This window comes from Aythya fuligula, chromosome 17 (genome assembly GCF_009819795.1).
Source record: "Aythya fuligula isolate bAytFul2 chromosome 17, bAytFul2.pri, whole genome shotgun sequence".
Lineage (NCBI taxonomy): Eukaryota > Metazoa > Chordata > Aves > Anseriformes > Anatidae > Aythya > Aythya fuligula.
The window spans coordinates 1,174,983-1,316,155 of NC_045575.1; the positions used below are offsets into that span (position 1 = coordinate 1,174,983).

A 141,173-nucleotide genomic window follows, 5' to 3' on the forward strand; every position below is an offset into this window, starting at 1 on the left:
GGACTGCCACCCTGAGAGCCTGACTCCAGAGCGCGGGGCAGGAGCAGCGCCGCTAAATCCTCACCGCTGTTATAATCCCCTGATACATTTTAATCCCATTATGTCTCCATGTGGCTGTTTCCAATTCTGGCCTTTGAAGAAGTGATGTTTCTTAATTAGCATTTCAGCTGGACGGGACTTTTATTTGCTGGAGGAAGCCTAGGAAGCTGTAAAGCTTTCATTTCTCCCTTTTATCTCCCTCTTTGCTCTAACGCTAGGAATAAAGAGGAGCAGAACACAAGCAAATGAGCGCCCAGGGCTCTGCGCGAGAGCGCTGACCGGCTCCGGCACTGGGGGCACCAGGGGCTGGCCGGGGCATGTGTGCTGGCTGGCTGCGGGCAGGGCAAGCAGCTGCCACTTGGCCCCGGGCATTTCCCTCTCCAGAGCATGGGAAGAACCCAGGGGACCACCAGCCCCTGGCCCCGCTGTGCGCCCACGTCCCCAGGAGGGCAGTGGGAGCCGGCGTCACCTCCATGCGCACGGAGCCTCACCAGCAGGGAGGGAGGCTGGAGGAAAAACTGCAGGTGGTTTCCTTCTTGCACCAGCCGGGGCAGGGGCAGCACCTTCTTATCCCACATGCTGAAGCTAAGTACTGAAAAATCACTAATCTGCCCTGAAAACCACAACATTTCAATAATGCATGCTGGGTTCCTTCGTATTTTTCCTTTCTTCCTTCAGCCTTTGTTATTTGTGGCTGGGGTTTGTGTGCGTGCACGCAAACATGAGGCTAGAGGCTCAATGTAATTTAAAGGGGAAAAAAAATCAAAGCTAAGATCTCATGTAATCATGTGGTTCCAGAAGCTGGAGAATTAAACAAAATAGTCATTAGAATTTTAAAAGGACAAAAATCTGTGAAACCCGCAGTACACCCCTAGAAGTTGGCAAGGCGCGCCGAATGCCCAAAGCATCCAGGCTGCAGACAAGATAAAATTCACCCCGCTATGATGGAGAACAAACATTTCATATTTCCGAGACTCTTGGTTCGTAGCCAATTATTTCCCTGCCCTTGGCACGTCTCCCAGCGCCTCAGCACAATGGGCACGGGGGGAGCCGCGCGCAGCCGCCGCCGAAGACAATGGGAAGGCAAACGAAAGGCAGTGCCGGCATGCTGGCGGTTCCACATCGCTCCTCGTTGCACTTGCCTCCTCACCGACAGGCAGCCCATCCTGCCTCGGATGAGATCCCACATGAATGCACATCTCAGGGACAGACAATGGCTGATCTCGGGTGGAAAAGGAAAAGAAAACAGGGAACAAGTGAGGGGACGGTGCCCCCTGTGAGGGCGCAGTCGCTTTGGTGCACCAGGCTCTGCCCTGTCTTTGTGGGGTTTGGGGTGGTGGGGCCACTGCCTCCCCACGGCACCGCTGCAGAGAGCTCCCCAAAACACCAAATGTACCTCAGCAACCACAGGAACCGGAGGAAATGTCCGTCTGATGGAGAGGGAGCCAGCTCCCGGGGGTGGCAGTGGGTTTGCAGTCCCCCCTGCTATTCGCCTGGTGGAGAAAAAAGAAAAGAAAAAAAAAAAAAAAATTAGTTTGACAGCCTGGAGAACAGCTTTAGCTCCAGTCTATTGGCATGGCAGCAAAACCACCCACTAGCAGGGAGAGCCGTGGGACCGCTGAAATATCACCAGCCAGCGCCGCTGACAAGCGCCTGTTGTTCTCCGGCGGCCGCCGCGCGGGTGGGCAGCGGGCGGGGAGCGGGCGCAGGGGACAGGGGACAGCGCCTGCGGGAGGGGACGGAGGCACCCCCTCACCAGGATGGGATGGGGGTGATCTCATAAAAGGGGTCTTTTTGATAAAGTTCAGTTAAAATAAAAGAAAGCTGCGGTGCCGCAGTCCTGCCCGGCGCACCCAGCGCTGGCAGCGGCACGGGGAGGGCAGCGCCTGCCATCCGCACACCCCAGGCCCTATTTCCCTCGTGGTGCCTCGTGCTGCTCTGGAGCAGATGTTTCGGAGAGATGCTCAGCTCAGCAGCGGGGGTTCCCATGGTGGCAAGCCCACCAGAAGCCGAGGGAGCCTGCTGCAAAGACAAATTGCCCTCAGCCTTCAAAGGCAGCACACGCTCCCCACCTCAGCCGGGCTCCAAGTGGCAGCTCCTGCGCCTTGGTCTCCTGCCGAACCACGCAGCCTCCAGCCGCAGCTCTGCTCCCCCCGGGCCTGGCATTTCTACGGTTACACCAGCAGGAACAGAGGAAGGAGCAGGGGGAGGAAGCATCCCGGGGGAAGATGGGACCGGACAGCACAGCCCACACGGCCTCCTCCCACCCCGTGTTCCGCGCTCTGGATCCAAATTTCTGGGAAAGCTGCAAGCAGCTGAAAAGCAAGCCTCGGGTGAGGAGGACCTGCGACCTGCCACAGTGCCTGGCCCCGTGAAACTGCCCGGCTGCTGGCCCCACAGGGAGCAGGGGATGGGGCACTCTGCTCCCTGCACGGCCCCTCTCCCACCAGGCCAGGACGCGGTGGGATGCGACGTTTTTTTAGCAAACACAGGTGATGGGGCCGGGGTTACCGACAAGCAACAGTGAGTCAGAACAGGAGCAACTGCAAAATAACAGAACCACTTGCTCAGCGCGTTGCACTCAGCCAGGAAAACACATCTCCTCCTACGTGAGCCCCCGCGGGAACCGCCAGCTCCGATGCGCTGCTGCAGCTCTGCAGCAAGCGGGGTGCAGCCCACCCCGAAGGAGCAGAGCACCCGGCTGGGGGGCTGGTCCTGCTTGCACCCTGGCTGCTCCATGTCCTCCCACCTCTGGCTCAGGCCACAAAACCTTGGGGCCAGTCACCAGAGGGGACAAGTCCAGCACAAGTCCCTGTGCCATTGGCACCTGGGGCAGCCTGGTGGCTCCGGACGCCCCGGGGTGCTCGGACCCATCTCCTCACCCAGCTGGGCTAGGGGAGGGCAATGCTCACCACAAGCAGTGGTCCAGGGTGCAGCCTGGGGTGGGCTGTGTGAAGCTGCTGTTTCTGCCATGGGGGGTGTGAGAGCGGGGGCCAGTGGAAAACCTGACCTCAGCGGAGCCAAATTGTGTCTGAGTCACCCCAGGGCGCCCACCTGAGCGCAGCCGGCTGCTGGCGAGGGAAATTCCCTTGACAAGTCAAGGGTGAACCTCCTCTGAGCTCATTCACTTTTTCCCCTTCTGCTTTTGTCGCTTCTCCCCCAAGACCCCCTGCCCCTCCTCGTGCCCGTCTCAAGGCCCCAGCCACGTGGCTGCTGTGAACCCGGGGACAACAACCGCGGGTCCCCGCGCGCCCCCCGCCTCGCGCGGTGCCACTTCCCCCCCCAGGAGCTGCGGTTTGCCACTGACAGCTCAAACCCAAATGCCAAGGCGAGGCAGCCTTCCCTCAGCAGCAGCAGACAGGCGGGTGTCACTACTCTCATTAAAACCCCATTTTTTCACAGCTTTTCTCGGGCAGAAACGTTCAGGTCTGGGACCGTTTGGGATTTTTCCCTCCGAGGAAGAGGCACAGATTTTCACAGGAAGCCGGCTCCATTGAGCCGATGCGGCGAAGCGCTGCCAAGGCACGACTCGCAGAAGGGCTGACATTTCGGAGCAGCATTTGGCGAATGATTAATTCAGAATATCGCCCCGCTGCGCTGGGCTTTGCCAAAACCGGGGATTGATGCGGGGCACAGTCACTCGGAGCGAGAGGCTCTGCAACACGGAGGATTCGCGGGGCTAAAATCCACCCGTGGGGGCCCTCGTGCGTGGGAGCTGAGGGGGGGGTACGGACGGTGGGAACATGTATCCAGATCTCCACACAGGTCCTGATTTGGTTGGCATCTGTGCCAACAAGCCCAGCACCTCTCTGCTCTCCAGGTGCGTGGCAAAGGGGTGCAGCAGGAGCTGGGGTCAGGGCAACCAGGGTGCCCCCATCCCACCACCAAACCCCAGCAGTGCCCACCGTTGGGTGCCAGCCCTGCATGGGCACAAAACACAGCACTGCCCCACACGGCTGCCCTGACCCACAGCGGCTGCCACCAGCCGCATCCTGCAGGGAGGGAGCGGGGTGGCAGCAGCTCAGCACCAGCCCCACAAAACCCCCCGGAGCCGTGCTGCAGCCCCCAGACCCTCACACGGCTCAGCCAGGAGCAGAACCTTCCCCTGCTGGAGCCGCCACTTGACAGCTTCATTTGCTCAACGTAGAGTGCAAATAATTAAAGCATTATTTAGCATTATTAATGCTAAATTAGAGCATTGTTGCTGGTTGGAGCAGTTATTAAGCAATGCTGTCGAGCACTGACAGTGCTTAATAATTGCTTTATTAAGCTCTAAGGTGTCTGCCCCGACACCAGGCCCTCTGGGGACACCTTTGCTGCGCACCCCCCCAGCTGTGCCCCCCGCGGGGGCAGTGTCCAGAGCCCTGGTGCCCAGGCTCTCCATCCCTGCTGCCCAAACCCACTGCACACCTCCCTCGCAGTGCAGCAGTTTTGGGATTTATCAGTGCTGGCTGCGAGCACCACGATGCCGCTGGTGAGGGGCACTTGGGTGCGGGACGGCGATGCCCACCCCCTCCCCGATGGGTGCTGGAGGTCGGGGTGGGCTGAGCCCCGCCGGGAAGGAAGGGGCCAGACCGGGGACTTTGAAACTCCAAGCTTTATTCGGTTGCGTTGGCGGCGGCGTGGCTCACACGGAGGGAGGAGGGAGGCGAGGCCGTGGGGGCAGCGGCGGGCGAGGGGAGCCTGCTGGGCTCCCTGCTCCCGGGGGGGCCGGGGGCTCTAGTTGGAGGGGTGGTAGGCGCCGCGCTGGTGCCACTGCATGTCCCGGATGCGCCTGACCGACTGGATCTGGGGGTGCTGGGCGCCGAACTCTGAGCTGTCTTTGTAGTCCCCCTTCTCAAACAGGTACTGGTAGCCCCTGTAGCCGGGGTACTGGTAGCCCACCCACCTGCAAGGCAAGCACGGGGGGGGGGGGGGGGGGTCACGGCTGTGCAGGGGGCGAGGTGGGCTCAGCGCCCCCTCCCACGGCCCCGTACTCACGTGCCGCTCTGCACCCGCACGGACGAGACCTTCTCCTGGTAGCCGTGCGCGTGGAAGCTGGGCACGTCGTCGTCGATGATTTCGATCTTCTTGCCGGTGAAGCTGGGGTTCTCGTACAGCACGATCTTGTGCTCCTGGCTGTCCTGCAGCGGGGCAGGCAGAGGCCTGGGGTCAGCGCCCGCTGTTCCTGGGGCTGGCCGAGGGGCAAAGCCCCCCGGGGGCTGCGGGGAAACCGAGGCAAGGGAGCAGCACCACGCGCCGGGCCTCCCCCTGATGTGTCCTCCCGCTCTGTGTCCCCCCAGCTCAGAGACCCGGCACCCCCCAAGGGCACTCCTGGACTTACCAGCAGACGTCCTGAGCTCCTGGGCCACCGCTCCCCATCCCCGTGCTCCCACCGACCCCCCCCCCGGGGGCTCCCCTGGGTCCCCATGGAGCTGGGGCAGGGTGCACGGGAGGGGTCCTCCTCCGCCCGCGGGGCTGGGGGCCCGGGGGAAGGCGGGGGAAGAGTTGTGGCTGCAGACCTTGGTCTGGCGGGTGGGTAGTGGCTGTCTGGGTGCTCTCACCACTTTGATGGGTCTCAGGGAGGTGATGCTGTCGCTTCTCCGGCTGTTGGTCCAGGAGTCCCAGCGGGGGTACTCCCCCTTCTCAAACACAAACTGCTCCCCCTTGCAGCTGGCCTGCTCGTAGCCCACCCAGCTGCGAGAGAGCAGAGGACGAGCTTCAGGCGGGGCAGCCCCCCCCTTCCCACAGCAGGGGTGCCCCCGACGCGGTGGCCGCCCGACCCCTCTCCGAGAGCACACTTTGGGGAAAAAGGCAGCACCGAGCAACGGGCACCATCCCTGCCTGGCCCTGCTCAGGAGAGGAAGGCAGCCAAAGGGTGGGCGATGCCATGATCAGTGTCCAAGCCCCCCCCCAGCTCCCCTCCCAGCGAGCAGGGGCTGGCAGCAGCTCAGGATTCACCCCAGGGACAGAGATCCTGGAGGCCGCTCGCTGCCCTCCCCAGCACTGCGATACAGCCCTGGGTGAGCCGGGCTGGCTGCTGGGGCTCAGCACCGCGGGGACCCCAAAACCTCGTGCCCTGACCCCTCAACACCAGCCGTGGGGAACCCAGGGGGTGCCAGCAGTTGGGGGGGCTCCCCAGGACCCTCTCCCCGCCGAGACGTACGGTCCGGAGTGCACGAGGATGGAGCCCACTTTGTCCACGCCGGCATCCTTCAGGTTGGGGCAGGCGCCGTTGAGCTCATGGCAGCGGCCCTGGAAGTTCTCCTGCTCGAAGATGGCAATCTGCAGGAGAGCGGGGCCGTGAGCAGGGCACAGCAACACCCTGAACCGCATCCCAAAACTTCCAAAACATCCCAAAACAGCCCGCGAGCACCACCCCAGCATCTCCCACTCCCAAGGGCTGCGAGTCCCTGCCGGTGCCTGTCACAGAGGGATGCCTGCACTGACACCGCGCTGAGCAGCCCTGGCTCTCACCTGGGCATCATGGCACAGCTGGGACACAGATCCCACAGACCCCACAGACCCCACAGCACAAATGGGGCCAAGCCATGGTGGGTGCATCCGTGCAGCCCCATGAGCCAAGCGCTGCCAGCTCAGCGCGGATTTCACGGCTCAGTGGGGCGGAGGGAGGGAAACGTGTTGTGTCTGCACCAAGGCTGGGCTGGGAGCTGATCCCTTCCAGACAGGCCCCCGGGTGGCTGCAGCAGCAGAGGGGGCTCAGGGGGCACAGCCAGGGGGTGATTTGGGTGCTCGGTGAGGCTGAGGCGGCCCCGGCCCCGCTGCGCACTGACCTTGGAGCTGGCTGGCTGCTGCTTGGAGGCTGGCATCTGGTGTTCGGAAGCCATCCTCAGCCTGGCCGTCTGCTTCTGTGGGAGGAGAGCTCAGGAATTAAAACTGCCACCGAGGATACTCCTGGCACTGAGCCCATGGCCCTAGGTCTGTGCCCCACGCCCGCACCCTGTACCCACTGCTGCTGAACCGCACCAGGGGGCACGCCAAATGGAGCAGCGCGGCCCCAGGCTCCCGCACATCTCCCCAGGTTCTGCAGCAGCCCCAAGCCCCAGCCTGGCTTTGCATGGCCAAGGTCCCTGCTCCAAGCTGTTCACGGGACAGAGCCCCCCGTGCCCCACGGAGGGGTCCCGGTGACAGTCCCAGCACAGAGCCACCTGCGGTGGAGCTGCAGAGGGGCTCAGCCCGGAGCGAGGGCACGAGTGAGCTTGGGGTGGTCCCGGGATGCTCTCAGAGCATCCCAACTGCTGCTTGTGAGGTTTTTCCCTCAGTTCCTACTCAGTGAGCTACAGCCGAGGCATCCCAGCTCCGAGCTGCGTGCAGGTGGGAGCAGCGCTGCTGCAGGCCGGGGTGGAAACAAAAACAAAAAGGCGAGGACAAAAAGAGAGAGCTCTTACCAGTTGTACCAGTACCCGCTTGAGCCAGTGAAGGGCTGGGACCGAGAGGGGCAATTTATACTGCGCTGCAGGAGAGCAGTGCCCGAGCTATTTACAGCACGATTCAAAGCGGGAATGCAGGATTAAACCCAATGAAAACCGGGGTCAGCTGACGCGCCGCGGCCATTGTCTCCCCAAAACCCCAAGTCGCGGAGTTATTTCATTAGCTTTCACATTCGAGTCGCCCGCTTTGTTGGGTTTGTTGGCAAGGAGATTTGGAGTTTGCCTGCATCAGCCGAATGCATGCCAAGACCCAGCCCGGCCCTTGCAAACAAAGCCCCCGCCAGCCCCGCTTCAGGAGTTTTGGAGCCAGGGACTTGATCCCTCCAACCAGCCGGTGCTGCCCCAGCGCTGGAAGCACCAAAATCTGCTGAGGTCGGCTCTTTCCTTGCGCAATAAAACTGCCCGGAGCTCTCAAACAGCCCCAAAACACCTGACTCTGCCCGGCTGCGCCTCCCCAGCCAGGGAGAGCCCCCAGCACAGCGCTGGGGTCCTGCGGGGTCCCTGGGTCTGGGGGCACAACGGGAGGGAACAGGGGAGCAGGGCAGCACCAGGACCCTGGAGGCACAGCACCAGTGCCAGGTATCGGGGGCCCCTTCCATTAGTCCCCTGCCCTTTCTGGGGCCCCCGTGCAGTGCCTACAGCCACCCCCAAGGAGGGGACCTTCCCTTGTCACCCCAGCAGGTGTCACACAGCATTAGAGGGGCCCAGCCCCACTCCCTTCCGCACACAGCATGTCCTGGGGGGCCAGCCCCAGCCAAGTGCCGCAGCCCCCAGCGGTATCTCCAGCCTCTCCTCCTGCCCCAGGATCCCGGGGTGACCGCGGGGCTCCTCCACCAGGTGATTCCCATCACAGCCTGCCCCGATGCACGCCCAGCCCGAGGGCAGCATCACACAGGGGTCGGTCCCCACAGTCTGCAGCTGCTGTGGGTGCCCAGGGAGCCCCAGCCACACGCAGCAGGGCCACACCGAGCTGCAGATGCTGCAGGTGACCATGCAGCTCTGCAAGAAATTGCTTCACACCACAGCCTGGTTTTGGCAGGTCTGCTTTGTGACCGAGTGCCCACCACATTTGCCAGCCCTGCTGCAGGACCCTGCTCCATCCCTGGGGCCCGGGGGCTGCGCAGCCTCACGTCCACCACCACCCCCAGCTCTGTGGCTGGTTCATGGGCCCAGCACAGGGCACTCACAGCCCCACGGCTGCCCCTGTGCCCCTCGAGGCCATCTCCTGTCCCTGCCAACAGCCCCAGACGGTGCCCGTCCCCCAGCCCCATCCAGGGGGGATCACAGACCCAGGGACAAAGCTCAGGCTGCAGCTCCCATCCCGTTCCCAAATGCCAGGGCTCGTGGCAGGGACTGCCCCAAGGCTCTGCCCCGCTGCCTGGCCCAGCCCATGGCAGCCCCATCCCAGCCAACTGGGACCAGTACGGGGGGAAGCTGGGGGTGCCCCAGTAGAGCCCCAACTGTTCCTGGCTGGCCCCAGGGCCACGTGTGCCCCCACAGCCGAGGCTGCTCAAGGCTGTGCCATGCCCGGCTCCCTGCTGGCACCCCGGGGGCTGCACTGGGGCCACGTGTGAAAAGCTGCAAGTTGTGGGTGCGAGGTGCTGGGGCAGCCCCAGGCTGGGTTAGGGACAGTGCAGGGTGCGGGGCTCAGCCCTGCCTGCAGGACAAGCCACCCTCGGGGGTGTGTGGGGGCCTGGCACCATCCAGGGATGGGCGATCCCATCCCTGGTGCGCCCCAGGACCCCCAGACCCCGCTGTGCCTCTCATTTGGAGGCGAGCCTGCAGCCAGAGGCAGCAGGGAAGGAGCCTTCACCCCATGCCCAACGCACACGAGCAGCAGTCCCACGGCCCAGGCAGATGTTTGGAGAAGGGGAGAAAAAAAAAATCCCAGCAGTAGCCCTTGGCAAGCCCCAGAGGACGGGCTCGGGGCACTGCAGCTGCCCCTGGCGCGGGGCCGGCTCTGCGCTGCCCTGCACACCCCGCACCCCGAGCCACGGCACCAGGGGCTGTTGGTTTTGGAAGGCAGCAGCCTTTACGCAACGCCGAGCGCTCGCACTTTGCACACTCCTGCTTTGTGCACAGAGGCTGGGCACTGCCCCGGCCCCCTCCTCGCCCCGCTGGAGCAGAGGGCTCAAAACACTGCACACACACACCCCCAGCCCGCATCCAGCCCCCACCAGGCAGGCTCCCAGCAGCCTCCAGCTCAGAGCTTTATTGAGGTTTTTGCACAAAATAAACACCAAGGTCACGGCGCCGGCTGCAGCACACGTCAGCCTGCCCCCGGCGTGCCGGGCGGTGCTGGGGGCGCGGGGCCGGGGGGGGGCCCCTCAGCTGTTCTCGAAGCAGCCCCGCTGGTGCCACTGCTGGTCCCGCACGCGGCGCACGGATTGGATCAGGGGCTGGTTGGCGTCCCACTCGTTCCAGTGCCGGTACTCGCCCTTCTCGAAGACGTGCTGGCGGCCCCGGTACCCCGGGTACTCGTAGCCCACCCACCTGCAGGACACGGGGCAGCGCTCAGTGGCACCGTGGGGTGGGGAAGGGTCCCCCATGCCCTGGCTCTGCTGCTCCTGCAGAGTCCCAGACCAGGAGCCAGGAGCCTTCATTCAGCCCCAGGGACGCTGCCCCAGTCCCCAGACCAGGGGACGATGGCAGGGTGGAGGGGGCTGCCCCCATCCTGCTGCAGCACCTGCACCGAGCACCCCCACAGCCGCCCATGGACCCCCCGGTGCCGTGGTCCTTACGTTCCGTTCAGGGCCCTGACGCTGGCCACGCGGTCCTGGAAGCCGTGGGCCCAGAGGCTGGGGACGTCGTCGTCCACGATCTCCATCTTCCGCCCGGTGTAGCCCACGTTCTCAAAGAGGTGGATCTTGTGGTCGGGGCTGTCCTGGGGGACACGCTGTGAGGGGCGGCCCTGGGACTCCCGCCCCCCTCCCCAAGCCCCGCAGACCCCATCGCCGCCCCTGCTCACAATCTGGAGGCGGCGGATGGACATCAGGCTGTCACTGCTGTGGCTGTTGGACCAGGAGTCCCAGCGCGGGTAGTCCCCCTTCTCCAGCACAAACTGCTCCCCGGCGAAGGCTTGGCGCTCGAAGCCCAGCCACCTGCGGGACGAGGGGGTCACGGCCACCCCTGTACGGGGACTGCACCCCAACACGAGGTGGGGACCCCCAACCCTGGGGCTGCTCTGGCCTCCGCCTCCCCGACTTACGGGCCGGACTCCACCTGGATGGAGCCAACCTTCTCCAGCTCCTTCTCAGCCACGTTGGGGAGCTCGTCCGTCAGCTCGCACCTCCTGCCCTGGAAGTTCTCCAGCTCGTAGATGGTGACCTGGGAGGGGGCAGAGATGGCAGCAAGCAGGGAAGGACACATCCTGCAATGCTGCAGGACCGCACACCCATGGCAAATGCGTGCACGGCAAAGCCAGGCTCTCAGCGGGCCTCGCACCAAGGTGCTGGGGGTCTCAGCACCACGTCCCCTTGCTGGGGACTCGGTGCAGGGACATTGCTCCTCTCGTGCTCGTGGGCGATGCTTGGCAGCCAGGCCCCAGCTGAGGGTGCTTGCTGTGTTTCAGCCGTGCCAGGCTGGAGCCCAGCTCCCCGGCAGCCCCGCAGGCACCGAGGGTTTGTGCCCTCAGGGCTCCGGGGCCGCTCGGCTGCGGTTTCCTGCCCTGGGGCCGGGTTCACAGCACGTCGCTTCCTCCTCAGGCTCTCACCGATCCTATCGCCTCCTGTGGCCTGCTCCGGCCCTGGGAACCAGCTCATTTTTTGGTATTTTCATCTCAAGCCCCAATGGGGCCATGGCTGGAAACCCCTGAGCCTAGGATGGGCGTTGTGGGGATGGTAGAGGATGGAGATGACGCCCGTGGTCCTCGGGAACTTCTTCCAGCCCAAACCAGGAGGCAGCACAAGCTCCTGGTACCTCTCTGCCCTCTGGCAGCCGAGAGCCCCATGTGCAGGATCCACTCCCCTCCCAGCTACCACAGCCAGGAGTGGCTGTGCCCTCGTCCCCTGCTGGGGAAGGGCTGCAGCCCCTGCAGAGCTCCCGACTCGTTTACCTCTTTCCCAAGCACCCAGCATTAGTCCTGCTGGCTGTCACACCTCTGCCCGTACAGAGGAGCAGACGACAGCTTCCCCAGTGGTTTCTCAGGCCGCCCTTCGAGCTACGGGGCTCGGCGGCACAGCCCGGCCCTGCCAACCTGCGGCACGGCAGCGGTGCAGATGCTGGACCACAGCTTCTCACAGACCCAGCCCAGCCTTCCGCGAACCCATGGGCGTGAGAATTGCAACCAGAAAAAAACACACAGGGAAGGACGCTGCTGCTCGCGCCGCCAGCCGTGACAGTGCTCCATCTCCTGGAGCGCAGCGCTGTGCAGAGTCGCTGGGAAGCCACAAACGCACGAGGAGGCATCTCCTCCTGCAGGCAGCCGTAAGGCAGCGGGGCAGAGCTGCCGGCAGCATGGACACGCTTGTCCCAGCAGTGGCATCGCCACCCTGCTGCGTTAGGAGGCCACTTGCTTCGCCAGCCCGCAGCGCAGCTTTGCCACGGGTGAGACTTCGGCTCCCGCGGTGCTGCAGGGTGAGCGGCAGCACCGAGCGGAGCCAGCCCACGCTCGGTCGCCACCCCGTACCTTGTAGGTGCCACCGTACTCGCCAGCGCCCTCCCCAGTCGCCATCTGCTCTGGGGAACTTTGCTGCTCGGTCATCGTGCCTGGAAAACCGAATGGTAGGAGGTCAACGCGGCACCGGCTTTATGCGAGGCGTGAGTCGTTAAACCAGACAGTGCTTAGTAAAGAGGCTGAAGAACAGGTAGCAGAAAATAATGCAGCCTGTGCTGAGCAGGGCAGCTGCAGGCTCCGGCACTTCACGGGGATGCCCAGGGCAGAAGCACTCATGCATTTGCCATCCTCTCCCCCCTGCACCCAGTGCTGCTGCGCGGGGCCAGAGCAGCCTGGGCTGGCCCCAGCCACACTCCAGGTGAGCAGGGATCCTGCTCCCACCCCGGGAAGCCACCCCAAGTGCTCATGGAGCTCATGTCTAAAAGCCTGGCCTGTTTCCAGCAGGGATTTGGCTGCTCTCAGCTCCCAGCGGCCGACAGCCTCCCCCGACCCCATCAGGCTGAGCAGCCCCTGGGGCAGGAGATGCCCCCAGCCCACGTGGGGCTGCGCCAGGCGGTGGGACAACAGCAGGACCCCCTCTGAGCTCTGCCAGCAGCACCCGGGTCCTGCCTGAATGGAAACCCCAACCGAGCCCTCCTCCTGCTGCCACGCTAACGCAAGGGGTTCTGGAGATGTTAACAGGAGTAAAAGGCGCAGAGCTCAACAAGTGCCCTTGTTATCGGCACCCCTGCAGCATCACGTCTTGCCCAGTGCTAGCGCACTCGCCACCGCACACTGGAGGCACCAGTGCCCCCCTAAAACCCCGTCCGGTCCCACGAGCAGGTCGCTACCTCTCCCGGCGAGCTCCTGCACTGGTGGCAGTGCAGCAGCCGTGCTATTTATGCGCTGCGGCTTAACAGGGCAGCACTTTGCCCGGACGCTGATGCAGCAGCCGCGTCCACCCGATTGCGTCCGTGGGATTTCATCTCAATAGCGTGGGCTCGCGGCACACCATGGAAGCGTTGTTCAGATTTCTCCCGGCTGTCCCTTAAAAATGCGCCACCCAATCTGCAGCAGATTAACGTGGAAACTCGCATCAGCAAGTTCACGCTGCTTCTTGCCAGGTTCTCTGGAAAACTCTCCCATCAGCAGTAAAGGGGAGGGTTTAGCCTAGAAACAGGCGCAGCGCAAAGCAAAAAAAAAAAAAAAAGCAAAACATTTGCAGCTTGTTTGGGCTGGAGCACAACAGGGCTGTGCCGGTGCCCAGTGCAAGCCCTGACCCAGCAGCAGCATCGCCACCGCATCCCCTCTCCCTCGCTGTGCCCTTCTGAGCCTCCTGCCCCTGAGCTCGAGGAGGTGAACGGGGCTCTGGGGCCTCATACGTGGATGGATTCATCTGCACAGGCAAAGCACGATCAGAGACGGGAAAAATGGGCAGCTGCTCTGCACAATGCCAAGCTGAGGAGCCTGTGCTGGGAGAAGCAGGCCCGATGCCCCGCACTCCAGGCTTTGTTCCACCTCCAGCAGTGCTGAAAAACTGGAGACCACTGACCCGGTGGCTGCGGGGTGCCCTGCCCCAGGGCTCACCCAGATCCAGGTGGAATCCCGGTGTTGGGGTTATCATCGTCTGACCTGCTTTTAGTGGGCCTTTTGAAATGAAGAGCTGGACCCGAAGCATTTAATGAAATTGCCAAAAAGCTACAGCCCTGCTTGGCCAGATCGGCCAGCCTGGAGTCTGTCCCGCTGCCCCAGGGCTGGATGCCTGCCCCTCTGCAGCCTTGCCCAGGGGGGCCCGCCCCAAGACAGGCACTCTGCTGCAATTCCTGCATCGCGCCCACACATTTGAGACATTTCTGGACCCCCCTTGTGCCCACGGACAGCAGTTGAATGCAGTTTGGGTTTATCATTTTTTTTTCCCATTTTTGTCTTTGAACACAAAACCTCTTGGCTGTGAAAAATAAACCGATTTCTATACAGAAGGAGGACTCAAAGGAGGGAGTGGAAGGTGTCGATTTGTCTCTTTCACCAAACAGAACTGTTTCAGCAGCTGACAAACACGCAGCTCTCCTCACCAGTGTCCCCCTGCACACTGGGCTCTGCAGTGCCCACAACTCTCCCTTACCCAGACACCCAGAGCTTGCACAGGGGTGAGGCAGTTGCAAAAGGGACAGAAGGGACACGGGATCTCATTGATTTTCCTTCCTAACAGACCTGTTTCCTTTTGCTGTCAGTCTTTTAAGTCCCTTTGAGAAATCCTTACAGTGCATTGTTAGAAAATACTAATTGTACCATGCAATATACAACAGACAGAATAACTTTTATTACTTAGGAAATTATGTTGTACAAAATATTTTTTATAGCGCAATATATTTACTGTGTGACCCTTATTTACATATTCTATAAGGCTACGTGGGACATAGAAAAAAATTATCTGTACAATAGCTCCTTTAAAAACAGGCTCAATACTGTCTTCACGTTTAATATGGAAAAAGAAAATCCATAAACCATTAGACCTCACCTCTCCTCCTCTTCCAAATCCCACCAGTCAAGTCAGCAGTTATTGCAGGTGGTATTTTTGAGAAAACGTGGAGCTGAGAGGTTGCCTGCCGGGTAGGGAGAGGTGCTGACCCCCAGGAGCCATCTCCAGCCTCCCCCACAGGGACACCCACCACGCACGGCCCCGCTCGCACCAGCACAAGGCAGACCCAGGCTGGACCAGAGGCTCCCGGACTTGGTGGCCCCAGGGAAGGAGCCTCCGAGCACCAGGTCCCCAAATCCATGCTAAAGCTCCGTGGAGCCTTGTTTCTGCCACAAAAGCCCCGTCCTCCCTAAAATGCCACCCCCCCTCTTTTCCCATCACCCACGTGAGGGGTCACATTCGCTTTTCCTTCCCAGCACGTACTCGAGCAGACGCAGGGCGCAGAGCAGGACGTCGGTGTGGACGCGTCTCACACACCCCATCCTCCAGCGAAACGAGCTGCCCCCAAGAAAGGGGCATTGTACTGTCTGAATTTGATATCTGCAGTAAATCATCAAACTCTTCACCCCCCCACATGCATGGAGCACACTTGCTTTCTACAAGCAGTAGAAAGGGCAACAATACCGTAGGAGCAGCCACAGATACTTTCCAGGGTAAGGAATAGAGAGGTAAGTTCCTTTTATTGGGGCACAGATTTTAAAAGCATTGTGTTTGTAACTATTTGCCTTAGAACAGCCCTGATCCCACTAAGGTATTTTGGTGTATCAGGTCTCCATGTAACGCCTTGACATCAAGCCATGGCCTCAGTTAACACCTAAGGCAGGAGGCATTATTTCAGGATTTTTTCACAAATACTTAAGGTTATAAATGGCTGCTGCTGCTCCAGATGAAATGGCTGATCAGCTGTTTGCACATCCAGACTTTACACGTAGCCCATTTAACAGTTTGTCAGTGATAGCTACAAGTAACGGAGTAAAGCAAACTTCTGTGCAAGCAACCAGATGGGAGCCTTAATTCTGACAGAGCCACATTACAGAAAGGTTTCAGACTTCAAAGGCTGAAGAGCTGAGAGATTGCACCTTTCTCTGCAGGAAGTAAAACCAAAGCAGCAAAACTTTGAACAGTACTCAAAGCTATGTTGACTTTTAAAATGTGACTTTTCAAACAGAAAAGTGGAAAAAAGTCCACAACAGGGGTTCCAGTAAAAAGGAACAGAAAGGCTGTGAAAATCCCAAAGCGATGACTAAAACGGAGGAAGGGTTTCTGTTACTAGTAAGAAGAAACTGCAATCAGAAAAAGTATTTCTGAATTCCACAAACCACGTGCTTTCATCTTTTAAAGTGATGCATACGCTACTGATGCAGCTCTTTAAGGAAGCAGAAAAAAGCCTACCAGCTGCAAAGGAAGGGACGAGGGCACTGCCTTCCACTGGGAGTGCTGGGCTCTTGTGTTTATTGGTACTCGGACACTCAGGACAAGAGCTGACACCTGCTCCAAGGCAGGTTCCTCTAATTAAAAAAAGCATACCTGAACAACGTGCTGCAGCTGAGGGCTCGTCCCACTTCATATGATCAGCAAACAGTACGTGGCAGGAAGTACAAGTGCAAGAAATTCAACAAGCATTACTTAGAATTAAAATAAGGTGTATGACGTGTATTACAGTATGTTCTATCATTTATGGAGTAGTAACATGTTCATAAATCTTTTATTACACAGTGAGAACCCGAAAAGAATAAAGTAGATATTTGATTTTTATACAACATAAAGAAACAATAAAGCAGAAAAAACACTTTCCCATTCAACATTCTAAAGTTGCTTTTTAATTAGACATTTAAGCATTAAACATTTCTCAGTAGTAGGTTAAACTACTAAATACAGTAAGTTTCAGTGCATTGTCCAAGCAGATGTGGAAATGCATACACATTCAAAGGGCTTTGTGGACACCTAGCATTAATCCCCTCAGTTTCCTCATACACAGAGCAAATACTGCAGTTCAAGAATTCCTGGCCTTCATTTATCAGACCAAGAAACAGGAAATCCTCCAACTACTGGTAATGCAACACTGCCAGCTTGCTGAATTCTACACTTAAGCCTGTGTAAATATTCTTGTAAGCAGGGGAAATTTACCTGATTTCTAGATACTTTTTAAAGTAAGCCCCACTTCATCTGCATAACAAGAGGAAAGCATAGTTCTTCTCTTCTCTCACACACCAGAGGCTGCTGCTCAGAGCTGTGATGTGCCTGCGTCACACAGGATAGACCTGGTGGTACGCCTTGAATGCTGCCTTAAAAAATCCCAAAAGACATGTGTGCAAAGTTCAACTTAAAGATTTGCCTTTTCAGGGAAGGCAAGAAAATACGTGCAACTTTTAAAAATTTAGCTATGAGAAGCTCTTTTGCAGTCTGGTTGACTGCACTCAAAGGGAAGTCCATCTCCCATGGTCCAGGGCTAAAGCCACATGGAATGAAACACTGGGCAGAAATCTTGGGGGGTAATTTCTTAGTTGGTAGCAGAAGAGGATGTAAAATTGCAATGGTGGCAACAGCTCTGATATGAAATAGGGCAAAGCAGCAAGTAATTTATTTTTTTTTTTACATAAGAGAATCATCCTTATTTCATCTCCATGAAGTACAGGGAGCTGCGACTGAAACCGAATCTGGGAGAGAGATGTGCATATGGGACTCGCCTCTTGACACACTGCTGTTATTTCCTGTGAGCAGACTGGGACTAAAAATCACCTCATCTGCGTCTCCTCCGCGAGAATTGGCACATGGTTTTGGCAGCGACAGGCTCGATAGACAGCAGACCAGGCATGCCACTCTGGCTAGCAGATGCACCGTTGTGGCAACCCCACACGAATCCAGCTTTCTGAAAAGCTGATCATAAGAAAAAGGACAAAGAGTTCAAGTGCTGGTGCTTTATCTGTAGTCGTTAGAGGACCCGCCAGCAGGGCTGAGGAAGCAGGGAGCGGCTGCAGGAGGGCCCGGAGGGGAGCGCAGAGGAGCGGAGCGGAGCAGAGCTCATTTCTTAGCTCACCATTCCCTGCTGCGTCGTGAGAACACTGACACGAGAGAATAACCTCCCGTCCGGGGCTACATTTTTACAGGTTTACTGAAAAGAGCACTTATTTGGGGAAAGAATAAAGTGTGTCTTAAATGGAAATCTCAGTTGATATTCCAGAATCTGTATTCAAAGATGTTAACGTATTTGAGATATTAGTGATACTCATAACACTCGTGTTATGCATGAGACTACCTATACAGCTATTGGGACATCGGTCTTATCAAAAGAAGAAAAGTAAATCTGAGAAACTGAAGATCACATTTAGGTTATCCCACAAAATCAGCATAAAAATAAAAACTTAAAACTGGTATTTACAGGTTAACGAATAAAAATATGAAGTGGGACTATCCAAACTGCTATTAAAGTGACATTCAACAATTAACTGGAACCCTGATATGAGTAGAACATCCTCCCTCTTCCCTTCCTTTTTGTTATAAAAAACAGTATTTACATTTTTTATATATATATATATATATATATATGTATTTTTTTTAAAGAGAACTGGTTGACATTATTGCTTGATCCTTTTAGGAAAGACATTCCAATGAAGCAATTATTCCACATGCTGACAAAACACAGAATATACCACTTCAAGAGTGACAAAAATTAACAATTTGTTCATCTAAAAATTATATCGATCTGCTAGATCAGCAGATCACATGTAAATATAAGCCAATCAAAAATACATTTTACAAAAAATAATCAAGTCTCCTTTTTCAGTATGGCAGTAAACATAATTTGTTCTTTCACTCTCACCTTCCACAAATTTCATTCTAAATAGGAGCTTACTATATTTTCACAAAAAAGATAAATCTGATTAAAATTGTTATTTTCATAAACAAACACAAAGCCCAGCCTTACACCTAACACATCTACCAAAAGTCATACTTTTGAGTTGCTGAACGTATAGGTAGAAATGGAGTCTCTGTTCAACAATGAGGGGGACTTCTCCAGTGCACAGCACTCCTAGATCAAATATTACAATCTTCCAAGACTTTCTGAAGTGCTAACTATGAACCACAGGTTCTTCTTCCAGGTAGGTCTAAAGTGACTATCCTTCCATACCTGAAAAGATACAGCTTTGTATTTGACTATGAATATTAAGCAGCTTTCTCCACAAAACAGGAAGGCACCATGCACATAGCAGTTGAGGCAGGAAGCAAACAGCAGCAACATGACGTGAATTTTAAGTTCAGATGAGTTAAGGCTTCTGTTAAACTTCTTTATCTTCTTCTAGTTAGAATCACTATCTGCAAAGAAAGAAAGACACAAACTACTGAAGTAACTGTATGAGATGGTCAAGAAAGCAGTCAGACACTTCTCAGTATCTGCAACAGGAAAGCCCCAACAAATGTGTATTGCAACTTGGTTTTTTCCCATCTGACACACTAGATGTCCAAAAACTGTCTAGAATGCTGCTGAAACAGCATACTCCAAAGATTTCAAAATGTGTACAGGCCTCACTTATTCCGTGACAGGCTCATTCTTGTTTGATGGAAGCACTATGAAATGGCAGCACAAACGGACTGAGGGTTGTTAAAATAAAATTGCCTGCAGAGAATCAGTGAAAATGAAATCACCTGTGCATTTACCTTGTAGGAACACTGCTCTGCCTCAGCACAGATTTGCTTTACATTCCTGGATGCACATTTCATAGTAAGAGTCTGCTTTAATATTTATGCTTACAGAGTTGTCACAGCAACACATTAAGGAAACATTTTCTACTTTTCTTTTAATCATTACATGCTTTCATTCAGCAAAGCCCCTCTTTCTGTGTCAGAAGGTACCTTTTTCAAACCTGATTCTCATAATGGCTCTGTCTCTTCTTTGATTTCAGCTCCTTCAGCCACTGAGGAGATTTTTCTTCTGACCTAAAATATACAAAAACACTCTCCTTACTCTCTCATTATGAAAACTCATCACAGAAACAAACAACAAAAAAAGAGAAATACACGATTTTCTCTAAGGCCTCAGGAAGCCTGCTTGCATTATTTCTCTTCCACCAAAGCATTAGCATCTTTCTGGCTCATGGAAGTCTCTCACCTGTCCTCCTTCTCTACACTGGAGGGCAGTATTCTGCTACCAGGAGTTCCAAGCTGTGATTTAGGGGATTTGAACGGCTGAGCAGAACCTGTTTCACCAGGACTCTCTGACTCGTGTCTTTTTCGCAGTTGGGCCTGAAAAATAAGAAGAATAAGGGTCCTTTTTATTTAAGGCAGCATTCAGACTTTCTTCGCAATGCAAAACAAATCACTCAGCTTTATAAGAACAAAAAAATCCATGCCTGAAAGCGGTGAAGGGATTCCCTATAAATCTATGCAGTTTTGAATTCACATTTACTATTGCAAAGCTGTTTATTTTTCCAAATCACTTAAAATTTCTATCCAACAGTTAAAGAGCAAGGAAGTACAAAAGTGAGAAAGATACCACACACACACACACCAAGCTGCACGGTCATCTTCAGCAGCATTCCTACTGCTATTCTTAGAGAGCATCTGCAGCTACTGAAACAGTAAGCCTGATCTGACGCATTCTGCCTTTGCTCACCTTGAGAACAGAATGGTCCATTCCCGGAAATATGGGAAGTCTCTGAGAGGGTACAGAAGACAATCTCCCAGTACGCTGTGTCTTTTCTTCCTCATCAGAATCTTCCTGTTGCATAGTTTTCTTCTCTTCTAATCAATTGTTAAAAAAAAAATCAGAGGGAAAAAATTAGTCAGCAAGCTTTTCAACTCTATCTTGCTCTAGACCTCTGCCTCTATTCAAAAACTTATTAAGAGTAATATCAGTACACCACAGAAATGGGTTCAACACTCTGATCGAGATCAGTGCAACAAACACACTAAATACTCAGCAATAGAAAGGTTTCTTGCTGGCAGACAGGAGGGAGCAGAAGAAGGTACTCCTGAGCTAACAATTGTTGCTGCTTCTGAACATCTCAGTTGATCACAGAATGTGAGATCAACTTAGACTGGAAGAGACAGCTGAAAGTTATCCGTCCTACCCCCTGCCCAAAGCAGGGCTTTGGGCTGAGCTCAGTCTGCATGCAGCAGACATGCAGTGGTACGGTTGCCTTTACACGGTTGCCTTTACATGTACCAGGCCCTTTAGTTGATAATTATATTCCAACTTCCTGTGCAGCATATATCAAGGTTACGTCTTCAGAATATTTCAGGTCTGTTAGATCTGCACCAAAGCAACTTGCACATGCCTAACAGCATTTCCACTGATTAGGAGGCTACAGGAGAGATTGGTTTGACCACACGTTCTTCCATATATTCATAGGCTTTAAGGGAAAGCAGAAGTGGCAGGTCACAAAACTGACTTTTTTTAATAGGACCCCACAGTTACAAAAACATCTCCAGCCTCTCAAAAGAACATGCTACAAGACACTAAATATTTCTTTGGTCAGGGAAATATCAAAGAATATCTGCAGCGTGTATCACCGTAGCACCAAAGTGCTACAGGTATGAAGTCATGGATCTGAGTGCGTGCACTGAACCTTTCAATCACTTCCATAAGCAAGGATTTTCAATGCCTGATGCATTTCTTCATTGCATCCTAAATAATAGGACAGGCCATGAGGGAGGCGCTTTTAATAGAATGGATTCACAGGAGGTGATTTTTCCTCAGCTAGGCTTCTTTAGTCCTGTAGTACTTAAAGATGCCAGAAAGAAAGAACATTTCTGAGATATCCATAGAACATGACAAATTACAATTGCTCTTATCAAAACCATGCAGGTTTAGATGTAAAGAACAGGTCAGAGAATGCATCCAACCATAACAGTTTCTAAACTCCAAATTTTCTCCATGAACAAACTTATATCAGCTGCAAGAAGCTAAAGATTACATCCTGGTCTTTTGTAGCTCTGGCTAGCAGGGCTTCCTTCAGTCTGCAGACCCCAAGGCTTGATTCGGAGGATGACCCAGAGGTGGGAAGCAGCAGCTGTTGTTAGACCTTGATGCAACTTCAGGTATGTTACATCATTCAAAAAAATCCCGCCCTTACAGCCAAGCCAATTACAAACAATTATTTCAGATAGTTGAGCCATACCTGTAGAATCTTTAAACATCCAGCTATTATCTGATTCTTCTGTCAAAGAAAATCTGTTTTCAAACTCCAGCCCTCTGCTTCTTCTAAGAGAGTGGGAAATAGGAGCCCGATGGCGCCTCTTCTTGCTGAGCTGCACACGAGTTTTCAGAGCACTGGAGTCCAGAATAGTGGTTTGCTATAAAAAGAAACAAAACCCCTTATTTTCAACCAGACTGGAAATAAAAGTCACCTCCCTCCATAATGACTTCCTTCCCTACTTTAAAGCATTAAACCATTCAGTTTAATATATATATATATATATATATATGTATAATTGTTTGATTACTATTATTGTAGTTACTTAAAACTATATTAAAGAGAATTTATGATGAGGATATGCTACATTGTGGCTAACTGGGTGCAATGCTGGTTCTTTGATCTCTCTTTACTGGATGTCTAATCCGCATGAATTAGTTTCACTGAATGAATTCATAAAACAGTAAGTGCAATAAATAGGATTTGGGTTCCTAAAGTGTTTTATGAATGCAGGCCTTGCTAGCTACCAGCAGCTGAAGGCCCATCAGAAGACTGGCATCGAAAGAGAGCAACTGTACTAAATTCTGCTGCAGTCGAGGGCTATGATTTAATTGTTCGAGCGGGTTGCCAGCCACAGAAATTTCAAGCCAGCTCACCAGGAGCAGGCAGACCACAAGGCAGTGTCACAGCATTCAGAAAATGTTTGTGATCAGTCATTTCAAAAAGCTCTGTGCACAACAGAAATGCAATTACATTTACAAAGCAAAAGGAGGAGCTGTATTTTTCAGTTTCTTAAAGGCAAGTTGTTAGAGACGTGCCTGCATTCAGCAAACATCACTCAGCCTCCTTCTCTTCAGAAGGTATGTTCTGTTTGTTTTTAAGAGATTTCAGGCCAGGAATAAGCTACGCACTAAAACAGGACATTGCCATCCATACATTAAGCTGTTAATGTTTTTAACAAGACACCTTACGCTGCCCAGATTACTGCACGACATAGGGCCACCTCTACTACCTGCAGAAGCACTGACGGTCAGACAAAACGCCAGCCATTCGCGCTGCTACGCTTCCTTTCCAGAGCAGGGGGCCCTCAGGGTCTCCTGCCCAAGGGTTACTGACACCAAGGCCGAGGCGTTTGCAGTGAGGGAGCTCACAGCAGGGGGCTACCAAACGCAGCCTGCTCCTGAGCCTGGCTCCGTTTCACAGCCCAAGTGGGCTGGAAGATGAGAGCAGCACCTGCTTTGGCAGAACACGGGCTGCTGCAGGTCCCCACGGATGGCACACCAGAGGAGAAGGGAGCTGGCTGGAGGCGCTTTCTGACAGCCCACGCAGGAAGCAGCTGTGATTTTAACAGCCAGTTCTGCTGCACCAGACCAAACTGCCTCCAGCACAAGCCTGCTTGCATCCCTCAAACGTTTTGCAGAGCAGTCTACTCATCAATTCAGAAGGCGTTGTGACGCTTCAACAGGCATGGCAGTGTTTCTGAGACCTTCCTAGCACCCGCATGATCCATTTAAGCTGTGAGCCTTGCCCTTACCAATGTATCTGTCATCAGACATTATATAATAAAAAACAAGTGCACAAACTCTTATTTGAGAAAAAACATAACTTCCTAGATGCTATACTGAATCTGAGAAATTAACAGTTGCATTAGTGAGCACATCAGAGAACACTAAACTTCATCTAACTGCATTGCAGAAACTGCTGTTTCTATACTAGCTGCAAGATTCTTAATTATGAAAATTCTTAATTATGAAAAAGCCTTTAAAAATGCAATTCTAAGCTTCTACAGAAACAGCCCAATTGTAAATAAGAAAAATATTCATAAACATCTTTATAGCCTTAAGTCTGCATGTCCCACAGCACAGCAATCACTAGCTATCTGGGTTATTTAATTACGCTTCTGGTGTTCATGGAGCCATTTAACTCTTCTGTTACAGCTCACTGAGGAGCAGACAGAGAAGCAGCAACGTTATTAAGCCATGGGCAGACATTACCAAGGCCAATAACTCACTGGAATCTCTCAAAACCTAAACCTTAGAGAAACTCAAAGTACTCCGCAGCTTCACTCAAACTTTTCAAGCGGGAAGTCAGCTGAGAAAATTCGATGTGATAAAGAAAAGGCAGAGGAAGACTGAGTGCACTTTGTGGAAAATATTTTGCAATGGCTAGTGCCAGAAACAGCCCGGTTAACAGAAGGAGAATGTCTCCTTTCCCATTCCGGTGACTCACATCAATGAAGGAGAAGTCAGTGGTCTTCTCGTCAGGGTAGGTGTCTCCTGGAGGAGGTAAATCAGTCCCATCAGTAGAGTCCATGTCAGTGCTTGAGCGGTCCAAACTTGTGCTCCTTTGGTCTTTTGAGAAGTCATGGTGATCAACCAGGGAGGCAGGTTCTGTTTGGGAGGACAGTGACGATGGCTGGCTATTTGGTGGTTGCTTTCTTGTTGAAATGACATCGTTTTCTGATGACGGCGATTCAGGCACAAAGCTGCAAATTAAGAAAACAAAACCCATGAGACTTCAGGGTGAATAAATACAAGCAAGGCTATTTTGGATCACGTGTCAACAATCACAAGGGAACCCAACACGCTGAAGCATTTATGAACTGCTCCAAAATAGGGTCAGATCACGCAGGGTCAGACATGCAGCAATCAGAGGGGCAGGCCCCACACCACACTGAAGGCAGATGCCCTTCCCTCTGGCTACAGAAGGACCAGGCGCTCAGCCACCCTGTGCCCCTGGTGTGGTGCTCAGTGCTGGGGAAGGGCAGGTGACAAAGCCACTGTCACATCCTTGCCATCTCCCCACTCCAGGCGGTCACAGAGCAGCAAACCCAGCATGGTTTCTGCAAAGGGTCCACAGCAATGGATTTGTTCAGGACACAAAGATGGCAGCGATGATGAACAAAGGCCAGAACTGGACCTATCGCTGCCAGTAGCAAAGCCATCTCTGGAGGTATCAGTGGCAAGGCTGCGAATCCTTTTCATCATCACAACTTTTTCACCCACGTGGATTTACAACGTCGTAGATAACACATGTATGCAGATAAACTGCAATAATTCAACCACAGTGCATTTTTATTGCTTGGGGGTTCTTTTCCCCAGCACGAAGGCCCTTTCAAACACACACACAGACAAGACCAGCGAAATGGCAAGCTGCTGAAGAGCCCCCAGCAATTTGCCTGTGATGTACAGCAGCTGCAGACCGTCCACTTCGGCGCTGTGCACGTCTGAGAGCATCCTGAAGAATAACATCCTGTCTGCAGGCCTCAGGCAGAGTGAAGCTGCTAAAAGATTCTTCTCCTTGCTCTTCCAAGCCCATCTGAATGTTTATCAACACACACTTTATCTCACACAATCACCACTGGATCACGCAGCAGCGTTAGGGGCTCGTCCATGTGCTCTGCTGGGGATGCTCGCCCTGTTCTGTCCCCGTGCCAGACTGGGTGGTTTTTTAGCAGGGCTGCTAAAGGAGACTCCAGTTTAAAACCAAAATCTAAAGCGTTTAGGGAGTTCAGCTTTTTTCTCTGCTCAGTAAGAGTCTTTTGTTGCTGAGCACCTTTTCTCGAGGCAAGTATTTAGGAAAACTGTTCTAAAAACACAACATCTGAATGCACCCGTATGAATAGATGCCCGTTTTAAAGAACAGACCTTGGTGCTTGATACAGCCCGCAGCGATGCCAGTCCTGGGAGGAGGAAAGCACTCGGGAGTCTTTGCTGAATAACAGCTCTCTACCGAGCAGCAGGACATGATATAATTTCCAGCCTGGCACAGAGGATACCGCACAGAGGGTTCCAGTACATGAGTTGGGCAAATGCCTCTTCCCTCCTCCAGCAGTGGGCCCCAAGATAATTAAGAAATGGTACTAATGAGCTCCAGGGGAAGTTTTTGTCTCGCGTTCTTTACCTCGAATGATATTTGGTTTCTGCAGCATTAGGCTCTAGATCCTCTGAAATATGGGAGAATGTAGAGAGAGGAAAAAAGTGGCAATCTGGAGATTTAGCACCTTTAGGGGAAATTAAAATGTATGATGGTGATGTTACAGGATCTGCTCGGATTTGTGCATCTCCAGAAAGCCCCTTCTGCAGCCTGGGACTTAGCTAGTACAACTCAGTGCAGTTTTTCAAAAACTGAAAATATTTGGGAGAAAAAAATTTCTCACTGAACTTACTCTGTCTGGTGGTTTCTAATTCACAAATCTAATGGCTTCTCCTTCAGAGCTCCTGCACAGTCACAGCAGCGCCGCATGCTAACCACCGTGGCACAGCTAATCACCACACATGGCAAGGATAACTCGAGCACAAACAATCTGCTATGCACAGTGGATTCTCCCATCTGAATAGCAAATTAGGGGGAAAAATCCTTTCAGAATACCAGTCAAATATAGACATTTAAAACATGCTTTCAGCTCTCATTGCTGAGATGCATTATCCATCTTCTCTCTATTGCTTAAGGCTTCTGATTTTATGAGTATGCCTTTCTATATTGTACCTATTAAGCTACCAACACTGCTCAACAGGTTTCACTTACAGGTACTTGCACTCTGAAAAATTATCTTTCACGTAGTTCACAGAGATATCAGCAGAATGGTTATGACACACATGCAATGGGTTGAGATCAATCTTCACTTTCGATTGCAATTGAATTTGATTAGTTCTAGCAGGAGAGTGCTGAGACCACAGAGAACGCGTTGCTCCATCGTGCGAACTAAGAACCAAGAAGCAAAGGAATGCTACTTTGCACAAGAAATTGGAAGTGCCACCAAAGCAGGGGGCTGGTGACACTGTTGTGACCCTCCTGTCCCCAGAGCAGCTCGAGGGCAGCACTGCTGCAGCACTGCTCTCACAGCTGCCAGCCTAACGTGGGGCTAAAGCAGAGCAAGGGCATGGCAAAGTGCTGGGGCATCACTGCAGGCATCAATATGCTATAAAACAGTTGGAAACTAAACATTTACTACCAAGGAAACAAAATTCTAGGCCATGGTGATTAAGAGTTCGATGCTTTAATAACACTGATTTTTTATGTGGTGTTTTTCTTAACAGGAAAAGTCTCCCGGGTTTGAAATAGCTGTCTGCTTTGGAGCTGAGACAAGCACCTTGGTGAGGAAACTGATGTCAGAAAATGTCCATAAATTACTAAAATCACAGTTAATTTTACAGAAGAGTTAGATGTTGGCATGTCACTGTCAGCTTGCTGAACTTCGAGCTGAAAGCTACCCTGCCTTCACATGCAATAAAATATTTATAACCCACAGCTCTCAAGTGTAAAACACACCAAGCATAACTGACATTAATATCTGCTATAAGATTTCAACAAGTATAGCGTTAAGGAGAGCAAGGAAAATGCTATTTTCAAACTACATTGAGCAGATAAGATATTGGCTCAAGCAGGGCAGATCAAGCAGAATACACAACAGCTGAAGGAGAAGAAAAGAAAAAAAATCACATGAGTGCTCTAGGTTGATTCCATTGAGTGGTTTTAACACCAGAAAAGCATCACTGATGCAACCTCTCATTCAGCTGGTACCCCATTTCAGCCTTCACTTCACACCAACACGCTTCCAAGCAGCTGGGATGTGGGCATCGCATCCTAATGCTTAGCAGGGGGACTGCAGGTGCACCGTGATGCCACCCTGGGGCCTGACCCCGTGCCCGGCATTTGGGGCACCAGTTTCAAACTGGTTCTGGCCCTCAGCCTGCCAGTAGCACAGGTTTTAAGGCAATGCTAACTGGTATGGGAGAGATCAAATTTATAATAGTAAAAACCAATAAAACAACTCCCCCAGCTGTTAGGGCACCCTGCCTGACCACAATCAGACCACTTCCTTACCTACCTGAGAGGGAAAAGTCAGACAACTTTAGCAAAACCTTTGCACAACCCTGGTTCTACCTGTGTAGACTCACCTATCACACAAGCAGGTAACTACTTTCTAGATGTGAAAACATACATTTTAAGTTATAGTTACTAAAACAAACACAAATACAAAGCATACAGAAGTTACACTACCTATGTTAATTTAGTCAAAGCCATTTCATGTATTTAAACTCAAGAAAATTTATTTTTCTCCATATATTCTACCATTTTAGCACTAAAAAATAACATTTAGCTGGTGTTTCACACACCAGCAGACTTGTTAAATCTATTCCAGTCCAAGCTTTTTTCAGCATTGCCTACAATTTGGTGATACTGCATTCTCCCTGGGGGATGGAGTTTAAATTTCCAACCTCATTGCTGTTTGCAGGTAGTAAAGAAAATTTTCTTCACCTACAGACTAAAGAAACTTTACAGTTTTGTGCTCCTGTTTCAGTGACTGCAAAAATCCATACATGCATGTAGGCACACTGGAGTGTTTTGTGTGAAAACCAGAAGAACAATTTCTTCTCATTAACCAGCTAAGGAAAAATTTGTGTGTATGACGAAGGGACCTTGCTTCTTACCTGTCCCCGCTGTGCCGCTGCTCGTTCCAGGTACCATACTGGCTGTCGGGCTCCTGCACAAGCGTGTCTGTGTCCTTCGCTTCAGGGGGCTGTCTGGAGAAGCACTGCTTCAGCTGATCCTGCAACAAATCAATGGAAACAATTCCTCATTCCTTTATCCCTTGGCTAACTTGACTTACTGACTTTAATTAAAATGCCACTTTTGAATCTAGCAGTTAAAACTTGGACAAGAGAAAAGTGAACGAATTTAAACATGGAAAATAACTGTGAACCCAGAACAATGACTGTATATACAGTGAGCAGTTTTCCTGGGCAAACCACCAGGCAGGAACCAACTAGCTAGTTTTAAAATTCCACATTGCTTTAAGATTGTTCTTATCTTGGGTTGCACAAAGGCTTTAGAAGCACCTATACAAACAGAGAATTCTGCTGGGACTACACGTAATCTCCCTCAAACATATAGGTGAAGCGTCAACTCGCTTCCTGGGTTTAATGAAAGTCTTTCTTTTTTTTTTTAAGCTCTTTCTTTGGAAGACCTTCAAAATAAAAATCATAAATAAATAAATAAGCATAAGGCCAGCTCCTAGAAAGCCTTTGACAAATTGAAGTGTGTTAATGTAAAGTTTAAATACAACACACAAAGTAGGACAGACTGCAGTGCTTTTTTTCCTTGTGTTCTACTCTGACCTTTCATGTCTCAAGTAATTATTTTATGAAGGCAGCAGATCTATGAAATAAAAAGGGAATCAGTGCATCTAAGGGCCCTTCCCTTCCAGGGGAGAGAAATGGGTCGGCTGCTGCTGGCACCCTAGATTTGCAGCAGACCAATGTTCATTTGCTCCAGAATGTAACACAGCTGTACTTTTTTCTTGCAGTTGTGTTAAGCACCAAAGTTAGATTGTTACTGAAATAATACGTTGTGTGGATAATTAAACACGTTGGATCCTTTTGCATCCCTGAACACAGGCACAGCTTTTAATGACATATCAACTGCTGTCAGATGAGGTCTTTGTAAGCAAAGATGACATTGTTTTCTACCTGTACCAGGCCTTTTCTCCCTTTAGAGGACAAAACAAACAAAAAAAACCAAACACCCAGCAGAACGTGCTGTGGAAGCTACCAACACAACGGCTTCAGCTGATGGCAGCCACGTCTGCTTCTCTGAACAAGAGCAGTGCGGCCATTCAAAACGAAGAGTGGCAGCACCTCTTAGCACATCAGGAACATTTCTGCAGCACTGTGGGTTATCGCTTCTCCTACAGGTGCCGAGTCTAAAGCTCAGTAATTCCCTTTGCTCTCTCTTACAATCCAGCCATGCTATTTCTAGGCGTCGTGCGCATTTATGTCGAGCAGACTGGCAGAGCTCGGTGCCTTTATATTTGGAGCCTCGATCATCATCAGGCTCGTCACAGACACTGCAGAAGGGGCGGCACAGGCTCTGAAGGGAGGCCCCCCTCAGCAGCACTGCGCCCACGCCGGGGCTGACGCAGGCGCCGGGCACGGAGCCAGCACCGGGCACTGCGCGAGCACCTCCAGGCCCCGAGCTGCCGTGTGCCCTGCTGTCAGCACATCGTGCTGAGCTCACCCACCAGCATGCTCTGACCAGAGGGTGCTGAGCACTGTTACCTGTCCACGAATATGTACCTGCCCACGAATTGGTGGCCTGATGCTAGAAAAGGGCACCGAGAGGAAGGCTCTCGCCGCACACAGCCAGCCGGCACTGAGAAAGAAAGCCTCAGGCAACACACGTGAAGCGATGAGAGATGAGAGCACTCGAGGAAGGAGGATTCCTTAATGCTAAAAGGTTCTGGGAAAGAGACTGCCTCTTTTCTTGTGTCTTTAGTTTTGTTAACCTGAAGAACGCCACTTTAACATTATAAAATACTGATGACTCAGGGTAACTACCCACACCCATGCTGGCTACTCAAATTCTAACAAACTGATTACTTCCCCAGCCCTACCATCAGCAGTTGCCATTTCCTAGTTGTATCATACCCTTTGCTATTGACAAAGCTGTCTATTTTAATGCCAAGTGAAATAAAACAATAAAAGGCTCTACTATTTATTCCAATGCGCTGTTACTACACAAAGTCAAACGTTCAGTTTGTAAGACTCGAGTAAACGCTCATTTTGTGAGTTACACGGAATGGATTTCCTGCTTTTTGCCTTCCAGATGTTCCCACAGCCTCATAACTCCCTGGAAGCAATCATTACCCTTCACGTGTACAAGGAATCACAGAACATCCTCAGTTGGAAGGGACCCCCAAGGTTCATCGAGTCCAGTGGCTCCATATACACACATGCCCAGCTGTAAGCTGAGTTGTGAGATTTTTCAGTCCATTTTGGGTACAAGCCCTCAATGCTGAGCAAGGCGGCTGCTTCCCCTAGCAGCCAGCTCAGGGGGCTGGGAAATGGCCCTGTGCTTCTTGGAAGCCGCGGGCATTTGCTCGTACTTGGCTGGGGCACGTGTTTGGGTTCCCACACGTCCCCTGTAGCTTCACACTTTACTCCAGGGGCTCCACCAACACTCCTGGGCTCAGCTTTCTTTTTTGAATTTGGCAAATTCAGTCTTAGGGAAGGCTCTAGCGAGTGCCAATTGTTATTCTCTGTCCTTCCTGCTTCCATGCTAGCTCGGCTTTTTTCAATTGGGTACTTGTTATGAAATCTTTTTAATCCTAATTTCGCGTTACGTGATACCTGATTCTTGTAATTAATGCGTGCAGACAATTGATCAGTTTCTGCCCCTTTCTGCACAGCAGCTGCGTCTATAGCAAGAGCTGTGCCTGCAGCATGGGACAGCCTCAGTGGCAGCACAAACAACTGCACAGGGCCCTGCCTGATACCCCCAGCTCTTACGGCCACAAACTGCAGACGAGCCAACAGATGCAAGCACATTAGCCTTTTGGACAGGGAGAGAGTATTTCCCCCATGCCACAGCTAAAGTGCATTATCTCTATGCACAACATCCACTGTATTGCTGGCAATTCCTCACATTGTTCCCAACTAAAAACATCATCTAAAAAGCTCAAAAACAGGAATGGGAGCAGCAGAAAAAGAGCTACATGTACTGTACTTGGGGCACATTGTTTATGAAAGTGTAGTGTTATCAAGAGAATGATGGTTGTAAGGAGAAAATATGCACGACCCAGATAATAATACCATTCCAGCTGCAACAGGAACTAAATGCAGACAAATGTATCGCTCATCTGAAGTTTCAATAATTCTTATTAAATTTTACACTGCAAACAAACCTGGCACATATTCTTCAGTTTGTGGTAGCGTTTTACCTGCCATTATACAGATTTGAACTTTTGGATGTTTTGGATGTGGTCTCATAACCAAAATGACAGCTAACTCTCAGACAGCAATTCTCCATGCTATAACGAAAAGGAGTCTGAAATAATTTTACTTCTTCTGTAGAATTGTGAGTTTGAATTTGATAAAACAAACTGAGAAATGCAAACGTAAGGTGTTAGATACTCCAACTTCTAGGAAGTTGTGACTAGACGTAACAAAACATCACCACACGTGGCTCCTGGAGGAAGGCGCCTCTTTCAGAACAGGGTCGGACATCCCTCCCCGCGGCCCCATTCCAGGGCAGGGGTTAAAACACGATTGAATGGTTTACGATGCTCTTTTATGACTCATTGTCCCACGCAGCCCCTGATGATGTCTGGAAGCATCACTGCCTGACACAATACCCACCTTAGCAAGCAGTGATTCCAAGAAGCTGATTTCCTTCCAGTAAAAGCATCGTTACAGGGTTTGGGGAGCTAACTTTCTGTCAGGCCAAACAAGTAACTAGAAAAAATAAGTATTCCAGCAAGTCTACAGATCCCTCCTCAGGCCTCAGCTCAGTAACTACAAGTTTACTTTTAATAAAAACAGTAGAGTTTTTTTGTTGGTGGTTGTTTGTTGTTTGTTTTTTTTTTAAAGGCTGATTTTCACTACTTCTATCCTATTTCAGCATCCATCCTCTCTGCATACTTAATAGCTGCTATCTTTTTTTTAATGCCAGTCAAAATTGCACACATTCTCTGAGAACTGTACATAAGCACTGTATTGTTTTGTAGCTGAAATGCTTTTAGACACAAGCAACTCAAAATTAGATTATACAGATACATTTGCTGGCATTAACATTTTGGTTGGAACAGCTTGGTGTTGCTGACAAAGAGCATGAGTGAAGAACAAACTGCAATTACAAATTGAAGGCCTTAAAACATGACAGTCTAGGGAAAATAATGCAACTTGCTGAATGCACTGGTGACGTTTTCCAGGTCTGCCACGAGGCCGCTCCACCCCACGCCATGGTATTGTAGGCGGTCTCGTGCCCTAAGGCTGGCTCTGCCCCAAGTACAGGGGAAGAAAAGGAGGAAATACTTCCAGTATGTCCTGCTCCTAAACACGGGCAATTTCTGCTTCATTCTTTGCTCTGTAGCCTAAATCTTGATTTTAAAGATCATGTCTTCAGACAGATGAAAATCTGTTTTGTTTAACCCATAAGCTCCACAGAAACAGAGATCCTGCGAGATGGAGAACTGACACGTTTGGCTTTGCCTTCTGTTGCCCTTCACAGATCTGCTCTGAGCATGGATTTTATCTTATCTTTTTTCTGTAAGAGAGAATTACCCATTATTAACTCAAACTTCTGTAAATATCTGGGCCCCATTCTGTTTCCTCATCTATCCCTTGGAAGAAGAGACCAAGTCTGAAAGACAAGGTGTCCGACACGTGGAGCTAGGCCAGATGCAGCCATTTCCCTGATGAACAGAATGTGTCTGAAACAGGAAAAACAGACATTTCAGAAGGAAAAGACATTTCAAAATTAAAAAATGGGGCCTGCTCTCTTCTTGGCACACAAGATAAACCCAAATTAAGAACCATCTTATTTATAGTCACAGAAGGCATACAAGAAAATGCGTCCCCAGTCAAATAAATACTACTCCCCATCCAGTAATGCAGTAATTCTCCAAGATTTGATCTTTAACTTCATAATTCTTACAATAGCAGCCAGGATAAAATCAACTTAATTTTCACACGAAATAAAACAGCAGAGCAGTGCAACCAATTCACATCGAGCTCTGCTGCTTCTAAAACGAGACATGATGGTTATGGCTCTTTCAGCACTTACTCCCTTGGAATTAAGCTGCTTTGGGCAATAGTCCAGGATTGATTATTCCTGTAACTTCCCATTCCTGACAATGATGCACACACAATATTGCTCCTGCCAGTGCAAAAATTATCCGTAACTAAGAATGAAAGCATATATTTATGTGAAACACTCTTTTCACACCGATGTGAAATAAAGACCTGGCACATGAGGAATGCCAGTTGAAAGAGATCTCACGAGTCAGAATCTGCACAGACAGTTTCAAATATAATCTTTGTTTGCAAAACAGACTGAGATATCAGACAGCCAAAATGACACCCCACAGCTTGAAGTGCAAAAATGAGAAGTTAAAATCTACTGGCGCAGAAGGAATATGAATAGGTAATTGCACAAAGGGATGAAGTTCTGACCATCTGCCTCATTAACACTAAATTCAAAGAGATTTTTTTTGCCTTTTTAAAAAAAGCTAATATATATATAATATAGAGATGTATATATAATTATACATGGGTTTTTTTAATTGTAGTAAAAGGAGTCAGAAGTTTGGTCAAGTTGCCCATATTCAGAACACCCCCACCCTCTAGGTGTGTCACTGCACTCAAGGATAGTTTACAAGTCCCAACAAATCCAGGAAACTACCCCAATTGTTCCCCAGCAACATGCAAGGAAGGTGCCGATTATACCTTATTCTATAAAGATTTTAATCTATTATTTCACAGTTGACCCTGCTTTGAACAGGATGGTGGGCTAGATGACCTCCAGAGGTCCTTTCCAACCTGTATTGTTATACAACTATTTTAATGATTCTAAGGCTTATCACTAGAAGGTAAACCATATATTTTGGATTGCTAATGAAATTAACAGAAACATCAAGAATATACCACCATATATTTAAAGAAAAAAGCACCAGGTGGGCCTTAGGAAGTACACAATATATTTGCAATGTGTGTTTTTTCTTTCTAAGCATCTAAACACCGACAGAGGAGTAGTAAAGCCAGCCTCAGTGGAATCAGCACCCCGTCGTTTCCATGGGTACTTACTATCCGGCGAATGAGTGCTGCCCACAAGGAGTAAGTCATGGCTCGAGACCAGCGCTCCAGTGCTTCCTGGCAATCAGGCAGAGGATTTACCAGCTCGGGCTGAAATAGCTTCTGAAGGGAGCAGCTGCTGCAGGGCAGCACCCAGCACGCTGCTGCCTCCCACCCCACCCCACCCCGCGTCCTGCGGCCACAGATAGCGGTTCCAGGAATCGTGCGCTTTCCTTCTGACCTCACCGAGGAGGGAGGTTAAAGGACCTCCAGCGCAGGCTCCACCCAGGCGAGGACAGCCTCCCCAGCACCATCAGCACCCTACAGATACCCTCAAAGTGAGGGAGACCTGGAGAGCAGGGCTAGGAGCAGTCCCAGATGTAATGGTATGAGTCAATATCATAACCTTGAGGTCTTTACATTACTGCACCAGGCACGTCCTCTGCCTCCAGGCAGGGAGACCACCACGGGCAGCCTCACCATTGCCCCTGTCCCTTCCCAGGTGGAAAGGCTGGCCAGGACACATGGGTGCTGCATGGCCCCTGCTGCTGCTGCTGCTCCTGCCCCAGCCTCCAAGGCACCCAACAGACTCACACACTGCTGACAGATTCAGGACTTGAAAGGCAGCGGTACCAAGGAGACCCAAACTCAACTCAGAGTTGACTCCAGCCACAAGAGAGAAGGTGGCCAAATGCACCCAGCTGCTGTTAGTTCTGCTAGGAGCCTGGGTACCTTCATGCAATGCAATCTCTCGTAGTGACTCCCACTTAAGCCAACCTGCTCGCTCCATTGAGGATTTCAAAGTCCTCTCAGAGCCTGTCATGTTTTCAAGAGGCTGGGACTTGCTGCGAACACTCACCACGCGCCCATCGTGTGGTTTCAGCGCGAGGCTGAAGATAGAGCAGAGGTTGACTTTATGTGCAAGAAGCAGACAAGAACCAAACTCTAAATATATACCTTGCTAGGGGTACGTGAACCATTGCAGTACTTCCTCTGAGAGGAGAAAAGAAAAAAAAAAAAAAAAACAAACTAGTTGGGAACACCTTTGAAATCCTTCACATGTTACCATATTAAGTTTTCCTCACAGCCTCACGCAGAAACCAAACCCAGCAGGATCAGAGCCACGGGCACCCCAGCCTGAGCAGAGCAGTGCTGCACTGTTCAGGGATGCAGGAACTTCCTCACGCCCAGAGGCCATCTGCAACTCTCATCAGATTAATAAAAGCTGGCAGTGAGAGCTGAATAGGCTCCCTCGTCTTCAGCGCTGCAAGAGACACAAGCCAGAACAAGACAATTTTATACTGGTATGGTAGGAAGTGAATATATTTGCTTTTTTTGAAAAGCTGCATGCTTGAAATCAACACCTCCTACTTGAAATATTTTATTTCACAGCTCTTCTGCACAGATAACATTTTTCCACGCAAGACACAGGTTAAACCTCAAACAAACATTCCTGGGAAAAAGGGCTCTTTAGTTTAAAGTCTGGATTCTAAGATGCACAGAAAGCGATAGGATTTCTTGACACCTAATGAATACCAAACGAGCAGACTCTGGAAATTGCGCCTTGCTTGTTTAAATGACAATTCCAAACAACTTCAGAGATGTTTTGGAAGGGTGCAGTCAAAATACACATGCACACATACACACACCCCTGGTCCCTGAAACAAATACAAATATTTCATGAAATTAGAGCAAAGTTACAAAATTTCAATAAAAACACATTGGCAGAGTTGAGAGCTGCATTCAGTGATGCTTTTGTTGAGGAATTTATTTCCCTCTGAAAACTGCCTCTCACTTACAGCTTTAAAAAATGAAAAAAACGAGGTCAATGCGCAAAAAATGACCAGTTCCAAACTTGTTTGTCTTTTCTACTCTCAGAGCATTGTAAAAATCAACTCCTTGCAGCAAGCCTAAGGAAATTCATAGTGCAAAGCCACTGAAGTGATTATTCCTGACAAAATAACTAGGGAACAAAGGGAGTCTACTAAACCCCCATCACCGTGGCTTTATGGCCCAGATTTGCACTGCCAGCTCTGCTCATGGCCTGTTGAACCAAAGCGAAGTTATTAAAATGAAGCAGCACGAACTGTTTCAGCACTGGCCCTCGTACCTTCATTAATTAAACCAAACAGCTCACTCCTCCCCCCACCCCAGACAAGACAAACAGCTCGTTTTTAAAAGCGTTCTTTCTACAAACCCACTTCTCGCTGCCCTAACAGCTCTCTGGGCACGTAGAGATAAATTGACAATGCATGAGGTATTCTGGGGAGCAATTCCTCGTGCTCCCAGTGAATATTAGTGCACATCAGTTCGGCAGCTATTTGCCATAGGGTCTGTAGCAAGCCAGCCAAGCTAGAACAAAACATCAACATGCATTCATGAAGGACGTTCCCCATAAGGGATATGCATTTCCAGACAGACCCTGGTAAAATCCAGTGGCTAACACAGACGAAGGCTCCTCCACAAGCCAAGCCAGAGCCAAGGTGAGGTGCAGGTGAGCAGATGCCCGATGCTCAGCCTGACCCCGGCAGCACAGGGCTCCTGGTCCCACCAGCAGGGATCTACCTGAATGAGGGTGTGGTGCTCCACCAGCATCCCAAGAAACAAGCTGATGGCACACGCTTGCGTTGGCCAAACCAGCCTAGAAAAAAAAACATCTGGGAAGACTTAAAAACTGAGATGGGAGCTCCAGCCTTTGGAATTGTGGATGGATGCTCCTGGAGGGGCTGCGGGATGCGACATGAAATCTCTGAAGGACTGGGGGCAGTCCCAGCACACGGGATGTGCAGGCAAACAGCGCACAACTTCCATCTATTGTGGAACTGCAGTGAAACTGAAACCAAACAAAGTCACTGGGATGCTGCCTGATCCAGCCTGAATGAAAAGACCTGGTTTTATCAACCCACCAGGCCGGCAGAAAGCAAAGAGCAGCCCCACGCACCCGGCTGCTATTTTAGCACACCCCAGAGCGCCTCCGGTATCAGACACACGCCTCCAACACAGCGAGTGCTCGCAGCCCAAGCAACCACAGAATTAACTTTCTGTTCTGGCTCTAAATCTTCTCCCAGAGAATCTCAAACACATCTGAGAATGTGAAACACCCCGGAGCTTTTTTTTTCTTGTGAGCCATCTGAGTAGTTCAGTATCTTACCAAGAAACAAATTGCCATCATTCTTCTGTAACAGCAACAGGGATGGGTGAGGAACCAGGCTTTTTGTACAAGACAGATACAGGATGGCAACATTTGTATAATGCCACCAAAGTTAGAGATCTAGAACTAATGGTGCTGGATGTGAAACAAGGTGTCAGACCTAAGCTGGGAATGTGACTGTTGTTACCATGATTAAAACTAAATTAAAGCACTGTTCAACAGCAGCATCCCTCCTCCTGTTACAGCGAAGGCACAGCTGGTGACAAAAAAAAAAAAAAAAAAAAAAAAAAAAAAGCCTCAATAAAAGCACCTAGGAGAAAAATCAAGTTTAAAAGGTTTCACTGTAGGGTGGTAAGTTCTGCAGCTGAGGTGCAGCCCCCAGAAGGGATGTTAGCACACCAGAATAACGCTGCACCCTGAACCAGCCCCGTGGCATTACGTGAGCATGGCACGCAGCGGCAGCGCCCAGCCCATCTTGGATGCAGCAGCCAAGGAGCTTCTTCAGGCAGTGGTGACACCTTTTTTCCTCAAATTAAACATGAGGACACCATATAACAGCTATTTAAAGGAAATGATCTAAGCCCAATTTTGTTTCAGTGCAAACAAAACCAACAGATGACTGGCTGTGAAGATAAGGCCACACGAACAGACTACCCCAAGGCCAAAGGGAAGGAAAAGCCTGCTGGGAAGCAGGCATTGATGAGAGGGAGGGAAAAAAAAGTGTGTTCAGGGGTTTCTGCTATGAATGAAACCAGGACAAGCAGAATATTCAGTTTCAGTGAACAAATTGATAGGAGTACTACAGCGAAAATAATTTTAAAATCTTTTCCCGAACAGTCTGCCATTGAGTACACCAAGGAAGCTATTTAAAATAAAAATTATCCCTGCACTTCTGCTTGTGGTTAATAGATTTGTGTACATTACACTGTGACTGCTCAGCTGTTGGTTTGAGAACCACAAGATAAATTGGTTTAATAGCTCTCAGGCTCCATCCTTTGACTGTCCCAGCTTTTACACAGTTCCTAAAAGCCTGGCTGCGCTTTCTCTACGTTCAAAAATGGATGGCAGTGTTAGACATTTATTTACCTAGGTGTAATTCAAGGCAGATGGATTCAAATTTACAAAAGCTCTTCTAATCCCCACCACCACCTTTTTTTTAAGGCACACACTACACTTCTGATGTCCTGTGTACAAGGTCTGGTTCTCACCCAAAAGCTAGAGGACTACGCTGTACGTAACGCTTATCCGCCCGCCCAGCCTTCCTTCCTGAGGACTCTGCTGCAGAACCTCCTCTGTGCCGAGCTGCAGAGAAGCACTGAGCATCGCCAGACATCCAGTAGGAAAATGTGACAAGGTATGAGCAGAATAACAACGTGAGTACGTAATCCTTGGGCTGCTGAAACAAAGTGTTGGAGAATAAAATTATTTCCTCTCTCTTGCAGCCTGATTTTCACTTTTATGACCTCCAGCAAGGAAATAACTAATTACATCAAATCCCTTCCACTCCAATCCTGAAACTTCCCTGTAGTGCATAAAAACCTCTCGTATAGCCCAGAAACGTTGCAGTGATTTATCCATGAGCCCTTTCCCAGCTTCCCAGCTTGCAGGAGCTACCAGTTAAGGTATGTTATACCCGTAACAAGGCACCAACCTGCCTGTTCCCCTACGTTTAGGGAAATTAGGGCACCCACACCTCCTTTCCCAGCACAGGCTCCAGCAGCCAGCACACACAGCACCAGCCCCTCGCCAGCAGAGCTGCTGCCAAGGCAGGATGGCAGCCCGAGCGTGGAACGGCGCCCAAGACAAGGTGGTTTTGAGCCTAAGCATTTAAGTTACAGACACCCAAACAAATGGATGACTGCTTTAAGGCACACAGTTCGTCCAGAACATATCTGGAGCAGCGACAGGAGGGCCTCACACAAACTGCCATCTATTATTTCCATAGGTGCTTCATCTGGAAGTCTACCAGCGCTGTAAGAAAGAAGGACAAACAGACAGCTAAGTTTACACAGACAAATGCACCCTCACACCTCCTCTACCTCCAAACTCCACAGGAAGGTGCTTGCAGCTATGAGTAAGTCGTGCCTTTTGACCTGGGTGCAGTGACTGCAGCAGTTCAGCATTCGGCCCATGGGCAGTAACCCCACAGCGCTGTGCCTAAAAATCTCACCGCCAGAGCATCAGCACCACACAACTGCCGTGCAGTGCTGCCTTAAAGCCAATAAACAAGCCCCCATACGGTGAAGTGTATACTAATCCCAATGTTGGTGGGTTTTTGTAGAAAATGTCAGGCGTTCCCAGGCCTAAGCACAACCAGGACCCTGTTCCAGCCAGACAGAAAAAGAACAGTTCAAGGTCTGTGTTCACAAGTTGTCCTGTGCAAGATGGCAATGGCACGAGCTATGCACTTGCACAAGAGCTGAGTAACCTTAAACTTGAGCACAGGAGCTCAGCACAAGTCAAACTAAGTTCATGCACAAAGCTAAGCCCGTGCAAAATTACTGCTGAAACAGGAATGGCAGCTCCACTGCTGTCACCAGTGAATTAGCCGAAAAGGTCACCCTCCGTCTCGAGATTTTCTGCTCTGTAAGCAGTACAAAGTGCAGAGAAAGTAGTACAGATGCCCTCTGCAGCTTCCAATTTCCATTTTTTTTTAGTTCCATTAATTTCACTTTTTTAAACATCTTTTAATTCAGATGATTCTAATAAATCTAAAGAATCGACTTCAAAAAAAATCACCATGCTAACAGCGTAACAATGGTTACCAAATATTTTCCTCCTCATTCTTTTGTGCTCGCTTAACTACATTTTCTTTTCCAGTACAGCCAAAGAGGAGATTAACAGAAAGCTAGGCCAAAAATGCTGTAGACCATAGCTGATAAAAATAATACTGGAAAGAGCCCGTACACAAACGCCACACCTGCCCAAGGAATGCAGCCTTGTTCAGTACATGACTCAAGGCGAGCCTCCATGAGCTCACACCAGAACTTCCCGTGTATGTATGCCCTATAGATTTATATAATATATATATATATATATCCCTCATTCACACGGGTCTTGTAACTTCTGCTTCAGAACACAATAGCAAAAAAGCCTCTTTTTCAATAGAAAATGAAAATAACCGTCAATTACTGCTGACTGCAGAGTGACAGAGCTCAACTCTCTACAAATACAACTTGAGGCATTTTCTGCAGAGGAATTACAAATACTGAGGTACACTCAAAGTCACGCTGACCCGTAGCGTTTTGAAATGACTGACACGAGTGCACTTTCAGATGAACGTTCTCATTTTAGACAAATATGTGTCCTACCTTCCTGCGTTGCTTGAAAAAAAAAAAAAAATCAACAACATGTTTCCCCATTCCCAAACCTTGGCTAGGTGTGTTCCCCGACAAGGGAGATTTCCGTTTGTGCTAGAAGAAGAAAGCAGCTGGGAGCAGACAGACATTGCTACCTGGAAGTGTTTGGGGAAATATTTCTAGAGGAAAAGCAGATGAGATAGGGGTTTTGGCACTAGACACAATGCTGCCACGAAGCCAAGGCTTTGGCATCACGTTATCTACCTCCAGAGGCTCAAGAAGGTGCATAGCTTACAAGGTCAGGCGGCTCTGAACTCGTCTGCCTCTTCCTCAGAGAGGAAAACCTCTGCTGGCTCCGCACGGAAAACCTCCGGAAGGACTCTCTGCTGCGGGACGCAAAGTGCCTGAAGGAGGAGGTTCGCTTGAAGGGAGTCCTGCTGCCACCTTCCCCGCTAGTCCGCTCATGAGCGACCGCAGTAGTGACTAAATTTAGTGCTTCCTGTAAAGATCTCCGCACTGTACCCATCCACTGGGTCATGTGAGTTTGTGCCACTGACAGTTTGTCTCCAAGGTAATCCATTTTTTCCAGCAGCAATGAGGAATCGATAGTCAGTAGCAGTTACTGTAAAATACGTTCTCCTTAACGACCCTGATTTTATTTTGCAAAAGAGATTCCACTCAAAATATTTCCAGCTAATGCAAATCGCACTACACTACCAGCACATTTCTATATTTAAGGTATGTGAAGCCGCAGATCGGGTTTTGTCAAGTAGGAAAAAAAAACACTTCTCCTACTTAAAATCAGATTTCCAGAGTTCTATCAAAATATCTTTAATTCAGCCATGTTAAAGAGAAATCAAGGTTTAAATCCTAGCAGTCACTTGAAATCCGTCCATTTACAAGCACAGAATTAGTCTCTTACTTTCTCATTTCAGAGCCGGAAAAGCAAACTCCCTTTTCAAGCCAAGTTTGTGATTTTCTGTAAATATCAGCAGGATAAAAAGAATCCTATTCTTCTGGCTCGGCAGCTTTGCAGGTAGCAGTCCATCGCACAAAGTTCTGCCGCGTCTACACAATCCATCGGGCAGCAGAAGGGGCGGCTCTCCTCAGCGACACATCCAAGTTATTTTCCCCGAAAGGCTCCGGGGAAGGCATCAGCAGCGGCCGGCTCACGGAGCCACCTCACCCGGCTCTCCCTGGCGGTGCAGCCCAGGGTTTGGGGACGCAGCCCACGTCCAGCCCTGACCCGTGGGCTGCCGAAATCCCTTCAGGAGGACAGCGGCTCTGCTGGCGGGGCTCCGTGGCGTGGCGATGCTCGCCGAGCGGCCGGCACGGTGGCTTTCTCCACGCCGATGGAAGCTGTGCCACGCGATGGGGAGACGCCGCTGAGGCGATGCTGGATGCCAGGGCTGCCGGCCCGGCCTCACCGAGCACCCGCTGGGCGAGGGGTGCTGCGGGCGGCCTCCACGCTCGGCTCCCTCCTCGCCTCCGCTCCGTGGAGGGAACAATGAGCGAGGTGACACAGGCGCAGCGCCGGAGGAAGGATCTGGGCTGGGCTCTACCCTAGCGCAGGCAGCGTTGCCATGGCGACCGAGGGACCAGCATCTGCCCGCTGCCACACGGGCAGGAGCTGCCCAGATCCCCGGGATCCATCCCCAGGGTGTTGGGGCCTCGCGGGAGGCCGGGCCCGATCCTCACCTGCGGCTCGGCGGAGCGGGTGGTGTCCGGGTGGCGGCCGCAGGGAGCGGCCACGTACAGCCTCCCGCTGACGCAAACTGGAGCCAGGCGCTGAAGTTAGCGAGCGAGAGCGGCGCAAGTCAATGATTACCCCGGGGGCGGCGAGCTCCAAGCCCCATACGCTCCCACGCCAGCTGCAGTGGGGGGCCCCTGCCCCGTTCCCTGTGCCCCCCGAGCACCCCACACCTTAGGGGCACGGGCAGGTGGCACCAGACCCCGCAGCTCCCCAGCCACAGATTTCTGGGAGCAGCCCAGTTGGAGGAAAGCAGAAATAAAAACCTGAGGCTTAAAGCAAGAAGCACTGCTGTCCGGTGCAAAAGGGGGGAGACAGAAATAGGTGTTGGGGTGCGAAAGGCATGTAGAGAGCTGCCTGCTTTCCTGTGCATTCAGGGCTTTTCTTTGTTGCTTAACTTGCAATCCTAAATCACTGGGCATTGCATCATTCTCCTCCCACCCCCTCTGAGATTTTCAGGAAGAGATTTAATGGAATGAAGAGTTTCTAGACAATACTTCATGAAATGGTGCTCGTGTAAGGTTTCGCTTTATCTGAGGTGCTATCTGCAAACATGCACAGAAGCACACGGGAGTTTCTTCTAAGTTTTTTTTTTTTTTTCCTTCAAGTTCAACTCGATCAACCCAGAACCTATCCCCAAGGAAAACTTCAGTGACAACACATAGCATTCCATACCCTGTTCTTCATTTCTGAACACATTTGTTTTGAACATTCTCAAATTAGCAGTCTAATAAAAACCCTCAGTGGTGAAAGGGAATCCAACCAATAGAGAAAAACCTGTTTTTCCTTACAGAGCTCTTCCTTTTAAAGAGCTACTGAGCTGTTTTATGGAAAGAGGTATCTTTGATCAGATATCCCAAGAACAGGGCTTTCCTTATTTATTTTTTTAAAGTAACAAACATGTAAAAAAATATATTCTGACTCAGTTAAGAGTAATGCTTCACCAATGATGGAGAACCTGCATCATGGATACCCTGCATCCAAGGTTGAAATTTAACACTTACTACCCATTTTTATGCTGTTTAATCTAAGCTTTATATTTCAAACATCCATGCATGTGCAAGCACAGCTCTGAGCGTGCTGCAGTGCAGGGATTCTTCACGAGGCAGCTTGCTATTTCAGGGGGCGATGGAATCGGAGCCTGAAACCATCTAAAATAGCTATGGGAGAGCTGGAAGTAGCTGCTGCACAAGTTGGTCAGCAGCCCCTTCACCCCAAGAGGAGGCACAGGGTTTAAGCAGTCCCCTGGCACAGCACCATCCCCAGCTGCAGAGATGCACGGTCAGGTTCAGCCCAACATCCACAGGCGGCTTTCTTACAGCCTGCTGCAAGAACACCCTGCATGGGTATGCGACTTGAAGAATCTGAATATCTTGCTAGAGAATATATTTCACTTTTGTTTTTTGGACCTCCCTTGAAGAGGTGTTATGTCCGCTTCACCATTTACATCCTTAGAAGATTCAAATCAGCAGTTTTGCAGGCTATGTACAACACTAAATTTAATATCTTCTGGCTACCACATGAACATATTGCCAGATATCCAAGTATACTCAGCAGCTACGTTATTGCTTAGCTTTACATTTCGATTACCATCTTGGCAAAGAGCTTCAGGAGATAGCAAGATGTGCTTTCACCATCGGATTCCAATGGTTCCAAATTTCCCCACCCTCCGGCTGAACTGCAGTAACTGACGGCGCAGTCTCCTGCTGAGCCCTGCACCAAAGCCAGCCGAGGTCAGAAGCTGCGGGGAGGCTGACTGGCAAAGTCAAACTTGGTTTCCTTAGACAACCCATCTAAAAATAAGTGAGGTATGAAAAGATGGACTGTCACGTGCAAGCTCTTTGGGGTTTGTTTCAGGAATGTTACTTTACTAAAATGCATCTACATAGCCATTGCATAGAAGAAACACATCCTGAAAAATACCTCTCAACTGGAAAGATTGTCTCACAAAATAACCCACCAAAACCTCAGAGGACTCCATCACATCACCCTCCCAAAACTAAAGAGCACTTGAGAAGCCTGAAGGATGGAGTTTTCAAAAGCTATAGGAAACTGAGCAGCAAATCACATCCAGGGGCTTTCCTAATTGAAGTGAGATTTCAACTGTGTGAGATGTACATGCTACTACTAAAAAATAATTTTAAGATATAGATCTGTTTCATGGTAGATTAACGACTATTACCATAGAACAGCGCAGATGTCCGTGAGCAGGCTGACACGAAGACCTCCTGCACACAGGTGCTCACACAACAGACCAAGCAAGCCCACCTGCCCAGGGCATGCTAATTTGTTCTCTTTTCTTCTCCCAGGCTCCCCAGAATACGATGCTCTGCAGCACTCCTCACCAACTTCCCAGCTGGCAAAAGCTCGCGAGTAGACTTTAATTAAATAACAGCATGTGGGTTACACACAGGCTCTATTTACTTCTTCTCTGGCGAATCCACACATCTCCCTATAAACATCAGCCTACAGAACATCGCTCAGAGCCACACAGATGTTCCCTAACTGTCGCCCAGCCGCTTCAGGCCAGCAGCAATGCTTCTGGCTGTGTAAGGTTTGTAAGGTTTGTTCTGCAGCGAGCACGGCAGCAGCAGATCTCCTCCCAACGCCACCCGCTGCCTCGCACTGCAGCCGCCCCGGGTCTGCCACGGGCCTGCAGCTCCAGGAGCAGGCCTCATGCACGCCCGCACTGCCTGACTAATTACCGCAGTAGTGAACGGGACCTCGTTACTCAAACATTGCTGGATGCTTTCATTATTAACATCTATTCCACCTACAACTCAAAAATACATTCCTGCACAAAGACATAACAACCCCTGCTTTTCCCCTCGTTCAGCAGAAAACAAAATTCTACCGCTAAATTATATTTTCCACAAGCTTCCTTCAGCTCTGCTGGAGCTTTACTTGTTCTCACACACATACAATTATGCTAGCGACTCTACGGGACTGGAAGGACAAGTTAAAAGCAGGCCCACACACAGCACACCGTGTGAGGCCATGGCAGCGTGGCCCCGCCATGTGCCGCCCACCACCACCCTCCTGTCAGCAGCAGCCTGCACGGGGTGGGGAGCCCACCCGACCCAAGGCCTGACCCCCCCAAAGGGGCTGACCCTGACTGGGGAAGTCTCCACTTTCCTCTCGTGGGACCCTAAATCAGGAAGCTGTTCTCCTGATGCTCACCTCCCTCACAACCCGTCAGAACACTTGGCAGCAGTTACTGATCATTTGTACTGTTTTCAAGTATTTTACATTAACAAATATCGTGATCAAGTACTTGCAGAGGAAAGGACAGCTCCAGCTCCACCCGGGGTCTGTCTGGCTGTCCATCTCTGTTAAGGTTACTCTTCAGAAACCACCTAGGAGCAATGCCTGTGCTGGTACGGCTGTTCTGGCCTTGCACTGCACACTGACTCATTTGGTTTCATTAGTGAGAGAACTTAATTTCACCTGTTGTGTTTTACATTACAGGCTAGATAAGGACACAGCACTGCGCTGAACCTAGCTGCGTGGCTCCAGGCTCAATTACTCCTTGGGTTCCTCAGGCACTACAAAACAACTTTTTCTGATATGCTCCTTATTCTTGCCTCAGTACCCTCTGTTTTGCCAATGAACTGTTATGCTCAAAGAAGGATATGCCACGATAACAACAAGTCTCTGGTCAAGTACCAAAAAATGAAATGTTGAATGAAGCCTATGTTTTAGCACAAGGACTTTGTACAGGGTCTACAAACAGTGAAATCTCTTGCGTAAGCTGAAACATCAGGTATTTCATTAATATTTACCCTAATATTTGTTTTCTACTCTAGCTTTCATTTCCTTCTGAAACTGAGCAATTTAAGTTTACATGTACAGTGTTAATTAATGCTTATTCAGGATTTAAGACAGCTTGCATTAGAATTTGACATTAAAGCCATCCCCTCATATACATAGACAACAAAAAGAGACAGAAAATCCATTTCCAGCCCATTCTTTCTTACATTTGTTACATTAGCTGAGGAGCCCACAGAGGCCCTACAAACTGGGGGACGGGGGAGACAGCAGCAGCACCAGGTTCTGGGTCGATGTTTGGAAAGCTTACACAAGCACCCATTAATACAAGAGACTTTTAAAGAAAGGTGCTGAAGTACTTCATAAAACATCTCATCAATGCAGTCCATGGGTATTTTCGTGATCTTTATTTTAAACAGAGGCAATAATAACCTCAGAGCAGCACTAATTTCTCAAAGTAATGCATTTCAGCTGTGGGTAAACAACCACAATTTGGAATTCAGTGCTGGTAGTTTTACAGAGAAATACGTCAATATTTGTCCAGACCGAAGGGAAAAAATGAAATTTCTTGATACTAATGAATCACAACTAAAAAGAGGCCGGTGTAACAGAACACCAGCTTTGCAACTGGCCTCAGAAATGTGAGTCTCGTCTGATCTGTTATAAGGCAGCAGGCCTCTGTAGTCATCACTCAGCCAAATTAGCTCCTTAGCAAAGTTTGTCCTGAAGCTAATTTGTGTTCTGCCGAAGACATCACATTCCTTAGTACAGGTGCCCACACAGAATACGCCACTTGAGGACAAATACTGGCCATGATCTCACCTGCTGCCCCACAGCAGAACGGCACGGTGGCAGTGCATGGTGACATACCCACACTGCACACCTTTCTGCCACAGGTACCTGTGCTGGAAGCTCACCCAATTTATATCATTTGTATTGACTGAGGGCATTTTAGCCTCCTCTCTCTGCCCATGGTCATCACAGGTAAGGATGATTTGGAGTTTGCAGCATGAAAAGAAGCAGAAAAATTTCTGATGCTCCAGAAGCAGAGGCTGAAACAGCCAACTCCAAAGAGAACTAAAATGAGAGGATTCAGAAGTACGAGGGCAGTCCTTGACAGTCTACAACCCCAACCAGACAGCAACAATACTAGAAGGGTAAGCATCTCATACCTCCCTAGCAATAATTTCTTAAAGCTAAAGGTAACGCCTGAACTTGTATTCCCATCTCACCCATGTGTTCTGAAAAACAAAATATTCTGTGCAGCATAGTTGAGAATTGTCGCACAGCATGAAACAACAACAAAAAGCTGAAGTGATATACATGATTAAACTTCAGTATGCTATGATTTGAACCTTTTTTTAAAAAATATGTATATAAAAATCTACTACTTCTAATATCTTCAATTCTTTAATCTTTTAAAAATAGAATGATTCAATCTGATCAATGAATTTGGAACACAGATTAGACAACCACACTCTTCCAAAAAGACAAAGATTAGAAATGTTGGTAAAACATCTTTGTCCTCTCATGCAAAAAGCATGTTAGTGCATATGAAATGAAGCTTTATACCACTGGGGAACGTTTTGCAATGTTTGCTAAAGAAGGCCAGATACTGGATACATTTAATCTGCCTGGAAGTCTGCCCCATAGGAACACGCGGTCCTGAGCTGTCAGCACGCGCTGCCTGCCTTTGTAAGCTCTCGTCCACGTTCCCCTCTCTGCGACCACCGCCCTTCCTACTGCATTTCATGATCCCATGCGGCTTCAATCCATTGTTTCAATTACAAGTTGATGAGGGAAGGTTCATTTTACTGTTTCTGTAAAGCACATGCAACACTTGTGAACATCAGAACAACAAAATCAGAGCACTATCAGCTCAGTAAGATAAACTCTGTACCTTACGTTCTCATTTAAGAGGAGTCACATTTAAAGTACGATACTTACACTTCTTAAGAACTCCAATACAAAAATGATAACAGAAGGGGAGAGAACAGGGGAAGGCAAAGGTACAAAGTAAATCTTACTAGGTTCCAACTGCATTTGAAAGCTGCACTTTCCTCCAACTTAATCAGTATTAGAAAATCCAGATAAGAAAAAAATTAAATTTGCATTTGTTATTTTCCTTACAGAACTACTCTTGTGATAGAAGGAAAACATTAGTAACATTAATAATTTTCATGACAATACAAACACTTGTTTTTACCTCACAAAATAATGTACAAGATTATTGCTGTAAAGTGCATTTATTCCTGTATGTTTTGCATTCATTTAACAAAGGTGTGAACTTATTAATCTATTCTCTCTCTCAAAAACACTACGTCTATAATAAATTGCAGTTAGATGAAATAAAAGAGGAACAGCAGCATTAGGCTAAAAACAACATGCTTAATACACCTTATCTCTATCCATGCTAAGTTTAGATTCCAACAGGATGTTTAATCACTCTGAAAAGGCAGTCTTGCTACCATGGTCATCTTTGATGGGATAAGGGAAAAACTGCAGGTTCACATTTTATTTATAATCAAAGCAGAAAGTCGGGAACTCATTTCTCTTTAAAAATAATTCTGTGCATTTTGATCAATAGTACATAATTATTCCAATTATTAAAAATATGTAAACAAGTTAATTGTGAGAATAACTTTTAATGTATGCTTTTAAGCAATTTAAGTTTAAAATGCAACAATAAGAATGCTAAAACAGTTCTTCTGAAAATGTTAATTCTTTTTGTCCCCCAAGCTTTGTTTCTCTTGAACTTAAGAAAGGCCCAGCTAAACATCCTGAACACACACAGCTTTTGTACCTTGAATTGTTTCAGTGTAAAACAAAGATATCAATGTTAAAGCTTAGGGAATGAGCTAAAAATACACTATGATGTTTGAAAGCTCATGTACATAATCATTCAGCACTTCCCTTCTATCTCAGCTGAGGAGGAAAATCTGAAAAAACAAAGGAGAAACAGGAAACTCCTACAGCACAACTATTCTGGAAAGTACTTAAAACATTTTCTTTACATTTACTTACGTCAAAAGGAACAAGTCAAGCAAAAGAGGGATAAATAGGATTTTTTTACCCATTTTCACCAATAGAAAAAAAAAATCTACTATTAAGAAAAAAAAAATGTTGATAAGTATCAGCATACAAATAATAGACTTTTCATCCAACGTGGGCTGAAAATTACAAATTAGCTAGACACTTAGCAATTAGCTAAGCATTAGCTTTTGTATCACCTAAGAAAGATGCTAAGGAAAACCAGGAAAGCTGTCTCATAGGGCACAAAAGGTAAACGATGATGAGGAAAAAAAAAAAAACAAAAAAACAAAAAAAAACAAGAGTATGGTCAGGTTGTCCACCTCCTTCTGATTTTGCCTGCAGGAGCAGCTCTTCCCTTGTGCACAGCTGAGCTTTTGGGGGAGCAGGGTTTGTCCCTGTTGCAGTTATGAAGCAGACTGAGCACTTGGAAGACATCTCAAACCTACCAGGACATTCTAGTGCTCCTTGGCAATGCCACACCTGAAGGTTTGCTTCAGGGGGGTCAGGAAGCACAGGCAAGGCAAAACACAAGGGCCTATTTCAGGAAGACAGACCACACACTAAAAGAGAACAGTATGTTCTCGGAAAAGTTAGATGTGTCTCAGAGCATACTGCTCTTTAAAGGCAGTTAATGCCAGGGTTATCATTTCTTAAGTGATGCATTTCCATCACCCTTTCAGAAAGGATAAAATACGGAACTTTTTATTACTTCCTGGCTAGAGAGATTTGGTATTATTTTCTCCCTTACAGAATGTGCTCAGGTAATCTCCAGCTATTGAAGGTATAAATGTGACTTTGTGCATTCAGAACACACTCTAAGGGAAAAACACTCTTCCGTGCAAGGCGTTACCTTCGTCAAAGAGCAGAAACAAGAAGCTGGAAAGTAAAACTGCATCTGAAATCACTGCAGCTGTTCTCGGCATAATCCCACGCCTGCCTAACAAGTGCCTGAGCCACCTTCCCTCCGCACAGCTGGAAGCGCCGCACACCTCGCTGCTCTTGCTGCTTTCGCCCTGCAAAACCCGACTCCACGCATCTCTCATTTACATCACCCACTTCTAGATCACAGCGAGTAGAACAAACATTACGAATAAGTTTGTACAATATGTCCTTCATCCATTTTACCTTGCAGCGTGCCATTTTTAATGAAAAAAGCAATAGCATTTACAAGCCACTGCTGTGTAACAAGCACCCTGGGCGCGCACACTTTCATTATTTCCTGCTCCACGCTCTCCCTGCCTCCTCTTCCCCATGGCCCAACCGTGCTCAGCGCCACCTCCATGTCCCCAGGACGTGGCTAGGGCAGGACCTACTGCTTCCCCCAGTCATCACCCCAGTGCTGGACGGGCATTAAAATGCCTCCCGGCTGCAAAAGGCTGCATCAAACTGCTCATCAGTCCATTGCTACAGGCAGGGCCTTCACATTTTTTAGACGAAGGGCATTGTCCTCACTAGGCCTGGGGCTCCGTGGAGTTTAAGTGGCTGATTTGCTGCAATCTCTCCTGCGTTTGCAACCAGATCTGCCGCATTTCCTGCCCTGACCTGCAGAGTGCCATAGAATTGTGAAACAAATCCAGAATTAGATCCAGCCTCATCTGACATCTGCAATCTCCAACTCCAGCAATCAAAACTTGCCAAATATGTGGATAGCAAATAACCTATACTGCCTCCATAACACTGCATGTATTTACCAGCCCCAGCCATGAATCACTAAACCAAATACTACATTTTTCCAAGCTTTATTCATGTTTAAGATTTACCTTAAGTTAATTTTTAAGAGAAGCCTTGCACTACAGTACAAAGTCCCCTCATATCTGGAGGAAAGCCTGCTACAAAGAACTACTTTCTCTGTGCTCAAGCTGCTCTCTGAAATGCCGTTTCCTTTCAGTACAGTAAACACGCACTGGCTGTATTAACAAGTCCCAACTGCTGAAAGAACAGAAACAATAGTGGGAACTTGGCTGTCGCCCAGCGGTAATGGCACGGACAACAGCATGGGAAAGCAGGAACTGAGTCAAAACAACTTTATATCAAAATATTAGTAGAGAGGCAGCGAGGTTACCTCTGGTCTGTGTGTGTTGATGCTATTTAACAGCCTCCCTCAGCCCTGCATAAGAAGGGCACTCTACTTTGGGTGCCCAGAGCCTGACACGCTGATGGTGCAGGCAGGTCCCCAGCCTCGGCTGCTCTGAGCCCACAGGAGCAGGGTCCTTTCCAAAAAATCACCAGGTCTACAAGTGGCTGCATCTTTGAGCACAATCCTTACTGCGCCACGTTAACCTAGAACGCATTATTTCATAAAAGCATTTCATGGTAAATTAAACTTAATCCCATTCCTAATTGCAACAGGCTGCCGGGGATGCTGTGCGTGCAGCGGCGTGCACAACAGCTCTCCCTCGCGTTCCTGGGGGGAACGGGCTGCCCCGGCCAGCTCTGCTTGCTCACAGCAGTGACTCAGAAGCCAGGATTCCTCTCCTACGACAACATTCAGGAATTAGGAGAATGGCTATCTAAACAGGTTTTCCCCTGTAGCAGAGCTTCGCTCACTCTTAGATGCCCAATTTGCTGCCGGCATCAGCACAGCAGGCACACCTCGGCCACCACCCGGCTGGGAGGGGTTTGTACCCAAAAGGCATACCCAAAATGCAACCACCCAGTCACCAGAATTAAAAGCAGTGAGCTTCATCCCTAGGAAACCCCAAGGCAGAAGCCACCAAGGGCAGGCTGGGGCAGCCAGCACATGGAGCTCGGACCTGTGCTCGCAGGCTCCTGCCATCGCCACGCCGCTGCAGTGACACGCAGTGGCAGCACGCTGAGCAACGACCCTCCGCCTCCTTTGCAATCAGCTGATGAAGAGGTATCAAAACAGTTTTAAAAGGCAGCAACTGATACCTTGTCAAAACAAACTCGAAATCTGGTTCCTTCCTGCAATAACCTCATCTTCTTTCAATTTTATAATTACTGTTTAATGGCTGGCAATAATGAATGAGGTCTTTTTCAACCATCACAGTGCTGCAGCATAATGTTTTATTTAAAACATGCCATTTTCCTTTGAATGCTTTTGGGATGTGTTCACCACTCAGACAGGTGCCAGACTGAGAAGCAAACTCCTCAAGAAGAGCACGAGCACATCCCGTAACCTCACTCTCACCAGACATACCGAAAGGCCCAACCTCGGCCACCTCCACTTCAGCAGCACACATGTGGCAGAGCAACGCGATTTAGCAGAGGTCTCTGGTGCCAACAGGATTTCATCTCAGTGATCTGAGCTAAAAAATTGCTCTGGGTTAGACACATGGAATCAGAAGACATTGAGCAGAAGGAAACCCAGCACCCTTCTAACCCACATTTTGACCATGTGGCTAGGATATTTTTTAAAGTTTAACTGGGAAAGTTAAATCAAACACCACTTAACTAACTGAAAAGAACAGTGGGTAAATGTACTTATTGGAGATAGCCCTATCCCACTCCACAAAAAAAAGTGGAAGAACGAACACTGGACTCCCTGCAGGCTTTTGGGAACAACAGCAAACTTCATTTTGTTAAAAGTGAAGCCCAGGGCACACTTACACCATACCTATTGTCTTTTCTTGTTCTCAGCATCTTCAGCCACTCGCCTGCCCTACGTGATTTTCCTGTCACCCTCAGCAGATGCTAATGAAGTACCCGTTTTAGGAGATAACCATCTCCTATGTGGGCCGGGGGCATCCAGAAGAGGCAACATCCAGCTCTTCCAAGGGACCACAGTGCTCCCTCTGGTAGCTGCTTGTATCTTGCTGACGTTACCAGTCTCTTCTGGCTCCAACAGCACCCATGTGGCTTGATTTGGGTTTCCGATCACCTCAGGCACCGTGGCCATGCAGCTGCAGGCCCAGGAGCCCTCTGAAGGGCCCAGCGAGGCCCCTTAGCGACCGTCCGACCGGCCAGGATGTTCTGTGGGTGGCTCAGCAGAAGCAGACAAGGTCACAGCTGGCTCCTGCCCAGGGCACTAAAACTGCATCTAACATGGCTCGCATCCCGACAGTGACCCTGCTCCCCCTGCAAGCACAGCAGCGTCTGTTCGCTGTCAGCCAGGGCTCCGATTCTTCTCCTTCGCCATTTATTCTGGAGCAGATCCAGAGCGTTATCTCTTCTCAGATCTGTCCCCACTGCAAGAAGTCTGGCCTCTGCACGCTGCCCTGGCTTATATTACCCAGTGCTACTTGTAACTGATAAATTGTTTATCAGTGTGCTCCTGCAGTAGCCTCGGATATATTAAAAAGACATTACATCGTGAAATTGCAACAGCCCACCAAAAAAAAAACAAACCTGGGGCAGAGCAAGAATTGCTCATAACTCTGACATGGCTACAGACAGGAACAGAAGCCACCAGGAGCACTCCCCAGTGGCCGGGCCCACAAGCAACCCAAAAACACTCGTTCCTGGACCGAGGGCATTACAAAGGCACAGGAAGCCTCGGCGCTGTGGCTGCATACCTCATGCACTGCCAGGCCTGACCGATGCGAGCAGCTGGGCAGACTGCTGAGCAGCTCTTAAAGGATTTCTTATGCAAGCCAGACCTAAAGATGTCTCATATCAGCTGCAGCAAAGCTCCTTGCCAGCTGTAAAAGGGATGGTGGATACCCAATGTACCCTGGAAAACACTCAAATGTAATAGCACAGGTCACTGAATGACTGGCACTTGAATGCATAATTACAATAATCAGCCAATTAAGGATGATGAACAGATCAGAGCTAGGAGGAACTTACACGACAGAGCAGGGAAGGAAATGATGATGTGGTGAATACCGAGAGCTATGACTCAGTCCCTGAACCTCCACTGCTGATCTAGAGACCACCACAGAGTTTGGTAAGAGTCCTGCTCTTCCCCCTCTCCAAGAGGTATCAGCTCATTTGACCAAAACCAGGCTCTTATGTCATCAGCCAGGAACTTCTGGATTCTTAAACCACCATGCTAAGGATTCATTACAGCCTTATGTAGTCATCTGCAAGGCTCCCTCACCACTTCGCTTTCCTTTCATTTATGTATTTTTAGCTAGCTGGTACAGCTGCAGCAATAGTTCTCAAACTTTTGCAGGTCCATCTCTTGTCACCAAAAATCCAACGCTCCCTCTTCCCCAGGAACCTGCTTTTCAGCAATCCCTGTTTGAACATTACGGATCACGAGTAAAGGCACCAACCAACAGCTGCAGTATTTCACCGTCCCGCAGCATGCCTCATTAACACTGCAACGATCCAGGTTTGATAAGCTTGCTTTTCTCCTGATTATTACAACTCTAATTGAAAAGCAAGCTCAAGATTGAATTACTGTACAGAGAGCTACTGAACAAAGCCTTTTGCCCTGGACACAAAGGCTACTTTTCAGAAAAGCAGAGCTCTCACTGCACACCCTGAGCACAGCACACAGACTTCGTGGTCAGTGATCATTTCCTATGTACTCGGCTGACCACAAACACCCTCATGCTCAAAAAAACACTACGAAGCTGTTCTTTCAAAAACTTTCCTACACATCACAACAATATACTATTTAAAGCTAAGAAGAGGCAACAGCAAGTAATTATCTGATGGTTGGTACTGAGTGGGTCTAACAACTGCACCACTGCGTAGGAGTGAAACAAATACACGGCTGAGGAGATGGAATTATCAACAGCTTGAAACATTAACTATAGAAATGGATTTTCATTATAATATTTTTAATTAAGTTACAGCTTCTTCAGGCACGTCTAACTAATGAATAAAGCATTTTAGCTCCCTAAGATAGATTAAATAACACAAAGCTTGACAACTAACCCCAGCGTCTCCAGTTACTCCTGATTACAGAGAGAACTGATAAGTATCTCCTTAGCATCCTCCAGCTGTGACACCAACACAAAAAAAGTGGCTGATGTGCTTTTCCCTAAAAATGTTATTTTTTATTATTATTCTTTTGTTTTTTGTTGGTGTTGGTTTTTTTGTTGTTTTTTTTTTAAATATTTTATGAATGTCATAATTGTTCTCCAATAGGTTCTTGCACAATAGCAGGAGAGCATGCACTAACTAAAATGCCAGAGGAATACTTGAGGGCCTCTAGGAGAGCGTGTACACCCACACAGCACACATACCGAACCTGTCCTGTTACACACGAGTACCACACAATAACAAGATGCTTCCTGGTGATCTCCTGGACCAATATAAAACGTTTTTATTCCCTGACCACATGGAAAATTACCAGACATGTGATGGCAAAAGCAGAGACCTTTCAGACTCCTCACACTGGCAAACCACAAAGAATGTCCACTGGCTGACAGTGCTACCGCAGCGAGGTGTATCAGACAGATGCACATATAAAAGTGAGCTTCCATCCTAAAAATTGAGCTAATCAAATTAAAAATAAAAAAAAAGTAATCAGGAAGATTCCAAAGAGTTCCATGTTTTACAATACTACAGTCTCCATTGGAAATAGATATTAAGTGCCCAGTTCAAGCACTAATCTCTCTCCCAGCCACAAAGAACTTATAGCAGACAATCTCGCTACCGATCAAAGCGCGTACATGGCAAGGTTTGCAGAATTAAACGCTAAGAGAGGGAAACTGACTCTCTGCTAGTTTCACAATGAGCTAGCAAACAGCTAGCATTAAAAAGGTTTAAATGTCAGTGTGTGTTACATGCTCAATTTACAGCTGAAAAGTTTACTGCATCAATGCAGACAGTACCACAAACAAATACCGGTACCTGATTAGCACAGAAGAAATTAAAACATGTTACAGTGGACCCAACTACTTTAATTTAAGTTTTTATGAATAGAAATGTATCTCTTACAAACGTGAATCTATCTGACAAGAAGCCACCGTGCAGCAGTAACCCCGCACAGCTGGTGGGCGAGCGGTGAAAGCAGCATACTAAAAAGCTTTTCATTGACACGGAGCCTAAGAGTTGTTAGAAGAGGAAGCGCACACCGAGAAAGGGAAACCTACCAAAAGAGTCAGATTAAAAATAAGAGAGGAATTGTAAAGATAGACCACTCTAAAGGCAGTAGCACTGGCTGCTTCACTTAAACAGCAGGCAGCAGGGGAAGGAACGCCTTTGGGAGCAGCCATCTCCAGAGCCCAAGGATCGCTTCTAAACAAGTGGGGAAGGGTGTCTCAAACGGGCAGTCTGCAAACTACAACTTAGACATAAACAAGAATGAAATTGCAATTAAGTGTTTTCTGAGGGACATTTAAGCAGTCTGCAGTCCCCTCGTTTACACAAGCATTAGACAAAATAGCCTCTCACCCCAAATAAATGTTAAAATCAGAAAGATCAGGAAGAAAGCGCACGGCAACGCCATTTCTACATATGAACTACCTCAGGATTTTTGAAAGCAGTTAAAAACGTCCAACTCGCATGTGCACTTACCCACAAATATTGCAAAAACTTCAACAACCGCGGGCAGTAGTAATACTCCATTCTTCCAGAGCACAAAGTTAGCACAAGACCATCCTCGTTAGACTCCGGTTCCCCCCTCTCGCCTCCTCCAGCAGAAGTTAAAAGCTCACCGGGGCAATTACAGGCAGCACGGGCAGCGAGCGATGTTTATCAGCATCCACATCCCCGCCGAGCTCTGCGCCTTTAACAGATGCTGTGGCTACTTACGAGCAGGAGCTGAGCTCTGGCAGCATGTGACTTAACCTCTTGTTATTTAGCATCTCGCCGCGCGGAGTTTGCCCGTCTCGTTAATCCCTAACGCGTTAGGCTAGAATTAATAATAGCACTTGGGGCTGCGTGCTGAAAAGCCCTTCATCTGGAAGGAAAAAGAAGCTTCTAAAACCACTCGGTTTTTTGCAGGCTGGGGTTACGAAACGCTATTAACGCCACCGCCGTGGTCTAGATTGCGAGCTGACCTTATTTGTTCTGTAATGTACAAGAAAAAAAAAAAAAAAAAAGCAGACATGAAAGAAAAGCTCCTGCTTTTAATATAAAAATGCCTTTGGTGAAGAGGAAGCAATAGACACAACAAGTGTCTTTTTATATACGGCTGGAATGCTCCCAAGAAGCGAATGCTACCAAAAAAGGCAAAATCCCGGCCAAAGGAGGCTGACAACCAGCACCGGCCTCCGTGGGCACCGCTCGCAACAGGGCACAATTGGGAACAGCAGAGTTTCCCACTGCCTCTTCCTTTTTGAGCTCTGCCCTTTATTTTCCACAGAAATGAAGGGGAAGCGACAGAAGGTGGCCAAGGAGAACCCCGGTGACCCCCAGGGTGACACAGCCGAGCTGCTTCCCACAGCCCCGCGTCCTCCTGCTGGAAACACTGGCTCGGGGCGTTATGGGGAGTGCTCCCGCTGCCCTAATCACACCTACGAGCTCTCCTGCAGCCAACAAGCTCGTCTGATTTTTTTTTCCTAGGCTGATTCAGTTTTTAGGATAGCAAAACAACTTGAACATGATGGTATGGGGTTTTTTTTAGTACATCTGTTTCCATCCAGGAAAGAGTGAAGATGTAATATCAGAGGCTTTATCTCACTGGAAGTCAGGAGATGAGAACGGTCGCGTTTCACTGGGCAGGAGAGACCTGCTGTGGCCATGCTGGGACAAGCCAAGCAATGAATTCATCTGTGTATGTTTAGAAAATATTTATCTTCTCTCCCCTGCAGTTCATTTCCAAAACAGTTTTAAAAGTTAGCTCATGGTTTCCTTAAACCAATCCTTTCCCACCCACACATCAGTCTCAAATAGTGTGTTTTGATACCACGCCATTATGGAGACCAGATTGTCTCAAAGAAAAAACAAAGTTAAACATGGAGAAAAAAAAAAAAAAAAAAAAAAAAAAAAAGCCACCACACAAGATACCTAAGCAGAGGCTTCCAAAGAAGCCAAGCTTCTGGCTATTCTGTTCCCAGATGAAGGCACAGTTCCCTCAGCCCCACCGAGGGTGAGAAATCCTTCGATCCAGGGGCGAGCCACATCACAAATTCCGCAGTTTTTAGTTCATGAGACTCCTATCAGTCTTGATGACCTCATCAGGAACTGAGGTTGGTGACCAAACACCAGAATTAGAGACCTGTGTCAGCTGAGACGGAACAAGTTGTGAAAGACAATACTTGAAAACCTCTTCTGCAATTCTCGTGGCTTACCACAACACGTCGAAGCTGCAGGTCTCGGCAGGAGCACAGAGCACCTCCAACAGCCTACAAACACCACTTTTGTTTGACAGGCAGTGACACCCCGGGTCTCAAGCAAAGGCACCCTACCACAGGCTGGGGCAGGCAGCCCTGCAGACCCTCTGGCATCCAGCAGGCTCACAGCCTGTTCCGTGAGCTCCAGTCCCAGCTCTGAAGAGCAAAGAGCTGGAGGAAAACAGCTTCATGTCTACACTGAGACACGGGCAGGGCCAAAGCACAAGATATAAACCGAGTGTTTGACTTGATGAAACAGTAAATATTTTTAAACAGGCAGGGAAAAGTTTTGTTCTCTTAAATATTCCTGTATTTAGAGATGCAAAAAGAAAGTAACTTATTCAAATCAACTCTATTCTTTTCCTTAATTACCTGTTAGGTGAATGTTTTACACCTGAACCACCTTCCTTCTTTACTCGAATTAGCATGTATCAAAGGGCAGAAAGGGGAAAAAATCTTATGTTGGAATACATTTAAGGAAGGAAGACTTCAGTAACACATGACATGTCCCATAGCACAGCTACAAAAGAAAAAGCAGGTAACTTTGCAACTAAACAGGCAGGCTAGCAATCATTCACACAAAACAAGGTCAGTGTTGCTTGCTTCTAACCTTATTTGAAAGGCATGCTGAGCAAAACACAGATTGCATTCAAACTGAGAGGAAATGTGTCACTGGTTTCTCATTCTCCAGGGGGTATGTCCAGACATCCCATGTTCCCTGAAACCCAACCTCAGCGCAGTTTTAGTGGCGTCCCCGTCCCTGGGGTATTGGTGGATGTGGCACTAAGGGACACGGCTCGGTGATGGGACTCAGGATAGGACTGGATGATGTTGAAGGTCTTTTCCAACCGAAATGATTCTGACTCTATTCCTCCACCAGAGGGAGGCATTGCAACACACAGACAGCAAACACCACTGTATTTTCTCCAGAAGAGCACAAAGGTGTTATTAACCTCAGCGCCAGAAGAAACAGCTCTGCTCTACAGTGTCCCTGCACTACTCACGTGGGGCTATGGCACACACAGACGTGTGGCGAGGTTTCCACCTCACAAACACCAGTTACAATCTCCTCCCTACCACCTGCTTGCCCGCAGTCCATACACAGAGGACTGTGCTCTTTTTGCTAGCACTGCACTGAAGAACAACAGACAAACCGCTTCTGGGCTTTGCAAAGCAATACAGGGGAGGAACTTGCTCGGGGCCTGCTGGATTCCAAAGGATGCCGGACACTTGAGCGTGAGTAATCACAAAAAGAGGCTCTCTGAAGAGAGCAATACATCCCGTCACCACACGAGTGTGCTAGCAGACTAAGAGGACAAATTAGATTTGACCTTGGGACGGGTAAGAGCGGTGACCTCTTTCAGTCATCCTCTCCATAACAGTAGAAGAATTTTGCAAAGATGCAGGATGGACGGATTTTCAAAAACTACAAATGTGTATTTAGAATCAGAGTGCACTCTGAAGCAACTGCGGTATTCTAGCATATCAGAACCATTTCTATGCACAAGGTGAAAAAAAGGCACAGCACTTGCAGTGAATTAAAGTCCTTCCAATAAGGAAGGATTTCTTTGGCAGCAGCAATGTCTCTCTCAGAATGATGGAATTCTGTGGTGTTTATATGCTATTCAAATCCTTTATTTTCCATAGAAAATACCGATGTTTCATTTCTTGTGCAACTTTTTGAAAGGTTCAGATCTTTTCTCTGTATTTCAGAACAACAGGACATAGAATGTCAACTGTCTCCTAATGTAAAATGCACCCGTGGGCTAACATCAGGAAGTCCTGCTGCAACTTAGCAGAATATTGCCTAACAACTGAAGAGGGAATTTACCCCAAAGGATGCACAAAAGAGACAAATCAAATTACTGGAGAAAAAAGTCAGCCATGATTCTTCACATAATTAGTTGTCTACTGCCTACAGAGAAAATTAAACCCATCATTTTCCCACATTATGACATGATTTTATCTGCAGTTTTCCAGAAAAGATCACAATAAGCAATTTTCATTATCTAAGCTGAGAAAAATAAAAAGCATTTGTGACCCAGTCCCATGCCTTAGGAGTTCAAGATGAACAATTCTTGTTTAGAAAGAACCATCAACAGGCTGCACAGTTTATGCTTATGTTTGAAGACACGGCATAGACCAGTGTGGTAGATGCATTCTCTACCAGAGAAACTTCACAGGAACCACATCTGCTCCTCCTGCTAGGAAGGCACATACTTTCCTTCACAGCTATTTGCAAAAAGGAAAACAGTTCTGAATGGAGTAAGCCAAGCTGCGATTTCCTCATGTCTCCCCTATCCCAAGAACCTCCTCCAAAACAACATACCATTACGTTCTCCGTCCTTCTGTCTTTATGAAAAAAGCTTTGACTTCTTCTCTGAGTAGAAACCAGCGAAACCTCTGTTCTGTCTGCTTTTTCTGAATTCTGCTTGGTCCATTCTTTCCTAGAAGCCTGTTAAAATAAAGTTATAGATATTGTTAATAAAACATGCATACACATACGTACATATATAAAATGCCTTTTGAATGAAAACAGAAAATTTTCAAAATAAACTGCAAAACAGAAGAACATCATAGCCATCAATATCCAACAGGTTATGAATTAAAAGAATTGGCCTGTCACTGCTAGGGGCAATCACTTGCATTTCACCAACATCAATACCAGCAAGTGAAGTTTCAAATGAGGGCAACTCAAAGAAAAAAGCTCCCCTCAGAAGAGCAAAATGAATACAAGAACTCCAAAAAGATCAGCACTGACAACTTACAAACCCAAGCTACTTCTTTTCGAACAAAGCTTTGCAATTTAACATCCTAGTGTTCAAAGCATTAATAAAACATGTACGCATTTGAAAGCTCTTTCAAGCTCTCCATAGAAATATCCATAAATATTTGTGCATTTGAAAGAGAACCTAGTACAATACAGATTCTACATGAAAATATACCCCAAAAGAAAATTAGATCTATCGAAAAGTACACATCTGCTCGCTTGCAACAAAGTCACACCTAGCACTCAGAAGCTATATAGAGACATAATTAAATCTTCTCCTTGCTTTCATTTTTAGTTTCAGGCAACGCTTAGATACCATTTGGCAATACCTTTTTATCCTCATGGAAGAAAGCTTCTGACTGCGGTGACAGCTTGTTTTTCCACCCATTATCCCCACTTTCCAAGGGGAAGCTTTGCCTGGAGTGGTATAGATCCTTTCTTCCCCTTACTTCTTGCGTGAGCAGCAGATTGTCTTTTCCTTGGTGGCTCTTTTCTGAATAGGATCGTCTCAAGTCTGGGGGTGCACTTCCTAAACCAGAGGTATAGTTCTTCCAATCTTTTGTTTTGCTTTTCACCTTGGAAGAGTCATTGTCACACATCACCTTATTTGCGTCATCTTTGTCCTTTGCTATAGAGATTCTTGCTACGTTTTTGCTCCAATCACCTTCTGGAGATGCCTCTGAGAGCTGTTCTTTCACAACCAACCTCTTCTGTAACAGCCCGTCATCGGTCTTTAAGGACAGCTTGGAAGCAAAATTAACTTCCAACTTCTGGTCTACAACTGCACTTACAGGCTGTACCTTGTCAACTACAAATTTTGAACTTTCGTTCCTGGAAGTTAAGTTCACGTCTTGATCTTCATCAATGATGAATGTTTTCTTTGCAGTGAGCTCCGCAGGAGAATTCAGAAACTTATCTGAAAACATGCTGCTTGTATTTCCCCAGTACGGGGGGCTGAACTTTCTGTCTTTGGACTTCTGTTTATCAAACTCTGGGCCACTGGAATCCACTTTTTCTTTGTTCCTTTCATTTGGAATTAATTTCTCTGGCCTGTGGAATTCTTCTGCACTGTCACCTTGCTTGTTACTAACAGAATACTGATCCTTCCACTCTTTCCAGTGATAAAAAGTTGTCTTATCTGAGACATTTCTTTTGTTCTTTGCTTTGTTCCTACTGAATGTACTGTGCTCTTCAGAGAACTTGTCTTGAAGATTACCGGCCCTCTTGCTTACTGATTCTTCTTTATATTCTGCCATAAGGGCATCAATATCAAGAATCGTGGATCTGTAACCATCCTCAGCCTTCCTTCCAGATAAACCATAATTATTTTCACTGCTCTTCTGTGTGTCTAGTTCACCATCTTTGTGTAACTGTGCAAAATGCAGAGGGGATCTGAGTTCATGATAAGAGGAGACTTTTCCTCTGCTACTTTTGAGATCAGTTTGAGCTGTACTTCCCAGTTCCTGTTTTAAAAGCAAAGTATCAACATTGATGATTTTCTCCTTAGAGTGATCCAGGCCTTTTTCATAATACTTTTGGTTATCCTTCCCAGATACATCTAAGTTACCAAACGCACTGTTTTTGGAAGAAGCATCATCTTTGTCTTCCTCTTTGATCCAATCCTTTTTGACATACACTTCTCGTGACTCCTCCCTACAATTTGTACTTGTTGTATTTTTATCTGGTTGCTGTAATGAAGATTTGGACCTTCCAGAAAAAACAGGATCCAGATTAATTGCTCCTCCATCACTCGAGCTAGAAATTTTACTAGTTACACTTGCACTAGGAGTACCCACAAAGCTTTTCTCTTTTTTGATACCAGGAATCTGATAAGTTACTGCAAAATAAGTTGCCTTTGGTTCAGAGCTAGAACTCTGTTTTTTCAAGTACTCATCAGAACTGCCAACAACAGTCTTGTTTGCCTCATTTCCTTCCATCTGTTCTTTGCTACTTTTCTTTTTAACTGAACCTTCTTCCAAGTGCAATGGATCTGTCCGACTCAGCTTGTTTATATTTTCAGGTGTGAGCCAGCCAACTTCTTCTGCCTTGGTAGAATCATGAGGCAAGGTCCTCCTTCTCCATCTTTCAGAAATCTTCAAGTCAGAAACACTACTTCTGGTTCTCCTGACTTTTTCTTCTGGATCCGCTGCTTTTATTACTTTGCTTTTTTCTCTGTTTTCAGGAGCTGTAATATCTAAGCTAAAGTCTTGTTCTTTACGGTTTGAGTCCAGACTTCTCCTTAAAGCAAAGGCTCTAGATTCCTCTTTCACATCGGGACTGTGGCTACTGGAAGACCTACAGAATTGTCCACTTAAAAGCACTGAGGAAGAATGGACCCCATACTTATTTACATTGGTCGAAATAACTTCATGACCAAAGCTGGTTCCAAATTCATAGTCTGTTCCTCCTCGTCTAAAACTCCTTTGCTCAGAAGAGCGTTTGATCATCTCAGACCTCCCTGTTTCATCCATGGAGGAGACTTCACTCTTTTCATTTTTAATTTCAGAATGTAGCTTGCTTATTTTTTCATTTGTTCCCAAGCACTTACTTTTGTTTATAGAACAAGGTATTTTCTCAGCTATTAATACTGGATCGGTTTCAGTTTTATCAGAGTCTTTTTTCTGTTCAGATAAAGTGCATTCACTGGAGAAATAATCGTTATGTTCTCTAAAAGCAGACCTGCTCGGAAAAGCTTTTACATCTTTAGAATCTGAAATAACGTTACCTTCTTTCAAGTAGTCACTTGTTCTTTTTACCCTAGCTGACTGATCAGTGTGTAAAACATCCCCTTCATTTCTCTGCTCTTTCACAGATGATTTTCTAGTTCTAAGTGTCATGGCCTTTTTTTCAGGAGCCATTATAATGGCTTCACTAAGAGCTCTCTCACCACACATCTGAAAGACTTCATATCTCGGCTCAATCCTCTGGAAAACAAAAGACTCCTCTGCATTTTTTGGAGTGGATTTTTCGCTTTTCTCAACTGAAGGTTTTTCTAGTAAAATTCCAGGAGTGATCTTCTTGCCATCACTTGAACAAGCTGGTTTTCCACCTTTTTCTAGGTCAGCTATGTGCTTTGATGAATCAGACTGACTGTAATGATCCTTCTTTACACTAGTGGTCTCCTCTGCTTCTCCCATCCACGACCTCCTGTTATGCCCCACCACATCATACTTTGCTTCGAGTTCATTATTCATTTTCAGTGGAGGACCAGTTCCAGGACGATCATCAGCGACGTTGTGCCTCTGGACATTATGGTCAAACATGGTGGCTCGGACAGTTTTAATGTAGGTCTTTTCCATAACTGTGGTTGGTTTTAATTTTTTTTCAAAGCTGCTTGTGAACGAGACCGAATTTTCATTTTGCTGAGAAAAATGCTGGCTGTCTCCAAGGAAGCTTCCCTTTGTCTCTGCCTGATCAGTTTTGTTTGTTATTTTTAAAATCTGCCGGGGTTTCCATGGGTTTCCAGTAGCATGTGCCTCGGTGAAATCTATGCTATGAGCAAGCGTGATCTCCTTAGTCTGGAACAAGAAAAACCCAACAGTTAAGATTGTTATACATCTTTTAAATAAAGTAACACCTACTCTGTGCAACACAGTTAACCACATCCCTGTTCTCTAAACACAAAATTCATTGAGATACAAGGGATTCAAGCAGCAATGTGCAGCTCCAGTCTGAATTTAGATTACAATCACCTCAATGCTCTACTTTCACTTTTAAATCAAGAAATGATAGAACGTATGAAGCATCAATACATGAGACATGCATGATTCCGAGTTCCTGAGCTCGGGTCTGGAAGCAAAGCACAGAACAGCACCGCAGGACACAGGCACCTTGAGAGGAAGTCTGAATTCCTGGCAGAGAGCAAATGTACTTTTACTACATTTTGTTGAAACTGTCTTTTCAGATATAGGTATTCACTAAGTAGTGATACAGTCAGTAACTGCAAGGGATATGAAGAGCTGAGTAACTACAACTGGAGCTGCTTAGGTGTGATGAGGCAGGAAAGAGTTAAAGGGAAAGTGGGAATTGACGTTTTGGGCCAATTCTTTACTATTATCTACTTTCCAGAAATATAACTAGCATCCCGAAATCTGTTTCTCTTAATAAGAGAAAACAATGTTATTCTCTTAATAACATTCACTGAAGAAACAGCACACAAATAATAAAGATGATCAAAAACCACTGCCTGATCCTACAAGGGTTCAATCCTTTTTCAAATTAAAAATTATAAAATATGGAATTGACTTAAGAGTCTCTTAAAAAAGCACATCCCACAACTGAAGAATGACAGAAAATTAACATGAAAGAAATTTATAAATAATGACTTATTCTAAATCTGATCTGTATTCCTGTAGGCAGAGCAAGGGAATGTTTTAGTCCTACTTTAATAGTCTGATTCTGAAAACAGTACTTCCACCATTAATGGAAGATTTTCTTTTTAAAATAAATTTACCCTATTTAAAATTAAAAAAAAATAATCTACAGAGACTTTCTGATCAAGCTGCTAGTTTCTTTATCACTCCTGTCTTAAACCTCAGCAGAAGAAAAAACACAGCCATGGGAACTCACAAGAAATATCCACAAAACAACATTAAATCTCTGATACTACGAAGCCTTAGCAGAGAAATTGTTTTGAAACACCAAAGTGTTCCTTGGAAACAGAAACAGCCTCACAGCTTTTACAGCAAATGGAACTTTCTGTACAGAACTTTATTGTCAAAACTTCTAAGTTAAATGTTACTTAGGAGATTGACATGAAACATACAGCACATAACAAGGAACTGTGACTGGGATGTGGAAATTCACTATGCTAATGCTACGCTTAGAGAAAATAATCACTGCACAGAACCACAACAGCCATAGTCTATTCACTACAGGTTTTCATGTGTTATAAGTCCCACTGAAATAGCATACAAAATATTTTTCACTCTATACTATTGCATGCATTTGTACTGGATCTGGCTGGGATGGAGTTAATTTTCCCTGCAGCATGCACGTTTAACTTTTTAAATACTCAACACAGACAGAATACTCCCGTTCTTTAGCAACCTGTCTCCTCAAGTGCCTAAAGATAGAATTACACAGATAAACCTATTAGGATTATGCCATTCTTAATACTCTCCATGCCCACTTTAAAGTCATCAATTGGTAAAGACAGAATGGGACACAAGGTACAGTGCTCTCTGCATTCAAAAGGCGAGCCTAACTGGAAACTATGTCGGCTGATGCCATTTTCTTACTTTTTGATGTTCTTGAGTTTCATTCACAGAGCCATTTCTGATATCAGCGGGTTTCTCAGTCTTCACTTCACTGCTTGATGTCGGACTTGAAAACCTAAGAGAAAAGACTTTTAGTTCCAGTTAAAATGCACTCCTCCTACCAAATGAGATGATGTATCATCAGTCTGCTGTCAATAAAAATCATCCAATAAATGGTATTTCTTAAAGGAGAAACATTGCTATTTCGTGTTACAACAGTATTCAGTGGTTTTACTGTAAATAGACCAAAGGATTATTGCTTCTGAAAAAATTGTTAGTAACGTAGCTTACTGTATACTGCAAGAATTGAGATGCATGACGAGGCAAAATAGTGGAAAAGTTATTAACATTCTCATGCCTCAGTTATATTCCCCTTATTTCCATCCAGCAAAAGCACTACGATTTGCTGAACAATTACTCTACTCCACTGTTCAAAAATCAGGTCCTTTCAGCCAAACACCTGCCGTGTTTCATTACACAGAGCACACCCTGACACACTACCCAAAGCAGCAACCCTCCCTCCTTTCCTCTTTCCCATTGTGTATGAAACATGAGCTATCCAGACTAGCACCAGGCACTGCAGCATGGCCTCAGATTGTGCTTTATGCACTTTGCAGTACCATCCATAGCTCTTATCCATGTCAAAAAAACAAATTCTCCTGATTTGGAATAATCAGTTACCCAACTTTGCACTGAAAGAACACGTTTTATCTTGGCCAAAGTATCTTTCTACAGAGAAATATTTTTTGTTGGTATGAGTATGTCAAAGTTAACAGATCTCATATTACACTAACAGGGCTCTAAAAACTGCAAATTTGCAGAAAAACAGGTTGCAGGATTGACTTACATCAGAGGAAGCAGAGAGCTTTCTATGTTATTGGTAGAGCAAGTCTTGAAATCCAAGATGTTCCCCTAGTTCATTGCCACAGTTAGGCAGAATGCACATCATAGATCTCTAGGCCTTAACTGATACTGAAATAAGGTTTCAGCCTGGCCAAAAATGTAGTATTCTATACCACTGTCAGAGACACAGTAAGCATTTCTGTCTCTCCTGTGTCAACTGAAATAAAATTCAGAATTATTTTGAAGAAAAACTACTGTGATGGCAACAGGACGGACATCAACACAGCATAGTTAGAACAGGGAATCTCAGTCATTGCTTCCTCACAAATGTGTAAGCCTACAGCCTACAGGGCACACCTCAAGATTTCAAAATGTATGCAGTTTTAATAGATGTACTGCTACAGTAACATGCAAGAGTTACAATATTGACAGCATGTTTTGTCAGTGTATATTTCATTACATTCTTTTTTTGGCATGGTGGATGTAAAGGGGTTTGAGAACAGTATTACAAAGAATAATTACACTGAGTAGAACCAAAATGTGCAGACATTGTACCGTACTGATAGAGCAAGTTTTATGGAATATGATGAAGATGATTAAATAGGACTTTTCTGAAACTTACATCTTTGTCAAGTCTGCAGAAAGCGGTCGTGACTGAAGAGATCTGCGTAGAGTCCCTGGCTTAGCATCGGTATTTTCTGTTGTCAGTTCTTTGATTCTCTGCTGGATGTTCATACATCTGTTTTCCCTCTCAGCAGCTGAAGGGAGAGGCTCTGTATCTATTGAGCTATTGGGATTTTCTGAAGTAAACAAACTGATGTGTTTTTTAACACTGCCTCTTTTGATACTGTTCTCTTTTTCTGAGGAAGCTGCAGGGCTTTCACTGCCTGGAAAGACACTTGTCTCCTTTTGATCAAATTTTTTCCCATCCCTATTAGCTCTGCTTTCACTAGTTGTTTCAAAGGATTTTTCAGAACCATGCAAGTTGGTGACTATTCCTGGTTTTGTCTCAATTTGCTCACTTTTAGATTTGTGTTTTGTTTCCCATATGTATTTTCCATTATTTAGGATGCCAGTGTCCTGACTACTGCACTTCAAATTTATCTTTGAAGAACTGCCTTTATTAAATTCCATTTCTTCAGGTTTGGGCCCCATTTCAGATGGATCATGACAGCCCTTGTCAGTAAAAGAAGTTAAAAACACATTCTCCTTGCTCTCATGGGATGAGCATGTCTTCTTGCAAGAAGAAAGATCTTTAAGTTCAAATTTAGCTGTCAGGTCCATGGACAAAGGCCTGGGTTTTCTGACCAATGATTTCTCTGTAGGAGACTTTTCCTCAGGAGCTTCCACAGGACGATGCTTTTGATCTTTTAACGATTCCAGAAAAATAGCAGATACTGGTCTATGTTTTGGCCTTTGCTGCAAATCAGTAGAGAAATCAACTTTATTGTTGATATTACTTGCATCATTGTTTTTCTCCCCTGGATGATCTTCATAAGCATCTTTCTTTGCACCGGTTTTGAGGGAGTTCCAAGAGACCAGTCTAATACTAGAGGAAACCGATGTCTGCCTAGGAAGAGACCCTTCAGGATTCCTGGACGTCTCAGATGGCTGAAATGGTTTCTCCAGCTTGGCATTGCTCTGAAGCTCCCTTGTTTGCATAGTACTAAACACTCTGCGGTCATCAGCAGCCGTTTTTTCTTGGGCCAGGCTCACCTTTGATTGCTCTGCTCCTGGTGCCTCAAAAAGAATGACAGTGTTTGCACTGGGACCAGTGTAGAATGTCATGTTTGTGACGACCTCACTGCCAGCCTTACTTTCATTTTCAATTACTTTTTGATCCACTAACGGAGGAACGTTTCCACCTAACACCTTGACAGATGTTGTCTCCTCATTGGGCTTTCTAATAAGACTACTTGATCTGAAAGCTGTAACAGGTGGTTTTACATTAGCAAAAGTATCTGAAGATGTATCTTTAGAAAAAGGCTTTGGGAAAAGTCTTGGCCTGGATCCTAGCGAGGGCATTGTTGCAGATCTTGAAGTACTCCCAAATTTGTTCTTCTCTTCAAGTGTTAGTGATGCTGAAGACTCCTTTTTCTTGCTAGTTACATCTGAAAGCACACTTACATACACACGCTGTGATTTATCTTCGTTTCTGATCTCTTTTAAGTCAGGTACTGTCGTCAAAGACGCCAAAGTGGAATTTATTTCTACTCTTGTTGCCATAGTTGTAATTACACATTCAACAGAATTGAAAAAATCCAGCACAGAAGAAAAACCTACACAGAAAGAAAATGAAAGCATTGATGTAAAGTCAGCATGAACATCAAATAAACTCATTCTAATTTTAATTCGGAAGGTGGCTAAATTCAAATTAAGATGCATCTCAGATTTGCTCTTTACAGAGCATGTGTATCACATAATGAAAAGCTTACTTCTCCTCTGAAAAAAACAAACAACAAAATGCACCATTACTCAGTGATTTGGCCTAACAACCAAGTAATATGACAAAACCTGCAACAGCATCTGCACAGCACTGAGTTACCATTAGCCAAACAGATTTCAATTGCTGAGTTACTTTAAAAAAATAAATTTATTTATTTTTGAAGCAGGCTTCCTGGTGTTGATATATAAACCTCAACTTATAATAGAAATAGCTGCTGAGATGCATTGCCTATATTCTTTCATACTAACAAAAGTATGGAGATGACTGTAACTGAAAATGTCATTTATTACTTATTAGTTAAGGCCTACAACTAAACAGAAATAAATGCATATTCTACAAATTTCCAAAAGCTTTGCTGCTACTTACCATAATTCGCATTTTCTGCTGCAACTGATCTATCCGAGCCGATCCACTTGTCATAGTGAACAGCAGAGCTTGCCAAGATCACATTAACGACAGGGGACAGCGATCACTTCAGCAACACTGATCAGACATCTCCTGCAAATAAACAAAGAGCGTTCAGGTTCTGGTATGGCACACACACAGACCTACATGGGTAATACCACAGGAGACAAAAATCCCGGGTATTTCAAGGAAAAAAGCTGACTCTTGTTTTGAAACAAAGCCACCAGATTTAACTGTACAGAGTATCAGACCGTTTAACTTCCAGTTACTAAAGAATCAACAAGAAATTATCACTTAAAGCCTGGCATAACTGTGAAGGGTAAATAATTTGGTCTGTGTGATAGACAGATGTTAAATTTGAACACAGTTAAATCCGCATTTCACTGAGTACTGTTTGCAAATTCAAGTGTTGTCAATCACTGGTTAAACACTGAGCTCTGTGTTACTGTAATCTCAATTACTGTAATTTACTTTCTATTGTAAAGCTCCTTTCTGTGACAACATTACGTGAAGGACTACCTGAAGGCTGACCTTCAAGTGGCTGATTTTCAGCCTAAACACGGCTTTTACCATGACAAAGCAGTTTTTCTAATAACTCCCGAACAATGGCAGGAGATTAGCTTTGGCTTTAAATACATTCTTACTGCAGAGGTGAGGGAAAACCAGCAGCAATTAAGATTTCAGCAGTAACCGATAAATGTTTTCTGTTTAAATTTTTCCCTAATAAAAAAAATATTTAAACTTTGTAGCCAATGCACGTGGATACGAGGTTAGATGCGTTATTTTTTCTTTTAAAAGCTATCATATTCCTAGTCTTTAGGAAAAACTCAGGCTGTATTTCATCATCGTTCACTCAGGGTCTCTATTTTGTGTTGTCCACTTCTGGGTGGTCTCTGAAGAAGCGTCACACAGTGTCACTCTCCCGATCCATTTCTCTGTGCATTTACTTTACAAATATCAGTACTTTCGGGTCTTGTGGAATGTGGATCTTCTGTGCATGTGAATATTTAAAAGACCGGACTGGTGCCTTCCTGCGCCTGCCACCTAGAGCAGTTGTTTCACCTTCAGCTTCCCTTGAAGCTGAGCAGCACCACAACTGCACCACAAACTGCAGAGATTTATTTTTGTCCCTTGCGTTTGTGCCTTCATCTCCCAGGCAGGCCAACAAACTCCGCTCACCTTGCCAGGGCCCTTTCATCTTTCAATCCCCTTGAATTTCTGTCTCAACTACTTACACACACGCTGCGCTAGTCCCCTCGAGTCCACGACCTCTTCTTTCCAAAATAGTTGCTAACCCCATCAGCTTATCCGAATCAATCTGTTCCTTCCACGATCTCACAGATCTTAATGAAATCTTCCTCCCGCTCCCACTCCTTATTCTAAGAAACACCATCAGAATCCGATTAAAATGCTCTCGCATTCCAAGGATGAAAAAGCTTTGCGAGGAGCAGTCGTGCTCTAAACATAGCCCAGTAACTCCTGCTGAAACACGGACGATGCTAACAGAAAATACTGCAAAACAAAAACTCAAGGTGCAGGACTCGAGTGTGCTTGTTTGTGTCAGAGCACAGTTCTTTTCTTTGGAAAAGAAGGAGGCGGCACAGAGCTTCTTAAATGGAATAAAACTTGATCCTCAACGGAACGCAAGGCGGCAAATATACAACGTGGGACTTAATCCTTGCTAACAGCATGCGACACGGCTCTCCAGCCACCATTCCTACAGCACAATTTACCCTTTCTGGTTATACTTTTTCTGTAGTTTTATTGCACTACACTTCAGCTTCACAGCTGAAATCCCATTTCTCTACATGACCTCATGAAGGCTGTTTCCAGGCTTTCAATTTGTATTACTCAGATACCCCACAACAAAAACACGACCCCAAACAGGCAAGCGTTCAGAAAGGCACAACAAAATATTCTGGGGATAACATATGCAAAACAGGGTATATTTTTATAAGTTATGAAGCTCCCAGAACTTCAAGAAACTGTACAACAGATAAAGGGGAATCGTGCCATCAGCGTGTCGCGTGTAACATACACTACTCATCGCACCTCAGTTTTGAGGCACACACCTTGGTTTAGATAAATTTGCTTCTCTCTAGCAACATACTAGCTAGTCAACATAGCCACTCACAGAATTTGAGGAAATTAAAAAAAAAAATCAACTGTAGCCAACTCACATGAGAATCTCAAACGCTGCCAGCATCCATGACACCACGTGGGTGCCTGCTGTCACCGCGCACCCCTCGCTGCCACAGCCACCGGCGTGTCCCCAGCATGGGGACAGGTTGTGCCCCGCGCCCCCCTGCCCATGCCCACCCTTCCCTTTCCTCCCCTTCCCTGCTGCCACATTCTGCCCACGCACACGAACGTACCCGCGGCACCGAGATGACTTCTAATGTTTTGCCTGCTCGCCTCAAGAAGGGTGCGTGCCAGCTGGTCTCCTCCCTCGCTCCACTTCATCTGTCTCAAACCGAAATGCGTTCCCAAAAGCAAGTATTTGGGAACCTTCCCTGGCTTCGGTGACCACAGCGGACACACGTGGACCCCTCCGTGCTCAGTCTTAAACCCTCAGTGCCCCGAGGTGCTGCCTTTCATTGGCTTTCATTAAGCAGCTGGTCTTCCCTAGTAACATTGCTCAGCAGAAATCAGAGTGGATTCCTCTCCTCGTGGCATAATTCGGGTGATATTGGTGAGGGAAGGGCTCCACACATCACCCCTCGCTCCAGCCTGCCCGGCGCGCCGTGCCCAGCGGCGCACGCAGCGCTGTTATTTACACCCACGGTAATTCCCCTAAGCCTCTTAGGACAACGGGAGCAGCGGCCTGCAGATAATTTTTCCACCCACCACAAATCACGTGATTCCTGCCAAGTTCCTCGCTCACAAGTAAGGATGTTTTACATGATACAAAGCAATATCGTCTGCAACGGGTCCCGGAGCCTCCCAGCAGATAAACAAATTCATCTGTCTTGTGTAGGGATGGAAAGCACAAATTCCACAGGGAAAGCTTCCCTGCTCTAAAAGAAATAAATCCATTTAGAGAATTGAAAGCAATCAGAAAGCTGGGCTCTAATCAGTGACCGTGGCTGTTTCTACTAAGAATGCTCCATCAGAAACCCACCAAAGCAACACGACGTTTTCCTTCTTCAGGCACAACTGTACCAGCCAACAGCGATGGCTCGTCTGCTTGGCAGGGTTTTACCCACACAGCAAGCCACACAGGCTACTGGCAACAAATCCAAGCACCCTCTGTACAATGTACATTTATTTCACTCCTTCTACAGAAGATTTCTCCATTATTTGTTTGGGCCTTAAAAAAAATAATCACTTTTTCTCTCCCTCAATGGCTACATATTGGAATCAAAGCCTACAGCAATTCAAGGCAGCTTTTTTAAGCAGCCATCCTTCTGTTGCTTCCTGCAACACTTGGAGAGTCGCTGATAGGATCTACCCAGCTAATTATTTAATCCCATCACTTACTGTGCATGTATTAAAAAAGAAATGGCTTAGCAGTGTGCATGAACGCTATCCAGAACATAAGGCTTACTATAGCACAAAAAAATGCACAGAGGAAAACAACTTTTCTGAAACTTTGATAACTAAGTAAATTGGGCAACTAATTCGGCCATAAAGTCTCCTCCTATTCTTGGATTTAAGCCTGACTCGTGCTAGTAGCACCACCTTGCACTGAAATGGGAACCATCAGTTATATTTAAGAGGACGGACAGGGCCTCTCGTAAAGAAGTATTAACGACAACACTGCCAAAGTGGCTTTATTTTTTAAAAAGTACTCCTGGACATATTTATTGACAAAGTAAGAACAAGCAATAACATTCAGCAAAATTTTCCTGCCCCTGACTCACAAGAAGAGGTTCAATAGAACAAGGAGCTTTTATTTACAGGTTGAGATCTGGAAATAAGAATTCCACATCTCACAAGACAGACCTGACCCACAAAGCCCCATAGATATTCAATATTAATATCTGAAAGTATTGCACAGTTTAAAACATTCCTTCTCCATTCCTCATGTGCAAGGCTGCTTAAAGCCCTTGGTTTAAACAAAGGGCAGAGCACTGTTCTTTTGGCTGCTACAGTCCAGTCCCAACACAAGACCGAACTACTCCACCCTGACATTTTCTTCCACTGCAGAGAAAGATTAGTGTTTTGTTAAAGAGAGTGCCATCCTATAAATAGCTGCGTTTACAAGCACTTATAAATCTCTAATTGCTATTGCCAGTACAATTGCATAACTATCATCACTTGCTAAAGCTTCCCTGAGATGTAGACATGCAGAAAAGAACAGAAATATTTTCAAGTGTCCTTTCGATTATGTGCTGGCAGCTCAGTGCTAGAGGGACAACTTTACACCTTATATTTTAATAGTTTACATATTTTAACATACGTTACAAAGGAAGGTAGTTAAGCAGCTAGCAAATCATCAAGAACTCCAAGCATGTAACAGGCAATTACACAGGAAATAGCATTTATATAACGAAATCATAAATTTAAAGTTAAATAATTGGTATATCCATGTAATGGACAACATAAATCTAAGACTACATTCTTGGTGTAGCAGGGCAATTAATTGACATAGACAATCAGGTAAACACAATGTTAAAATGGGATTCAAAGGGAAAATGCAACCGTCCATAGCTGAGTCAAACTGCATGGGAAGGGTGGTAGGGCAGGGGCAGCCACCCTTGAGTGTGCTGAATTTGGGAGACAAAAAGATTGGTCTGGAGGGGATGACTTGTGTAAAAAAATATTATTCTAATTGTCCTCTTCCAAAGCTGTCAGTCCCATATAATTTTTTTTAACACTGTTTGCACATCACATATTAAGAGTGGCTAGACAAGGTGTATCTATACAAATCACAACACCCACTAATGAGCAGCGATGCTTCAGGCATTAGTCTGCTCCCAGCATGTGCATATTCTGTTCAGAAAGAAAAGAACAGGGGGCAGAACAGACCTGGAACTAGAGGATTTCGTCTCCAGTTATTTCTCAAAAGCAGTTTCAGAATCTCACCCTTCAAAACCATTTCATGTGGCTCTGGATGATCACCTGCTTGTTCTGCTGTTCCTCCCCCCACGCAGCATCCACCACCGCTCCTCTCCACCAGGAGGCTTTTCCCCCCAGTAGGGTCAAACAGTTTTGAATGAAGAATCTGTTATTATTCCCAGCAGAAAGATACCTCGGAACATTAAGTGTGACCATATGGCCCTGCAGACAGTTATGGACAACATCTTCACTGCCATGATCAACTCTGTCAAAGCAAGACTCTTGCAGCAGGAGGAAAAGCCCTGATTATCTTTGCCGGTTTGTTCTCTTTGAAAACAGATCAGCCAAGGGCACACAGGCTGAAAGAGCACGCTAGGCATTTCCTCTGACCCACACAAGCACCTCATTACACCTCATTCTTCCATAATTTCATCCTCCACAACCATCTCATTGAGAGTTTCAGAGCAAATTCTTCCCTTCCAAGTTCCACCGAGCTAATTTGCTATGAGAGTCTCACGAGACCCATCGAGAACAAACCTTATCCAAAGGCAAAACGCTTTGAATTTGTGGTGAATCATTATTTTTTGGTATCAGATGCTGTGCATCCTTACCCTCCTGAGTGAGTCATCTCTCATTTCCAGCTAGCATTCTGCATGAGGGACTCCACCTGGCTCATTAGTGGGTGGGTATTTTCAGAAACTCCAATTCTTTCAGCAGTTGAAATAGAGAACAAAAACAAAATCTTGATTTCTGCCAACACAAGATGACATTCAGCAGGAACAACGTGAATTACTGGTAAGGCTGAAGCTAGGCTAGGAGCATGTTTGTGCGGAAGGTCGGTATTCCCAGCAGGTCTCAGAAAGTGCTGCTTTGTTTGCTTAAGTCATCAAACATTTGTTTTTGTGGTCTGCTTCGACTCCTGTTAATATTCGCTTAGGTTTCATCCTTGTAAATGCGTTTCACCCACAACCAAGGCCTGCAAATGACTTCCCCAACATTAGATGCAGTTTAGCATGTAAAGACATTCCAGAAGCAATTGCATTGCATACCAGATGAAATATTAATGATCTGGTTTTGCTACAAGCAAGACAAATTGACCGTGGAACTGATGAAACAATAGTCAAAGCAATGCTCTTACAGGAGCATGATCAGTTGTTTCAGGTCTCTATTCTGCCTGCAGCCCCGAAAGGCAGTGAGGGTTACAGCCCCGGCACACAGAGGGCAAAGAGTTAAGTTTGTGACCTGGCACTTCTCTTCAAACCTGTTCAGAATCATTATTATCCAGAAGGAAGTTACATATTAATTTGTAGGAACAACATAGTCTCTGTGCTTGAAGCTGAACTCCACGTTTAATTGTATTTAAAACAAACTTTGTTTGGGATAACTTTTTCTGCACAGATTCTAGAGGAAGAGGGTTAAATCCTCAGATTTGTCTTATTTGTCATCTGACCATGCTGCATACCACAACAAAATTAATCACATGCTAATGTACTCACACCACTTTGGAGCCTCTGTGACCTTGCTTGGAAGGGAGGAGATTTGGCCTGAACTGTTTCAGAACCGCATCCAGCGTGACACCGTCAGCAGCAGGACCCACGGCCCCGGGGCATGAGGCAGGGCCACGCTGGGTTGGGTCCTCAGCCTCCGGCCCCGAGCTGGTCCCATGGACGTGGCTGAAAGAGGATGAGCAGGGAACCGAGCTGGCCACAGCACGGGGCTGTGTGGGATGGGGAAGAGGCCGGAGAAGAGGCCGGCATCCTTCCAGCTGAGCCTCCCTCCGGGAAGCCGCCCTCCACACCGAGTTCCGACAGTAAAAGGAGCTCGGAGACCACCCACACCTGACCAGATTTACTCCAGCTGTCCACACTTCTCTTCCTCCTGGTAGTGAGGGAGGACAAAGGACAAGGGTATCCAATCCCAGTGCCAACAAACACGGGTCTGAGCCCCGAATTCTCCATCTCGTTCACAGCATCGCTGCCATCAGAGCCATCAGCTGCTGTAAGCACCTTACAGACAACAGCCAGACTGCTGGGACAGGTTCCTCCAAAACTACACAGACACTGCCATTGATACTGCTTACTTCATGGAGCAAATATCCCTCAGAAAATCCCCACAGTAAAACACTGGCTGTTTGCCACCCAGTATGCAAACAGGCAAAACTAATGAGACCTTCAAAAGGTGCCACGCTCGCCTTGCTCATGAGATGGATCCGTGCAGGCCCCTTTGGGTCACACAGGTCAGAGGTCCGAGCACAACAGATCTGTGGGCTTTGGATTATTAAGAAAAAAAAATCCACCCACTTGTTACAAAAATAGGCAAGTGCCTTCACAGAGCTACCCCTTGCAAGCAAAGGCTACGGAGCCTTCAGAAATAAACCCGACACATCGCCCTGTGCGCCCAGGAAGGAATCCGAGGGAACAGATCGTTTTGTACAAATTGAGCCTCTGAGGGTCACTGCATTACAGAAATAGCACGATGTGAGAAGACATTTCCTGCTTGCCTCTGCGCGGGGCAGGTGCCTGTGTCAGAGGAGTTGCTAGGAGAGGACAAGCACATAATCCTCGGATCTTCCTCCTCAAGTTCTAACAGGATTTCCAGTGCTGCAGAGCACATCTGTGACCCTGCCCAGGAAACCACCTTCAGAAAGGATAACCAACTTGGCCTGTTCTGTGATTAACTTGGAGTTTCCAGTACTGATTTATGAATGCTGTGTATTTTATACGTTCACACGATTCCTGAAAAGGGGATTAAGGTATTAGCACACAGAGAAAAGCACGAAGTAGTTTCATCCAGCATTTAACATTAAGAAAACCTGAAGCTACCTGCCTTGAAGCACTGCCTTCATCAACCTAGGAGGTCATTCAACACTTTAATCATCTGAAGAAAACCTACACCCATAAAAACAGAGGACAAAGGAAAAAGTAATGGGAGAGAATACCATAAAGAAATAATGACAGATTAGAAAATATATATATAAATGCAGAACACCTGGGCAAAGCTAAAATACACTTTCCACAAGGAAGAGAGCTCTTCCTTTTCTAATCCCCATGATTTGTCCTTACTGTGAAGGTTCAAAGCCAGCTGTTTCGGGTCACTCTACAGCTACTGTCAATGTTTATTAAAGAGGGAAAACCACTTGACCCCGGGAAAAGGTCTTTGGGGCAGACCTGGCTGGCGGGACAGGACCTGACCATGGCAGGGGAACGTCACAGCCCCGACCAGAGGAGCCAGCAGGAGGCCAGGCCCCGTCCTGCACATGTACAGCAGGGGGTGACCGACACCTAGATTTGAGGTCTGAGCAGTAAGGGTCCTATGCTTCAGTGAAAAGAAGGAACGTTTACACTTAGCTCATATCTGCACTTGTCGTGAAGAATGAATTTTGAGGCTGAACCACCATCAGCTGAAAGACTCCTGCCCAAACCACACAAAAGACTTGGAGCCGAGATGCCGTAACACGTTGTGCTACTTCTAAAGCTTTCACCCAGCAAAAGCGAAACCTGCCACTGCATATTTTTGTTAGGTATATACCACTCGATGCTTTCACTTGCTGGTGTTCTGCTATTTTTTTTTTCCTTAAAATCACACACCAAAAAGCTCTGTGTTCAACAGCTGTGGATTTTACTTCTAACACCACATTCTCCTTCAACTCTGGCAGCCAGGACTGCCTAGGAGCAATTTCACCATTCCACCTTTCGAATATTTGCGTAACTCATGACAGAACCACGTAGCCCAGCTGGGCCAACAAGCCACCACACTCAAGCCCCAAATATTTGTCCTGGACATTACCTGAGGAACGAGCTGCAGAACCACGGCACTGGCCCCGCTGGAAGCAGGGCTGGGCCTGGAGGCCTGAAGAGGAGCCCGGGTTGCTCTCTTCTGTGAGCAAACGAGCAGCTTCCAAGGCTGCTCCTGTAACTCGTAGGAATTTGTCTTAAAGATCAAGCTTGCCACAGAACTGTACCACAACTGTACCCATGTGAAGCAGACGGGAATGATACCTCATTGTTAGAGCCAGAGAAGACAAAGAGCTGGCATTAAGGAACGCCACAGCCTGACCTCGCTGCCCTCGTTGGGATACCAGGGCAGGCAGCAGGTCCCGAGCACACATTCGGAGGCTCAGCAGCAGGGCAACTGCGTGTTTACAGCTCCTCGCACCAAGCTCTGGTTCTCCAGGATTCATCTCAATTATCACAGGATGCAGCTGAGCTGTCTGCAAACATTAAAGGAGAAAAGCCGTAGGCACCACCTAGCAAATTTCGACTCGCAGCATTCCTGGTGGCTGACAGCGAGGAGTCGCAGCACACATCCAGAACCAGCCTCCCCCCTTGGCAGGAGCCGAGCCAATGTGGGCACTTCTGAGAGTGGGAATGCAGGGGAGTTTCTGTGGCTGCCCTTTTTTTTAATGCATGGACCCCAGAGCCCAAAAATGCTCAAGACGAAATGGAAGGAGCAGCAGAATTAAAGTTGGACTTATTTTATCTGGTATCGGCATCACCTCCGAGTGAAGTTTTCCAGCACACCCAGCAATGGCCCAAGACCATGTTGAAAATCCAGCTTCAGCGTGAGTCCTGGCAGGGCAGGGCAGCAGCACACAGCCCCAAAACACCAGTCTCCTGCCCAGCACTATGGACAATGCAGGAAAGGCTGCCTGATGAAGTCCTCCCAGGTTGTTGATCCTATAACAGCAATTCGAATGCTGTACTTAAAAGATGACCTGATTTTGAACAAGGCAGTTATTAAAAATATCTTCAACCGGATTAATTTTGCACTTGTTATGCCTTTCAGTATATAGACAGAGCCATTAAAACTCAAATAGACATGAGCATCAGATTTAGATTTTTCCACTCATGTCCAGTAAAAATCAAAAATAAATTTAGACCAGAGAGAGAGGGGTGGATCTATTTTGAGTCAAAATAAAATACTGTTATAAAAGTTAAACTCTCAATAACAGATTTTGGCCAAGAGAATGTTAAATGCTATGTCAACATCTGCTCTACTGAAAATTTCAAAGTACTGAATTGCTTTGATAGTTCTTTGACCTCTGCCCCACATATTCAACACAGCGTTAATTTGGGAAGGAATTATTACTGCAGCAGGGTGCCGCTTCCTATCCAGCATCTGTAACCTGCCCCAAGCTGTGTACCACAAAAAGGCTGCCAAGCAAAGAACATTTGTGTCAGGGGAGCCACTGCTGCTCCATCGATAAGGCTCCCACTGTCACACACGGTCACATCTAGCTGTCCACATACACCAATTGCCTAAGCTTCCCCACCACCACCAGTGCAATTACCCGTTGCAGAAATACTGGGAGTTTTGCTTCTTTCATTACCTGGTAGCAAGTCCTCGTTAGCAGCAGCCCACAAAGGAGTTTCCTCCTCCACCAGCAGCCACAAATTTAACAGGGCACTGCAGTTTTGCATGACCGTGAGGACTCAGACCTGTTTTTTTCTCGTTTGTGAACAAAAGCACATTTAAGCCAAGAACTCTGACAGCACAAAACCTACACATTGGCCATTGTTTACTGCCTCGTTCTTCAGACACACGATGCTACGCAGGAAAATCAAGGCCTGTAATGAATTACTGGTCAGCACGCTATCTGGAAGCTTTGTGACTACAACAACTCCCTCCATCTCCTTATATGCTCAAGAAAGCACAGACAGGGAAAAATAGCCAATTAACTGAAAGTCAACAGTTCAGTCTCATAAAGCCTTACACATTTGGGAGGGGGGCAGAAAGCAGAGCAGCAGCACACAGAACACAGCACGGGTGTCCGAGCACAGTCCCACCGGGATGGGGAGCACGGGTATTTTTGTGCCACAACCCCACAGCACTCCTTTAAGCTTTCTGATAGGTTTTAAGCACAGGAGCCGCAGAATGTAACACATCAGAATGAAGATAAAACAGAGAAACCTTTAATAAAAGGTGCAGACTGTCAAACAACACACGTACAACGCAGAGATTTACTGGCTGACACATGCACAGGAGGGCTGGCAGGAAGGCTCTCACCAGCCCACCCCTCTCCAGATGCTAACCTGCCATCTGCTTCATTGCCACCTTCCCCTACACCCTTTAAAGATCTCAAAAATGCTGAGTTTGGGTGCCCCTCCCACACTTACAGGTCTTTCTGTGCTCCGATCAGCAACTGGGTCCTGCTGGAACCAGTGCAATTACCAGGATGCTGAGACATGGCCTTCCAGAAGAGTTGTCTCAGTACTTCAAGGAGCCAACACAAGCAGAATGGTGTAGGTCAACCTTTACAAAGGTTGTAAAGCAATAATTAACACCCAGAATGAAATGAGCAGGAGGCAGGCAGAAAAGTAAAAGAAGTCTTGCCCCAAAAGCACACGTAAAGGCTCCAGCCATCGCAAGGTATAATGATGCTTCTCCTTCACCGGGAGCAACGCCACCGAGTCCAGGTTTCTCACATCGTTAGAAAGGATGCAACAGGCATAAGAGCACAGTCATTCACAGAGCAAAGCTAAACAGAGAAGAAGAAAGGATTTTTAACTTTAAAATAACCATTTTTAACACCCATAAACGCAGCAACTTGAAAGACCGCTAACCTGGAATTGAAGCCATCCAAAACAAAGAAACCTAAAATAACCTAACCTGCTCCACATAGAGCCAGGCTTGTGCAAAACCCATCCCAGTCAGCCATGCATCCACAGTGCAGAAAAGTGGATTCAAAATCAACTCTCTTTGACTTTGTGTCACAGTCCAACACCAGCAAAGACAACAGCATACGCGATCATTACATTAAACACGTATCTCAAATGCTTTAAGATGTCACCAAGTCTCTAAAGGTACTTACTGCACACACTGTTAGGAATCAGTATTAATACATGCTCCTAGACTCAAGACCAAACACAAGAGAAAAGGCTCCGCGTTGTTCGCAGGAGGCAGTCAGTAACTGGACCAAACTTACACATCTGCTTCCAGACACAATCTCATTTCATTTTTGTCTGCACATAATCCATGAATTCAATCATCACAGGTGCCCTGTATCCCAAAATAAAGTCCTTTCCTCCAGAAAAAATAAAAATAAAAACGAAAAAAATTTTAAAAAATTACATTTCATCCTAAGCAAGGCTCCTGCCTCTCCTAGCTCTCATCTCCAGGTGTCAGACTGGCCCGGCAGCGGCACTGTTTAAGCGCACATCTCAAGTAAGGACCTCAGTACAAACCAGCCCCGTGGTCGTGCTTCCCGCAGCCGATGGCAGCACCAGGCACAAGACGGCTTCTCCCTGCCCAGAGCTAACCCTCAGCACCCCGAGCGCCGAGCAGAGGCTCTGATGGAATCTGCAAGCACTGCAGAAGCCAAAGGAAGCGCAATTCCAATACGTTTAACAACCGAATTAGCATAATGCTCAGCATGCAGAAACCAGCTTCCCTGACCTTCCCAAAACGCTGATCCGCAACTATCGATGAGCCTCTCCTATGTGTGCTGTGATTCAAGTACAGCTAAGAAAGGAAACCAGAAAACATCCATTGCCCCGTCAAGTTTAGCGAGAACAGCTCAGAGACGTGGAAACCTCTCCTGCAACCACACACAACCTCGGAGCAATACCCAGAACCTCTCAGTACTATGCAAAATTGCATTTGAGGGTGAGAGGATCAGAACTAGTACCAGAAACCCTCCTGCAGTCATACCAGTCCATTTAATCTCTTCTTCATTACAAGTGGTAACCACAGAGATGGGATACTCTTAAAAACCTTTCTTTTGTAAAGAACAAACTGAACGCTGACTAGTAAGAATTACAAGACACGTACATTCAAGCATGATTTATAAATACTTCACATTAATTGCATAAATCACGATGTCTACTTTCTCAAACACAACTGCTATCGTAGGCTGAAATATAACATGCAAGAAAAAAAAAACTCTATACTGTTCATAGATGCATACTGTAAGGATAGGATGATATTTAAGGTAACCATTAGGGTGCTTAAAATATTCTAAGGGCAAATTATACTAATATCTGCCATTTGAAAGCACCGACACAGTCAGAGCACTGTTTGACAACAAGCAACAAAAATGACATTTCTTGTAAGGTCGCTAAGTAAAGGAACAAACCAGCTGCACTGCACAGCTCGGGCCTCAATGCCCGTTTTAGAAAGGCATCCCTGCTCGTCCTGCTCAATGAGGAATTCAGAGCGTTCTCATGAAAATCAAACGCAATTATGGTGGCCAGAAATTCCAGCCCTGTTTAAAACATACGACTTTGCTGGGCCAAATGCTTTCGTTACGGATGAGAGGGCTTTGTCCATCGAAAGCCTTGTATGGCTGAATGTACGCGCGGCAGATAAACATCCCTCTGTGGCTTTGGCACCACTCGCTCCCTACCAAGAGTTACTGATACTGGAGCTGAATTCAGAAGGCAGCCAGACTCCAATCCAAGCTGGAGTCTGAGCTCATTAAAAGAAAGGAATAAACACCGGCTTAAATTCCATTCCTGTTTGTGTCTTCCAAGCACTAACCAACATTGATCACCCCACGTTTGCATCGGCAGGAATACCAGAGCTGCCCAGTTATTAGCGCCACTCGATGAGAGGCACAGAAGGCACGTGCTTAACCAACACCACCACCAGAAAAACAGCCACTGCAAAAACATAAACAGTGGCTGATGTGTATGGAGACAACATGGTTTGCACCAAAAGCACACACAAACACTCATTTTCATGCATTTCACTAAAATACCAGCAGCTTTTTACCCGTAGAAAGGAAGGATAACGTTTTTTGGCTTTAACTCTTAGACTTAAGAGAAAAACCAACAAAGCAAAACCATCATCACCATCACTTCTTCACCTCTTCTCCTCTCCACCATGCAAACCCAAGCATTTCAAACCCCAAAACACAGCTAATTTCTTTTTCTTCCATCTTGCCATTCATCTTACGTGCACCCAAGCCGCCCCTGCGGCCAAGCTGAAGCTGCCTGCTCTCGGGCTGGCCTCGCTCAGGGGCACACACACGCTTACGAGTGATGCCAACACACCACGGACCGCGCTGCCGAGCGGTAACTGGGTCAGGCACGCAGCCGAGACCACAGCAGAGCCTGGTCCTCACCTCCCACCGAGCTCCCCCAGCCTTGTAGAGCTGGGCAACTACAAGATTGCTCTGATTAAAGAAACTTCTGGAGCGCACACGCAGGATTTTTTTTTCCCCCTCCAAGTGAAAACCATGCAGATAACTCATTGCTGCAGGTTTGGTTATCTTTTTCTACTTGTTACAGCAAGCTAATGGCCATCCTGACTCATAATTATTACAACAGCGAGAAGCTTTCGGTTCTCACACTGTTGCGAGTCCAATATTCGTTTTATTTCAGGCATGCCACGGCTTTATTATAGCTCAAAATGGAAAGTTCGGGCATTTAATACTGATAAGAACTTCTACGGAACAGCTCTGTAACTGGCTTGAAGGCTGCCCAGATTTTCCCCCAGAGGCTTCAGCGCACATTCACAGGACAGGACCCGAAACGCCAACAAGCAGCAATTTCAGCTCACAATCCCCCGCAGCCCCACACTGCCCAAATCACAGCACCACAATCACACCAGCCTAAAAAAGTGTTACGTTTCCCTTCCTGTCCTCAAGTGTGTTTGTAGAGGTGAACAGTACAAAAAAAGTTCGACCCCCATCGTTTCCATGTAATTGTAAAGTACCGAAAACTGCCAAAATATGTATTAACAATTTGGAAATTTCTCCTTCTTAAGCGGATGTATTGAAAAATAACCCCACCCAGCCCTGAAAGCCGTTTGAGAGCTTTCTTGCTGTAGTTCCAGCATCACACATTTCCAAAACAAACCAAGGACAGTTGGAAGCAAGAAAATAAGCCATGTGGGTTTGGGGAAGGAGCCTAAAAACGATCAAGCTGTTTACAGAGTCGCTTCTAGGCCTGACAAAAACCCTCAACCCCCGAGCAGACCTTTCCCATGAGCTGTTCAGCTCCTACCAGCTGAGTTTCACCACGAATTTCACTCGAAGCCAGCGGGCAGAGCACGCCCTCGGCACCGCGGGAAGCACAGGGGGCAGCCCAACAGCACGCTGCTCGGACATTTTGGGAGCAGGTAGTGCCCTCGGCTGCAGGGGCATCCAGAATTTACCAAGCACGAGGGCTTCTAGCTGTGCTGCTAGATCTATGACACCTGTGCTGCAAACTGGGGACAGCCACCGCACGGTGCCAAAGGCCACTCCCGCACCAGGAGAGTCCTCGTTTAAACAGGTCCCGAGGCCAAAGCAAGAAGGTCGTGGCTTTTTCCCACATGATGCCTTTGGATGATTCCTACACAGAAAACAAAAAACACACCTAAAACGTTGCAACACCCCCAGCTTCTCATCACCCTTGCACGCCAAGCACAAAGAGGTGATACAGAGCGCTCACAGCATCGCTGCAGCGTCGTGCCCGGACTTGCAGGATCAAGCACTTCACTTCAGGCTCCCTTTTACAACAGCCCACTGAACACAATGTGATCTGCTCCGTGAACAGCACCTTAAAGTTCTGAATAGACACAGCACGTTCCTCCCCAAAGCTGCTTGCTGCTTAAGAATCGAAAAAGGAGACCCAAAAGATTGTGGCTACGTTAAAGAATGATATAAACTAGCAGAAAAGCTGAACACTGAGCATCTCCCTGCCACCAACAGCATCACGTGAAAATCTACCAAACTCTGGAAGTGAAAGACTTCCAACCAGCATTATTCATACCCTCCTGCGGGAAAACATCCTATAAAAAGAAAGCTTGGAAGTACGAAAAGGACAGCGGCACTGCATGTAACTGGATGCCAAGGATTTGAAACTTGCAGCGAGACAGGCACGCACACACCCCTTTCACTAGTCACATCTTTAAATACCTCCACAGCACGCAGCTCGGCGTGACAAACCCACCGGCAGCAGAAACTTCCCCTGGCAAGGGAGCAGCACCCAGTCACCGGTTTCGGTGGAGCATCGAGGTGAGGAAACCTTCCAGCTCAGGGAGAAAAACGGGGATAGACGGGACTCCTCGGTAAGGAACCAACACGTCCAGGCACATGGGCAGCACGAGGTCCAAGCCCTGTGCCACCAACCTGTAGGGCATCCCCACAAGCACTGCTGCGCTGAGGTTTTCGAGCCTGTGGGAAGCTTTTTTACCACTATTTAGAAACTCACAGACAGGAGAAAAATCACCAGGAGCTGTGTCAGCTTTGTTCGGATGGCTCTTGGAAGAGCAGCCCGAGGAAAGACGGCTCCGAGAGCAGAGGGAAAGCAAAGACCGAGCCCGCGGAAAGGAGCAGGCAGTGAGCGCAGCAACGCATTCCTCTCCAAGGAGAAAGAGCTCGTTTTTTACTTCACCGTAACCAAGCCCATGTGAAGGGGAAAGGAGGCGACAAGGCAGGCTGCAGAATTACCTAGTAGCCAGGGAAACAAGGCACTGACCGGAGCAGGGCCCGGGACAACGCCGGAGCCGCGCGGGGAACGCGTGCTCCTTGTGGCACAGTCTCCATTCCGCGCTCAGCCTGCACAGCACCAGGGCTGGAGAGCTTCTTAAATACCGTCCTTGGAGGCTGAAATTCTTGCAGCCAAGTCTCTTCCCAAGCCGTAACTCATTTTTCCTCTCTTCTGAGGAACTCAGGCCTGCAGGAAGCCCGCGGACACCCGAGGGGCTCAGCTCGCATCGCAGGCAGCAGCGCTGCTGCACGTGGTTGGAAACAGCATTAAAACAGGAAAATCAAAGCTACGTGCAGCTGGCAGCACGGCGCTGAACGGAGGCAATAAACCACTCAATTACCAGACATTAAAGCCTTCCCAGGACCTTGCTATCTGCTCGGCCAGAGCCCAGATGCGGAGCGGCGGCGATGGGCACGCGCCGACCTTTCTCCCCCAGCCCAATGGCACCGCGAGCACCAACCTTGGACCGCAGTCACATCATTTACTGCCGCGTATAAAGCGGGACGGGAAAAATGACAAGCTGGCGAATTTCAGGGGGAGGGCAGCCCTGGGCTTCTGCTGCTTCCAGGGAGCGGCAGCGCTATGACAGAGTCATTTTGTTCTTGGGGATGTTTGGGGAAAGGAGCGATATTCAGAGCAGAGACGTGCAGAGGAGCTGCACGACCATCACCATGAAGCTGCTGATGGGTGGACGCTCCCCTCCGCTCCCAGAGGCAGGGATCAGACCCAACCCTGGATCCTCACTGGGGGAATTCCTTCGGTGTCCAACCGGGCACCCACCGGGGTGGGTTAGGGGCAGCCTCCACCGTCAGCCCCATTCCTGCCTCTCGCCTATCCCGAAGCAAAACCCACCGCAGACTGACTCCCCAGTACACCCCATGGCTATTTTTACAGGAAAAAGCACAAAACACAATGACAAAAACCCTATAAAACAGCACGAAAAGTTGATAACCACTCGAATGGAAGATTTTGGGGAAAAACACCCGTGCCGAGCCCCCCGCCAGCCCCCCCCCCCCACTGCCAGCACCCCGGAACACCCCGAGGTGGCACGGGGAGATAACACGAAGGGCGGTGAGGGAGGGGGGGGCTCCTCCTGCCGAGGCTCTCCCCGGCCCCGCCGTTACCGGGGGCACCCGGCTGCCCTCCCCCCACCCCCCCACCCACGGGGGGAACCCAGCGGCCCCCCCCCACCCCCGATGGCCGCCCCGGGGCCGTTCCCCACCGGCAACACCCTGCGGCACCGGGGGGGCACCGGGGGGGTACGGGGGGGGCTCCGGCTCCGACCCCTGCCCGGCCGTGCCCCCTGCAGGACCCCCCCGGGACCCACCCGGGACCCCCCTAACCCACCCCAAACCCCCCCCCCCCGGTGCTTCCCCGCCCCGCCGGTACCGGCCGTGCCGCAGCGACAGGCGGCGCTGCCCGGGGGTGCCCCGGGGTGTGTGGGGGGAGCCCCGGGGTGGGGGCAGCGCCCCCCGCACCCCCCGCGCCCCCCGCGCCCCCCGCCCGCTCTCACCTCCCGGCCCCGCCGCGCTCCGCGCCCCGCCGGGCAGGCGCCGACCGGGCCGGGCACGGCCCGGGGGTGGGCGTGGCCAGGGCGGAGGGCGGGGCGGAGTGGGCGGGGCCTCGCCGAGCCACGCCCCCACGCAGTGCCCGGCCGCGGGGGGAAGCGGCTCTGTTGTCAAGGCGACCGCGCGGCGCCGCTGGGGTGGGCGGGGCCGAGCCCCCACCACCACCACCACCGCGCGGCCCCCACCCCGAGAGGGTGAGGGAGGCCACGCCCCTTCCACCTGCACCCCCCCCCCGGTGGCGGCGGGGAGGCCGCGGGTTCGAGTCCCGCCCCGGGAGCGAGGCCGGCGGCAGCCCTGAGGGAAGCACAGCCCCGTGTCCCTTCGCCCTTCCAGAGCCCCCGTGCCAGGCAGTGGCTGGGCAAGCTCGGTCACCAGCGCTGGGGACAGAGCTTTAGGCTGTGAAGGGGACGTGTGTCCTCAGTACGGAGCCATTCCTCCTCAGTCTGGGGGCATTCCGCCTCAAATAGGGCTGTTTCTCCTCAGATAGGGGTGTTTCTCCTCAGATGAGGGTGTTTCTCCTCAGACCAGGCGGGTTTCTCCTCATCATGGGGCAGCTCCATGCCCACCAGGAGCCCCCCAGCCTGCCTGCGGGCACCTCAGCCGTGCTGCCCCCCAGGCTGTGAGGTGGTGTCAGCGCTGACTCTGCTCCTTGCCACCTTGCCAAGGTGTGGTTTGTGTGCTGGAGGAGTCCAAAGTCAGCTCCGGGGCCGGTGACTCACTGGGCAGGCAGTGCCCAGGCCATGGCCAGGGCGAGCGGTGGCAGCGAGGGCGGCTCCACGCCCTCAGCCAGCTCCCAGCAGGGCCGCGGGGCACCCGGCAGCATCCCCATGTCAGCAGGGAGCCCACCAGTCACTGCCCATCCACACCTCGCTTCCACTCCAGATTTTAGGGCTCCTGGGCAGATCAGGCTGATTTATCTTTCCGTGCCCTGTGCCTGCAGTGCCGGAGGGAGGTGATGCTTCCTTGGTGCGCCTCAGCTACGAGCAGGAGCTGCCCGGTGGCTGCTCCAGGCAGGTGTGTGGCTGGGGGCCAGGGGAGAGCTCTCAGCAGAAGCACCCAGCTGCACGATAGCTGTGCGAATAAAAGAGAGCCTCACCTCCTCTTTCCCCACCCTTGTTGTATACACCCACATCCCATTTAAATCAAGATCCCTTTCCCACAGACCCCCTTGCTCCCAAATCAGGCTAATATATGTATTTCCCCCACCTTAGCAATGCTTTTATCTTCACCACATACAAACACAAAGGGATCCCAGCTCCGTGACTCATTCACCTTCCCCTTTTCCAGAAACGAAGGCACAATCCTGTCCCCTCATGCTCCTGTCCCCCCACCCCAGCACCCTCCTCACATGGCCAGCACAGTCACCTCCATGCCGGCACCCATCCCGCAGCCCGGGCCATTGCTGGGACTGACGCATGCCCGCACGGCGAGGGCGATCCACGGCTCAGATTAGTGCCTCTGCAAACAGGGTGTTACTGCTTTTTCCCTCTTTGAAGTGGTTCTCGGTCCACCCATCGCTTGGGAACCACTGCTCAAGCACACGGGGCTTTCAGAAAGGAATGGGAAACAATGAAATCGCCTGATCAGTTATTCAGGTGCCGCTCTAATGGCATCACCCTCCACAAAAACTCCTACATACCACGACGCAGCCAGAGATGAGAGAACTGGCCGAGCCAGGCTCTGGAGGCTGCGTAGCCTTTGGGAAGGCTGCATTCAAATGGGCGACTTCAAGAAGAGCAGACGCCTTCCCAAGAAGCTGCTGCCTCGTTTCCCACTGTCTGAGGAGGAACCTCAGCGTGTGCCTTTGCAAATACCCAGGGCGATGAGACTTGGGAAGTTCAAAGGAGCCAGAGCAGCTCTCAATGCTTCAAGCCCCAGCAGGCCAGGGGCGGCAGCTGCACCTGCGGGACCGCAGAGCTGCGGGGTGGATGCAGGCCCGGTCTCGAAAAGCCTCCAGTGTAGAGCTGGAGGGGCCGTATCCTAACCCTCACTCAGCCTCTGCTGCCCTGGGGAGATCCCAGCCCTATGGGAACGGGAACGGCTGCGGTGTGGGGCCAGTACAGTGGGAACCACGGGACCCGCAGCGCTGCTGCAGAGAGCCGGGATCCCCTGGCACCGGGCACAGCAGGCGGCACCGCGGCCGTGGTGGCTCCTTGGGGAGGGACCCGTGGGACCTGATGCGGGGAGGGCTCCTTCCCTGTGCCCTCTCCCTGCTACGACCCTGCCCGACCCCTTCTCCCACTGTTTATCAGCAGGTATTTGACTGGAGTTAACCGCAATCTAGGGGCAGCGTTAAACGCAGAGCCCTGTTCCGTCGCCCCATGTACATAAATTAGAGCTGTAATTCCACCCCGCGGTGTGAATGGCAATAGCAAACAAACGCTGCCAGCCCCATCGCACGCAGACGTTTGACCTTTGAACCTTTGGTTTATGATTTCACCAGTACTGTCAGTGCAATGATATGCAAGCAATATACAATGAAGGAGTGCTCGCACTTGGACAAAAATGGCAGGCCTCATCCCTGAGAAGTTTTCATTTTTAAACACAAATGCTTTTTGCCATCACACTGACAAAAGGCTCTGCCAGGCTGATGCACCCGTTCACTAACAGCTCTGCTTCTTCCCAGGTGGGCACTGCCTCCCTTTCTCCTCTCTCCAGTACAGTTAACTTCCAGGGCTGGCGCATTTCACAATTCGACTACGAACTGCACAAAAGCAGTGAATAACAACAAACATCGCATGTACCAGCGGGGCTGCTCCGGCGATCTGCTTCCTCTCGCACAGTCTGTCAGTGCCCTGTAGTGGAGAAATGGGTTAATTGCAAATGCCACATGGAGCCACTGCCAAGCTGCCGGGCTGTGCTCCTGCAAACCTGGGTCAGGCCCTGGCAGCCGGTGGAGAGGCTCCAGCACCGCGGCTGCATGGAGATTTCAGCTGGCTGCTGCCTTGGTGGGACAGCACTCTGCTCCCCGTCACCTCTGCCTGTCCCTGCCTGGCCCCAAAACAGCCCCTGGGCACACGGGCAAGATTCCTTCCTCTGCCCCAGTTACTGACAGCCTCGTCTCTTCCCTCTGAGCAAGTGACTCCTATTACACGGAGGTGGAGATGCATGCGAAAACACCTCAGCTGGGCCTGGGGAGCAAGTGCCTGCTCTTCGCAGGCTGGCGTGGCTTTGGAAGGCTCTGGCCCCAAGCGGTAAAGCACTTCGGTGTCCAGACTTGCAACCCTCCACAAAGGGCATGCTCCCACAAAGGTCAAAACTTCTGCTGAAGGTGAGAGGTGAGGCCCCAGAGGAGCCGGCCGGGAACGCCCTGCACGTCTCGGGCACGAAGTGCTGCAGGAAGGTGTTCTGCTGCCAAATGGCATAATCCACAAAAAGGAAACAGAAAGCAAAGTTTCCCTCCTGCTCCCCATCCCCACTACGGCAGGGGTCTTTCACAGCTCCTTTCCCACCTCTCCGTGTTCAGCCACCCTGAAAGTCAGCTCAGAGAGCTCTGAGTGCCAGGCGCGGAGCCCCACTGCCCTCCGGACCCCCCTTGCCTGCTGCAGGCTCCTCTGCAGCCCCCAGGTTTCAGGCATGGAAGAGAGAGTCCTGATTTCACAGGGAGGGTTTGTAAAACACTTCCGAATGCCAGCTCTGGCCAAGAACCATTCCTGCCCCGGAGGGCTCTGCAGGGCTCCGAGCAGGTCTCTGATCGGAGCCGGGCTCTCCCTCTTCCAGAAGGGAGCTCAGCCAGGCAGAGGATGCCAGGCCTTCATCACCCTGCAGCTGCTGCAGGCAGCACCAGACAGAAATCCAGAAAGGAAGGATAATTGAGCATCAAATTTGTATGTATAATGCTCTCCAGGAGGAAAGAGTTGTTAAGGATCACACCGTAGTGGAGGTTTTGTTGCATCAGAGTGAAAATTGGTGGGTGTGGAGTTTTTGCAATTATATAATCTCTGGCGGTTTTGGCATCCCTGCTTTGGGTGAGGACGCAGCAGCCCCGGCCCGTCTGCGGCCCGCCCTGCGCTATCAGCAAATGGCACATGGTCCGACTGCGTGGGGGCTGTGGCGAGAACAAAGGAAAGCAGATTTCCTGGGAGTCTGTTTTTGTTTTCCCAAGCAGAAGAGTGACTCAGATTTCAGCTCGCGCTCCTGTAACTCGGCCAACAACAACACGCTGCTAGTCGAAGTGATAAAGGCAAGTATCTTTGTGCCGTTTGCTGAACTCATAAAAGCTCTCGTAAACTTGTCCACCCCAGGGCCGACTCGGTGACCCATTCAGAGACCAGGCACGGAGCCCCCAGCCCCTCTCAGGGACAGTCTCTCCCTGAGCAGCCTCGCAGCTCTCCAGCAAACTGCCCAGCACGTATCCTGCTGTAAAACACTGCAGGTGATCCCAGCTTGTGCGCTGTCTTAGCTGAGAGCTTTGTGATGAATAGCGGAGAGCACGTCCATGTCATCCTAACGCAGCTGCTATAAGTGCCACAGAAATGCTTTCGCTTTCTGGGAAATGTTCCAGGAAAAAAAGCACCCTGCTTCCTGGTGCTTAAAAAGTGGCTTGACACATCCCTGCTCTTTTGTCCTCTGTATCCGAGCTTGTTTTTCATGGCTGTGAGGTGCCTTCCCAACCCCTTGGAGTGCCCACAGCGTGCATTGCTCACCACAGCCACTGCACACCAGTCTAGCAAAGAAGACTGCAGCTTGCAGGCTGACAGGGGCTGTCCCCAGCGCCATCAGCATGGTGCTAGAGCTCATTTGGGGGGATCAGCCTGAAGCAAGCACCGCCTGCACAAACTCTGCTGCACTGGTGCAAAACGGGGCTCACCAAAGGATTTGCTGAGGAATTGCTACACACAGCTGTGGGTAAGCCCTTGTGCAATGGCTGTGCTTTCTCTGGAAAAGGAGCAGCTCCAAAACACGTGTTAGAACACCTTGAACAAGTCAGACACAGCTAGAGGTGCTAACAGGGCAGAGCAGACCTCAGCAGAGGCAGATGTTGAGACTGGAGACACTTTGCATTGACATTTTAACGTGTTGGTTCATGCACGTTAGCAGCGTGCTATAAATACGCCTGGTCCGTTCCCACTGCTGCAGCCAGGGCAGCGTGGGGGTGCCACCACGTCACAGGATGGGGCTCACAGCCACACAGACGGGCTCACCAAGTCACTGCCCCTCGGCTGCTCCCCCATCCCCATCACGCCCAAGCTCCCCAAGGCCGGCATCCCGCCAGCCTCCGGCAGGATCTGAGCTTGACACCACTTGACCAAGCTGGTGAGGAAACCTGCACAGGCTCCTTGCTCTGGAGTGAACCGAGTTTCCTTCCATGCAGTCATCCGGCAGCAGGATTTTTGCCTGTCTCTCTCCGCTCCACGCACGCAGAACATTTCTGCTGTTGCACATCAGGGACCTGGCCTCTAGTAATTAGCTTGCCAATTAATATCAGGTAATTAACGCATTCATAAGGGCTGGTGGAATCCCACCCTGACATTTTCCGAGCTATGCATGTTTGGGGAGCGTCTTCATCAGCCTTTTGAAGTTCTTAGCTGTGAATTCACCGGCAATCAATTAAGCCTGCACTAAAAACTGGTGCTGTGCCATTAGAGCAAACATGCCCCAAGAAGCAAACATATTAAGGATTAATTAAATACCAGGTTTTATTTAATTAAGCCTCTTCTCATAAGTATGTAAAGGCAGGAATCTGGAGCGAGCACCTGATCTCGTGTTCTCGTCTATCCCATTTGTAGAAGTGCATTTAAACTTGGTTGTTTGAAACACGCAGACCTGCAGGGAGCATGGGGAGACAGCACCAGCCCCGTGCACCAGCAGGGACCCACGGGCACTCGTCCTCCAGTTTAAAGGTCCCACGATAGAGCTGGGAAACACCAAGGCAAGCTCGGGAGGTGAAGTCCAAGGCCATTTTCCAGGCTGCTGCTGAGCGCTGCCCGGCTGTGCTGCAGGGGAGGCAGGAGGACAGGAGGCACCGCCGTGCCTTCTCCTCCTCAGCCTGGAGCTGGGAGGAGGTTAGAGAAGGAGCACGCTCTGCGAGACCTCAGCCTGCCTCCGACTCACACTGAAAACTTCCTTGTCAGCAGCTTAGAGAGCACAGAAATAGCTTGGTGCAGATTAAGTGGAATTACTGTTCATTAAGAGCACCGGTGAGCATTTACTGACACACATGCAGTGACTACAGGAGCTTGTTCCAGACTGAAAATTGTTCCAGGGCCATTTTGCCGTGGCTTTTCCTAGCAGCTTTCCTGGCCAGGAGCAGCAGGCGGCTACAGCCACGTGGCACCAAGGTGGAACTGGGACATGGGGGCTGCAGCTCCAAAGGTGCACCAAGCTGCAGCCTCGGTAGTTTGCCAACCCCAAGGCGGTTCCCAGAGAAATGACAACAGGAGCTGGCCCCTGTCCTGAGCAGCCAGGCAGAAGGGAAGGAGGTGGAAGGGATGGAGGTGCCGCCCTGCTGGGCTCCCCTAGGTGCCCGCTGCCACCCATCACACCCCTGCTGCTCAGATCTGGGCCAGGGACTGGACCACGAGCACACAGCGGCACAGGACAAATCCCCTTCCATTGCAGCAGAGAGGAGCTGGTCTTCACCTGCTCTGGGCCAACTGTGTACAGGATTCCCCCATCTGTCCTGAAAACAAGGGTAAAAGCTGCAGGGTACCCCCAGGCCCCGATGGTTTGGGTGCAGCACCGCCAGCCCCATCCCTTCGGGAGCAGCCGCTCGGATCCCGACAGCGCGGCTCCATCAGGGACCCCCCGGCCGCTGTCTGAGCAGGGACTGCACAGCCAGAAAGAACAACCAGTGTTTTATTGATCTGAAAATACATCAACCATAGAGAATAGAGCTTTAATTTTTTTCTTTCTGAACAACGATAAAGAACGGTTTACATTAAAAAAAAAAAAAAAAAAGCATGAATAAAATAATAAAAAACATACCACAGTGTGGAGTTCAAATCTAAGAACAGTAGCAGCACTTCTACAAATAGAGTAAAAGCCATAGTGCTCGTTCACCTCAGGCTGAGCAACTCCCAGAGACCAAAATGGCATCCAACATAGAAAAGCAGCAATTCAGTGTAGGGCAACATAAAAGTCTAACACCAGAACATCGAATACATTCAGCACCCCGCTGTTGAGAGGCAAACCCTCGTCCCCCAGAGCTCGGTTCCTGACCTGGTGCTGCCACCACAGCTGCAGCAGGTGACGGCCCAACAGCACCCGCACACCCTGCCCAGCTCTCCGGAACACATTTTAGCACGAGGGAAGCGACAATCGTGGGTCTAAGGTTACATCTGAGATGGATTTTCAACAATTTTTACTTAATTCTGTTTCTGAAATACAGCTTTCTCCTTCCCTGGCGCCTGGAAATTGTACTCAAAGAGGAGACTGAATTTCTGAGAATTTAAGTAGATTTGCTTATACGTTCACAAAAATGACATTTTTAGTATCTCAGTATCCAGTGTCAGGATTTTTATTTCTTTACCTTCCTTAGCAGCGAAGCCACACCTATTCGTAAAATTCCAGGGACTTTCAGAGGTCTTGTGCATAGTTCAAACTTTAGCATTGATTTATGAAAAACAAACAAATAAAAACCCACCCTGATAAGTGGAGCTTTTTACCCAGGAGTTTCTCTGTTGAGCATTTTCCCATTCCTACAAAGAAGTTGATGGGAAGCAGCCCCCATCCGACCCCTCCTGCTGCAGTGGCCATCCACAACCAGCCCCGTGCAGGGAGCGGAGGGGTGTGGGGGGCTCTGATGAGGGGGAGCTGCAGAGCCCCCGGGGCCTGCTTGGGGTCTGGCTCCACGCAGCATCACCCACAGCTCCACCATCACACTCCCTGCTCGGCCTCCGTGTGCAAGATCAGTTTTTAAGAGGAAGTTGTTCAACTACTGAGCCAGAATTTAAGGTTGAATATGCTTATTGGTAAACTAAACCTAGCAGGATATTGAAAGAACGATATGGCTATTCCACCCGCATACATTCTCCAGGAAATTCAAGATTCAAAGTTCAGAAGAAATCCAAGCACTCCAAGCTGTAGGAAAGCGTGGCTACGGCACCAAAATGATGGTGGCGTTGGCCCATGGCCACCATAAGCATAAATGAGGTGAGTGCAGCTCACCAAGACCTCAGGTGCCTTAATCAGCAATGTGTGTTTACTTCACGGCAGGCCATGAGGATAATGACCTTGAGTGAAGATCATTTGAGTGCCTGAAACAGCACGCAGCAGTAAGTGGCATTTTATCTACTTCAGGGTGTCCGAAAATGCTTATAAGGAATCTGAAAAGTGGTTCTGGTGAGTTACGGCACGGCCCTACTGCTGGAAATTGTCACTTCATCTGTAAATTGTGCTCTTTCACTTCCAATTTGTGCTCACGCAATACTAAAATGCAGAAAATGTGCCCAGAAGTGAAAAGTCCCAAATGGAGTTGACAAGTGTTTGACGAAATGACAATCACCGTGGTCCCACTGAGGAACGGGCTCAGAGGCCACCAGGAGCCAGCAGTGCCCCGGCATTTAGAATATTGGAAGGTGTTTTTTAAAGCAAGCTTACACGATGAGAACCTAGAACTGGTCCCGTATCTGTTTTGAGGGCTGTGTGCCACAGCGGCTCCCAGTGCAGAGACTTAGCCAACTACTCAAAAGAAACTGGGGAAGAAAGGCAAACGACCCATCTAGATTTTAAAAAACAAATAAAAGTAATAAGGAAGAAGGAGTAAGAAGAACCTCATCCCATACATTTGTTCCTGGCCACAAACCTGCCACAAGGCTTGTGTCTGTCTCCAAGGGGGGATTTAGGCACGGGCTCACAGCTTGCCCAGAGCAGAACTACGATTCCAAGCGACCACATCAAGAGCAGTCACCTGTCTTGATATGTTTTTTATTTATCAGTGAGAAGCATTGCTGATACCTGCACGCGTGTTGCTGGCTCTGGTTACAACACGAGCTGTGTTTGGCTGTGTTCAGGGATGTTCAGAAAGGGGCTGGATGAGAGCAGCACAGGGTGGCAGCAGGAAGTTCCCAGGCAAAAACCCCTCTCCATCTTCATGAAAAGTGTCAGTACCTAAGCAATCCAGAGAACCAACACGGTAAGAAAAACTCCTATAAAAATCACACATTTAGGAACAAAGACAACTTGTAAGGTGTTTACATTAGCAACACTGAAAGAGATGGGTACCGAGAGTTATTTGGCAGCTTGCACCAGCAGAAAGCTCAAATGCAGCAAGGATCCATCAGTGACTCCCTTGGGGAAAAGCAGGGCCAGGATTCAAACCCTGACGGCGTTTAAACACACCGAGACGATCTGAGAGGATCAGAGGGCTGAGCAGCTCCAGCACAGGGGCGTGAAGGAGCAGGGAGATGCCAGCGGTGCGGAGCCAGGCAGCGAGCAGCTCGGGCCCTGGTCCCGCAGAGCTCACAAGGGGTGAATCGCAGCTGCAGGGCTGCGAGGATGAAGCATTCCCTCTCCTGGAGCCGGACAAGATTACTCTATATGGGCAGGCTTCTCCCCCAGCACGAGCAGGAAACCTCTGGCTGCACAGCCAGGGTGGGAGCCGCGCTGAGCAGGGCAGAATGAGGCTTGATCTCATGGCACCGAGCAGAGGGGCAGGGTGGCAGAGGCTGAGTCCTGTGACCAGGTGGACAGCAAGAGCCTTTCCGTAGACCTTGGTCACTTTTAACCTTGGAACAGACCTCGAGTGCCAGACTCCTGGTGCTCAGACCCTTCAGTGCACACCTCCACAAAAAAGCAAAGCTCCTGGTGGGACAGCCTCCATGCCAGAGGGGTCACCAAGGGCAGAGCTGCCGTGGGGAGAAGCTGTGACTCCTGACGCTCAAAACTGAGCCCAGAAGGTCAGACCTGGCTGCAGGAGAGCCAGGCACAGAATATAATCCCAAACTGACCCAGGGCCAGCACAAAACCCCGCACAGCTTGGGCAGGGCTCTGCCCACGTGGACCCCGCTCAGCGCTGTGCTGGAACAAAGCTTCCCCCCTCACACTCCTTTTTTCCTTCTCTTCCACAGTTTTAAAGTCAGAACTAAAATCAAGCCAAGCTGAGGTCACGACGGTTCTGCTCCGAGCCTCCTGCTGCCGTGCAGCACACGCAGCCCAGCACGGGGCAGGGACAGATTGGCACATCATGGAACGGGTGCTAGAGAAACCACGCGGTCCTTGAAGCAATAGATTTCTTCTCCCCCCCTCAAAAAATAACCCGCTTAATTCACATATTTCTCTCTCTACTGTATATATATATATACTATATATAGACACAATTTTCTGGTAAACATTTACAAGATATGTTTGCAACATTGAAAAGAGATATCTCCATTTGCATAACAACGCACACTCACGTACTCCAGTATACAGGGACACACGGTAATGTACAATCAATAAATAAATACTTTTTTCCCCCCAGAAGTTATTCAAAAAACACTGCTATTGAGCGGCCCAAAGACACTCTCAGTTAATACAGACAGCAAATATTGTGCAGATTTTCTTGGCTGTTTTTGTTTAAAAACCAAGAAAAGAAAAACAGAAGCTTAAAAGATAAAAGTGTCAGCGATGTTGCTTGTTAGGACTGTGTTTTAGCTAACCCATTGGTGCTCGTCCCTCTGAGAGGGAAGGGCAGAGCACTTTCCCTTCCCCTTTGGAAGAGGTTACGCAGGCAGATGTTTGCCTGCCCCAAGACCTACACAGAGGAGGAACAGGCTGGCAGGGAGGGCACGAGCTGCCCACTTTGTGGAAAAAGGAGAGAATCACACGGGAACGTGCAGATTCAAAGCTCAAATGCTTTTGTTTCCTGTGCTACCGCAGACTGCAGACCAAGCACTCTTTGGAGGTTTCATGTAGAAAACTTCTTCAAATCATTTCCTACCTAGACTGCTGGTAACACCTTCCGCCTGTTGGCTTTGTAAGAAATGAAAGGCTCCCATCACTCACCCCCTGCTGCAGTCCTGCTCCCTGCAGATGTTGGGATGCACCGTTCCCTACGTTTATAGCTGGGAGCCCCGCGTCCCAGCGCTGCAGGAGGAGTAGCTGACTTACTCACACTGCTTCACCGCACACTGCAGGACTTCTGAAGCAAGTTTTCTCTTCTGCAGCTTTGTTTCTTTTCTGTTCAAGCAACATCTAACACGCCACAAGTAAATACAGAGTACAGCAGCATGGACAGGCGTCCCACGGAAGGGAAGGGAAGGGCAGGGCCCCTCTGCCCTGCTGGTGAGCAGCGCTCCATCGGCGAGAGGAGAGCAGGCCCTTATCCTGCAGAGGGGAGGAGGACAGCACGCACACATCACACGTTGCATGGAGGGGGAACACAGATTTTTGCAGCAAAACTTGAGAGAAAGTACCCTTACAGAGAGCCACAGACCAGCATCTTCCCTGCTGCTGAAAGCACACCTTCAGGGCAGCTTTCTGTGGCCATGGCGAATCTCCCTCTGGCTGAACTGGGCCTGCCACTAACCCACACTTCTCCTTTTCCTTTTATTTTTAATTACCTGAGTTGAAAAATGAATCCAAACCCTCCGTAACACAGCCACAGCACGGCACAGCAGCTCAGCTCTCACGCTGGTAGTGCTGGAGAGGCACTTCATGCAGCGTGCTCCAGGGGTGCAATGCTGGAGAGCCGCTGCAGGAAAAGTGGCCACAGAAGTGCATCTTCCAAAAGCAAAGACCACTCAGGGACCTTGGCCTATTTGGTCCTTCGCAGGTAAAAGCAGCCCACCAGGACCTAACAGGAGACTTTCAGTGAACTTAGAGGGCTTTGCAACCAGCCCCGTAAGCACACAGAAAACCTGCAGGCACCAAGGGATTGTTTGCACTGTTTGGATGTAAGCAGCTGGTCTTTTGATTACCAGAGGAAGAGACGGGCACCTTCAGAGGGAAAAGTCAGGACAGTCACTTAAGTCAGGAGCTCTGACTTGCCTTCCAAGGTGCTCTCCCCTAACATGGGTTGCAGAAGAACGATCAGGAGACCAGACTGCTAACACAAGCAGCTAGAGTAAGGCAGGTACAAAAACCTCAAGACTAGAGCTCCCAGATGAGGCTAGGACCAGATTTTTCAGTGTTCAGAGTGTGTTACAGAGGCTGGATTTTGAAAGAGAAACCCAATGCTGACCTTGGAGCTCTTCCGAAAATCCATTCCCAAACAAAACTCTTGTGTGCTCAGATACTGTAGTAACAAACAATGTAAAAATCCCAAGGAGAGAACGGAGCCCTAAAAACACTGAAGGAAATGCTATGCATCGAGGGACAAGACCAAAAGAAGAGTAGTTTCTGTGATCAAAGTCCCTCTGTTACTGGCAGAGCCTCATAACACATGTAAGAAACCAAGTACTGGCAGCATCCCTGCCCTGCCTGGGCCTGCAGGGCTGCCAAGCTTCCCCCTGCCACGGTAAGGGCTGCCAAAGGAAGCAGCTCGATTTCCTCCCAACAAAGGGAGCCCCCCAGGGGGCTGGCAGCCCAGCTCTCCCAGCCCCCCAGCTCCGACCTGGGATGCTTCTGGCAGCTGCCTCTGCAGCCGTGGTGGTTACCCACGTGCTGCACCTCTGCTGCAGCAAGGCAAGGAAGCCACTGCCCGGTCCTGCTTCCAAAGAAGTCTTTAGCAGTAAAATGTGATTGTACAGATCTTTGGTTAAGTCACTGGAGAATGCTGCGAAGATCTGAGCCAGGGCCCCCAGACCTACCACTGCACACAGCACTGGGAGAGCTGGGGCTACCTGCGGCTTACACAGCAGCCTGTGTCCAACCACCTTCCTTCCACAGGCGCGGCACAGCACGAAAAAGGAGAGGGAGAGGAAGCATTGAAGAGGAGTCCTGGCTCTTTGTCTGGATGCCTCGTCTTCTCCACGTCCTTCACTTGTTCTCGATCAAAGTCTGGACTTTGTACACCAGGTCCCGAGCCAGCTTCAGGATCTGCTTGGTGTTGTGCCGCTCGGCCATTTCTGGAACACAGACAGAAGGAGCCCACAGAGAGGCGATACCTGAGCAGCCCAGCATCTCGAGGAGCCCCCCCAGGCCTCACCACTCTGCTTCACAGCCAAGCTTCAGGCAGCAGCTGGAGCTGTGAACTCACATCCGAGTCCCTAAGCACCAGCCCTTGCAGACACCTGACGCTGAAGGGCCATCATTAAGGAGCTTATCTCAGCACGATTACAACCTGCAGGAAGCACCACCTACACTCACAGCTCCCCTCAAGCACAGGTAAGGCAGGCTGTGACCAAGGACGGTCCCCCAGGCATCGTCTGAACCCTTCAGAGGCAGGAGATCTCTTTAACATCACGTTCCAAGCCCCAGCATAGCACAACCATGCTGCTCTGTTCAACATTTACCAGCGTGTTCGAGATGTGACTGCCTACAGCCAGACGCGCCGCCTGCACCTGAGCAGTGCCACACATTCAGCCCAACAGAACACAAGCCGTACCATTGAAAAACTTGATGATGTCTGTAAAATCCATGTTGTTCTCCAAGATTATGTCCCGGTACATTTCCACCAAAGCCAGGGCTATGAAGAGCACGTAGTGTGTGGAGGAAACGTGTGCAGCTGCCCAGATGGTCTCCCAGACGGCGAACACATCATCGTACACCAGCTCTGTTAAGGGAGGAAAGAAAAGCAGCAGTCACTGCGCCAGCCTCTGCTTACAACCACCCTGACTCACAGCATCCACGGCAGCGCTGGGGAAGACACGCTGGTGGTTTCTTCCCACAAGAACCTGTTCCAAGGAATAAGTCAGCCATCTACAGAGACAAATATTCTGGCCTGCAGCAGGTGGTACAGACTTCAGGACATAAAGCTGCTGGAAGCTCACCAGCAGCTCTGGAGCAACAGGTTCTGGAACTAGACAGAAAAGTCAGCCACAAACCTACCAGGGAAAAGCAAAACAGGAGCACATAGCAAAAAAATGAAGTAAAACAACTGAAGTTGCAGAGCACATTGAGAAGCGTGGAAGCGTGGCAGACCCTGACTTCACCCCCCTTCGTTGGTCTCATCTTCCTCCCTCCCTGCACACACCTCTCTTGAAGTCGAGGAGAAACCATCGGTAGCAGAAGTAGAAATGAGTGTAATCACCATTCTGGTGCATCAGCTCGAAGAGCTCAGAGTCCAGAATCTGCCAAGAAAAGCAAAAAGAAACTCATCAGTGCACACCCGAGGCACCAACCACTCCTCTGTCTGCTTCCTTCCCACTGCTCACCTCCTGCACCATCATTCACCCAGCTTCACCCTCCCTGGCAGCCCTGCCACACGTTACTCCCAGGCTCTCTTTACACCCCCCTGCCACAGAAAGCTCCTCTCAGCCCGCCCCACAGAGACCCCCATCCCAAGAACAGCTCCCCCTCACTGCCCTGAGAGGCTGCTGCCCCTGCACTGGCGCCCTACCTGGATCAGGGACCTCATGTTAGCGAAGTGGGTGTCCATGGCTCCCCCGTGGGGGAAATTCTGATTCATCCTTTTCATCAGCTCCGTGAAACAGCTGAAAGCCAGAGCCTCTGCACGGGGAACACAGAGAGTCAGTGCTCTGCTGCACAGGCACCGCAGCATCTGCACCCAACGTGTGACCATGCCCACAACACACACACACAGCAGCCCTCCCCACTGCACACACACAGAACCAGGGGTGCATGGCAGGGACGGGCCTTGGAAGCACCCCAAGGCTCCCCCCATTGGGTGTGGGACCCCGCAGATCCCCCCTACTACTACAGCACTGGAGAGCAGGGCAGAGCCACCCACTCACCATCATCCAGGATGACCAGGAGAGGGGCCAGCAGGTCACACATCCCCTGCACGTAGCCAATCTCAATGTGCTGCCAGATGTAGCTGTGAAGGAGGGCAGGAAAGCCATGAGCCCCCTCCCCATGGCCAGGACTAAGCCCCTGCCCCGTGTCTCAGCGCCACAGCCCCCTGACACGTGCCCTGCCTTCACCCCTGTGATGCTGGCGTGCCCTACAAGCTGCCCTCAGCGCACAGCCAGGGCCATCGGGGCACTTCAGACCTCTTTATTCCATCACGCCCGTGCCCCGTTGCTCCACAGCTGGCCTGTAAATGATTAAGTCCCAGCGCAGACTTCCAGGTGAGCCACGCACGGCACAGCCCGAGATTAACGCCGTGCAAGGTCTGCTGCCTGGAGATCTGAGCAGGGAAAAGGGAAATCAGAGAGCACAGCAAGGTGCAGGAGGTTGGGCAAAGGGCAGGGACCGATGGAGTTTGTTCCTTTGCCTCTCTCATTCTCACCCTTCCCCTTGATTCATCCCCTGCACGGCGCTGCCTGCTTCGCCTCCCTGCACCCAGCGTCCCAGGAAGCGATCGGCCCTGCACAGATCTTCCCATATTTGGTAGCAAGTCAAAAGTGTTCAGAAAGGGCTCCAACCCGCTGCTGGCACAAGGAAGCGATCCTTTCCATCCTGCCCACTAGTTTTCCAAATTCTGCTGCATCGTAGGTCTCGTCTCAGCAGAGATCTCCAACTGCGGCTGCCAGATAAAGTGACAGCTCTAACGAGATAGCAGCTTCTCCTCATATTTGCAAGATGAGTAATGGTGTTTTAGCCTCCCCTGCCCCTGCAGCAGCCACAGCTGCTGAGCTGGAGCTGCTCGGGGTTGGTGAATGTCACACAGCAACCTCTTAGTCACAGGGCAAGCAAGGAGAATTTGAAAGGCACCCAGGTACTCCTGTCCCCGGGCTCCTGTGCAGGCACTAACCACTAGGTTGTTTCAGTATTGCTCATGAGTACCAGACCTCGTTAAACACTTTTCCAGGCACGTTCCAAGAGCAGCTGGACTACACTGTGCTCACACCCGGGCAGCCCCAGGGAGCCCTCTGCCTCGGCCCAGCCCTGGCACGCAGCAGGCACAGGGTAAAGCAGCACGGGGCAGGGCTGCTGGGCTCCGGTTCTGTGACAAAGAGATTTGGAAGAGGAAGCCAAGGAGCCAAACCCAGCAGCCAGAACAAGCTTTGAGGCTCCGGTCTGATGACAAATTCAGGGGAGCCCTGCCAGGAGCCTGCCCCAGCACCCAGCAGGAGGGCCCCGCGGCTCCCACCTGCACATGATGTTGCGCAGCTTCTCCAGGTTGGCGGGGGTGAAGTACCAGTAGTTGCGGTCGCACCGCTGCACGTCCTTCTCAATGCGGTGCAGGTTCACCGTGTACATGTCCAGTAGCTCCGGCTGCCCAAAATGAAAGCAAAGTTGATTTGTTTTCAAATAAAAATAAAAAAAATGCAAGGGCAAAGGAGCAACAGGGCAGAGTTTGGGTTGACAGAGATGCAGGCTTAGCACAGGGCAAACACAGGGAAGTGGTGAGAGACTCCCAAAAAACCCACTCAGGGAAGAAACAAAGACTTACAGAGTAGGTGACACCCGTCGAGGAGACAGGAGATGCTTCACTGTTGGCCAGATCCGTCACAGCCAGGGAATCCAGCTGCGGGTACAAGCTCTCCATCTCTGGCTCCTCAGAGAGGTTGTCCTCACTCTCCACCAAGCTTTGCTTTTCGGCCTCACTGTCTGCCCAGCTCTCTACCACAGTCAGGGCCACGGCATCACGCCCACGCAGGACCCCTGCTGAGCTCTCCCCCACAGGAACGAAGTCCAGGCTTCCACCGCTGGGAAATTCACCTTCCAGGCTGTCCTGACCCTGCAGCTTTTCCTCCTGCGCAGCCCCATCCAGGTCCTGCGGGGCCGTGGTGTCGGACCCGCCAGCCTTCCCCTGCGAGCTGGCTGAGGACTTGTTGGTTTCCAGGGCGCTGTCCTCGTTGCTGAAGCTGCGCTCCGAGAACCCCGACGCAATGGAGAAGTTCTGGGAAGAGGGATGGCCAGAATCAGGCGAACACGTGCCGTTGGGAACGTTCCCGTTGGGGATCTTGCTTTGTTTTCCATCTTCCAGCTGAGCATCTGCTTCGGTCTGTTCCACCTCGTCCACCGACTCAAACACCTGCGCAGGGCAAGCAGAGCCCCGTCAGAGCCAGCAAGCCCTCTGCACCTGACAGCTCTTGGGGATGTAACACCCACGTTCCCAATGGCAGGGAGGGAGGAAGATCTGCTCTAAAGAGGTCATTTCCCTAGATGCTTGCTCCAAATGCATTGACAATGCTGCCAAGTACGCAGCGAGCTGCTCTTACTGCTCTTTAGTGCTCCAGCCCCATCGTGGGAAGCCAGAAAGCACCCAAGAGCCCACAAGTCCCAGAGCGAGGCACCTTGCTTCACAAGCAAGGTGTGGTGCAGAGCACAGCAGCCCACATTCACGGTCTGTGCAGGGCTCATGTAAGCAACCAGTGCAGAAAGGCTCAGAGGACCCGAAGGCATGGTCACTGGCTAATGCTGTGCCTGGCTGGGGGTCCACATCTTCACTGAAGTCACGGTCAGCTTCAGCTGAGCACCGAGCTCTCATGTTAACCAGCCTCTGGAAGGATTTCTGGGCACAGTGATGGGACAGCTCTGCTGCCCCCAGCCTTCAGGCTCCCCTGCTTTCATCTGGCAGGGCAGTGCTGAGGCCTTTGCACAGCCCAGAGCCCCCAGTCCATGCTCCAAAGGACTACGCTTTACTCAGCACAATACATTGGGCAGGATGCCATTTAAATTGGTTGATTAAGCACGTGGTTACTACCATATGGAGCAGCCAAAGGCCCTCATGTGTGAAGGCCACATGTGGGTTGGTCCTTTGAGCCCGGGCAGAGCGGGCAGGTGAATATTAAACAGCACCACACAGTGCCCAGCCCTGACCTTGGTGACTCCAGAGGCAGGTTTGTGAGTCATGTACTTCCTCCAACTACAGCTCTGTTTGACAGAAGCCACTCTGGCTAGCAAGCAGCCCAAGGCAGGGGAGAGAGCCTCGTGCAGCAGGGCAGCCAGTGTGAACGGGCAGGAGGGGACAAAGCGCCGCTGCTCACCTGAGTGCTGGAGCTGGAGTCGCTCTGCAGCCGGGCGTGATTCTGTCGGCCGGAGCTGCAGCTCTGCGAGGACTGCAAGAGAGAGAAAAGGCCACTGAAAAGGCAAAGAGCACGGTGTTTGCAGCGGGGGCACGCTCAGAGGTGGGCACATCTGTATATGAAGTGGAAAATGCATCCAATAAATTCTCCTATTTGACCCACGAAACACAGTCACGTCACATCAGCTCTGCTGTGCTGGTTTGTCACTCAGAGCAGCACCCTCCCTCAGCCTGCCGCTGACATTTACCACTGGAGATGATAAAAAAAAACAAAGTCCTGGGCCAATTCAGTTGTTCAAACACTGTTTGTTTGGGTATGCAATGAGCTGCTTTCTTGTAGCCTTCAGAGAGGTCACGCTGTCTCCCCAGAGTGCAAATTTCTACTAATTTCAGTCCTAATTTGGCAGCAAAGCGACTCACCCCATCTTAGTTTATATAAACGATGAAGTCACAGGCTATAAAACAATCCCTCTAAGCATATTAATGTTTTTTTCCTTTTCTTAAAGGACAAACATTGATGCTTTAAGCCAGGCTGTGTCAAGGCAGCCCCTCTAAAAGCCAGCAGCACCATACAGCCGAGGCACAGAAGGGGCTTTGCAGCAGCCAGTTCGGTGCCGTGCCTCGTGGGTTCCCTCTGAGCAGCGAGCCGTCATATAAGAGCGAGTCCTCCCTGCCATCTGAGCCACCCCTGCGCAGGGCTTATCACGGCACAAGAGCCTGCAGCTGCTCCTGCTGCACGCAAAGCTGGATGCAGGGAGCACTGCAATGACATCACGCAGAAACAATAGGGTTTTAAGAAAACACAGCACTTTCAGAGCGGCAGCAGGAGCTGTCCCCACCCTAGCATTGTGGGTGTTTGCTGGGCAGGGCTCCGCTGGAGAGAGGAAGGGCGACAGTTTTCCTCCATCACCATGGGAGCATTTTATAACAGGAAATTTCAGGTTAAGATGGGAAAAGGGTGAAACTTTGCATGTATTAACTCTGCCGGCGCATGTTCCCCGACCAGGCAGTGAATACAAAACAGGAATAACAAAACAACAGAGATGCTGCAGGGATGGAAATGATTCACACAGCTACGACTGAGCAGCCCACTTCTCCTCATCCGTGTCACCTCCGCTCCTGCGCAGCCCGGCTCTGGCTCACCCTCCCCGCTGTGTTGATGGCAAAGAGCAAGTAAGAAGCCCACGGGCTCGTTTCACAGCCCCATGGCACCAAAAACATGGTCTTCCTGCTAGGAACCACGTGCCCAGTACCCCACGCTGGGTGATGGCTCCCAAGCACAGAGCTGTGGGCACAGAAATGGGAGAACCTAAGTGAAACCAACTCCTCACACCTCTAAGAGACCTCTCAGGCTTCAGTCAAACCCTCTGAGTCAGTGCAGCCCAACGCAGCATGGAAACTGAGGTCACACTGCAGGAGGTGCCCTCTCCAACTTCTAAACACTCTGGAAGAGCAGATGAAAGAGAACAGATAAAAAAAGCTCCAATCCCACCTGCACAGACTATGAGTAGCAAGGCACGGAGGCAGGCAGAGGTCAGGGAAGGAGGACAAGCAAGAGTTGTCCCCGTTTCACCCCGTTCCTCCCTGCAGCACAGGCTGACACGGAGCCCATGTCCCTGTGTGGGGACAGCCCTCCTGAGCCCCCACACCCTCACCTCGTTGCTGATGGTGGAGTCTCTGTGCATCATCCTCTGAATGTGGGAGTCCAGGCTGGCCCCAGAGGAGCACTTGGCCAGGGCTGCCGCGTGCGACTCCTTCTCCCTCTGGCGGACGATGGCCTCACAGCCCAGCCACTCCGCCATGGTGTGCTCGTAGCACGTGCGGATCTGGTCGTCGGCCTGCGGTGGTGAGACACAAACAAGGTCTTTGAGCAGCTTTCCCAAAGGGCACAGAAAACCGTGCCTCCTCCACCCCCCTGCACAGGGGAGCCAAGTGCACGCTTGCATTAGCTATGGCTCAACGGGACATGAAATCACCTCATCTCCTGCACTGTGCCAATCACAGCCTGACCCAGGAAACCGCACAAAAATTAGGATGGAAAAATGATCGTCTGCCTCCTTCCTGCCTTCCAGAGGCACTCAGGGCACTCTCTGACGTAAGCAGCCAGCAGCTGCACAGGGTAACATCAAGCTTGGTCCTATCAATTCCTGCTTATCTGGCCCTTCTCCCACTTCCTAAGTACAGCTACAGTACAAAGGGGACAAAATGGCCAGTGGACTCCAGCACACTGTGAGCTGGGAAACGTCCAGGGTACACCAATGCCATGCTCATACCGACCTCTTTCCTTTCTGCTTCTGTCATCCCAAACTGATAGTGGCCCAAGAGGAAGGGCCAGACAGCCTTCCTGATCTCGTGCTGGATCCCACCATAGTAGATCAGCCGCAGCAGCTCCTGGTCCTCATAGCTCTGTGGGAAGGATCCAAGTCAGCGTGCACAAACAGCCGGGACTGCAGCCCATCGGCTGGCAGTGCCAGCCCAGCCTGGCCACAGCACCTTCCAGTACCCGGAGTGCTGCCAGACCCCCACCACCCACAGGCTCATTCTCTACAGATGCTCTCTCAGACCTCCACCTGGAGTTAAGTTCAGCCAGAGCCCCCTGCAGATGGACATTTGGGGAAATGCTGGCTCTCTACGGCCAGAAAGTGTCCCACCAAAGTTACCCAAGATCACTGCCGTGCCCCTGTGCCCCAGAAGAGTGTCCGAACAGTGCTGGCCCTACCGTGCTGTCCTCCAGGTACTTCTGCCATATGTCCACAGTCAGTCCCGAGCTAGCGTTGCAGGGCACATCAGGAGACACGATGTTGTGGTTCACCAGGGCCGAGAGGTGGGTTCGCACCGTGGAGAGGTGCCTGCAATAGGCCAGCCCTGCGTCAGACAGAAGCAAATGCTCATCTGGGGAACTCGGGGAGTCACGAGGGCAAAGTGCTGGGGACAGCTCTGATCAGACTGGTCCCTGGAGGAGATTCTCTCAAGCCACATCCAGCCTAAGCAGCAAAGCAGGGAGCATAGTAGGACCAGCTGGCATCTCGCTGTCCTGTACCCACCAACATTGCTGCTTGCTGGGCTGAAGTTTGAGACTCAGAATAGATTTCATCTGGCTGCTGCCAGTCCTGAGCAAGTGTGCCGGGGGCCCTGCATGCAACAAATGGATCCAGTCCCCCTAGCCACTATCCTGTTGTTTCTGCACCACTCCTAGCCCTGAGCCCAGGACCTTATCCCTTGCCCATCACACATCTCAAGGCATCGTGGATGTGACAAGTACTCACAGCCATAGAAAGCCCGGGAGAGGATCTGGTACTTCATATTGTCACACAGGAGCTTCAGTGGAGCTCTGCCAAGAGAAACACACTGGATGTGAGCACAGAAATGCTCCCATGCCCTCAAGTGTCTCGGCTTTGATCTAACTGTGCAAGCTTTGCTTTTACAGATGCACCAGAGGACCTCTGCTCAGCTTGGGAGCAGTGGAGCTGTCGTACCTTTCGTGGCTGCAGCCGTTGGACGGCCCGCCGTCAGAGGAGCCGCTCTGAGAGCAGGAGGAGCAGGAGGACTTGCGGGTGTTGGGTTGCCACATGGGAGGCAGGCCAGCACCCTGCGCGTCCATCAGGTCCTGGGGCACTGTAAGAGGGCAGAGAGGAGCATCAGCCGCTGCCCCCCAGCCAGGTGGGCCACGGGAGATGGACAGAGGAGAGTTTTGATCAGCAAACGCAGCACCCCGCACTCTTTCCAAGGAGATGCTGGCAACCAGGTAGGACCCAACACCAGCTGATCACAGCACCAGCACCGATGAGTGCTGGAGAAAGGAAAGGTAACAGAGCATTGATGAGAGAGCATAAAAATCATCTGCTAATTAACTGCAGTGCCTTCAGCAAGCTAATCTCAAATCACTGAGTGCTGACTGAGGCAGAGAACAAACACCCAATCCAGAAAGACTTGAGACAAGGCGCTGCAACAGACTGTCACAAAACTAATTAAAAACGTGATTGAAAACAGCCATTGTCCCAGGAAGAGCAGATCACTGGAAAGGAAAAGCCCCCATCTCAAACACCAGGATCTCATCCAAGCTTCAGGGAAAGATGAAAACATCCAAATCACAAGACAGGACAGACTTTGATGAAGAGGTTGAGAGGGGCAGCAGGAACAAGCAGCGATTCTTGTTGTCATTTGCTAAATCCCTGCTTAAACTCAGAAGTGCTATTGCACTGCCCTTCGGTCTTGGGCCTCTCTAGGAAAAGGCCGACATGATGAAGGTGAAATGTGGGATGCAGACAATGATTAACAAAGAAAAATCCTGTTGGGTCTTCCTTGGAAATTAAACCAGATCTCACTAACCCTACCTGCTTGTGAGACTGAATAACTGCTGATACTGGTAAGAAAAATGCTGAAGTGTTCTCATTAGGAGCCCCTTCCTTCCCTTTCCCTCATACAGGGCAGGTGCTGATGGGTCAGTGGCAGACACCTCTGCAGGAATTGTCAAGTGACAACAAAGGCAAGCACGTGTACCAGACAAATGACAGCTGCATTACACTGATGCTGAGTGGCCCCCAGAGCCACAAGCCGGGGTCGGGATGCGGTGGAGAGATTCGGAGACCGTTTGTGGATCACCACTGTCCTGCCTGCAGCCGGAGTCCTTGCAGTCTTCCTTCTCCCAGCAGAGATGGAGATCACAGACGCAAGGAATGGGTGAAAATTACCATTAATGGTAACTAGAGACACAGAGACGGGACAAGGGCACAAATGAATGGGGGAAGGAAGAATCTGTAGAGAAGAACGAACCGCTGCAGTTCCACCCCCCTTTGGGAAAATCTATAGAAACTGCACAGACTGCGATGACGCCAGCTGAAGAGATTGCAGCAATTCATTTAACAGAAAATTTGGCCCCCAGCGCAGAATTTTAAGGGGTAGATCAAAAGGAAGCTATAGAAAGGAGCGTCTCCCCTCAGCTATTTTGGCCTCAATCAGATTTTTATCTGACTCACTGGGCTGTGTTAGTCAGCTAAAGGCAGAGAGAACCAAGTATAATCTTTAGTGATGCTACGGAGGAGTCACAGGAGATATAATTGTCCCCCTTTTAGCCTCAAAAGTATAGGAACACGTTTTTGATCAAATTTCATAGCTTTTCAGAAGCACGCTATGAGTTTTCTATTACACTCCTGGTTTGCCCCTTTACAAAGCCATCTGCAATGCTTCCAGAGGTCAAAGAAGTGTTCTTGGTGTCCCACAGAAGAACAAAGAGAAATGTGCAGGCACTTCAGCCAAGGACATTGCTCTGATCATTCACAAATGGATATCAAGAGAGATTTCTGGCTTGGTGAATCCAGTAGCATTGTCTCCCTGCCCTGAGTGGTAGGAGGCGAAAATATGTGGGTCAAACCTGGTAATACCCAGCGAGGGCTCCTGCTACCTGCGCTTTGTGCTGCAGAGCAACACTGACAGGCTGTAGCTGGATTTAATACAGAACCTGCTGAGTTGGCCTGGTGATAGCAAGAGGAAGAATACCAAGGGACACGACCAAAGGGAAGCTTGCTACTGAAATAATGTGCAGTTTTCCAACCACACAGGCACTCAAGGCCTGTTCTGCGGTTGCGGAAATTAAGTTTTCAATGGCAAGTGAGAGACAAAAAACAAACAATGTTTAGTAAGAGGCAGTACTGTTATAGCAAAGCCTGTTCCTCTGGAACCACTCCCCAGGCACCGTTTGCAGTGTGCCCATCAGTGCCGTGTCCCTGGTCACTCACACACCTGTAACAGCCACCTGAAACGGTCTCTGCCAACACACTTACCAAATTCAGACTGCGTCCCTGGGTAGATTATTCTGAAAACATAATCTGTGGCTTCGTCATCTTCCTTGTCGGATGCAGACTCAGAGGAGCCCTGGGGACTTCGCTTCCTCAGCTTGGGAAACACCTTCCCCTGGTGAACAAAACCTGCTCTTCACAACGGCCCCACCAAAGCCCTGCCCAGCAAGAGCACGTGCTTGGTCAGCCTGGACAACATCTGCACGTTCCCTGTGCTGGAGCAGGCCTTTGGAGCAAGGCTTTGAGTACAACGAGAAGACGTAGCCCTATTTATGCACGCAGTGCCATCTGCCCCCTCCGTGCTGCCTACCTTTCCCCGCTGTGACCAGAGGGGTGGGTCCAGCTGCCCGTGGGGCAGGAGGCCGTTCTCCAGGCAGGACAGGAACTGCAGCAAGTGCCCTCCTTTGGGGAACCGCAGCGGAGGCCTCTGGATCCCATCCTGGCTCACCAAGACAACCGTTCCGCCGCTGTCTACTATTAGCAGCAGTGACAGCAGAGAGAAGACACACACACATCAACGAGGGAAACATTACCACACAAAGATGCAGAGGGCAGGCAAAAAGCTTAGGGAATTGTTTTTCTGGCATGCTAAACAGATTTTCTCCCTTGTTTGGATTCTTTCATAAGTCCATTGTGAGTCTGGGGCCCTGGAGAACGCATGCCTGCTAAATTGCACCCCTGAAACCACAGAGCAGTGCTCCGCAGGGAGCCCTCTGCAGCCAACACCACAGCCAGGAGCTGGCTTAAAGGATTTCCTTGATGCAGTTACACAGCAGTGACCACCCAGAGCTCTGTGATTCAGCTCTAGGGCAGATTTCCAATATCCCATCCCCATACAGGCACACCCCAGGGATCCAACCATGCCAGTGTCAGGGTAACACCCTCCCCTCCAGCAGCCCCCAGCCTGGCCTTACCTTGCTGGTGGCAGTGCAAATAGACGATCTCCTCCAGGCGAATAGTCATGGCATAGTCCCAGTACACGCTGGAACAGAGAGAGGAAGTCCTGAAGTTCTGGGGTGCACCGGGCTCTGCTTCTCTTCACATCAGCTCCCCTCCAGCTGTCCTGACACCAAGGGAAGCTACGGAAAGGCTGAAGCCCCACAAGGCCAGCCAGAGTAAGTGACAGCATCCCTCCAGAACCAGATACTGTCCCTTCTACTGGAGGGGGAAATAAACCCTGGCCATCTGTGTTACTTCAGAGCTGAGAACAGATTTGGTTTGCACTGCTTCTGTTCTGGGGCTGCACTCCCTCAGCACAGACACCGCCAGATGGCCGAGCAAATCAGTGACGTGCTGGGAGAGATGCTGGTCAGGATGGGACTGGGGGTGACACAGACCCCAGCAGGGAGCTGGGGATCACCCCAGCAGACACGAGGCCTCACCCTGGGTTCCATTTTTGCAAAAGGACTGCTCTGTGAGGGTGTCAGCATTCAACACCTTCCTATTGCTTTCTAACAAAGCAAATTCCCAGTTTCTGAGCAGCACATCTGTCACTTTACAAAAATAGTGCTTAAAATGAAGGCATCACAAAATGGCTCAAAAAGCCAGGTAAGGATGGGAAGGGGTGCACAGAAGTCACTCCCTGTAGGTTCATACTTACTTTGTCATCCGAATCCTCTCTTCCTTGGTCACTTCTTGACACTGGGAAGTTTTAGAGCTTAGGCTGATGCCCAAGTCAAGAACTCAGAAAAGTAGTGGTGAGATGAGAATAGCATTTTAGGGGGAGGGTACAGGCATAATGAATGGCCCAGAAGCCAAGAAGAGAGGGGAAATGAAAAGAACACAGGTAAACAAAACCCAAAAAACTAAAATTGAGAATAAACAAAACTGACAGCAAGTTTTTTTGAAGATGATCTTGGTCATAGGCCAAAGGAATGGTGTGCTAAATGTTCCAGTTTTCCTGGACTATTTGCTGATGGATGGGGATTTTGTTTGCTTTATTTTTTCCCTCAGGCAAATTAGGACCTGGCATGACTCAGTAGTTTGTTAAAAGGATTGCAGCTATGGAGAGAAATGCCAGCAGCCCATAAGGCAATCCCAGACAAAGGGGCATGGCAAAACACCCTGCTGAATAAACGACTCCTAAGCAAACTTCAGTCCCATTAGAGGAACGAACTCCAAGAACTCCGTTAAATTAGAGGGACTTTGATCACCTGCACATAGGACCAGCTGCAGAGTGTGCTGAGATAGCACCACGAAATGGAACCCGCTGTTACTGAGGTGGTGATATCTGGGAACTGCTCACGTTCTCTCTCTGCAGATATCCTTCCCCTGGTTATAGACTCCTCGCTTTCCAGCTTAACCATAATAACAATGTAATACTGATGACAAGCCTAGAAGCACTGTTCCATGTGTAGAGAGGGCCACCCTCTGAGAAGATCACAGAGCAATAAATCACCCCACTTTGCACCTTTCAGAACAAGCACCCTCTCCAGTTCCCTTGCTGAAATCTTCCAGCATAGATGGCTACACCACAGCATCTCCCACCAGCTGCTGCAGCCCCCCTCTCCCTTCCTCTGATACAAACTCAGAGCTGTTCAGCTCTGTAGTGTCAATGGGAAAGCTCGCTGATGGCACTGGATGCCAGATACCACCTCCGAACCCACGGGAATGTTTGCCTCCCCTCCGCCCTGCGTGAGCATGCACTGGGAGCCAGTCACCTCTTCTCGTAGTCCAGATCCCCCACGGAGCCATTCATCAGCTGGTTGGGAGTCCACTTCAGTGCCATGATGTCGGCAGTCTGGTGAAGGGACAGGTACCCCGGGATCGCCTCCATGTCGTCTCGCTTTAGGAAATAAAGGTGAGGAGAGAGTGAGCTGCTGAGAGCAGCCTGGAAGACACCAGAAGCAAGCAGCACCACTTCCTGCTACCCAAGGCTGATGCATGCCCCATAGCACAGTCCTGGACCACAACGCAGCCCAGATGTCCCAGCAGGTACTTACTGGCTGCACCAGGACATTGTTTTTGCCATACAGGAGCGTGGCCCGGGAATTCTGGTGCAGTGACTCCACGTAGTCCCTGGCGGACAGCGATGGCCGGTCATCCATACTGCCGCTTGAATGCCTTTTCTGAATCTGGAAGAAATCCACCTACAAACGTGAGGTGGGCATGGACACCTTCTGCTTTCTGAAAGCATCACTTCAAAGCTCATTTCCTCCTCACATATACTTAAAAAACCCAGTACTAGAAACCTCCTCCTTTGTGTCCTCTAAGAGGATCCCTGGCTCTGCCCAAGCTTGATTCTGTACTTACAGAAGCCCCAGGAGTGTGCTTTGTTTGCAATAAACTGAGCAGACTTCAGCTGCCTTCACTTTTAGTCCATACATGCTGTTCCTAAACAGCAGAGACCCTTTAGGGATGCGGTGCCACACTGGTCCAGCACACTCACAGTCTCCACGCCCATGTTCCCAGCACTTCTGGCTTGAAGACGTGAAGTAATCTCACTTTTCTACCTTCTCTTACCCGAGGGCTTCACAGCTCCTTTCAAACAAGGGGAGCTCCAGACCCCTGTGAGCGCTGCGAGGAGCTGCCCCCCTCCCAGCCTGCCCCCACTCACACAGAGCGCTGGGCGCTTGGTGGGCGAGTCCTGCCGGCAGTGCGAGCTGTGGATCCGGTGCCTCTGAACCAGCTCATCGGCTGAGGGGTCTGTCCAGAAGTGGTCGGCTGTCTTCATCTTGGTGTACTCCAGTGCACAGGGACCCACTGCACAGAGAGGAAAAGCACAGACAGTGAGCACGGCCAGCTCTCAGCATCCCAGAGCAGGGGCGGTGGGACTGCAGGCAGCAAGCACCAGGCTCAGCACACGTTGCTGCACCGTGTAACAGCAGCAAAGAACTCAGAAGCAGTCTGCTGGCCCTGGCAGTGAGCAAATAACCCAGCACCTGCAGAGCCCTGCGTGTACTGCTTTCAAGGGCCAGGCATCAGCCCTGGTTTACACCTGTTGGTATTACCAAAGCCTGTGCAGGAAAAGGAAACCCCTGAGCTCAGCCTTGCAAATTCCCATCTTGACTCACTGCTCAGCAGCTGGGCATCATCTGTTCTTTAGGAGAGCCCCACAGATTTACCTGGCCAGGGCTATTAAGTTTTCTGAAGCTCTTACTAAAAAACAATTGAATTGGGATCGCAGGACTGTGAGCACAGGTTTGGAAAGCAAGCTATCAAAGCGGGGTAAGATGAAAGCGTTACCCAATAAAGATGCGAGAATCGGTCCATCCACAGGATCCATCAGGAGAGCTTCTTTCTCGTAGTACTTACTAGAAGAGATTAAAAGAACAGAATGCTGTAGCATTTCAGCCCCCTGGAACTGGAACTGCAAAATGATAGAGATTGTTGTTTGAAACCACTGTAATGCCCTTCTCTGTCTGTATCCTTCCATGACAGCGAGAGGCCAAGGAGCCTGTTACCGGCTGTTCCTGAGGGGGGTTGATGCCTTCGTGCAGCACACTGCCAGCATCACCATCTCCTATCAAAGCTTTCCCGGGGCTGGGGATGACACCTCCCCAGGACGGGAGGCCTCAGCATGCAGTTCCCAGGAGACAAGGACAAGTTGGTCCTCAACAACTCAGCCATCAGCAGAGCAAGCATGGCCTGTCCTTATTTTAGGGAGTGTACGGGGACTGCCAGGAGCAGCGTATCAGCTCCTTGCTCTGCACCACTTGGACACAGCTCAAGCAGCAATATCCCCAGCACCCCTGGAAGGGGCAGATGCTGGTAGTGAGTTGTGAGGGGAAAATGGTTGGGTTGTGCCAGCACTCACCTGCTGTTCTCTACTAAGTAATGCACGATTTTATCCAAGACCTTTTCAAAGAGGGCTGTGCGGATCCAGAGGTGTTTGATGGCCTGAGGAGACAGGTTGGGCAGCTTCGGCACCTTGCGCACGTTCTCTGGGATGCTCTGAACTTGATTTCGTCTTTAGAGGTAAAAGGCAAAAAGACAACATCATCACTGAGCACTGCAGGCCCAGAGCATTCATGGCTCCTGGTGGGGCACAGGCCCAGTCCCCCAGAAACCCTGGGGACAGGGCTCCAGAGACTGCTCCCTTCACCCATCCCAACCCCTATTCCAGAAGGCCCACATCCGCATTTGAAAACTGAGTTCACTAAACCTGTTTCCAATTGTAAAGGCACCCTAGGACAAAGTCTCTACCTCAGCAGTCCTCAAACCCACACCTTTTCCACTAGAGCCTGAGGACTGAATTTCATAAGCAGAGCAGCTTATCTCAGGACAACTGGAAGATTCCTGCCCCCAGGTAGCTGCTCCATCCATCTCCCTGTTTCTTGTCCATGGCTGAGTAAGCCACACTTAAACAGAAGCTGAATTACTGCAGGTTACAGCCCTACACATTGAAGCAAACCAGATTTGGTTCCAGTTGGCTTCATGCACTGGTCCATAAACTGTGACAGCTCAGGAGCAAATTTGTGCAGCTCTCTCAGCAGCATAAGACAAGGGGCAGAGGAAGAAATAACTTGTCCACTCTGGCTTAATCCACAACTGCAACTCATAGGTGCAGAGAAGCAACTGGTTCACTAAAGATACTAAAAGCCTGATAGAGGACTCTGCTCTTCTGGAAGAGAAAATCCTCCTATGTGTGCTTGGACATTTCAATCCACAGTGACACCCAAATGACACGCTTCCACACCAAAATGCAAGTGGTTTGTAGGACAATAGCCACGCTGGCGCCTTACGCATTCTCGATGAGCTGCTCCAGGTCCTGCACCTTCTTGCAGAGCTCCTCTGCCAGAGGAAAGCTCTTGCCCACCTTCATGAAGAGAGCTGCTATCTTGTTGCTGCGCAGGAACCCTGCCGCCCTCCGCTTCAAACCGTACAGGACACAGGCTTCCACAGCAGCTGCAACAAAACAAAGTCATTACTGAAGTGTCAGGAGAACTCACAGCTGCGCTGCTCTCATGTCACCGCTGCATCCATGACCTTACTCTACAGCAAAAACGTTTCCCAAGAGAAATCACCGTCATGTTCTGTTTCTGCCTAAGCAGACAGAACGTTAAGGTACCCAGCTGTTACGTGACCCAAAGCAGCACAGTTTATGCCTGTAGAGCTATCAGTTTTGCTGGCTGTACAGATATGATTTTAGTTCTACAAAAATGGAAAATTGACACTGGCAAAGTTCAGCTAGTCTGGTCAGAAGGACTCGTGTGGTGCAAGTAAGCATGAACCGTGTGTGTGCTAAAACACAAGTACTTCAAAAAAAAAGTTAGCTTGTGCCTGCTACAGTAGGTCCAATAAATCACTAGAGAGGACTAGGCAGGCAGACTAACTCCTCTTGGACTTGCTTTGTGTGACCAACAGCCTCAGGAGACCTCACAGACCTGTGATGAGATGAGACACACAGTTTGCAAACCAGCGGTGGTTCTGTGCCCCCAGCAGCGATCAGCCCGCACTGACGTGCCAAGCTAGCAGCCTGGATTAGGATTCTTTGGAGCACGTTGTTCATTCATAAAGCAGCAGGAGGAAGGACCTGAACCTCCACGCTCGCAGCCCTTTGTTCCAAAAATGTCAAGATCCAGCTCTGCTACATAATACGCTGAATGCAAACAAATCAATGCTAACACTGGGAGATCTCAGCAGCGGGGTCATTTCCTGCTCCAGGCCCGTGCCAGCACCACCACTGGTAGTGGAGCCGTGATTTTCTCAGCAGAGGAGAGCCCAGCTCACGGTGCGGCTGTAATCACAAGGCTCAGGAGCTGCCAAGAGCCTGCCCATGCAGAGTCAGGCAGGTTAAGCCTGTGGGAGTAAACACTCCTGTGGTTTAACCACGCCAAGCTCAGCGCTGCTGCACTGCACAGAAATGCAGCTGGCTGCGCTTCCCCGGCTAAATGCCTCTGAAAGCATTTTGGGTGCCCGCTGTGTCTGCAGGGCCAGAGGTCACAGCCAAATGTGGGACAGCACAGGCTTCCCCTGCCTCGGGCACTCCCCAGGCCCAGGGGATCAGGGAGCCCGGGACAGGCACGGCTGCCCAGGGAGCCCAGCAGGCACCGCACGGGAAGGTGCCGCACATACAGGCTGTGCCGGCAGGATGCTTGCCGGAGTCCCCTGGGAGGGCTGAGGATGGATGTCTAGTGTCAAACTCAGACCTATTAAACAGGCTGATCAAAGCACTGGAAAATTACACGGGCACGCAGCTCCACAGGCGATTGATCGGGGTCTGCCAAGAAGCTTTCTGGCACGCCAGCACCCTCCTCGCCCAGGAGCGCAGCGCCGCAGCAGCCCAGCAGATGCTGCTGAGCCTCTCGCTCGGAAAGGCATCTTCTCCAGCTGAACAACTCGGCGGAGACATTTAAAAAGACATTTCATGCAGGCCCGTACACATCAGCTCCCTGGGCTGCGAGATGCTCTCATTATCTCTGCCCTGTTTAGCACCGTGCCCGAGTTCACTGCGGGGCGGGCAGGGCGGGCACACAGCACTGGGGCTCCAAGGAGCTGCGAGAGACATCCTGTGCTCACAGCACCCCTGAGTCCTGCTCACCCAGAACCCAGAGCAGCTAGCTGGACAGTTGGATTTTCAATAAAGCCCTGTGCAACCCCTCCTGCAGCCTAGACACGCTGCACATAGCGTGGCCCACACGTGGATGGGATTTCCCACCTGTCCCAGACTTTGGTTTTGGAGCATGAGGCGATGCTGACACACAGCTGAACACACAAATCACAGCAGCACCTCCAAAACTGGGGAGAAGTCCTCCCTCTACCCCGAGCCTGAACCGAGGGTGAGGTCTCTACAGAGCCACGCTGCCCGTGGCAGCTCTCTGCCTCGCTGGGCAGTGCGCCACCACCCCCCTTCTCCAGTTTGGGTTTTCCAGGATCTCCCCATTCTCAGGCAGCTGTTTGCAGCCCTCCGGGCTACGTCCACAGCAGACCCCAGCCTGGCCAGGCTGCGATGCTCACCCCGTGCAGCTGGGTGCCACGGCTGCTGGACACAGGCAAAGAGCACCCCAGCTGTGCCAAGCCACCAGCTGCCAAATCTGCTCTGCTGCCCATCACCAACTTACCACGGACCAATTTTCTGCCAGCTGCACGTGGTAACAGGAGGGCTGCAAGGCAACAAGCCCACAAAGCCCCTCCGGGCCTCACACCCGTGCTGGAACAGCAGAAAAAAGTCAGTCCAGAAGCGCAGGGCAGGCGGGTGAGGTCTCCCTGCCCCTGCTGCCCAGCAAGGTGCCGGAGTGAAGCAGGTGCCCCTCTGCCAGCCCCCGGGGTGCCACACGAGGATAAGCCAGGAGAGAGCAGCCCCGGACACAGGCAAGGGCTGGGGCTCGGGCTGTCCTGCAACCCCTAGGACAGAGCCTGCTTGGCACCACGCTCTTGGTGTGTGGTCAGTGCTGCTCTCCATTTCCAGCAAGTGAGGAGAGCGCTCGAGCCTGCCCAGGAAACCCAGCAGATTGCTCTGCTCACGTCACGGCCAATGCAAGGCACGCTGCTGCCAGCTAGGGAGCAGCACCCAGGAGAAAAGCTGGAGAGAAGAACGGCCTCCCAGTGTGCTCCAGCAGCACGGAGCAGCCACCAGCACCTGTCCTCAACGCTGTACCCAAACCTCTCCAAACGCTACTCCTGCTGGCAAAGCCACACACGAACGCACTCTGCGTAGGAAACCTCTCTGTGCTCTGCCAAGGTCTCAGAAGCATGAGCACACAAACTAAGAGCACCTTGTCCACGCTAAATCCAGGGGAAATGGTGCATTCTTTTTTAACCTTATGGTTTTTTGAGCCCAGTTCATCATTTACTTACTGTCAGCACCGCAGAAGGACACTGCCCACCCCTAAAGGTGGGACCGACAGCGGGGAGCACACGGTGCGGGGGTTCTGTCCAGCAGCAACCAGGCAAAGTGGGAGTTTTATTTCTTAGCAAGACACTAAAGAGGTTTCTGAGATCCTGAGCATGCTCTGACCTGGCACGGCTCAGCCCAGCAGCGGCTGAGCACTAAGGCAACCTGAGCACTGACGTGGGCAAACAGCCCCGGGCACGGGCAGGCCCCCAGCCCTACCGAGGGGGCTCCGTCAGCCTCCCAGGGCAGCACGAAGTGACAGATGCCAACTCGTGTTTGTCTGCTTCCAGCCCACCCCTCGTGGGCTAATCGGAGCGGCTGGGGGCAGCTGCCCTTTCCTGCCAGCCCGCTGGTTTCATCGGAAGGGCTTTGCGGTACGCTGGGCACGCAGAGCAGCGGGAGGATGAGGAGGGCTCGGCGAGGAAGGCAGCTCTCCCCAGAGAAAAGGGCAGCTCTGCCTAGCCAGAGCCAGGCTTGCAGCACGCTCTGCTTGTCAGCAGAAGAGGTTATTTATAAGCTCAGCCGGCACACGGGGAGCTGCAGCACTCAGGAAGGTGCACGTACCGGCCAAATTAGAGAGCAGCAGCCTAGGTGTAGAGCCCAGAAGCCAGTGAAAGAGCAGTGGCATCATTAAGAAGCCAGAAGGAACCAACAAGTCCTTCGTGCCTGGATGCCTCAGCTCCGTGTCGCAGCAAGCTATAAATAATTCCGGGCTGCGAAGCCTCGTGCTGTACAGAGCAGCAGAGAATGAGTCACACCTTGAAGTCTGTTCTGCTCTTTCGATGCCGTTCAGTCCACAGAGCACAAAGGCACACAGGCCTGAAACAAGCACCTGCACGTATTTCATCCAGGAGCCTTGGAAAAAAAGGAGGAAGGCAGCCTCTTTGCTCTCCAAAGAGAAAGGGAGACCTCACAGCTCCCTTCTTTCTCTTCCGTGCATATGTCTGTGGGTGCTCCAGTCTCATTCAGTGGTAACAGCACTACGCGAGCCTTATCGGAGCAACTCCTCCGAAAGCTGGCTGTCATCACTGCTGTCATTTTCCTCCCAGCCTCCAAATTAGCAAGCTGCCCTTCAGCTATTTGTAAACGGAGGAGGGCTGCTCCCCCTCCGCACGCTGCCTGCGGCATTTGCTCAGCAGCAGCCACATGGCCCCAGCACGGGCGTGCTGGAAGCGCAGGGACTGCGGCTCTGCAAACATCTCTGCGGGGAGCCGACAGCCACAGCAAGCAAACCAGGCACCCAACGGGCACAGGCTGCCCCCCTTACCTGGAGCCAGGGCTCGTGGTGCTGGTGCTGAGCGGCGCTTTCAGCTCCCTCAGCATCCTTTGAAGTGGAGGAGCTTGTCCTGAGCTAGAGCCACGGGGAGGAGTGGAATCTCTACCCGAGAAATGGTCAGAACTCAAGGGACCCCGAGCAACCCGGTCTGTCCCTCGAAGTGGTAAAAGACCCAACGTCAGGGCACAGCCTCCTCCCTTAACACCACTTCTCTTCCAAAGGCAGGAGAGGTCTGTGAGCAGCCCTGAGCCCACAGGCAGAGGGAACCCTCCCTGCTCTGCCTCCCGGAGCCAGCACCCATCGCTCGGGCAGCTGCCAGCGAGGAGCCGAGGCAGGTGGAGGGCAGCAGGCACCCTGCCAAAGCACACTCTCGAGCTGTGGGTGAGTGGGTAAACACTCCACGCTGACAGGCTGCTGGTGCCCCATTAACGCTGCCTCTTTGTGTGCCTGAAGCCCCCTCTGGCCCCGTCCCCATCCTACCTGCAGCCCCCAGAGCTGAGAGCTTTCCTCGCCCACACCCAGCGCAGAGGGGCTGGTTCCAGGCCTGGGGCTCCCTGGGCTACAAGAAACTCACCCAGCTGACAGCCTGAGGTGCTTCCCTCGTTATCAGCACAGACTAATTGGTGTCTGCATAGGTTTGGGACTCCTCCACACCCACCCCAGCCACCAGCCAGGTTTCTCCACTTCCACGGACTCCGTGCCTGGTAGCACTCTGCAGACCGAACGCCTGATGGTGCTCGAGGAGCTGCTCCACCTGGGGCTCTACCCGTGTCCCAGGCACCTCCCAGTCTGAAGGGAGAAGGAAGTTACACAGAAGGGCCAGAACAACAGAAAAAACTTAATTCTGCCCCCTTGATTGCAAAGTCTCCCCTGATGATCAGCTGTGATCAGAAGCTGAAGCCCTGTTTTCTTCCACCAGCTGCTCTTCAGGGAGGTTTTGAAGCAAAGGCTTTGCCAAGACTTCGATGAATGAATTCTGAAACGCTTCCACATTTACAAAATTGTCACACCAGCAGAGGAAAAAAAAAAAAAAAGTGAGAAAAGCAGGTTAAGTGAAAAGCACAGCTGCCAGAAAACAAGACCCGCAGCGGCACAGTGTCAGAACAGATCTTCCACAAGCCCCAGTAGGTGCTTTAACAGCCTCCAGACCGAATCCTCCCTTCCACAAACTCCTCTTCCACAATAGCAAAGGAATATTTACAGGCTTTGTTGAATTGATTCTCAAGGGGCTTAAAAAACAAAGATTATTTCTAGTATTTCTTAAGCGACCGTATGCACTGCCAGCATCCTTCTGACACGTGTCGATCTATTTTGGGCACAAAGCAAAGACCTCAGGGATCCAGATTGCTGCCAGAAGAGCTCACCCTCTGGCACCAGCCACCTCCCCAGCAGGGACATCCCTGGGAGCACACACACAGCACAGCCGGGCCACGAGGCAGGAGACCCCGCGTGAGGGTGCTGCAGCCCCGGGTCACATTGGCATCCCACCACCAGAGACTCACCGCAGAAGGAGATGATGTGGCTGCTGTCCTCATGCACGAACTTCCTCGTCACGGCCTCCTCCATGATCTGCTTCACCTGTCGAACAGAGGTCCCGTTAGAGAAACTGGGAGATTTCACCCCAAGACCAGAGTGGGGAGAGCCGTGGTGGTGCCTCCACGGGGAGGAGGCACAGGGCTGGGCAGGGAGCGGGCCACCAGCATGAATGTGGTTGTGCCATAAGGAACCCTCCTTGATCCTGACTTCTCTGACTGCCTCCAACAGCACAAGAGGTCTCACGGAGAATCACATCATCTCTGCTTGCCACTCATCACGGGCTATTTCAAAAAGTAACGACAAAAAGGATGCTTTGGTTTTTGAGAAACTTCAAAGTCAGAAAACAAGGAGCAGAGAATCAGCTGCAGGCACCAAGCATTGTTTAGATCAAAGGCACCTAATAAGGGTAACCAAACCTCGCTTTGAATGCTTTCATAGCATCGTGCTCTTTCACTGTGTGGGGCTTTGACAAACTTCATTAGGATCGCAGCTGCTCCAAATGACCGACAACTGTGGCGGTGCCAAAGCCATCGCCTGGCACTGAGTGTGCCCAGGAATGCGACCTGCGTGGCACTAGAAAAGAAAATAACGGGTAACCCACATAAATCAGGAGCGTGAGGAGACAGGAGGGAGGTCAGACCCGGCGGGGAAGCAGGCTGCTGCGCCTCCTACAGCTGGCCTTAAACCGCTCAGAGCCGCGGTGACTTCCATCCTCAGCCATCGGCCTCCCTACTCCTGCTGAAACCAGCAAAAGCCCCGCTGAATTTTTGGTCCTGAAACGTTCAGTTCCTAACAGTTCTTCCTTTTAAATACCGAGCTACCGGCATGCCCAGATCTCATCTTCCACTGCCCCTCAAGCATCCTGCTTTTCTCTCTTTGGTTGCAGAAAACGCAGGGGAAAGGGTTCACAGTGCGGAGACGTGGGCGTAAGAGAGGCTCTGCTTATCAAGATGTTCTCTGTAAAGGCACAGAGAAGAGAAAAAAAACAGCAGGTCAAGACTTGGCCAAGCAAACCTTGCATGTACGAGACCTTTAATGGAATTGTTTGGGGAACTGAACTCCTTCGGAAGCCGTAATCAAGGTCAGTTATGCACAACCGATGGCTCAATAAAGGAGGGCTTTTTATGAATATGGATTAAGAAAATAGCCCTATCTAAAGCCAGAAGTGTCTGTCCGCATGTTGAAGCAAACAGGTCAGCTCCCCGTGCTGCTCCGCGCCGCTGTGCTGGGCAACAAACAGAGCTGCTGGAGAGCCCAGCAGGGAACGGGGCTGGCGGTGACTTCACCTGCGGCCCCGGCTGCTCCGCTGAGCTGGCAGTGAGTCAGGGGCTGCAGCAGGGGATGGAACCGAGGTGTGGATGGTGAATGTTCATGGACCTTAAACTTAAAGTGAGGGGGATGCCTCTGTGTGTGCGGGAGGCTGGGAAGAGCAGGGCTGGGGAGAAAACAACACACAAAAAAAAACCCACTTGGGAAACGACGCACACAGTTTGTTACCGGCTTGTGATTAAAATCAGGAGCAGATTCAAATCAAAGCAGTATATCCAAATATTTGGCAGCCACCCCTGGTGCAAGCCGCCGCCTTGCTGCCCCGGTGCCGTGCTGTGCTCTCACCCCCCCGTGATGGTTGTGTGGGGCAGGCACCATCTGCATGCACGGCAGGACTCCTGCTCCGGCCGGGCATCTTGGCGCGAGCACGGCACAGACAACCTGAGCTTGAGAGGCCCAGAAGATCTCCTTCCAAGAGATGCAGCTTAGTGGAAAACTACCCGTTAAAGGAAAAAAAAAAAACACGGTATTGACTGAGGTTATCACCCTAAACAGCATAAATCAAAGATGTTTAAAGAAAGTGGGAAGGGCGCTGCAAGAAGGGCACCCACCTGACGCGAAGGGATGGAGCAGAACGAGGGCAGCCGTACGATAAAAAAGACGCCCTGATAGCTAGGGAGACAGATGGGGTCTCATAAACACCACAAAATCTCACATTTGCCCCAAAGTGGAGGAGGCTGGCACCCCTAGGATGGCTGAGCAGGACGCTGCCCCACCCCAGAGCACCCCCAAATCCTGCCCTTCTCCTGCGGCTGCTGCCTGCTGATGCCAAATCAATCCCCTGCTGAGCCCCTGGGGATCACAACCCCCCAGCAGCGACCCTATACCACGCTCCCAAATCCTCCCTGGCAGCCGAGCGTGCCCACGGTGCTGCCAGGCTGCAGAGCGCCAGCTCGCCCGGGCTTGGCTGGTGCTGCAGGGAGGACTGGGGCTGCCTCATCCCGGCATTTTCATGCTAATCCTCACATTGTAGCCAGAACAATCCCAGCCAATGAAGCTGCCCACTCTGCGTCTAAAGGCAGACTACGGAAAATGAGATATTTATTCTTCGTTTATTAGAACGGAAATTAAAACGGCAACCAGTAATTTAGCTGGAGGTAAACTCCAGAGGAACGCTGTGAGTTCTCTCCTGGAGAACAAAACGCCCTTCCCAGCACAGCCACGAGCCCAGGAGAGGCGATCCCCTGCCCTGAGAGCACGGGTGCAGACACCCCACAGGGAGATGGCCACACAAACCCAGCCCCAGAGGTCCCAGAAGGCAGCCAGGCTCCACAGCCCTGCCTGAATTGCTGGCTTAAAGCAAGCCAGCGAGCCCTACTTTGCTACCCAGCCATGAATTACAGGATAAATGCCATTTGTTCCTCCTCATCCCGTCTCCAAAACAAGACCCAAAAGCCCAGGACGCTGAGAGGAGCGCTGGGGACGTGGGGATCAGAGGTGTCTCTGCTACAAAACCCCCAGGGTTATGCCTCACCCCAAAGGGGAATTCTCCCCATGCCCATACACAGTCTCAGATGGAGCAAGCCAAAAATGACAGCAGTTAAAATAACCACCAAGGTGCAGAGACCAGGAGCGAGCCACGAACCCTGGCTTTCATTAGGCTCTCTTTGCTGGTAACTCCATCTTTTTACCCCAAGGAGGTCACTCCACAACCCGTCCTGCAGACTATTCAGTCACGTTAACAGTCACAGCTTCCCCTGCCATGCTTTTTGCAAAGACTTTCACTGCTTATCAAGGCACTCCTGGTGGAGCAGGCTACCTCCCGTATGTTTGTCCACGCTCATAACTCTTACTGTTTGCTCTAAGCCAGATGCAAACAGGCTGCAAAAGAAATCCTGCCAGCAGCTCCTCTCTTCCAAGAACTTGTTTCATCTGCTCTTCTACCTGTTCAAGAAAATGGGAAGCCAGAAAAACCTCACGTTGATGATACAGCCTCTAAACCTGGTTTACTTTTCCATGTTCACTTTTCATATTTTTTATGAGCTTGCATCTTCTTACTCTCATCGCAGACAAAGTTCTGCTTTCATTATGCGTTTGGAAGTTAATGGCAGCACTGAAAACTCCCATTTTACCTGTTAGTTCTGATGCAACAAGTCCATGTGGGAAATCCTTGACATAATCCGAGCATTTCTTTAATTGCTTCTCTGAATCAAGGTCTCTTTCCAAGAACAAGCTCTGGTTAAGCTCTGCAGCAGACAGTTTCCCGGACACTGTGCAAGACTTGTCCATGCGGTGCCGCAGTATTATCACTTCTCAGGTATTATAAAATGCTAGGGGAGCACTTAGCGAAACAGACGCAATATTAACACAATCACAGGCGTGCTTGTGCTTGCAAGGACAAACACAGTTTGCTTGCGTTGCAGCTCAGCCAGCCCCACGGCAGGGCTTTGCCACCGGGTCACCCAGCTAAGATTTCCCAGCAGAGCACGGCTGATTTTCGTCCCTGGCTCTTGGGTTGGTTTGTTCCAAAGGAGGCTCAGCAGGCAAGGCAAAGCAGGTGAAGAATCCCTGTTCGGCTCTAGGACAGAAATATTATGCAAACCCCACTGTGGACTCGTGCGCTGTCAGCCAGTGTCCATCCAAATCCCCGTGGAGCAAAGCGTGCTGGGGACAGCAGACAGAAAAAATGGCACAGTCGGTTGCACTGGCTGTGCTGCAGCTCAAAAGCTGCTCTACAGCAGAACTTTCCAGTCCAATACCTCTCGCAAACTAGATTCATCTTCTCATTTGAAAATGAAATGTCTGCCTGCTGACAGCCTTGTTGCTTCTGCTGACAAAGACACAACATCCTCGTTTTAGCAGGCTTCTTTCTAAAACTCGCACTGTCAAATTCAGCGCTGCAAGATACATCTCCCTATCTCCTCAGCCCCGAGCACCCTCATTATTCCGAAAGCAGGTGCCAGACAGACTTTTCCAGCACCATCACAGGTTGCAGCCCAGCTCTGCCACTTGTCTAAGACTCTACTAGCTGCCTCCTAAATAATTCCAATTAACCATGCTCCCACCAGCTAAAATAACACCCATTGCAGAGCACACATGCTATTTCTGCCCAGAGGCTCCAGGGGCTCTCACCAGCCACCCGGTGGCCCAGGGGACTGCTCCTGGTGTGCTTGGCAGACACGCAGCTGCTCAGCTCCTGCCCCACAGCAGCTGGCCATGCAGTGGGACATCGCCGTGAGGTGCACAGCCCCGTGGTGCACAGCCCCGTGCTCCACTAACGCCTCCATCACCATTACCTACACCAGCACTAAAACCTCTTCGGCAGCTCCGTCTCCTTGCTGCCACAGAGACATCGATTGCAACCCTACTGGCTGAGGCCTTTGGCTTCTCTAAAAGTCGCGTTTAATTATTTATCATCACCTACTAACTCAGGCACGAGGCAGGATCCCCGTGATGGGCAGCCTCCAGCCCAGCCGTGTGCAGGCACCTCGTGTCCTCCCCGGCAGGAGCCGGCTGAGCCTGGGTGCTGAGCAGGAAGAAGGCATTGATGCAGACGAGTAAAACATCAGAACACTCCAACAGTTTGCTGGAAAGAAATCAAAAAGACATGAAATGGAAAGGTTCACACTACAACACCATTTCCTGGGGGAAAACAGGAACGATCCCAGTGATCTGTGTTCACAGACGGCATTTTGCACCAGGCTCTCTTCACAGGGCATCAACTTCTGGCCAGAAACCTGTACGTGCAACACTAATTTAAGACTGCTGAAGATCACGTTATAGCCATTTCTATTCCTGTTGTGCTCGTCAAATGCAAATTTCCACGCCATCTGTTGGCACTGCTGGTACCGCTATTTGCGACACGCTCGGTACAGACACCACAACATTTTGGGAAAAACTTTAGTCATTTCTCCGTTCTCGGTGCCTGACCTTGAAGCTTTACCCTCCGGTTTTGTTCTGTGCCCACCACCCCATAAAGCCCGTGGTTTCTGAGTTACACCGACAGGGGTTTGGGATTCTATGAGCGGAACCTGAAGACCCCAGGTGGGACTTGCAGCCCCCGCCTGCGTTGAAGTCTGTGGCTCTGTTGGCTCTGTGCAAAGGCAGGTATTTCTATGGCAACTGCCAGGACGCCGCGAAGAGGAGAGGATGACATTTTGGCAATGCAAAGAAGCTGGGTGGGGAGGAAGGAGCCTTCTCCAAAACACCGAGCTTGCCTCCCCAAACACGACGGAGGAAGATGAAGGGAGAAGGAAAGCAGCACGAGACTTGCACTGGGTACGAGAGAGCTGGCCAGCGGTTTTGGAGGATGAGACACGAGCGCTTTTATCTTCAAAAGGAGAGAAAATGGCCCCCAGTGATTAATAATGCTTTTTTTCAGAGGAGATCAATGCAGGCAATCAAGAAATGCTGCATTAAAGCTTTCTGTTTACTTTTGATATAGGAACATTTGAAAAAGGCTGACTGGGGTGCTCGAGAGCTGTCAGAAGGTCCCTCTGCAAACAGGGACTTTCATTACAGAGCTGCTGCTTATCATCCTCATCTTCATTTCACCTGAACAGTTTTGACAGCTACACAAAGCCTCGGTTTTTTAATTTGGCCTCGAGAACATATAAAGCTATCAACATTAATCTTTCAAATCCTAATAACGTTCAATTCGTTTCCAGTGCTCTACCCATCCAGAATGAAGCAGCTCGCGTGGACAGCCACAGCCTGGCGTTGAGGACCCACAGACACAGGCACAGAGGCAGAACAAACCCGAGCTGCAGACGTGGCTCTCCCCGGTCACTCTGCACTGCTCAGCCTGGCAGCAGACAGCACGGCTGTGTCGTGGGGCACCGATCTGAAGGGTGGAAGGAGAGACTGACTGATGAGGCTATGATATGGGATAGAATTAGTGAACAGCCACAGAGCAACACCCATTCAAGCTGTTAACAAGAACCAACGTACCCAATGCAGACAGAATGCCACAGGACATCAGTAAGCGAGCAGCCTGTGCTCAGTCAACAACTGTTTAAAAAAATGTCTAAGAACAAGCAGCAAAACGTTCAATACATGCAGATCAGTGACTTGCTATTAAAAGACTCAGCGCTACTTGCTGAGTGGCAAGTTAAATAAAAACTAAGTTTTCACAGAGGAATAAGCAAGACAACTGTTTACTTTCATGTTCCATTCAGCTTTTCACGCAACTAATTTTCCAGGCACAGCACAAACAGCCTGTATTTCACGGGTAACACCTGCTTCCCCACCTATTCTCGTATGCACTGCAATTAACCTGGAGGTACTCAGAAGACTCTACCAGAAGACTCTCTTAAAAGACTTAAAAATGAAACTTCTTTTTTTAAGAAAGGTGGGGGGGACGTTGGGTTGCAAGGAGAATATTTTTTATCTGAAAATATCCAACCCTCTTTTAACCTAGGATATTTTGGAGTCTGGATTTTTAAATAAGTCTCATTCCATCTGATAAGGGCTGTAAAAAAAAAAAAAAAAGAGAGAGAGAGAGAGAGAGAGAGATAAGATTGGGTTATGCTTCTTTTCCTGTATAACAAGGAACAGGATTCCTCAGAAAATCATACTGCCACTTCTTCCCTTACAGTCTGCTGACAAATAGCCAATTTTGCAGCTTTCAAGATTTGTTTGATTTATTATAAACACATGGACAAAAAAAAAAAAAAAAGACAACGACAGCCCCAGCTCCACACATTTCAATCCACAGATCTACTGCGGAGCAGGTCTTCTTAAAAATAAAAATGCGTTAACCATGGCAACAACCAAATACTGAAGTCCATTTGCTCACTGTGGTACTTTGGACAGTTTCCATCTACTGTTTATCTATCTCTTCTAATCAGACCTTGTCTACACAGTATTTTTATGCCTTCAGCTATTGCACTAGGATGACAGATGTGGTACGGCTTCCCCAGTTTGATCTGTGGACATTCCTCAATCCAGCGGAGCTCACCTACATGCGAGAACCCCACCAGACCACAAAAAGCCACAGCTGAGGCCCTGCAAACCAGGTATGGTCTAATGGAATGAGAACATGGAGTTTTGTGAAGGGTGAAAATTCCAGAGGTGGAAAAAAATAAAAAGATTTCTGCTGCTGGCCTTTTCTACTCCTGCTTCAAAGTCTGCACAAGCTCCTGACTTAACCTGCAGTCAGTCTAGAAGAGAGGAAATAAAAATAGGCAAAATAGGCCTTTTGAGCAGGGATCGTATTTCTTTTTTTTATCCTAACAAAGTGCAGAGTCTGGGTCTGACATGGAATCCACGCACCTGTGTAGCTGTGTGCAAACAGCCCCATCCTGCTGGGCCAAGGACAGAGGCAGCAGGCACTGAGCTAGGAGAAACCTCAGGGCGAGCGCAGCCGCCCGCTGCCTGCGTGGGCAAAGAACCAGCAGCACACAGCCATCCCCAGGCAGAGCCCAGAGCGATGGGACTGCCAGAGAAACATCTCTGCTCTGCATCAGTGCTGCCCTTGCTAAAGGGCTGCTGAAGAGGAATTAGCCTGTGTCAAACACTGATGTCATGAAACCACAGCACATGGACCGCTGGCGTTTTATCAGGGCAGAAAGGCTTTTCCCATACCCTGCCTCACTCCTTCACCTTCACCTGCCTTCACCACCCCCCTGTACAGCAGGGTTATTCTACAAAAACCCAGCAGGCAGCTTCCCCACGTTATCAGAAGGGCACGCCACAACCCTCAGCTCCCCTCCTCCAGGCACAAGCTGCACTTTCCTCAAGCACACAGCCCTGCAGAAAGAGCAGAGAGAGAGAAGTCCAGGACCGACTGCTGGTGCAGAAGATGCTCGTGTAAATGACAGCCTGCAGAGGCCCCGTCCAGCGGCCGAGCCGTGTAACTGGCAGGCCGAGGGGCAATCCTCAGCGCCGATCCCGCAGCGGCAGCCGAAGCGCAGTCTGCTGGTTTGTCTCTCTCGGCTCAGGAGGAGCCGCAGACGGACGACAGTAATGAGATGTCAGCGTTATCTACAACGCTAAATAAATGCCGTACCTCTCTCCTGGTTTAATAGCCGTTGCCAGGGCAACAGGTAGTATTCCTCGCCGCCACACCCGGCACAGGATTAGAGGTGTGGAAGTGGTCTGGATGGATGGATGACCAAACCGTGCCGTCAGCCTCCCCAAACCTACCAGCCAGAGGTCTCATTCAGGGCTGCGTTTCCAGCAGGGACATCCTGCTTTCTTGTGCCCCTAAGGCACGTTATCAAGATGCTCATAAGACCAGAAACCAAACGCCACACATCACACCCTCCAAAATCCCAGCTGGCCAACCTGTGGGGGCACAGCCCAGGCAGGAGATGCTCCCGGTGACCCGGGGCTGCAGCATGGGGCAGGGCAAGCCCGGGTCACCCCTCAGCAGGTACCACAAAGCTCAGATGCTCAGGGCAGCCCTGCAGGCCCCCCGTTACCCCCACAGCCACACATTACGTGGCAGCGCCGTGGGGCTCCCAGCTCGGTGCTGGGATGCGCTGCCGGCTCCCAGCCTTAACGCCAGACCCAGAACCACACCGAGCCTGGCACCGACAGCACCGGAGGCAGCTCGGCACAGCTCCCAGCACACCAGCAGCGGGTTCAGGATGCCTGGGAAGGCACCAGACCCACACCACCACCGCTCCACACCACACGAGCCCACACGTGTGCACGGTCCCCATCCCCTCACCGTCCCCACAGGGCCCTCAGCTTGCCCCGGGCTCCCCGGGGCTTTCTGCACCCCGTCGGTCGTGCCCCCAGCACCCACCTCCTTCTTGACGGTGCGCAGCAGCCGCTGCCGGGTCTCGGCTTCTGTGGGGAAAAGGGGGAGAGCCCCGTTAATGCAGCCCCGTTAATGCGGCCCCGTTAATGCCTGCAGCCCCGTTAGCGCGGCCCGCTGCCCCCCGGCCCGTTGCCCGCCCCTACCCGCCGGGGCCGCCGCCATGGCCGCGCTCCTCCGCCCCGCTCCGCCCGGCCCCGCAGCGCCCGCAGCCTGGCGGCGGGGCCGGCCCGGGCCGCACCGCACCGCCCAGCCGCGCCTGCCGGGGTGGGGCCTCCGCCACCGTCGCCAATCCGTGAACGGAGCCGGGCACCGGGCACCGGGCACCGGGCGCTCGGTGGGGCCGCGAGCGGGCCCGGCTCCTCAGTGGGGCGGCCCCCGGCCCCTCAGGCGCGGCGCCGCCGGGCTCTGTCCCCTCAGCGGGGCATAACCGGGCTCAAATCCGCTGTGGGGTGACACCAAACTGTCCCCAGCCCTTCAGTGGGGACACAACCGGGCTCAAACCTTCACATGGGGGCATAACTGGGTTTATCCCTTCAGTGGGGTGACCCCAAACCGTCCCCAGCCCCTCAGTGGGAGCACAACCAGGCTCGTCCCCTCAGTGAGATCACCCCAAAGCATCTCCAGACCCTCAGCAGGAACCACAGCCAGGACCATCCCCTCACATGGGGCCACGGTTGGGTTCATCCCCTCAGTGGAGTTACCCCAAACCATCCCCAGCCCCTCAGTGGGAGCACAACCAGGCTCATCCCCTCAGCGGGGTGACCCCAAACTATCCCCAGCCCCTCAGTGGGAACCACAACCGGGACCATCCCCTCACATGGGGCCACAGCCAGGCTCATCCCCTCAGGGAGCTGACCCCAGCCAGGCCCTGTTCCTGCAGCTACCAGGGGTTCACCATCACCGGGCACCCCCCGGCAGGGAACCCCCCAAGCCAGGCACCAGCAGCACCCCCAGGCCCCAAGGCCAATGTACCCCGAGCACCCCGGGCTGGCAGCCCACGGGGCTGGGTGACACGGGGACAGGCAGCCCCCCGGGTTGTGTCCCGTGCTTCCCAGCCGTGCGGGTCCGCTGGAAGGTGCCCGCGGTACCAAGTGACAAAATCTTCTCCCAGCGCAGCCCTGCAGAGCTGTGCCAACCCCTCACGCTCCTCCTGGCTTTTCTGCACCAGGAAGGTGATAATGAGCCGAAAAGACCTAGTCACAGGAGACCCAGCGATGCCTGGTATCAAAATCACAAACACTTCAGAGAAAGCCCTGCCTCGCAGCTCTCATTAACATATTTTTCTGTTTTTCTGTTCCCTCATTTGATGTTCCAGGACATTTCCATAGAAACGGGCTCCTGGTTCCTTAGCAGTCCAGTTTCCAATAACTACAAACCACATTAGCGCCGGGGCAGCTGCGCCCGGCCCCTCTGCACGCAGGCACGCGGCCGCCGCCAGCGACACGGCCCCAGCCGGGCCTCGGTCCCTGTGCTTGGCAAGGGGCTGAATTTGGGTGCTGTACCCCCAGATACCCGCTGGCCCCGCAGGACACCCCCATCCCAGGAGCTCCAGCCCCTTTTGCATCAGGGCACGGTCCTGCGGGGACAACAAGGCAGCTTATTATTCGGGGTAACTCCGAATTCATCCCCTCCTGCAGTTTGTGCAGGCACCAGGAGGATGCCTGTGCGATGCTGACTGCGGAGGAAACCCATTTCCTTGTCTGTTGTTTGCTTCCACTGTTTGCTCGCCGAGTGTCCTGCTAATAAAGGTGGTGACGGTGCAGATGTGAGCGAGCTGCAGCAGCAGGGCTGCCTGCTGAGGGCTGCCTGCAGATCCAGGGGGATCCCAGGAAGAAGGGGCTGGGATGGGGACTCCCGTTACTGATCCCTGGTTTTTATCAGCACCTCGGGGTGCTGCTCTTGACCTGGGAGCTCCTGCAAGTGGTGCAGGACCCAGATCTCCACACCAGGGCTGTCAGGCCTGCTTTGCCCGTCCAGCCCCAGCTCTGCTGCTCCCCACCACTGCTCGCTGCAGACCCCCAGGGCCCCCAGCCCCGGCTGCTCGGTGTCACCAGATGGCACCATTGCATCTGCTTTACCTCCAGCACTGGGGCTGTGCGAGCAGGGTGGGAGCAGGTGGGCTCCTCTTCTGCTGGACAGGCTGCACCATGAGGGCTTGGGGTTAGAGGAGGCAGCACCCGGGGCTTTTTGGGTCTCAGCTGAGACCAGGAGAGTGCTGCACAGCGACAGAAGGGGGTGTCCAAGCACTGACTTTGTGCTGATTGTGCCAAGCGTGCACAGTGAAATAAATGTTCTCTGCATTAAGGTGGCTTCTGCTGGTCATGCTGCACCTTCTCCATCTGGCCGGGACGGAGCAGGCACTCTGCAGCACAGCACAGCCGCAGGAGCTGCGATGGTTTGGCCCCAGGCTGGTTTTGGGCTCCTGTAGCTGGCCCCATGTGGCTCCGTGATGTCCAGGAAGGAGCACGGGTCGTGTTCAGCACAAGCCTGCACAGCTCGTGCCTCGCTTTGCTTCTCTGCCACCCTGCCTGTCATTTATTTATGACCACAGGTCCTACAGTGCTGAACAGGCAATTAAGACAGGCTAATAAACAATCATTATGAAGGCATTACAGCCTCATAAAACACTATGTGGGAGTGCCATCAGATATCAACAGTGAATGAAATCATCAGGGCAGAGACAGCCTAACTGCGCCTGTGGCCCTGAGCTGGAGCCGGGGCAGAGCAGAGCCACGGCTCTGCACAAACACCCAGTGCCCAAACTCAAAATGTGCCAGGTCCCGAGGAGCCAGGGCACAGCACAGCCGTGTCACGCTGAGTGCTGATTCCTGCAGAGCTTCTCAAGCCCATGAGCTTGATTTGACCATTGCAGCCTGTGCAGTGTGAGAGCGCGCTGGCAGGGAGAAGCCCAGAGGAGCAAGAAGATCATCTCGGCTCCTGCTAATGAACCGTGCTGGTTCCTGCAATCTTCAGTCCTGTCAATCTCTCTGCAGCGCTCCAGGAGAACTACCCCTGGGTGTGCTGCGTCCCTCACAGGCTGAAGCAGCCCAGGAAGGACCCATCTCCTCCCACTGTGCGCTGTGGACAAATTTGTGCCACCGGAGAAATGCCGTCTTTGGGGGAAGGCGCAGAGCAGCTCACGTGGATGGATGCTGGCACTGCTGTGGGACCACACACCAAGCAAAGCAACGCTTAGACTGTCGTCTGGTGGCACTGCCATGGGATGTCCTGCTCCCAGAAAGTTCTTATCCCATGATAAAGAGGGGAATAACTTACATTACTTTGGGTCCCGGAGGAGGTGAAAGACAAAAGTCACATCTGCACATGCCATGCACAGCCACACACGTTATACAAGTGGCTGCTCCCCTCTGGATTAAAGAGGGGTGGGATGCAAGTGGCCCCTGTTTTCTGAAGTCTGGAGAGCTTAACTGAGAGCACATTGATGTATACTTAATGTGATTAAGTTACATCTCTGAGTATCATGCTAATTAAATTAAACTTCCCACTGCTGCCTCTGCGGCTCAACCAGGAGAGCTGTTTTAAGACCACAGTTCACGTCTCTGCATTTCATTGCACGGATGAGCAGGTAGGATAAAAGCAACCTGCTAATCAGATAATCACACTGTTTAGAAACATCATCCGACTCGATGGAAATTCAAAGTTAAAGCTGATTTGAACTAAATTTAAACTGAACATTTGAAATCTATAGCGATTGGTGCTTTGTGTAAAGAAAACAATGGAAAACGTGGCAGTAAGGGTGCTGGGGAGTGTGCAGGGTGTGTCTGAGCGTGATGCTGCAGAGTTCAGGCACCGTGAGGCAGGCCCAGGAGACCTGAGCAGCACAAAGCGAATTTTGGGGTCCCCCTGGCTGCCCCCTGCTCTCCACGGACCAAAGCTCGGCTCCAGCAGGGCAGGAAAGGAGCCAGCTGTGCGTTGTTCCAGCCGCCACGTGCTCTCCGTAGCCTCCTCCGTTGAAATGCCTCTCGTTCTGTGTCAGACGATGGCCAGAGATATTTGGCTACGATGGGCAAAATGACAGCACTTCAGGCAGAAGCTCCCATCTTGTGTGGGACACCCACTGATGCCAGGAGCAGAAAATCATGACCAGAGTACAGAAAGCTCTGGGGAGAGCCCGTCTGTGCAGCGGCACCGCAGGTCGCACAGCGGGGACACCCAGCGATGCCTGGGCCATGGACCCCCCAAAAACACCTCTCCCTCTGCCCTGCTCCCATCTCCAGCCGTGGGTTTTCCAGCTTGGGGCTTCTGAAGGCAATTGAGCCCTCAAAGCTCGCTCCTCATTGACTTGACAGCAGCAGCCCGGCCCCAACGCCGGAGGGGAGGCAGCCGCATCGGTGGGTTGTGGCTGCACGGGTGGGCGATGGGGTGTCCCCGGGGGCAGGTGGGGACTGGGGGAGCTGGGGAGGGGGTGCTCAGCACATTCATGGCTCGTTGGGCTGGGAGCAGGGGGGATCTGGCAGGGATGGGGGCATCAGCATCGCACCGACGGCACAGGCGTGTTGGGAAACCGAAGCCGATTTGTGCTGCAGTGAGCTGGAGCCTTGTGTTGAAACTACCTGGAGAAAAGAAGGGTCAGCTGCAGAAAAAAAATACCTTTTCTTTTTTTTTTTTGAATTATTAATTTTGTAATTATTCAGTTGCTACGGCAGCAGCTGTCTCTCTGCTGTCACTTATGCCCTGAAGATTGTCCTCAACCCAGTGGGATTAAACCGTGCTTCCCCAGCCCCCTGCTCTGACAGCGAAGGGGATTTCTCACCTTCATCCCCAGGGAAGGCACAAAAGCTGCTCTGCCAGCCACCTGCAGTACCCTGCCGGTAATGCACAGTCCCGGCTTTAATTTCTGATGGATTTAATTTCCACACCCGCATTATAAGGACTGCTGTTGAAAATCACAGCTTTGCCAAAGCCGAGGAGTGACACAAATCCTGGATAAACCCCCAGGGGATTAACTGACCCTCACCTGAGTGCTGAGCCTCAGACGCAGGAGCCTCCAGCAGGGCTTTGCAGCTCCACGTGCTCGTGGGCTCCTGGAGGGGAGGCTCAGCACCCCAAAACCTCCCCAAAACCTCCGCTCCATCCCTCCAGTGCGGAGGACCAGCCTGCCACCTCCAGCCAAACCCCTGGCAGCAGCAGCAGATCAATAACCCACTACGGGGGGCATCACGGCTCAGCTGTCCTCTGGGGGACAAGGAGGTGGCTGGCTGGGAGAGAAAACCTCCCCTTCCCAGGATTTTCATGCTCAGGGGAGCTGGAAGGCAATGTCCCCTGGCAGAGCTGTGCCACCGCAGCCTGGACATCGAACACAGCCACTGGGAGCACTGGGATGAGCACTGGCACCCCGAGCTGCTCCGGTCTGACAGCCAGAGCAGCCAGGGCCAGCCTTAAAACAAAAGAAAACAGAAAGAAAAAAGTTTTTTTACACTGGACGTTTCTTGCGGGTCCCCGTGCACGCGGCATTGACAGCGTCCAGAGGTGTCCTGCGGCGGGCGGCTGGCGTCACGTCGTCACAGCAACTGCTACGTGCCCCTAGGAGCCACGTGTCCCGTTTTGATCTCTTTTGTAGTTTCCTTTAATTACAGATGAGGGGCACCTGGAAAAGCTGGTGCCAGAGCCGCGGGTTAGGGCTCCCTGTGCACCGGCCCCGTGCTGTGGCCAGGGCAGGGTGCCGGGCTGTAGATGCACAGGGACAAGTTACATTTGCGATGAAATTTGCTGTTAAGCTGCAAACCAGAAGAGAGCGACAGCTTTTGGTACCCTGCCATCCCCTCCCTGGCAGGACCTGAGCTGCAGAAGTTATTTCACTTTCAGGTGCTTCGATTGCAGCCGCTTGCACCCCAGTGCCACACGCAGACACGGCACATCCCCAAAGCGATGGGGGCGGCTGAAAGTGGCAGCTCTGAGCGCCCTGCACTGACCCTAGCAGCAAACAGAGACACCCCTGGCCCACGGGAGCTCGTGCCCTGCACCTGCCCCTGTGAGCACGAACTGCATCCCCGTGTGGGCCGCTGTCACCGTTCGCAGAGCTGCAATAATCACAGAACACACCAAGGACAAAAAATAACCAGTCGTCGGGAGGAAAGGGCACAGAACCAGGCCACCACGCCTGGCTTGAGGCCACATCTGTGTGCAAACACGGTCACCGTGTCACCAAACCAGCCACACGGCCAAGTGTGCTCCCCGGGGTGCAGAATTTGGGAGCAGAGGGGATGGGGACGGGGGCGGTGGGCTCGGTCCCCACGCTGCAGCCCCCCGGGGGGACGCGCTCCCTCCACCCCTCCTGCCTCTGATCAAAGCAGAGGTTTCTCTCCCGGCGCTCTCGGTGCTGTGGGTTTCCAGCTGGAGGTGGGGACGCGCAGGCAGCCTGACCCTCCCCTCCTCGGATCTGTCATCAGCCACGGAAAAAATCCTTCCCTTCCCCAAGTTGCTCAGCCCGAGTCCTGCAGGGCTCACCGGGGCGGCAGCATGGGGGAGCAGCCCTGCCCGGTACCTGCCAGCCCCCCCGGGCAGGACGGGGGTCCTGGGGCCAGCCCCGTGCCCCCGGTGCACCCCCGGGACAAGTGGAGCAAAAAAATGGATTTCCTCCTCTCGGTCGTTGGATTTGCCGTCGATCTGGGCAACGTGTGGCGGTTCCCTTACATCTGCTACCAGAACGGAGGGGGTAAGGATGCTGCGAGGGCTGCTTACATCTGGTTTTGGGGGAAAAGAAACCTGTCTGTCCTCTGTCGGATGCTGAAAACTCGCTGTTTCTTTGCTTTGTTGGGCTCTCGCTGCTCCTCTTCGGGGAGGGCAGCTCAGAGACCGACCCAACTTCTCCTCGCATCTCTCTCCTTCCTGCTCTGTGTTTTTCTCCCTGCAAATCCCTCTTCCATTCACCCCTTTCCCGATGTCATTCACACCCTTCCCATTGGGATCAGCGGTGTCAGCTCCCTGCTGCAGGACCGCAGGCACCGGGAACTTTGCAGCACCAAGGGCAGCGAGAGCAAAGTGCCCCTGCCCAACCTGATGAAGCTGTGAATTTGGGGTGGGAGGCTCATGCACTTGCTGATCCGATCGTGTGACCTGGTGCAAGCAACCCTTCTGCTGGCTGGTGTTTTACAATAATCCTGCTGCCATCCCCAGCCCGAGCTGTGCTGGACCCTGGGGTGAGCCCTGGTTTTGCAAGCACACAGCCCGGGAAGTTTAGGTACAAAAGTTCCATGCAGGAACAACATTGAGTAAGTGACAACTAAATAAATTGGTCTACACAGACTGGAAATACGCTAAGTCTGCTTTAAACAGCCTGGAATGACAATAATTTCCCCTTGCATAGAAATTACAAATGAGGAATGAAAATTTTGTGCTATTTGCCAAAGCACAGTGGATTTCGTTGCCAAAGTCGGCACTCGGGTAGCATCCTCTGGCGCCTGGGAAAACGAGAAGGAGATAATTAGTACCACACTCAGGGCTACAGCGTGGCTGGCAGGCGCCCCCCTGGAAGTACAGCTAGTTGGGATTTGCTCCTCTGGGGCTGGGGGCAAACTTCAGCCACTTGTCGGTGATGTGGCTGGCGAGATGCCGTCCCTGGGCACGCGGGAAGGTGAGGAGCAGGCAGCACACCCAGGGCAGAGCAGTGCTCACCGCCAGGTCTGGGCTCCAGCGCCCACTGGGGAAGCTCCCAGAGCCCCTGGCAATGCCCTGCTGGAACAGGGGGGGCTGCAGAGAGAGCAGCCGTGGGGGCTCAATTAACTAATCCCGGCCGGGCACTCCTGACGAGCGCAGCTCCAGCTCCTAAAAGTCCACCGGGTGCACGCACAGCCCTGGTATGGATGGCGTTGGTATGAATAATGCAGATGACAGCATTAATTACTTGTATCTTGGGGTGACAATGCATATTCAGCAGGATTTCTCCCAAACTCTTTGAGACCCGAGAGGTTCGGGGTGCCCCATCCCCTGTACCCCACTGGCACCACAGGGTGACCTGTGCGTCCCTGCTGCCACCCAGGAGCTGCTATTTTTGTGGGGTGCCCCAGGGGGGTTGCAGAGCCCCCGAGAGGCGTGTGTCCAAACCACACATCCAGGATCCCCCATACATGTCCCCACACACACTCTCCGGCTGGCACGGGGCCGTGGTGTTCACCCCGCTCCCCCTCCTCGCCCCGCAGGCGCCTTCCTCATCCCCTACACGCTGATGGCTGTTTTCGGGGGGGTGCCCCTCTTCTACATGGAGCTGGCCCTGGGGCAATTCCACCGGACGGGCGCCATCCCCATCTGGAGGCGCATCTGCCCCATCTTCAAAGGTGAGAGGTGGTCACGCAGACAGCACGGGGCCAGCCCGGCTCTGCCCCGGGCACAGGCAGCGGGATCCCGTCCCCCTCTCTCCCCAGGCATCGGCTTTGCCATCTGCATCATCGGCCTCTACGTCTCCTTCTACTACAACACCATCATCGCCTGGGCTCTCTATTACTTCTACTCGTCCTTCTCGGGCACCCTGCCCTGGGCGAGCTGCGACAACCCCTGGAACACCCCCAACTGCACCAACTACTTCGGGAGGAGCAACGTGACTTGGACCAACTCCTCCAGGTCCCCCGCCGAGGAGTTTTATACGTAAGTGTGATGCAGGGATGATGGGTTTGGGCTGGCGGCACTCGGCTCTGCTGCGTGGGGTCCAGGAGCAGGGTGCCCACCCAGACCATCACATGGGGATGCTCTTGGGGTGCTCACGACCCCTGCTGTGGGGCAGAGGGGGCTGTGGGGCCGCCTGCCC

The 141,173-nt window shown here is 50.3% G+C and overlaps 5 protein-coding genes across 7 annotated transcripts in view; 1 reads left to right on the plus strand and 4 right to left on the minus strand.

The window, feature by feature from the left end:
• Nucleotides 1-4,758: 4,758 nt before the first annotated feature.
• On the minus strand, nt 4,759-7,440 carry CRYBB2 (crystallin beta B2). 2 transcript variants are annotated; one of them, XM_032199215.1, is made up of 6 exons: nt 7,428-7,440; nt 6,813-6,887; nt 6,185-6,303; nt 5,583-5,715; nt 5,020-5,162; nt 4,759-4,927 (listed from the first exon to the last, which is right to left on the minus strand). In XM_032199215.1, the coding sequence occupies exons 2-6, from the start codon at nt 6,864-6,866 to the stop codon at nt 4,759-4,761; spliced, it is 618 nt and encodes a 205-aa protein (XP_032055106.1). In that variant the 5' UTR covers nt 6,867-6,887; nt 7,428-7,440. The 2 variants fall into 2 exon arrangements, with proteins under 2 accessions (XP_032055106.1, XP_032055105.1); XM_032199214.1 differs by having other exon boundaries at nt 5,541-5,715.
• Nucleotides 7,441-9,792: 2,352 nt separating this feature from the next.
• Nucleotides 9,793-12,171, minus strand: CRYBB3 (crystallin beta B3). Its single transcript, XM_032198689.1, has 5 exons — nt 12,097-12,171; nt 10,678-10,796; nt 10,438-10,570; nt 10,211-10,353; nt 9,793-9,962 (listed from the first exon to the last, which is right to left on the minus strand). The coding sequence occupies exons 1-5, from the start codon at nt 12,169-12,171 to the stop codon at nt 9,797-9,799; spliced, it is 636 nt and encodes a 211-aa protein (XP_032054580.1). The 3' UTR covers nt 9,793-9,796.
• A 4,062-nt stretch (nt 12,172-16,233) lies between these two features.
• On the minus strand, nt 16,234-88,085 carry KIAA1671 (KIAA1671 ortholog). The gene is made up of 13 exons (XM_032198688.1): nt 88,039-88,085; nt 70,069-70,200; nt 67,879-69,535; nt 66,396-66,489; nt 61,485-64,673; nt 60,715-60,840; nt 28,110-28,228; nt 23,905-24,160; nt 21,661-21,835; nt 20,154-20,281; nt 19,650-19,783; nt 19,394-19,477; nt 16,234-18,856 (listed from the first exon to the last, which is right to left on the minus strand). Exons 3-12 carry the CDS (start codon nt 69,480-69,482, stop codon nt 19,399-19,401), a joined length of 5,904 nt encoding a protein of 1,967 aa, XP_032054579.1. The 5' UTR covers nt 69,483-69,535; nt 70,069-70,200; nt 88,039-88,085; the 3' UTR covers nt 16,234-18,856; nt 19,394-19,398.
• A 12,473-nt stretch (nt 88,086-100,558) lies between these two features.
• Nucleotides 100,559-132,574, minus strand: SGSM1 (small G protein signaling modulator 1). 2 transcript variants are annotated; one of them, XM_032199150.1, is made up of 25 exons: nt 132,556-132,574; nt 132,398-132,441; nt 123,342-123,417; nt 117,472-117,634; nt 116,544-116,696; nt 115,973-116,040; nt 115,344-115,489; nt 114,730-114,861; nt 114,448-114,572; nt 112,702-112,769; nt 112,098-112,261; nt 111,773-111,902; nt 109,469-109,607; nt 109,259-109,323; nt 108,712-108,857; nt 108,270-108,398; nt 107,648-107,830; nt 105,955-106,026; nt 104,415-104,999; nt 104,112-104,236; nt 102,811-102,893; nt 102,456-102,565; nt 102,090-102,186; nt 101,502-101,669; nt 100,559-101,022 (listed from the first exon to the last, which is right to left on the minus strand). In XM_032199150.1, the coding sequence occupies exons 1-25, from the start codon at nt 132,572-132,574 to the stop codon at nt 100,934-100,936; spliced, it is 3,279 nt and encodes a 1,092-aa protein (XP_032055041.1). In that variant the 3' UTR covers nt 100,559-100,933. The 2 variants fall into 2 exon arrangements, with proteins under 2 accessions (XP_032055041.1, XP_032055042.1); XM_032199151.1 differs by lacking the exons at nt 109,259-109,323; nt 109,469-109,607.
• Nucleotides 132,575-138,892: 6,318 nt separating this feature from the next.
• The window catches only part of LOC116496138 (sodium-dependent serotonin transporter-like), a 5,902-nt gene continuing 3,621 nt past the window's right edge, over nt 138,893-141,173 (plus strand). Inside the window, exons 1-3 of the mRNA XM_032199047.1 lie at nt 138,893-139,088; nt 140,572-140,706; nt 140,794-141,013. Of these exons, the coding sequence (XP_032054938.1) occupies nt 138,893-139,088; nt 140,572-140,706; nt 140,794-141,013 (551 nt within the window). The remainder of the gene's footprint in view (nt 139,089-140,571; nt 140,707-140,793; nt 141,014-141,173) is intronic.

Bases quoted from the DNA above. Each gene is read 5' to 3' on its own strand.
- KIAA1671 (XM_032198688.1), bottom strand. From the start codon at position 69,482: ATGGCAACAAGAGTAGAAATAAATTCCACTTTGGCGTCTTTGACGACA. The intron at 21,836-23,904 runs GTGAGTCACCGG...TTCTTTTTATAG, and splicing joins CTGACTTCTCCTTCATTGAT to CAAACCACTATTCTGGACTC. The intron at 20,282-21,660 runs GTATGGCTCAAC...ACAATTGATTAG, and splicing joins GATGTTTAAAGATTCTACAG to AAGAGAAGAAAACTATGCAA.
- SGSM1 (XM_032199150.1), bottom strand. The intron at 116,041-116,543 runs GTGAGTGCTGGC...AATCTCTTCTAG, and splicing joins TACTTAGTAGAGAACAGCAG to TAAGTACTACGAGAAAGAAG. The intron at 101,670-102,089 runs GTGTGTGCAGGG...CTCCCTTAACAG, and splicing joins TCTCCTCGACTTCAAGAGAG to AGCTGGTGTACGATGATGTG.
- CRYBB2 (XM_032199214.1), bottom strand. From the start codon at position 6,866: ATGGCTTCCGAACACCAGATGCCAGCCTCCAAGCAGCAGCCAGCCAGC. The intron at 6,304-6,812 runs GTCAGTGCGCAG...GCTCTCCTGCAG, and splicing joins AGCAGCCAGCCAGCTCCAAG to ATTGCCATCTTCGAGCAGGA. The intron at 5,163-5,540 runs GTCTGCAGCCAC...GCCCCGCTGCAG, and splicing joins TACCCACCCGCCAGACCAAG to GACAGCCAGGAGCACAAGAT.
- CRYBB3 (XM_032198689.1), bottom strand. From the start codon at position 12,171: ATGACCGAGCAGCAAAGTTCCCCAGAGCAGATGGCGACTGGGGAGGGC. The intron at 10,797-12,096 runs GTACGGGGTGGC...GCCCCCTCCCAG, and splicing joins AGTACGGTGGCACCTACAAG to GTCACCATCTACGAGCTGGA. The intron at 10,354-10,437 runs GTGAGCAGGGGC...CGTGTCCCCCAG, and splicing joins CCATCCGCCGCCTCCAGATT to GACAGCCCCGACCACAAGAT.